Source organism: Oncorhynchus tshawytscha, linkage group LG22 (genome assembly GCF_018296145.1).
Source record: "Oncorhynchus tshawytscha isolate Ot180627B linkage group LG22, Otsh_v2.0, whole genome shotgun sequence".
Taxonomy (NCBI): Eukaryota; Metazoa; Chordata; class Actinopteri; order Salmoniformes; family Salmonidae; genus Oncorhynchus; species Oncorhynchus tshawytscha.
This window is the reverse complement of record NC_056450.1, coordinates 35,300,573-35,444,751: the sequence shown is the minus strand read 5'-3', so window position 1 is coordinate 35,444,751 and position 144,179 is coordinate 35,300,573. Positions and strand designations below refer to the sequence as shown.

Genomic DNA, 144,179 nt, shown 5'->3' with positions numbered 1-144,179 from the left:
AGAAGAAGCACATTAAGGTCCTGGAGTGGCCTAGCTAGTCTCCAGACCTTAATCCCATAGCAAATCTGTGGAAGGAGCTGAAGGTTCGAGTTGCCAAACGTCAGCCTCGAAACCTTAATGACTTGGAGAAGATCCGCAAAGAGGAGTGAGACAAAATCCCTCCTGAGATGTGTGCAAACCTGGTGGCCAACTCCAAGAAACGTCTGACCTCTGTGATTTTTGCCACCAAGTACTAAGTAATGTTTTGCAGAGGGGTCAAATACTTATTTCCCTCATTAAAATGTAAATCATTTTATAACACATTTTGACATGTGTTTTTTCAGGATTTTTTTGTTGTTATTCTGTCTCTCAATGTTCAAATAAACCTACCATTAAAATTGTAGACGGAACATTTCTTAGTCAGTGGGTAAACCTACAAAATCAGCAGGGGATCAATTTTTTTTTTTCCCTCATACAGTGGGGAGAACAAGTATTTGATACATTGCAGATTTTGCAGGTTTTCCTACTTACAAAGCATGTAGAGGTCTGTAATTTTTATCATAGGTACACTTCAACTGTGAGAGACGGAATCTAAAACAAAAATCCAGAAAATCACATTGTATGATTTTTAAGTAATTCATTTGCATTTTATTGCATGACATAAGTATTTGATCACCTACCAACCAGTAAGAATTCCGGCTCTCACAGACCTGTTAGATTTTCTTTAAGAAGCCATCCTGTTCTCCACTCATTACCTGTATAACTGCACCTGTTTGAACTTGTTACCTGTATAAAAGACACCTGTCCACACACTCAATCAAACAGACTCCAACCTCTCCACAATGGTCAAGACCAGAGAGCTGTGTAAGGACATCAGGGATAAATTGTAGACCTGCACAAGGCTGGGATGGGCTACAGGACAATAGGCAAGCAGCTTGGTGAGAAGGCAACAACTGTTGGCGCAATTATTAGAAAATGGAAGAAGTTCAAGATGGCGGTCAATCACCCTCGGTCTGGGGCTCCATGCAAGATCTCACTTCGTGGGACATCAATGATCATGAGGAAGGTGAGGGATCAGCCCAGAACTAGACGGCAGGACCTGGTCAATGACCTGAAGAGAGCTGGGACCACAGTCTCAAAGCAAACCATTAGTAACACACTACGCCGTCATGGATTAAAATCATGCAGCGCACGCAAGGTCCCCCTGCTCAAGCTAGCACATGTCCAGGCCCGTCTGAAGTTTGCCAATGACCATCTGGATGATCCAGAGGAGGAATGGGAGAAGGTTGTGTGGTCTGATGAGACAAAAATAGAGTTTTTTGGTTTAAACTCCACTCGCGTGTTTGGAGTAAGAAGAAGGATGAGTACAACCCCAAGAACAACATCCCAACCGTGAAGCATGGAGGTGGAAACATCATTCTTTGGGGATGCTTTTCTGCAAAGGGGACAGGACGACTGCACCGTATTGAGGGGAGAATGGATGGAAAACCTGCAAAATCAGCAGTGTATCAAATACTTGTTCTCCCCACTGTGTATATATATATATATATATATATATATATACATACATACATACACACACACACACACACACACACACACACACACAATTATTATTATAATTCCGGTGCCAATAAAATTAAGAATAGTTGTAGACAAATTAATAAGAATGGAATAAGATTGCACAAAAAAATAAGTACAATGCAATCTGCAACCCTGTGTGTGTATGTATGTATGTATGTATGTGTGTGTGTGTGTGTGTGTGTGTGTGTGTGTGTGTGTGTGTGTGTGTGTGTGTGTGTGTGTGTGATGGGCCAGGTCTAGTAGAGCTGTGTTGTGATGGGCCTGGTCTAGTAGAGCTGTGTTGTGATGGGACGGGTCTAGTCGTGCTGTCCTGAGGCGGGTCTGGGCTGGTAAATATGTGCTGTGTTGGTCCTGGTCTAGTAGAGCTGTGTTGTGATGGGCCTGGTCTAGTAGAGCTGTGTTGTAATGGGACGGGTCTAGTAGAGCTGTGTTGTAATGGGACGGGTCTAGTAGAGCTGTGTTGTGATGGGACGGGTCTAGTCGTGCTGTCCTGAGGCGTGTCTGGTCTGGTAAATATGTGCTGTGTTGGGCCTGGTCTAGTAGAGCTGTGCTGTAATAAGCCGTGTCTGGCTCTTTTCTCCTGGGGATGGTGGAGGTACTGTTGTTTCAGAATGTGGGGCGGGGGACCTTTGTTGCTGGGGTGATGGGTGTGTGGGTCCCTGCTAAGTGTTGCATCTTTTAGGTCCTTGGCAAAGGTTCTGATACTGTCCTGATCAAGGTGTACATTATGGTATAAGTGTTGACATGTCAGAGTGGGGTGCTGTGCCGTTCTGACGTTGAGCAGAGAGGCACAGGCCACAGTGATCTGTTGATTTATTTTGTCGATCAACTTTCCTGGGAAGTCTTTTCTTGGTAGGAGGGTGGACACAACTATATTGGTTGTTGGGAACATAGCCTGTGCCCGTTCTGCCACTCTTCTCACTGCCCCAGATACATTTTCCCCTTTGGCATGAAGGTTGTTTGTGCCAGTGTGGATGATGATGTTGTCAGGGGTGTCAATCCTGGTCTGACTGAGTAGCTGCATTGCACTGTCAGGTGTAGGAAACCAGAACTTATACATCTGGTGTCTAGGGAATCATCTTTCCTGGACTAAGAACTTCCCATTTGAATCAATAAGGATTGCAGTTGTGGGTGATTGTCTGGCTGGAGCAGACTGGGAGACTGGTATTCTGACCTGAACTGGAGCAGACTGGGAGACTGGTATTCTGACCTGGACTGGAGCAGACTGGGAGGCTGGTATTCTGACCTGGACTGGAGCAGACTGGGAGGCTGATATTCTGACCTGGACTGAAGCAGACTGGGAGGCTGGTGTTCTGACCTGGGCTGGAGCAGACTGAGAGGCTGGTAGGTTGACCTTGGCTGGAGCAGGCAGGGCGGCTGGTAGGTTGACCTGAGCTGGAGCAGACTGTGCTGGAGCAGACTGGGACGCTGGTTGGCTGACCTGGGCTGGAGCAGACTGGGACGCTGGTTGGCTGACATGGGCTAGAGCAGACTGGGACGCTGGTTGGCTGACCTGGGCTGGAGCAGACTGGTAGGCTGGTGCAGTGTCATCCGGCTGTGTGGTGGAGGCCATGCTGGTCTCAGGTTCTGCTTGTGTTATGCCAAGCTGGTGGACATGTTCTCTAGATGCAGAGGACATAATGTCTCGCTGCTGGTTGAGGTGGTCACTGTACCTCTCTTTTTGTTCTAGCTCCTTTCTTGTTGTGCTCAGATGGTTTCTGAGGTCATCATTTGTCTGACTCAGTTTGGCCATTCTGCTTTCTAATTTAGCAATAGATGCTCTGCTCTCCTCCCTGAACTGTTTCAACTCTTCTTTTAGTTTCTGTACAGTGTCCTCCTCTTCTTCTCATCTCTCTCTCTCTCTTTCTCTCTCTCTCTCTCTCTCTCTCTCTCTCTCTCTCTCTCTCTCTCTCTCTCTCCCTCTGTCTCTCTCTCTTTTCCGCTTTCATATTTTCTGTGGTTCCTTTGTCATCTACACACTGATTTGAAAGAGCAAGCAATTCATTCTGGTTCTCTTGAAACCCCTAATATTCACTCTGTTTGCCTGAATAGTGAAAATGTCTGTACGATGTGCACATCTGTAGATTTCTGCTTGATTGTGTGTTTCTAAGGCTGGATCCACTGGTTCTAAAAGGGGAGTGGGGGAGTAATATTTAAGTGTATGTGAACACCAATAGCTACTGATCTCTTGTAATGTTGACTTTGGGGAAGACAGAAAGGAGAGGACACAGTCAATAGAGAGAAACAGTAATGTCGTCTTTTTGTAGGCACTAACTGCCATGGTTTATTGGACAAAGCCTATGGGGAAAATGAATGACGTTTTTGTAGGGTTTTTAGATAAATGCCGGAAATAAGGTCTGTGATAAACACAAGTTTAGGAGAATTTATGTGTTTTGTTCTGTCAGATAATCTTCGTCAGCTAACGCCACTTTTTTGTGAATTTTTAAGAATTTATGTAATGATAAAAACACATAAAGGCTTCATGATTCATAAAGGTCACGTTAATTGACTGCTATTATCTCATAGAACAAAAGGTATAAGATCTCCTAAGCCTGTGTTAACCTCTGACCTTATTTTCGGCTTTTATTCCAAAACCCTATTCATTCCCAATTCATTTTTCCCATAGGGATTGCTGAACGAATCAGATGTAACTTATTTCCGGCCTTTAGGGCAACAAGTTGGAAAGTTCTATAATGTGGGGCTAAAACATAATTCAAAGTGCCAAGTTTAGATCTAAGATGTCTAACATGGTCATAGAAGTACATTTTAAATCCAAATGAAAACCACCAGATTGCACATCATATACTGTATTATGTCCTAATGCATAAGATGAAACTGACCTACGTAATGCAGTTATGATTTTAATGCCCAGTGCAGTCCAAAATGTGATTTTCCTGTGTTTTATATATATTTCCACACTCTGAGGTTGGGTAACTGTGATGGCGTCGGAGAAAATGGCTGATGGTTTACGTGCTAACTGATTGTGTTATTATGTTCATTTTTTTGCGTAGTTTGTAACTTATTCTTTAAATGATTTTGTACATAATGTTGCTGCTACTGTAACCGATATGAAATGGCTAGCTAGTTAGCGGTGGTGCGCGCTAATAGCGTTTCAATCGGTGACGTCACTCGCTTTGAGTAACGATGCTTCGTGGGTGTCAATTGTTGATGTGTGCAGAGGGTCCCTGGTTCGCGCCCGGGTAGGGGCGAGGGGACGGACTGAAGTTATACTGTTACATTGATGCTGTTGACCCGGATCACTGGTTGCTGCGGAAAAGGAGGAGGTCAAAAGGGGGGTGAGTGTAACGGATGTGAACTGGCTAGCTAGTTAGTGGTGGTGCGCGCTAATAGCGTTTCAATCGGTGATGTCACTCGCTTTGAGACCTTGAAGTAGTGGTTCCTCTTGCTCAGCAAGTGCTGCGGCTTTTGTGGAGTGATGGGTAACGATGCGTCGTGGGTGACTGTTGTTGATGTGTGCAGAGGGTCCCTGGTTCGAGCCCGGGGAGGGACTAAATGTTTAAACATTTAAACACTAAACTCTTATGACCGATAACTTCTGGACATCAGAACAGCGATTACTCACCACGAACTGGCAGAAACTTTTTTTTCCTTTAACAAGTCCGACAAGCCTGACGACGTACTGCTTTCCCGGGAACAGTCCCAAATCACCGTCATTTGTGTGAAGAGATGACGGAGAAAAGAAGAGATGGCGGAGAAAAAGAGGACGGAGGTTGGGCTATCTTCTGAGGATTCGTAGGTGATCGAATAAATCCCCCCTACCTTCCGTTCTTCTAGCTAACATGCAATCGTTGGAAAATAAAATGGTAAGGGTAGGTAACAACACACCCGCCACGCCAATCCTCAACACAGGGGTCCCACAGTGGTGCATGCTCATTCCCCTCCTGTAATCAATAGTGAAAACTATGAAATAACACATATGGAATCATGTCGATTCTTCAAAAAGCCACCCTTTGCCTTGATGACAGCTTTGCACTCTTGAAATCGCTGTTCGCTGTTCAACAAAGTACAGAGTAAAGTGTCTGAATACTTTTGTAAATGTGATATTTCAGTATTTCAATTTTTTTGCAAACGTTTAAAAAATATGGGCTATTGTGTGTACATGCATACAGTACATACATACATACATACATACATACATACATACATACATACATACATACATACATACATACAATACACACAGTATATACATACAGTACATACACACACACAGTACATATATACAGTACATACACACATACAGTACATACATACATACAAACATACATACATACAGTACATGCAGTACATACCTACACACAATGCATACATACATACAGTACATACATACATACAATACACACTTTACATACATACAATACACACACACACACACACACACACACACACACACACACACACACACACACACACACACACACACACATACATACATACATACATACATACATACATACATACATACATACATACATACATACATACATACATACATACATACATACATACATACATACATACATACATACATACATACATATACATACATACATACATACATATACATACATACATACATACATACATACATACATACATACATACATACATACATACATACATTACATACATACATCTCCCCATTCACCAAACACTATTTATCTCCACACCACACCAGTGTCATGCACAGACACAGTGGCTTGCTCTCTGAAATTACATTCCTAATCTCTCCCACTGCTGAGCCATGGCCCAAAACCTTGGCTAATTGGGATAAAATAGAATTCACCATCAGCCTCGCCTGTCTGAAATCTGAGTCTGAAATATTAGGTAATGATGGAGATTTCTGATGAATACCGGCTTAGCACAATCAACCTTCATTTCAATACACTTTATCAATAATGGTCATCGTTCCTGACAAAATAATGAACCACCTGTCTTCATCAGAGGTTTATTCTGTCTAATGTTTGGGAATTTAAGGGAACCTGACCAAAATGTTGTGTACCCTGGTTCATCATCAACTGTGCAACAACAATCATTTTTTCCTGATGAACATGAAATATAGATAATGTGACAGATTAAAGTCAATACTGGCAGTAAGGGATTGTTTTTGAATGACAAAGACTGTCTACAAAAATGCCTTTATCGTTATAGAACAGACCAGCGTCTCCAATTCAGTACTCCACACTCCCCAGACCCTTCCTTTATGGAACAGCCCAGTGTCTCTAATACAATAATCCACACTCCCTTTCCTTCTCTCTTGACTGAATGTCAACTGCCTTCCCTGGTCCCTGAAAGCTGATTTTTACACCACCGTAGGATTTCCATAATCGCTTTATCCATGCGATGTGATCAGCCTCTCACACAAAGAGGAAGACATTAGCCCCAATTTGAACTGCCACAGATTTGCCAAACAGAGGGTGCTGTTTGCCGCTGATAAGGGAGGAAAGGGTTGGAAGGACTCTGACTGAAGGGTTGGGAAGAGTGGTGAAATGCCAAGCAAGACAACCAACCCGGGTTTAATACTGAAAATCATCTATTCTTCTCAAAGATCAGCCTTTTTGGAGACATCTTTTCCTTGCAGGAAAATCTGTCTATGAAATGTAGTAATTTGATCAAACAATCCAATAGGATGTAATAGTTATTCACACACAGACAACCTAATGAGATGGATGTGTGAGTGACAAACAGACGTTCTGCATGTGAATTCAAACACATTTACAGTGTACTAAAACACTGAGCTACTGTAAATAACCTATTTGTCTTTCTATGGTTTTGTTCCAAGATATAAACACAGCATGTAAAGTGTTGGTCCCATGTTTCTTGAGCTGAAATAAAAGATCCCATAACTGTTCAATATGCACAAAAAAGCTTATTTCTCTTACATTTTGGGCACAAATTTGTTCACATCCCTTTTAGTGAGCATAATCCATCTACATGACAGGTGTGGCATATCAATAATCTGATTAAACAGCATGATCATTACACAGTTGCACCTTGTGCCGGGGACAATAAAAGGCCACTCTAAAATGTACAGTTTTATCACACAACACAATGCCACAAATGTCTCAAGTTTTGAGGGACCGTGGATTGGTATGCTGACTGCAAGAATGTTCACTAAAGCTGTTGTCATTTCTCTACCATAAGCCACCTGCCACATTGTTTTAGCAATACGTCCAACTGGCCTCACAACCGCAGACCACGGCTTCTTCATCTGAGACCAGTCACCAGGAGTATTTCTGTCTGTAAAAAGCCCTTTTGAGGGGAAAAACTCTGATGGGCTGTTCCTGACTCCCAAGTGAGTGGGCTTATGCCCTCCCATGCCCACCCATGGCTGCGCCTTTGCCCATTCATGTGAAATCCATAGATTAGGGCCTAATTAATTTCAAATGACTGATTTCCTTATACTCAGTAAAATCGTTGAAATTGTTGCATGTTGCGTTTCTATTTTTGTTCAGTATATTTTAAAAGCTGCCTCCAGCAGCAGGTTGTGATAAGGGTGGGTGTTTGTACAATATGTATCAGACACATACAGTATATTTAGAGAGTTAGGACATTGAGGTTTCTGCGTTATGATGCATTTACATTACATGGCAGTCGTGTTAGTTCCTCATGGGAAATATTGACCAATAGCAGTTCACAGAATTATCAGAATTTAAACAATGCTATGTACAAGATTTCAATTTTCGTCATGAATGGACAAATGGAATGCTTAAAAGGTGCTAACACGGTGTCCATTCTAAAAGTTGGCCCAACTGTCTAAATCTATTTCTCTAGTTTGTTAGTATCTGTCCATGTGGCAGGGAAAGGTACCTGTATTCCCAGTAGGCCGTTAAACAGACAGATCCTGTCGAATCTCTGTTACTTTACCAGAACTCCCCAGGAGACCATCTGGACAAGAGCTCTGTAGAAAAACATCATGGTACCACTCTGGCTCATGTTTGAGACAACTACATACAGACAGACAGAGTTCTGTTTTCGCATGGTAAAAAGCATTAATGGAAGCTTCTGCTGTTCCTGTCATGTCCCAAACATCTGGCCACAGAGGTGGGCAGTGAAGTGTTGGAGCGAAAGGGGAGCGCCTGCATGTTTGAGAAGGCTGCCTAGCTGTCGGCTGCAGCAGTGTGGAGAGGAGAAGAGGGGAGGCTGGGTGGGGGGGTGGTGGACCCAGCTGGGAAGACGGATGTCTGACAGGTGTTTGAGCTCTTACCTGAGGCAAGCTGCACTGGGCATTGTCATCATACGTCAAGAACAAACGTAAATTAGGAAATTTAAATGATAAGGCTTCTGAATTTTTGGCGGGTAATTACCCATCTTAATTAAAATGAGTTACACCAGATGGGAGACAGCTTGCACTATGGAAATGAGCCAATTTTGCTGTAAACACAGTTCTGGTTAAAGTGTGGAACTTACAATAGCTAACATGTATCCATGCATGTGTGCCAGAGAGGATGTCACCATCCTGAGGTATCTGTGACTCCATTAGGGTCATTTGCATTAAACAGTTGGCTTTTGTACACCATGTTTTCTATACACTAGGACCTGCCATCCATGATCTCCATCATTCCCATGTCAGTTGATTAAACACCTCCTCCATTAGTTATCTACAGTGGGGAGAACAAGTATTTGATGCACTGCCGATTTTGCAGGTTTTCCTACTTACAAAGCATGTAGAGGTCTGTAATTTTTATCATAGGTACACTTCAACTGTGAGAGACGGAATCTAAAACAAAAATCCAGAAAATCACATTGTATGATTTTTAAGTAATTAATTTGCATTTTATTGCATGACATAAGTATTTGATACATCAGAAAAGCAGAACTTAATATTTGGTACAGAAACCTTTGTTTGCAATTACAGAGATCATACGTTTCCTGTAGTTCTTGACCAGGTTTGTACACACTGCAGCAGGGATTTTGGCCCACTCCTCCATACAGACCTTCTCCAGATCCTTCAGGTTTCGGAGCTGTCGCTGGGCAATACGGACTTTCAGCTCCCTCCAAAGATTTTCTATTGGGTTCAGGTCTGGAGACTGGCTAAGCCACTCCAGGACCTTGAGATGCTTCTTACGGAGCCACTCCTTAGTTGTCCTGGCTGTGTGTTTCGGGTCGTTGTCATGCTGGAAGACCCAGCCACGACCCATCTTCAATCCTCTTACTGAGGGAAGGAGGTTGTTGGCCAAGATCTCGCGATACATGGCCCCATCCATCCTCCCCTCAATACAGTGCAGTCGTCCTGTCCCCCTTGCAGAAAAGCATCCCCAAAGAATGATGTTTCCACCTCCATGCTTCACGGTTGGGATGTTATTCTTGGGGTTTTACTCATCCTTCTTCTTCCTCCAAACACGGCGAGTGGAGATTAAACCAAAAAGCTCTATTTTTGTCTCATCAGACCACACGGCCTTCTCCCATTCCTCCTCTGGATCATCCAGATGGTCATGGGCAAACTTCAGAAGGGCCTGGACATGCGCTGGCTTGAGCAGGGGGACCTTGCGTGTGCTGCAGGATTTTAATCTATGACGGCGTAGTGTGTTACTAATGGTTTGCTTTGAGACTGTGGTCCCAGCCCTCTTCTGTTCATTGACCAGGTCCTGCCATGTAGTTCTGGGCTGATCCCTCACCTTCCTCATGATCATTGATGCCCCACGAAGTGAGATCTTGCATGGAGCCCCAGACCGAGGGTGATTGACCGCCATCTTGAACTTCTTCCATTTTCTAATAATTGTGCCAACAGTTGTTGCCTTCTCACCAAGCTGCTTGCCTATTGTCCTGTAGCCCATCCCAGCCTTGTGCAGGTCTACAATTTATCCCTGATGTCCTTACACAGCTCTCTGGTCTTGTCCATTGTGGAGAGGTTGGAGTCTGTTTGATTGAGTGTGTGGACAGGTGTCTTTTATACAGGTAACAAGTTCAAACAGGTGCAGTTAATACAGGTAATGAGTGGAGAACAGGAGGGCTTAAAGAAAAACTAACAGGTCTGTGAAAGCCGGAATTCTTACTGGTTGGTAGGTGATCAAATACTTATGTCATGCAATAAAATGCAAATGAATTACTTAAAAATCATACAATGTGATATTCTGGATTTTTGTTTTAGATTCCGTCTCTCACAGTTGAAGTGTATCTATGATAAAAATTACAGACCTCTACATGCTTTGTAAGTAGGAAAACCTGCAAAATCGACAGTGTATCAAATACTTGTTCTCCCCACTGTATTTCCTGCTGCATTAGCCATGGCTCTCATACAGAGCCGTGTGCACATTAAAATAATCTTTACAACGGTTACTCTGTTATTGGTCAGTGAGACATCAGCGGTACCCAATCAGAGTTCTACCTCAATTTCTGCACCTTGGAACATCTTGACAAAACACAGTAAAGTGCCCTTTGCAGCCCTTTTCAAATTGTTTAATATATAATTGCTCTGGCGCAGACTAAAAGGTTTCCACATGATTGCTCCTAACCAGGATTTCATAGGGTGATGGAAAGGCAGGAGCTGCTTTACTGCTTTATGCCCACTGATATGAGCAACACCAGACAGACCGGAGAGGAGTGAGCTTTATACGGGTTTGTATGTATGACGCTTTAAAACCATTGCTCTAATGAAAAAAATAACTACTCCATGTTCAAGGGCACTCTGCTATATTCTGATCCACAGTTATGATGTTATGGGTTCTTAGGTCACTTGGACATTTATAGCTGCCTCTCTAACGCACATCCAATGGAGAGCTTTCTAGGAGCTGTCTCATTAGTTTAGGTTAAACATGGGTTGTTTCTGCTGTCAAAGGCAATATGCATTCTGCCCCTACCCTACTTTATTGTTTTCATTTGGGGTTGTCATTTTCAATTCTGAAGATGTACTCAATGTCATTTGTTCTTATTCATCCCAGGTCCCAAGACATTCAAGAATACTAATGACTGTGTCAAACTCAACTAGAGAATTATCAATATCAAACTTCGAGGGGGAAAAAACGGTGTTTTCTAACACACTTTTTTTATTAGTGAAGAATACAAGTGTCTATAGATACTTAGCATCAAATCATTAGAAAACCTGTTTACATCGATGCATGGTCAATAGATACTAGGCCTAATAGTATATTGTTATTATTTATCAACAAAATTACTCTTGATGTGTCAAATGAGTCCTGTTGCTAAATTGTATGGAGCCAGACCAGATTCTGAGCAATGTTTGGATGAGACCATTAAATAATAATAATCATTTACCACAGAAATAAAAGCTTGATTAAGACCGCTCTCTGCTGGCCGAAGGAGAGTATCACTCTGCATCACTCTGGATTTGCAATTAATCACATACAGCAAAGGCACTTGAGAGCAGAAATGCCCTAAATGACACAGGATTCTTCCGAGGTGATTTCTCTGCCAGACATAGATTAATCTCTTGTTAGCTCAGTGTAGCTCAGTTGGTAGAGCATGGCTCTTGAAACACCAGGGTTGTAGGTTTGATTTCCACGGGGGTTCAGTATGAAGAAAGTATGAGAATGTATGCACTCACTCCTGTAGGTCGCTCTGGATAAGAGCGTCTGCTAAATGACGTAAATGTAAAGCAAGAGAAAAAAAACACAGGTTACTGTAGCGACTGCTGTCTGTTTGCTGTGGGATGTTGATGTTAAGATGTTTATGCCATTCGTCCCTCACCTTGCAGTATGGCCTTGGTCTGTATCTTAGCCTCCTCCTCTACTGCTACATTCTTCTTACTGAGCATTGAATGCCCTCTGAAAAACACAATGCAGACTTGTAGTTAAGTGGATTCCTGCACGTAGAAGAGCTGATGCACATAACCAAAATAATAGGAAACATATCCAGGTTCCAGGTTTATAGGAGAAAATGTGCCATGGTGTGATGTTCTGGACATTTTAAACAGTACCCAGGCAGGACTAAGCTTACCTTCCACTTGCTCTTAGCAAAGTTCTTCTGAATCTGCTCACTGATGGACCCATGTATGTTATTCTCCAGAGCGGCTCCTCCCGATATCCTGACTCAACAACGCGTCCTGCACCAATTAACAAGCCATCCATCCCACTATTATTATAGAACGTTGGAGTCGTATGCTGTATGTTTACTTTACTGTATGTGTTATACTGTTAGACCTACAGGATGCTTTTCATTGAAATCCTAAAATAAATAAGGTGATATTCAATCCAAATAAATTCCTGGATTTACAGGATAAATCAAGAAAATGTCATATTTTGAACTTCAAGAATTTGTTTGCATTAAAGTAATTCATGTTTCAAACTCAACTGCCATGGATATGTTTTAGTTATGATAGGCTATAAAACATATCCCCATTTATCAGAGGCGCCCATTAATTGTGTTTTATAGAACATTTCATTCTGTACTTCAGTAGACAAAACACATGATGTTATAGTATTGACCATTCTCACTAAAGGAGATATAGAAGCTAATACAGCACTGGAGGCTGCTGAGGGGAGGACGGCTCACAATGACGTCTGGAACGGAGCCAATGGAATGGCATCACATCAAACACATGGAAACCATGTTTGATGTATTTCAAATCAAATCAAAGTTTATTTGTCACGTGCGCCGAATACAACAGGTGTAGACCTTACAGTGAAATGCTTACTTACAGGCTCTAACCAATAGTGCAAAAAAAGTTATTAGGTGAACAATAGGTAGGTAAAGAAATAAAACAACAGTAAAAAAGACAGTCTATATACAGTAGCGAGGCTATAAAAGTACCGAGGCTACATACAGACACCGGTTGGCTGGGGCTTTGACAATTTTTAGGGCCTTCCTCTGACACCGCCTGGTGTAGAGGTCCTGGATGGCAGGCAGCTTAGCCCCAGTGACTGGGCTGTATGCACTACCCTTTGTAGTGCCTTGCGGTCGGAGGCCGAGCAATTGCCGTACCAGGCAGTGATGTAATCAGTCAGGATGCTCTCGATGTTGCAGCTGTAGAACCTTTTGAGGATCTGAGGACCCACGCCAAATCTTTTTAGTTTCCTGAGGGGGAATAGGCTTTGCCGTGCCCTCTTCACAACTGCCTTGGTGTGTTTGGACCATTTTAGTTTGTTGGTGATGTGGACACCAAGGAACTTGAAGCTCTCAACCTGCTCCACTACAGCCCTATCGATGAGAATGGGGATGTGCTCGGTCCTCCTTTTCCTGTAGTTCACAATCATCTCCTTAGTCTTGGTTACGTTGAGGGATAGGCCTACCACTGTTGTGTCATCTGAAAAGTTAATGATGGTGTTGGAGTCATGCCTGGCCATGCAGTATTTAATACCATTCCACTGATTCCGCTCCAGCCATTACCACAAGCCCTTCCTCCCCAACTAAGGTGACACCAACCTCCTGTGGAATACACACATTGCTACTAGTCTATTTTTAAACTCACCAAGGATGCTTCAAGGCCGGCTCACAATTGTACCTCATCTCTGGTTCTTTCTGCAACATGCGTGGAATGAAATCTATTGCTGAATGTAATATTTTGGAGAGGGAAGCAGCATTCAGGAGGTCATACATTTTTAAAGACTAAAGAAAAGCACACTGAAAGGAACATTAAAAAACTTTTTTTTTTTAAATTAAATTAAAAGCACACTGAAAGAAAAATAAGTCATTATTGCCAAGACAGGGGTGACATTGTGTGTCAAATACATGTGAGGTGTGATGTAAAGAACTAATAGTCTAGGTAAAAGGATCTCTCAGTATCTTCAACTACATACTGTACCTGAGTTAGTCTAACTCATATTCAGCCTTTATGATCAACACGTACATATGTGAGCCATTGTGGTCATAAAACAGATGGTAGCCACAGAGTCTGGAACATTCAAATAAAACCTTTTAACACAACATCACTTTTCACTTGTCTGTATTAAAGGGATACAGCGGATTTTGGCAATGAAGCCATTTATCTACTAACCCTGGAAGTCTGCATAGAAGTCCCATAGACTTCCAGTCATTGCTCTTTGCTAATTGGCAACGTCCTTCCTACTGGATGCAGAGACATACAAATTGTATCCATGAGTTCATCTGACTCTGGGGAAGTAGATAAAGGGCCTCGTTGCCAAAATCCTGAAGTATCCCTTTAACTAAAATGTGAAGAATTTACCATTACTAAACACTCAAAGTTGAAGTCGGAAGTTTACATACACCTTAGCCAAATACATTTAATCTCAGTTCTTCACAATTCCTGACAATTTAATCCTAGTAAAACTTCCCTGTTTTAGGTCAGTTAGGATCACCACTTCATTTTAATAATGTGAAATATCAGAATAATAGCAGAGAGAAGGATTTATTTCAGCTTTTATTTCTTTCATCACATTTCCAGTTGGTCAGAAGTTAACATACACTCAATTAGTATTTGATTGGCATTGCCTTTAAATGGTTTAACTTGGGTCAAACGTTTCGGGTAGCCTTCCAGAAGCTTCACACAATACGTTGGGTAAATTTTGGCCCATTCCTCCTGACAGAGCTGGTGTAACTGAGTCAGGTTTGTATGCCTCCTTGCTCGCACACACTTTTTCAGTTCTGCCCACAAATGTTCTATAGGATTGAGGTCAGGGCTTTGTGATGGCTACTCCAATACCTTGACTTTGTTGTCCTTAAGCCATTTTGCAACAACTTTGGAAGTATGCGTGGGGTCATTGTCCATTTGGAAGACCGATTTGCAACCAAGCTTTAAATTCCTGATTGATGTCTTGGGATGTTGCTTCAATATATCCACATAATTTTCCTACTTCACGATGCCATCTATTTTGTGAAGTGCACCAGTCCCTCCTGCAGCAAAGAACCCCTAAAACATGATGCTGCCACCCCTGTGCTTCATGGTTGGGATGGTGTTCTTCGGCTTGCAAGCATCCCCCTTTTCCCTCCAAACATAACGATGGTCATTATGGCCAAACAGTTCTATTTTTGCTTCATCAGACCAGAGGACATTTCTCCAAAAAGTCCGATCTTTGTCCCCATGTGCAGTTGCAAACCGTATTCTGGCTTTTTTATGGTGGTTTTGGAGAAGTGTCTTCTTCTTTGCTGAGTGGCCTTTCAGGTTATGTCGATATAGGACTCGATTTACAGTAGATACTTTTGTACCTGTTTCCTCCAGCATCTTCACAAGGTCCTTTGCTGTTGTTCTGGGATTGATTTGCACTTTTTGCACCAAAGTACGTTCATCTCTAGGAGACAGAACGCGTCTCCTTCCTGAGCGGTATGATGGCTGCGTGATCCCATGGTGTTTATACTTGTGTACAATTGTTTGTACAGATGAACGTGGTACTTTCAGGCATTTAGAAATTGCTCCCAAGGATAAACCAGACTTGTGGAGGTCTAGGCTGATTTCTTTAGATTTTTCCATGATGTCAAGCAAAGAGGCACTGAGTTTGAAGGTAGGACTTGAAATACATCCACAGGTACACCTCCAATTGACTCAAATTATGTCAATAAGCCTATGAGAAGCTTCTAAAGCCATGACATCATTTTCTGGAATTTTCCAAGCTGTTTAAAGGCATAGTCAACTTAGTGTATGTAAACTTCTGACCCACTGGAATTGTGATACAGTGAAATAATCTGTCTGTAAACAACTGTTGGAAAATTTACTTGATGTCATGCACAAAAAGTAGATGTCCTAACCGACTTGCCAAAACTATAGTTTGTTAACAAGAAATTTGGGGATTGGTTGAAAAATGAGTTTTAATGACTCCAACCTAAGTGTATGTAAACTTCAGATGAGATGTATGTATTTGCGGATCCTCACCCACGTAAGCAGGGGGTCCACATGCTGTGGTGAGCATACTGCTCTTCCAACTTGGACAGGCCAAAGTCACTTGGAATCGATAGACGAAGTCTGATATAGTAAGTTCTCAGGCTGGGAGGAATAATAATAATAACAATAATAACAACCACAATAATAACAATAACAATAATACTAATGATCACAATAATAATAATAATAATAATAATAACAATAATAATAACAATCATAATAATGATCACAATAACAACAATAATAATAGTAACAATAATAATAACAATCATAATAATAACAATAACAACACCTACAATAATAACAACAATAATAATAATGATCACAATAATAACAATAATAATACTAACAATAATAATAATAGAAAGTCCATAATGCTTTATTGACAATTAAGCTATCTATCTATCTATCTATCTATCTATCTATCTATCTATCTATCTATCTATCTATCTATCTATCTATCTATCTATCTATCTATCTATCTATCTATCTATCTATCTATCTATCTATCTATCTATCTATCTATCTATCTATCTATCTATCTATTTAACACTGCTGCCAAACTATAAAGCAGATCACCTTCGGGTCCATGCGTTAAATTATATTATTACAGCTGGAGGACAGTTGTACATTCAGGTCCCTGTGTAAAGTTGTTACGTTCCCCAGTTTCTGTGTTGTTGTGGGTTTGTATGTGTGTATTCTGGAAATGGCATCCTGGATTCCTCACGCAGCTGATTGGTAGGCCCCATCGCTGATTGGCACTCTGACCCCTCCCTCTCGTCAGGGGAAACAGCTGGCTCTTCAATTACCAACTCCTTCCACAGCTTGATAAAAGCCAGTGCTCCTTTGTCAGAGAGAGAGCTTATTTTTATGTCCTGTGTTGATTGTTTTTGCGCTCAGTAAAAGTTTTGTCGATATTATTTTGTAGCTGCTCCTTCAGAGGTATGTGTATGCCAATAGGATATAGTGTTTTTTGTTAATGAAATTTTTCACTTAAAGTATATTATTTTTCATTTGTTCCCGGGGGCGCACCTTGGGAGTGTTTAATCAAGAGGCCTACGGGCATACCGGACCACCCCCCCTGTATTTTGGTTAGTGCGCGCCAGGTGGTGCTGAAAGTTAGGCAGGTAACATGCTGTAGGAGAGGGGACTCTATAATGTGTACTTTCTTTGGTTCTGACCAGACCCCTTTCCCCACCTTCCCGTGTTAAGGAAGAATAAATTCCTTGTAAACGGTATTTTTCTCTGCCTCTTTCGTCCTTCCCCGCACCTAAGACCACATACGTTTTCACTCCACGGGGAGTTGAGATGTAGCAGGGTGCTGCATTCCCTCCAAGAGGCGTACGTAGTAACATGTGATATTATAACAGCTAGAGGACAAGTTGTACATTCTGGTCCCTGTGCACGATACCCAGCTGGTGGAGTTATTGGACTGCTTCCAGAACCTGCAGTAGGACACGGCTGGCATCTCTGTGTAGCTCCCCCTCTCCAGAATACGGTCCAGAAACTTGCCTCCTGTAACACTATTGTGACACGCTTTTCATTTAGGGGTAAACACCGTAGCTCATTTATTATTTGACTCAACTTTTTTCTTGGTGCGGGGACATGCCTTCTATTGCAATGTGAAATATAAGATATGGGATGACCAGTCTTTAGATTACATAATTACTGGGTATCTAAAATAAGATTCCACCACTGAGTCATAACAAGAGACAGTTTTGACGATGTCTGAAAGGTCTCCTCCATTGCCACCATGTTGGGATGGTTGATTCTGGTATTAAAGTGTTTTGTATTCGTTAAACATGACACTAACCTGCGGAGCGCTGCAATCTCATTCTCCAACATGCCCTCTTTTCCCTTTAGCACCCTCTTGCCGATACACTTGACAGCTACAAGTCTCAGGGTACGGCAGTGCTGAGCCACCCGCACCTCAGAAATGGATCCCCTGAAACACCCCAAAATATTATTAGTAACCATTCATACAGGCTCTGGTTCTCATTGAATAATTATTTTCCAAAATAAAGCAATCATCTGATCCCGTCTGACGTTTCGGGGGTTCCTCTGCTAAAGCATTTCATTACTTGATATCGGAAGAATGTGCCATGACAGCTGTTAACATCAAGGTAATGGCTCACAGAATTGTATGGCAACATACATTTGTAGTAAAGTGCAGTGTAAAGAAGCTTAGATCTGCTAAACTACAACAGACAGTTACTCTCTCAGATCAGATACTGTTGGGATGTCCTATCCTTTCTTCCTGAATTCCTTTACCAGAGGCATTTTCAATAGGCTTTGTACAATGGGAAAAGAGAGAAATATGCCGTTAATTCACCATTCAAATGAAAAGCAATACCAAGTTACACTGGTAAGTTGTTTGGCTAAACATAACCTGGCTATGTCACTGAACAATGCACACAACATTCCATCACAATAACCACAACCTCTAGAATAAACACAAATGTAAATCTTTACTATTATATTGACAGTAGCACATATTTTATATTCTAAAGTGTTTTGAGCTAATGTCTAACCTGCCGAATCCTAGCCAAATCCTTTTAAAAAGGTGTTTAACTGAAATGTTTGAGTATCAGTCATTCTAGTCTTCATGAGATAATTCTGGAAGTAATCACACTCTTTATACTGCTGTGCAGGTTTCTGACAGCTGTACAGTCAACTCAGTCACTTGTCTGTACCAAGGGATTCACTATTACATTTTCCAACCGTGGAGTAAAAAATGTTAAAATGCAGAATTCAACTTCCCTTCAGGTGCATTTTGATTATATATTTTGATAGTGTTCAAAGGCTATTATATTAGCCCCAAATAGCATGGCAGGATGCCTTGGTCAAATATACCCTAATCCTAGCCCTCACAAATAAGAAATTACGATTCAAAGAAAGTGTCATGTATCTGGAAAGTCTGTGTTTATCTGGAAAGTCTGTGTTTATCTGGAAAGTGTTTGGTTATAAATAATAATATGGTGCTGTTTACCTGTTGATTCTAGTGGTGGGTAATTATTCTGTCAACGGTCTTCACGTTTTTTCTCTCCATACAGATGTCACCGCTCTCCTTAGCCTCTATGAGCTTTCATTGAAAATCAAACTCTTCTTTTTCTGAAGCATCCTTGTCCACCCCACCCACACTATCCACACAAAAGCTGACTTTTAAAAAAAATGATAGAGCAGAAAGAAACTGATAAAGAGAGCAAGGATGGAAACTGCCTCTCACAGTTATTCATTACATCCACTTCACAAGAACAAGCCATGTGCTAGCAGCTTACTGCCAAGAGGAACTACTCAGTTGAACATACCCTATGCAGAACATTTCTTTGCATCTGGTACATTAAGTTTGGTAACACTGTTTGCACTTTGTCCAATTTGTTTTTTTATAATAAATGATCAGGGAGAAAGTAATGTGCACCAGTTTACTTGCAGGTTGTCTGAGCCTGTGAAGGGAGCACCGGAGACCATTAGTTATAGTTACATGATGAAATCTGGCTTTTGTCTTTGCATCCTGCACTATCCTTCTATGGGCACAGGGTTATCCAGAGAATCGATCTAATCCACCTGGCACAAAGAACTCAAACAAACCTCTCTAGGCTGAAGAGCAGTCTATACAACAGTCTGCATGCCTTTCACGACAGAGTAGCTGTTCAATAGAGGAAGATGCATTTACACAAAGGACATAGTCATGCCTTGGGAACAAAAATACAAACAAATAATGTAATTATTGTGCCTAGTCTATCTGAAATCAAATGATATACATATACTATTATGAATATTATTTTAAATGAAATTACACTCCCTATTTATAATTTAAAATATGCTGTTCGACAAAGTAATTTCAAACTTCTAACTGCTGTGTAGAATTCAAATTGTCCTGAGTGATAACTGATAACATCCCATACTTTCCATGTAAATGTGAAGAATATTACAACATTTTCCCTCTGTGATGTTTGGACATTTAGCCACTAGGGAGAGACATTGTATCAACATGCTTCATGTTTTATGTACAACCTTTTAGAATGCAGAGGCTATCTGTAAACTCTTCATTATAACACAATCAGTTAAACTAGTACTAAAATCTGGTAAATTGGTACTAAAAGGCATCCTGAGTTGCAGACAGGTTTCCTCAAGATTTCCCCAATAGATTTGGATTGGAAATAAGGCTAGGGGTTAGGGTTACGGCTAGGGTTGAGCCAGGGCGTGGACATGAAACCAGGGTTGTGACATCCCAAGGAGCCTGGATAGCAACTACTGCTTTTTATTTGGTCTCTGATGTTATTGTCTGTAATTTTGTGTCCCTGTTTTAACTAGAAAGACATCTTCTACCTGTAACACACTAACAGAGCTGCTTCAGGCCCCTTCTCTTTCTCCAGAGGACACTGGACATTCCTCATCAGGAAACGTACCTGTGCAGTGTGCAGATTTCAAATATCATAAAATATACTTAGACGGCAACTATACCTTTCCTGTCAACGGAGGAACTCTTAAAGTCCATCTGTCATCTCTGAAGACTGTCCGATTAGGAGGTTAACAACAAACCATTCTCTCTGGCTAAACGTGTGAGCCATCATGATGGGGGTGTATGTATTGGCAGTGGCACTCACAGCAACGAAAGAATACTATCTGTTTATATATTTTATACCACATATGCAATTAAGCCAATAATTATTTTCATAGCATATCATACCAACTTAATTTTTTCAAGTGAGCCTGTCAGAGAACTGAGAAGGAAAAAAAATGAAGGAAAAAAAAAAAGATTTGTGGATCTACTGTCTTTCGCTAACCATAGTATCTAATCAGTCACCATGATCACTGCCACATACAGTACATGATGGGGATGATGTGTCTGTTATGATTTGAACACTACACACATTTACAGTACTACCTCTGTCATTTCATGAACATGTTATATTTAAAAAAAGAGGAGAACATCGTGAGTCAGTGGCATGGCTATTTCCAAAGAGCCATAAAAGAAGAGGCTGTAACCTTTTCATGGCAGCTGCTCCTAAGTCACGGGTTCTATTCAGGACTAAACTTAGAGCAAAACATGTAAGAGTTACCATAGCAGTACCCCCACCTTGCCTTGGCATGGCTACCACGTTACCTCACACATCGTGGCTCTGACAAAGACATCCGGGCAACTCCCAACATATCTGTGTTTCAGCACGTTGGCAGTCCAATACACTTTCAACAACGGAGTGTGAGAATTACAAGCAGGAAATCACATACCGTAGTTGTAATCTCTCCTGTTACAATCTTAATCGAGGACAAGAGGTGGTGAAATGCATTATCAGGGTTGCTATGCGCAGTGAACATTTCAAAGAATCGTTCAAACGTTCATGTGATGGCAGAGGCTTGACTGCCAACAAACTGAAACGTCAGGTTCAAGAATTAAACCCACTGTACCATATACAATGATCCTGTGCTCATGGAGAAGACAGAATAAAAACGTGCTTCTGAAGCACTTCATTATGACCTGATGATCGAGTGAAGCCAGAGACAGTTAAGTGAGATGGAGACAGTTTCATGGCTTGCTCTCTGTTATTAAACGGTTATGTTTCAACACTGACAACCTGTTTGTGGCACGCTCAATTACAATAATATACAAATGAACTATATCCATGTATCTGTATGGCAGTAATACAGTGGGGTCTGAAATTATTGACACCCTTGATAAAGATGATCATAAATGACTGTATAAAATAAATCATTCAAATACTGAGCTATATTGTATGGTAAAAAAACTTGGGAAATTATATTATATTATAGATCAAAATCCAAAGTAACAGTCAGCATCTGGTGTGGCCACCAGCTGCATTAAGTACTGCAGTGCATCTCCTCCTCATGGACTGCACCAGATTTGCCAGTTCTTGCTGTGAGATGTAACACCACTCTTCCACCAAGGCACCTGCAAGTTCCCAGACATTTCTGGGGGGAATGGCCCTAGCCCTCACCCTCCGATCCAACAGGTCCCAGACGTGCTCAGTGGGATTGACGTGCCCAGACTCTTCGCTGGCCATGGCAGAACACTTCGCTGGCCATTGCAGGAAATCACGCACAGAACGAGCAGTATGGCTGGTGGCATTGTCATACTGGAGGGTCATGTCAGGATGAGCCTGCAGGAAGGGTACCACATGAGGGAGGAGGATGTCTTCCCTGTAACGCACAGCGCTGAGATTGTCGGCAATGACAACAAGCCTCGGTGTAACGCTCATTCCTTCGACAGTAAACGCGAATCCGACCATCACCCCTGGTGAGACAAAACCACAACTCGTCAGTGAAGAGCACTTTTTGCCAGTCCTGTCTGGTCCAGCGACAGTGGGTTTGTGCCTATAGGCCACATTGTTGCCAGTGATGTCTGGTGAGGACCTGCCTTACAACAGGCCTATAAGCCCTCATTCCAGCCTCTCTCAGCCTATTACGGACAGTCTGAGCACTGATGGAGGGATTGTGCGTTCCTGGTGTAACTCGGGCAGTTGATATTGCCATCCTGTACCTGTCCCGCAGGTGTGATGTTCGGATGTACCGATCCTGTGCAGGTGTTGTTACACGTGGTCTGCCACTGCGAGGACGATCAGCTGTCCGTCCTGTCTCCCTGTAGCGCTGTCTTCGGCGTCTCACAGTACGGACATTGCAATTTATTGCCCTGGCCACATCTGCAGTCCTCATGCCTCCTTGCAGCATGCCTGAGGCACATTCACGCAGATGAGCAGGGACCCTGGGCATCTTTCTTTTGGTGTTTTTTACCCCAAAAGAAAAACAGTCAGTAGAAAGGCCTCTTTAGTGTCCTAAGTTTTCATAACTGTGACCTTAATTGCCTACCGTCTGTAAGCTGTTAGTGTCTTAACAATCGTTCCACAGGTGCATGTTCATTAATTGTTTATGATTCATTGAACAAGCATGGGAAACAGTGCTTAAATCCTTTACAATGAAGATCAGTGAAGTTATTTGGATTTTTACTAATTATCTTTGAAAGACAGGGTCCTGAAAAAGGGATGTTTCTTTTTTTGCTGAATTTATTTGTTCACCACTTTTGAAATGTACAGCGATATAATTCAGAACAAGGGTCATTTTCCTATAGCGTTCTCCCTGTACACCAAGTCAGAACAGTAGGATAAATAAAGGGGGCCTATAAGCAGACAATGAAAGCTCTTACAATATTCGATGATGACATTTCTTTAAAACAAGCTATAGGCTACATGTGCACCACCAAGTCAGAGCAGTAGGCTAAGTTATGAGGGGAAAAGGGACCAAATTATTAGGGTGAGGCACATAGGCTACTAACATCTTACTACACAACATACACTTAGTATTACTTTTTTAGCTACAGTATACATATCTCTCTGGAATATTACATCATTATGCAGCAGCATACAATACATGTTTGGACTCACCTTGTTGTGCTGTGCTCACTTGACTTGGAAGGTGGTGCAAATTTTGTCATCAAACTGTGTAATCAAAGTCTGGCATTCTCTGGATTTATGGTGCTTTCCAGACAAATGGGAAATGGAAAAACACAAGGTAAAATCATGACATCAGTGATCTTCAGGTTGGAGCTCTAGAAAGATGCCCGAGTTCCCAACTTGCAATTCCGAGTTGGATGACCGTTCAAAGTGTATTTTCCCAGTCGGAGCATGTTTTTTTTTTCAGAGTTCCCAGTTGTCTGGAACTCACTGAAGTCTGAGATTTCCCAGTTCCGAGTTCCCAGTTGTTTTGAACGCTGCAGAAGTCATGCTGTCTTGACAGCATGGCCAATGTTGAATGTTTATCCTTTTAAGCTTGGAAAAGAGACTCTTAAATTAAACCCAGACTTGGACCACACACCCACTCCACTGAATAGCAGGCTAGTGATTGCTTTGCAATGCTTGCAGTTAGCCACTGATTCCTTCCAAATCAACTGGTTGTGTAATGTTTATGTCTAATGGCCGATGAGCATCGATACGTTTTATCTATCATTTCTCTTCATTATTTCTCTTCATATGACAAGGATTGAAAAGGATTTGCCAGTCGGTTGTCGCCTTGATTCATGATGATGACTGCTAGCTTGCAAGCTAAGATTTTGAAGATATGATGTTGGCATGATCAGTCCAATCAAAACTACCGTAGATACAACGTGATTTGACACCATTTTATCTGTGGCCAATAACCTTGAGCCTTTTTGGATGGGCACTTCTAATGTAACTATATGGCAGCACCCATTGGGCTTGAATTTTTTTAGCTTTCCCCGTAGATTTTGTGGTTACGTAGTGTCCCCATGAGTGACAGAACACTGAGACAATCACGGTGCACCTAGAAAACATTACCAACCCCTACGTGCCATATTTTCCGCTGGCTGCCCCACCACCACAGAAAGCACTGAGCTAGGCTGAAACAGATGCATTTTGGAGTTGCCTTACTCAAGAAAGTAAAAAAGAGACCATGTTTGTATGCAGCTTTATTAACTCAAGTATTATTATTATTATTTATTTTTACATTGTTTGCATACAGATATGTGACACGTATTAATGCCAAAATAATATGCAAAACAGGCAAAAGTTTTTTTTAGCTGAACAGGTGGGGCTCAAAATAGTTGGGACTCTGCCAAAGTTCTGTAGTAAAGCAGTAGCTCAGACCAACAGTTGAAATATTAAACTGATTCATTCTGTCAACATCCAAGTAATCCATGCACCAGGAGGACAGTAGGACTTATTTCCAGCATATATATTCCTTTACTTCCACTTACAATGAACTCTGGAGGAGTAATATACATACTGATGAACAATTTGACAAGATCAATCATATATAAATGGAATAATAGTATATGTTACTTGATATACAATTCCTTCACCAATAACACTTTCTATGTACAACATACAGTATGGATGTTTCTATTTGAAATGAAACTACCAGACATTCCAATGTTAACATTTACACATAATTACATTTTTGTCATTGCAGGTGTCTCCTTACTAATGGTATTGTGTTTAAAGACCAAATAGTACAGTTTGATTGTCTAAATATTTAAATTTACGATAAGATAAAGGCCCACTAATCATATGAGGAATGTTTTAGTGTCAGTCGGGTAATCTAACACTCATCTGACTCCCTTTAGCGAGTTGTAGCCTACAGCAGGGGTGCAACTTTGGTTATAGAAGTGGGGGGGACAAAATATATACATATATATATATATATTATTTTTTTATTTTTTTATCCAATCGGATAAACACTCCAAACAGCCTACCCGACCGCTCGGAGGAGTCCGCATGGTCCTAAAGCACTCCGTTGCCTCGTTTTGTATCACATTCCAATGATAAAACTAGGGGGGACAAAAATACCATTTCAGAATGTGGGGGGGACATGTCCCCCCGTCCCCAGTGAATGTTGCGCCCCTGGCCTACAGTATGAGTGAGGAGGATGGAGGGTCTGGGTGGATACACCCTCCATTTTATCTGACTCCCATGCACTGGGATTCTGGGTCAAATATCTTTCTTACAGTAATGTTGAATGATGAACAATCTATACCTTCAGGTCTGTCTTACATTCTGATGTTAGGCTATAAGCTAATATTAACTGAAGCTTTGACAGAACTAAAGTTAGAGCTTGTTCATCATTCATCATAGTGCGAAATATCCTAATTCTTGCCCGGTGCATGTGTAATGACACTCGGGTTGCCTAAAGGATTTCATGCCATTGAACAGCAGAGCCCCAGTTCTATATTCCGTGCTTTTGGCAGGCACACAATATCAGTGCACCTGCAATTTTGACATAAATTATCGCCCTCGTAGGCTGGACAATGTTGAATGCGCGTCTTAATAATTTCCTGATATTCGTTGCAACAGAGCTAATACAACTGATAAGGCAACTGTGTCCTTAAGGATGGGGGAGGGATGAAATCCAAGTGACGTGCGCCTCAGTACCATCGCCGCCGCACCAACCCTTTTAAAGCTGCGCGCAGCTGCAGGCTCAGTTAATTGTCATACAGTGCACCAAGAGAGAGTAGCTAAGGATAACCGCGATAGACCTATCATATTGTCAGTATTTTTCCGAAGCGAATGAAGCCAAGGAGCAGGATGATCTAGCCTCGGAATCTAAAGACAAAACCACGAATGTAATTCCGTTACATTCGTCATCGAGCGCGCGCAAAGCCCGCTGAGTTTTTCGCCTCGACACCCGTCTCCTCTTTGAGAGATAAGTTCCCATGCGATTCTTCAGACTCACATTCAAGTGTTTCGTAGATTGTTTTTGAAGGTGCTCTCAAATTCGGTGATTTTCTTTGGGGGCAAGTGTCCTTTATTTTTTATACACCTCAAATGTAATAAACATTTAATTCTGATCTCCGTCTCATCGTTGCGCGTTTGACATTGCTATACGATAATAGAGATACAAATTATACCTATTCAAGTGACTTATCATACCCTTAAATTAAAAAGGGGAAATAAATCAGATCCTATTCCCATAGGATTGCCAGAAGAAGAACAAAGGACCATCTTAGGGTCCAGGGAAATCGACCCCGAACGAATAAAAGCTTAAGAAAGCTGTATCTATTGTCCTGAATCGTCACCGATCTTTTCACTGGTTTCCTCCTCAGTGTTAGTGGGAAATTGAGGGTGCATTGTTTACAAGTGCGTAATTGGCATGGAGAAACCTGCATTCGAAACTGACTGCTGTGCTGTGAACGTGGTCCTCGGGGAGGAGAAAAAGGGTCACCTCATTCCGAACGGAAACGGGCACCAAGCTGGCGTGAACGGAAGCCTCATTGGTGGAACTGACGGGGCAGGATGCGGAGCCACACCTGGCACGATGTCGTCAGTGGAGAAACCAGTGCCAGGGTATCCCGAACGAGAGCAATGGACCAGACAGATGGATTTTATCATGTCCTGCGTCGGCTTCGCTGTAGGGCTGGGAAACGTCTGGCGCTTCCCTTACCTATGCTACAAAAATGGTGGAGGTAAGTTAACCAGTAGCCTAAATAAACCAGTAAAAATCTAAACACAAAATACTGAAATCCCTATAGGGCTGATGGCTCTCCTGTCCCATAATAAAAATTCCCTAAAACAATTGAAAATGTGGCTGAGCGAATAGCATGTTGCCTTGAGATGTCTATGTGAGGGATTGTATAGACGTCACAGCATCCAAAGCAATAATCATATGATCAGCTCCTGTGAGGGCATTGCAGGCATCTCATATAGCAGTAGCTCACATTCTTACCACACAATTATTTTAGTCCATATCAGAAACGGTATTATAGAGAAACAATATCGCTTACAGTGCCCACCTTTATATATTTTAACGCCAGTTCAGGCTGTCTATCTATTCTACTGGCTGTTCATCGTGAAGATTATCGCACAGTGTACACCGTTCTCTACCCTTGATCAGAGCGTCAGGTCATACCTCACATATGGGCCTGCGTATGACGCTGTGTGACGGGGGTGGATGTGGGTGAGTCCTGTCCATTTGTATACACATCGTGTTGCTGGAGAATGTCAGAACAGAACTCACATTGCCACTGTATTATCATTGTCATTTGTGTCAAATTGATTGCCATATGCAAAACAAATATATATAATAATAATAATTGAACAACAAGTAGAATTAAACTGATTTGTCCATTTACAGATGAGAATAGTCTAAATTTAAAGAGATTATACATTCAACATACATAGTGCTTGGATAGATTGGCTGTGAAACAACATGGAAATTAAATTTTTGTTCCCACATCAAAACAGAATTTAGTTTGTGTAATAAACACTACATTAAAACATGACTTACTGCTGTCAATAGAAACCTGTGTGTAGACTTGATGGTGAACACAGCTTACACACCTTTCCATTGAAATGGACAAAAAACAATACCATTACCAGCTTAACATCTCAGACCAGGTTCGGATCTATAAACTCAGTGGAACAAACAATTGGATCTTCTTGTAGTTTCATTAGATTGAAATTGCATTTATTGAGAACACTTTGTGATACACTCTACTGGCAAGTCCTTCATAAACTTTTCCTAGATAGGCCTGTTTCGACACCCTTAGCGGGTCTTCTTACAGGCTGGGAGACCCAGGTTTGAGACCAGGAAGGGCCTTTACACTGTCGCTGTTTGCAAATTTCGCTACATTGGTGTCTGTGGTGGGATTGTGCCTTAGGGGCCATTGGAGAGGTGTGCACAAGTGAGGGACTTCGTATAGTGAAGCGTGGGGACACACTCTCCTGAACGGTGGGGATAGTGTAACAAACTTTGCCTGGGTAGGCCTGTTACGATCCCACCCCCCAAAATAGATCATCCCTATTGGAGCAGTGGTTAGCAGGTCTGCTCATGGGCTGGGAGACCTGGGTTCGAGATGAGGGCGTTCGCTAAACATCGCTACAATAGTATAATGATGAGGTCTGTCTAAAATATGAGTGTGTGATCAAAGAGAGGTGTAGTGTATATCTGCCTCAGTGAAATAGCTGTCTCCATGTGCCCTCAATCATCTGGACAGCAGCTAAAATGTACTCAATGAATGAAGGATTTGTCTCACTGAATAAGTGATGCTGTCTCACTGAAAATGTGTATTTTTGGGGGTTTAAAATAGGTGGCTATTTGAACAAAACTACATAACCATGCACTATCTTTTTTTAATAGAGTATCTACACAGTGATCGATATGGAGGGATATTATGAAAAACAAAGTGGAATTCATCACTGTCTGTCAGTGAACATATGGCGTTTCAGCTTCCAGATAGCTCAGGATCTCCAGAGTAACAATATATATTTAGTGTAAAAAATGAAACCAGAGAGATGAACCTGAATAAATACTGACTATATGCTACACAAATATTTGGTTGGTGTATAGAGTTAAAGAAATTGAGTAAAGAATGAAGTTCCTCTGAATCCCCCAGGCTAAAAATGGTATTAGGGCTCCGCTTGGTGTTATTATTACACTTGGGATCCAGGAGCAACATCATCTGGGATAATGTTTCTATGTATCCATCCAACTATTTGGATAAAGGATATCTCTGAGGCGGTTCAGGTTGACCTTACCGGTGGTGGGCAAGCAAAGGGCACGGCGACCAGCTGGTGGGAACTGTAAGAGAAAACATCAATTCTGTAAAAAAAACAAAGAGCTTCAGTCGTGACCTGACAGTGAGAGAAAAGAGACATGTTAAAGAGACAGGAGCGAGCGTTGGGTGATCCCTTAAATTTTCCTCTTAAAAAATACTTGTTTTACCCCCAACTAGGAGCTCCAAGGTAACATGAAGATGTTCTCCTAGTTCAGGTTGCCAGACTCAGTGTGTGTCTCTGGATTTGTGTAAATTTCCTTGGAGACCCCAGCAGGGTTCTGCCAAATAAAATCAAGCTGCCCAAGTTGAAAAGGTCTTGTTCACACAGACAGAACCAAGCTGCTGCAGAGTAGATCTAATAAGATGGCATCTCTGCCATCCCTCAACTACAACAATGCACTGTGAGGGTGTTTAATGCCCAGGTACATTGGATGAATTTCATTTTCTAATTTGACGGTATCCCTCATTCAAGTGAGACTTGGGTTTAAGTCTCTTTAAATCTCTTTCCTATTCCCATCAGTTGTAACATGACAGGTGGATTAGTTGCCATGGCAAATCATCTGCTGTCATCGCAAGGACATTCTTGTCAAAATCTTTATATTTGCCTATTTTGACATGTTATAATACACACATAAATGTATTTGCCAAGTGCAAGTATCTTCTTTACCTGTCAGGAAGCATTGTCAAACATTCTATGATTGGTGTCTCTGTACATTGTAGTCTGTATTGATGGAAATTTGTATGAAGTTTTAGAATCTGACTTGTCTATACTATCAAAGCAATATAACGACATAGACCGTCTACTCAAAGTACAGTTGCCTATCACCATCATACGTTTTACAATATTCACCATTCTTTGTGCTCCTTTCAAATAGAGAGAAGGCATATCTATCAACGACCACATCGGTAACTATCCTATTGTCACATCCATAAACACATGTTCAGTATATGGGTTCATAGCACGCAGCACAGGTGATAACTCTTCTCTGAGAGTTTGTCTGGGAGCTGTGGGATTTTAGGGTTCTCCTGTGATGGGGTTGCCTTCTCTCTAGCCAGGGCAGTACTGTACTGCGTAGCCTGGCCTGCTCAGCAGCAGCAGCAGCAGGTAGCACCCAGTCAGACAGCAGCCTTACAGCCTGTAGATTTACGAGCTCTGCAGTGAGCTCTCTGATTGTCCTTGGCAGTGTGTCTGCAGCCGTGCAGCGGACTACGTGTTCTCGTCAGAGCAAAGGACCCGAATATTTAAGCCATGTTACTACCCACCAATAAGGCCCTTTGGCATTACACTGCAGTGAATATTGTCAGAAGCGTATGTTTCTTATTTCGGTCATCAGATAAGGTCATGCACGGTGTCAGGCAGGCTGAGTATGTCTTTGTGTTGTTTTTAGGCCTTCTTTTGAATCAAAACTGTAAAGGGATTGTCAGACAGAGTGGGCTTCCAGTTGGGTCCAAGTCAAACACTTAGTCATTTGCCCTCTTTTGTCAAAGAATACATAACGTTGAATTTATGTTTATGAATTTATCTTTTTACACAGCAATCTGTAAAGTTTATTTTCTGTCAGCTTTAGTTATCCAGCAATTTGTTTTTAGCAGAATAATGCTCTTTGGCACAGTGTCTAATCAGTGTACGTCACACTATCAACCATCATGGTGGCTTGCCTTTTGCAAGTGAGTCCAGCATCTGAGCGGGTGTGATGCGCAGACCGCAGGGTTACAGTACGCTGGCCCTTTGCCCCGAGTGACATCATCTCCTCACCCCACGTGGACGGGCGATTATGAAGAGTGTCTGTTAATCTTTTAATCTCCTTTCTCTGACTGGGAGCTGGTGTGGTGGGGTGTGGTTTGGTGTGGTTTGGTGTGGTTCGGTGTAGTTTGGTGTTGTTCGGTGTGGCATGGTGCGGTCCGGTGCAGTGCTGTTTGGGATATGGCTCAGCCTCAGGCAGGGAATGGTAGGCTATAACCCCCAGTTAGGTCAGCTCAATGCTCTGGGGATATATGTAACGCTATACTACATGATGTCACCTCAGGTTAGCAATGCGTTCGGGCAAATGTCTGTGTGCTCTCTGACCTGGCGTTTAGATAAGACCAATTACACCCTGCACAGCTTTTCTGAATGATGTTTATGCTGGTGTAGTGCAGCAGAGAGAATTCATGTTCAATATGGTTGCCTTCCAATAATCTCTCCTTTCTACGGTGTGCACTGTGTACTTGTTCCCTACAAATGTAAACGCATTGGATTGGTGTAGGTGTGACGGATGTGAAACGCTAGCTTAGTTAGCGGTGGTGCTAGTGTGACGGATGTGAAACGCTAGATTAGTTAGCGGTTGTGCGTGCTAAATAGTGTTTCAATCGGTGACGTCACTTGCTCTGAGACCTTGAAGTAGTGGTTCCCCTTGCTCTGCAAGGGCCGCGGCTTTTGTGGAGCGATGGGTAACGATGCTTCGTGGGTGACTGTTGTTGATGTGTGCAGAGGATCCCTGGTTCGCGCCCCGGTATGGGAGAGGGGACGGTCTAAAGTTATACTGTTACATAGGCATGGGCTAGAGAGGGAGTTTCTATATACCATTCATTACCTTTCAAATCCATGAGGGGAAGTAAACAAGTGCACACTTTGGGAGAAAAGGAGAGAATATTGGGATGCAATTTAGGTTTTGTGGTGATCTTTGCAGTGTGGCGTGTGTAGTCATTATAATGAAGTAACATACATGGTATCTCTGCTTGAACGAAGCACATGAATGAAGGGGATGGGTCAACATAAATGCACCGTCATGTTTGAAATGTAAGCTAATCTATTCTTTTCCCGAATTTAGGACACTGCAGTTATTTCTTTTTTTGGATGAACAAGCACGTCTGGCAACAACCTACTGTGCTTTAAAGAGGTGTGCCAATCTCTTGTGCCGTAATCTCATTGTAAACAACATATCCACTAACATGGAGATGACCAGAGGGTGATCTGTCCAAGTTTACTGGCTCTCTTGGGAGTTGAAAATCAGGCTTCATGAGCAACATGTAAAGTAGGGCACTCAGTTGCAGGGGAAAGCTAAGCTTCACAAAATAAGAGATGAATGACAATTATTGTGTGATTTTGACAGCATAGCACATTGTAATTTACAAATCAACACAATTTGCAATTGTTTTGTTGTTGCTTCAGGAGTAATTTCGCAGGACCATACAAGAGATTGCATCTGTGCATGGAAGATACCATTTCCATGTGAATGTTAGGGGGATGGTGTATGTAGGGTTGCAAAATTCTGGGAACTTTCAATACATTTCCTGGTTTCCTGAAATCTCAGTTGGAGGACTCCCGGACTCAGGAAGGAATAAGCAGGAAATCCAGCATCCTCCAACCAGTTCCTGGAATTTTGCAACCCTAGGTGTAGGGGAGTATTTATATATTGTCATGTACACCACAACAATAAGTCAAATCCAAGTCCACACGTGTCCCATTGGAGCTTGGTCAGTGTTTTGAAGCTTGTTATAGGCAGGGCCCAAAATGATGCACCTGCTGCTCTATTCTTGGTTAACCCAGAACAAAAATCGAGTGTAATTTACTTTTTAGATTTATGTAGTCTGTCCACAAGAGATTACACCTGGTCTAATCAACCTCAGTTGTACTGCTATATGCTGCATTAGCTGCTCCTGTTAGTTCACTCAACTAACCAGAAAAAGGGATTCAAAGGCCTGTCAATACTTAGCGTTCAGAGCTGCTCCCGACACTTACTTAATCAAGATTAGAAAGCTTAGCACATGCCATATGTACCTGAATTGGTTCTCTATTTGTGTGACTCAGTTTAAATGTGAGCCTTCCTCGGGGTACTACGAATAACCTCCCCAAAAGTTAAGTATACCAAATATTGTGTTTTCTCTGAAAACATGTAGAAGTTTTGTAATTCATTAGCATTTTTTGTTAATTTAAAGATGGCCATTTATTGAAAAGAGAATTACAGTATCAGTAATTATCATACATAATCACTATATGGTGAGGTGATTGCATCTACCAGCCAGGCAGGACCTTGTTCACCATAATCACATTAGCATGTTCACCAGTGGTAACAGCATTACCTCAGCGGGAGATGCCATTAACAGGGGAGTAGCATCTTGTGGACAAATAGCTCCTCTCTTTCTCTCCCTCTCTCACCGTCCTCCTCCCCTATCCTCTCCTCCCCCACTTCACTACACTCTCTCTCTATCTGCTATCTAACTGTTTAATTAAGAGGCTGAGCAGAATCTCAGTCAGGTTCCTGTCTCCTGACAGGCTGGAATGCCTCAGTGGCTCTGCTAGCTCTGACTGGAGTCACGACGCACTACGTAGCTCCTTCCCCTTCTGCGCCATAGGCAGCGTCTGTCTGACTCATCGGCATGCCGTCACTGAGTCGGTCCTGTGTCTGTCTCTGCGACTGTCTCTGCGACTGTTGTGTGTTTTGTGTGTGTGTGGGTGGGTGTGTGTGTGTACACTCTCACACATAATCACTGCCGCTGCTTCTATAGCAAATGCTTTGTTTGCAAATGAACAGCCATTTACATCAGCCCTCACAAAGCCCACATGACTACACATTTTATAGATGCTTGAGAGAGAGAGAGAGAGAGAGAGAGAGAGAGAGAGAGAGAGAGAGAGAGAGCTATTCTTCCCTCTGATGCTGGAATCTTTCTTTCAGGTCAGTGGTGTATAGTGCGTGCAGTTCCCCAATCTGACTGAGTTTGTCAGGCGTCTTCAATACAGTAGTAATGGCAACAGTCTCCTCTTAAAGAAACCGCTTTAGCCTTGAATCACACCCTGTAGAAATTGCTGTTCACACGTTTTTCCTTTAATAGAGGTGCTATTATGTGTTATTTTCAGTCACACCCTAGATATGTGTTGAACTGTATGAAGGGATTGTGATTGTGTTCTCAGGCTGGTTTACATGCTGAGAGTCCCCATTGCTAATTCAGATTGGGTTGTCAACCCCATCCTCTTCACAAAGGAGAGCCTTTGCTTCTGCGCATCCATGTCTCTTTTCTGTCAGGGAGGAATTGGCTGTTTCCACTAGCCTGCAGAGCCTACGTTACACAACGGGTGGTGCTTTTTATAACGCAGCCCATGGCCCTCCCCGGCGCTCGATGTCAGCCTATCAGGAGACCTCTGGGCTGAAGGTGACGTCATCTCAGCTTCATTCAGTGCAGCACATTGTTCAATGGATAATCTGCGTTATAGGCTGAAGCAGGAGCTGACTACCACTGCAAAGCCCCCTGTCCCTCCCACCACCCACCCCCCTCCCTCCCCCCCTCCCTCCCTCCCTCCCTCCCTCCCTCCCTCCCTCCCTCCCTCCCTCCCTCCCTCCCTCCCTCCCTCCCCACCCTCCCTCCCTCCCTCCCTCCCTCCCTCCCACCCCTCCCTCCCTCCCTCCCTCCCTCCCTCCCTCCCTCCCTCCCTCCCTCCCTCCCTCCCTCCCACCACCCACCCACCCCTCCCTCCCTCCCTCCCTCCCCACCACCCCTCCCTCCCTCTCCTCCCACCACTCCTCCCTCTCCTCCCACCACTCCTCCCTCCCCTCCCACCACCCCTCCCTCCCCCTCCTCCTCCCACCCCTTCCGCCTCCTTCCTTGCTCCACCCCCCCAGTCAGTCTTAAGCCTCTACCGCTGCTGATGTTCATTTGGAATCAGTCAGCCATGGCGTTATTACTGTTGATGGTTTGCCGTGCTCCTAGATCCTGTTTGATGCAAGCCAATGCAGCAAACAGCATCACAGTCACATTTGAACATACTGAAGTGTAGGCAGACGTAGGAGGGGTGAGGTGAGCATGCGTGTTTTCACCGATAAAATGGACTCCCCTTCTGTGCCAATTAGTGGATGAGACTGAAATATGCACTTCCTGCTCACACCCAGTTATATAAGGCCATTAAAATGTAACTAGATGGTAACTTTACATGAAGTAAAGTTGTGGGGCTTGCTTTACCTCTTTAAGAATAATTTTAAAGCTATTAAAATGTAATGAGAACACCAACTATAGCTGCATAGACTATAAGGTAGAAGGTTTTATGTTGCATCCTTGTTACCATTTGATGTCGCAGAGTGATGTTTTCTTTAGGGAACATAAGATGGTGGTTTAATAATGGGTATCCTAATGCGTTGTGCAGCTCATACATCCCCCATAGTGACCCAAGGGGTGCATTACTCTACTGTTCCATTGAACACCTGTCTGTTTGTCCCTCACAGGAGTGTTTCTGATTCCCTACCTCATCATTGGGGTTGTTGGGGGAATTCCTATATTCTTCCTGGAGATTGCATTGGGACAGTTTATGAAGGCTGGCAGCATCAACGTGTGGAACATCGCACCTCTATTTAAAGGTACTGAACATTTTGCTCTCTCAGCAGTTTGTGTGGCTGCTCTGAAACATTTGTACAGCCATTTGTCAAGTATTTTAACTGATCCTTTCGAATAGAAAGGCAGTTTGCAGACATTCACAGCTGTGGCCTATTTACTATGTATTCCTCTATCGCTTTTTTCTAAGAATTGATACACCTTTGTTACATAAAAATCAAGACTGCTCCAATGTTTCTTACAAAATTGACATTAACGTATAAGTAAGCTCTGTTTGTTTCTTCAGTGCTGAACACTAAACTGTTGAATTGCTCCGTATTCCTCCAGGACTGGGGTATGCCTCCATGGTCATAGTGTTCTTCTGTAACACCTACTACATCATGGTCCTAGCCTGGGCCTTCTACTATTTCATCAAGTCCTTCAACGCTACCCTGCCCTGGTCCACCTGTGACAACCCCTGGAACACGCCCAGCTGCATCGAGATCTTTCATCATGAAGACTGCCTGAATGGCACCATTGGCAACACTACCTATGGCAACATGACATGTGAGGAGCTGGCAGATGGGCGTTCTCCCATTATTGAATTCTGGGAGTAAGTTCTTTACTTCCTCTATCCCAATGGAAAAACACACTATTATATCAAAACTAGACGTTGAACTGACGTCTGTGCCGAAAGTTCTAAGAATAAAACATTGTTATTTGTCACAGTTAATTATTTGAAATATTTTGCAAGTCGTCACTTAGAAAAGGGATTTTAGTAATTGGTCCACAGCATGAAAAATTATCCACCAAAATTGTTGCAACCCCTATTACGAGCCTCTTCAACCTCTCTTTCGTATCGTCTGAGATCCCCAAAGATTGGAATGCTGCCGCGGTCATCCCCCTCTTCAAAGGGGGAGACACTCTAGACCCAAACTGCTACAGACCTATATCGATCCTACCTTGCCTTTCTAAGGTCTTCGAAAGCCAAGTTAACAAACAGATTACCAACCATTTTGAATCCCACCATACCTTCTCCGCTATGCAATCTGGTTTCCGAGCTGGTCATGGGTGCACCTCAGCCACACTCAAGGTCCTAAACGATATCATAACCGCCATCGATAAGAGAAAACACTATGCAGCTGTATTCATCGACCTGGCCAAAGCTTTCGACTATGTCAGTCACCACATTCTTCTCGGCAGACTCAATGGTCTTGGCTTCTCAAATGACTGCCTCGCCTGGTTCACCAACTACGTCTCAGACAGAGTTCAGTGTGTCAAATCGGAGGTCCTGTTGTCCGGACCTCTGGCAGTCTCTATGGGGGTGCTGTTGTCCGGACCTCTGGGGGTGCCACGGTTCAATTCTCGGGCCGACTCTTTTCTTTGTATATATCAATGATGTCGCTCTTGCTGCTGGTGATTCTCTGATCCACCTCTATGCAGACGACACCATTCTATATACTTCTGGCCCTTCTTTGGACACTGTGTTAACTAACCTCCAGATGAGCTTCAATGCCATACAACTCTCCTTCCGTGGCCTCCAACTGCTCTTAAATGCAAGTTAAACTAAATGCATGCTCTTCAACCGATCACTGCCCACACCTGCCCGCCCGTCCAGCATCACTACTCTGGACGGTTCTGACTCAGAATATGTGGACAATTACAAATACCTAGGTGTCTGGTTAGACTGTAAACTCTCCTTCCAGACTCATATTAAACATCTCCAATCCAAAATTAAATCTAGAATCGGCTTCCTATTTCGCAACAAAGCATCCTTCACTCATGCTGCAAAACATACCCTTGTAAAACTGACTATCCTACCGATCCTTGACTTCGGTGATGTCATTTACAAAATAGACTCCAACACTCTACTCAGCAAATTGGATGCAGTCTATCACAGTGCCATCCATTTTGTCACCAAAGCCCCATACACTACCCACCACTGCGACCTGTATGCTCTCGTTGGCTGGCCCTTGCTTCATATTCGTCGCCAAACCCACTGGCTCCAGGTCATCTATAAGTCTTTGCTAGGTAAAGCCCCGCCTTATCTCAGCTCACTGGTCACCATAGCAGCACCCACCCATAGCACGCACTCCAGCAGGTATATTTCACTGGTCACCCCCAAAGCCAATTCCTACTTTGGCCGCCTTTCCTTCCAGTTCTCTGCTGCCAATGACTGGAACGAACTGCAAAAATCACTGAAGCTGGAGACTCATATCTCCCTCACTAACTTTAAGCACCAGCTGTCAGAGCAGCTCACAGATCACTGCACCTGTACACAGCCCATCTGTAAATAGCCCATCCAACTACCTCATCCCCATACTGTTATTTATTTGATTTATTTTGCACCCAAGTATCTCTACTTGCACACTCATCTTCTGCACATCTATCACTCCAGTGTATAATTGCTAAATTGTAATTATTTCGCCACTATGGCCTATTTATTGCCTTACCTCAGTTATCCTACCTCATTTGCACACACTGTATATATACGTTTTCTATTGTATTATTGACTGTATGTTTGTTTTTTCCATGTGTAACTCTGTGTTGTTGTTTCTGTCGCACTGCTTTGCTTTATCTTGGCCAGGTCGCAGTTGTAAATGAGAAATTGTTCTCAACTAGCCTACCTGGTTAAATAAAGGTTAAATAAAAAAGTGGCCTTATAAAAAAAAATGAGTGGCCTTTGAATGCTCTGCTTTTAAAGAGCAGTGTGACAGAACTGGTTACTGTTCTGATTTGGAATCTCATTTGTCCTCGGCCCAGTTCTTCATCCCTTTCTGTTCCTCTAGTCCTCATCATAGTTCTCTTTGATGGTCATCGAGGTCATCACGTTTAATGTTCTCATGTGATCCCCGTTGTCCATGACTACCAGAGTGTTTGTTCCCACTCTCCCTTATGGCATGTGCAGGGACATAAGTGCCTTTGTCATGGCTGTAGGTAGAAAATGCAAATGGTGTTACTGACTGACATAGCTTTTATTGGGGACAAAGGGCAGACTTTTGTTACAGGAGTAGAGCATCATGCCGTTCATTTTCTATCCTGTAACTTAGACAAACGCATGTCGTTTTCATATAGTTTTACTCTATGACCCCCCCCCCCCTCCAGGAATAAGGTGCTGAACATCTCACAAGGGCTGGACTACCCAGGATCCATCAACTGGGAGCTGTTGCTGTGCCTGGCGGCCGTCTGGGTGATGGTGTATTTCTGTGTGTGGAAGGGGGTGAAGTCCACAGGCAAGGTAACTAATACACATTTCTCTGAAAAGCTCCTCGTTATCTTATTAGTTATATGAGCACCACGATGGTGACTGCAATGAACATGTGACTCACTCTGGTCCTTAGGTATCTCCTATAGCTAACTGTTACGTAACAGACTATCCTCCGGCCGTGGCAGACAGATTGCTTTACATCAGCTCAGGTCACTGCACTGGTCTCTGATTGGATACCTGCATTAGAACAACTCAGTGGCTAATGCAGCTGCAGTGGAAGGATATTGCTGTGTGATATCGAACATAGTCTGGAATTATATTAAAAGAGCAAGAAAGGTTACAGAGAAAAGTAACAAATAGAGGTGAAAGGGGGTTAAAATGTATAGATATACAGTTCTCCCAGAGAGAACGAGGAGATAGATTTGTAGCTATAGCCAGATAGGTTTCTAATTTAGTTCTGGCTATGGTAATGGACTCTCAGTCATGAGTGAATGAGAAGGCAGTGTGACTTTTTCCTAACCTTGTGTGATTCACATAGTGCCACCCTCTCCTGCTGTGTGACAGCAAGGCAATGATGAGGCAGTGTTTCTATAGCAACATCAAGAGGACAGGGGGTGTGGCTATGACATATCACAAAGTGTCCCTGTCACATGGTGCGTTCTGATTGGTGGGCAGTTGGTAGGTTGACTGCAGTGCGACGTGACTGGGGCCCTGTGCGAATATTCCAACAGCCATGTTTTCTGCTTGTTGAGGTGGGATCACATCCAAGCCTCTTTAAATGATATCAGTGTTTATCTCCAGCGCTGGTCCATTTTATATGGATCTCTATCAGGATTTCTAGATCACTTTATATGTAGCAGCACTTTCTGTACAGATAATGAGATCAACCTCTAGTGTTCATTAACATTTTATTGTTTTTATATTTTTATAGTAATGATATTAAAATTACTTACAGTTTATCTTTAAGAGATCATTAGGTTAGGTCAGAGCTGCTCACATTTTAGCAACAGGGAATTTTGATAGATTTTTATTTTTATTCTTTAAGGGATAGGCTTAGTGATGTAATTAATTAATGACAATTAGCCATACATCCACAACATTTATAGATGCAATGTATAGAAATGTTCTCTAGTTAATATTACAAGTTTTCAGGTAAGGGCCTATTGAGGTTGCTAATCAAAGATAAGTGCTTGAGTAATGATTATACAAAACGGGTTTGTTATATGAATAAGGGCTTGGTCGGGAATGGGTGTCCTACATTAGCTGTGTATTTAGGTCAAGTAGACTGGGCTACGGAGAGTAGGTAGTCATGCCTGAAGGTGTGCCTGGGCCGCCAAGTCACAAAAACAATTGGCTTTGAAATCTAACAGCCTTGTAGAAAAGCTCTTTATAATACAGTGGTTCATATGGCACTAGGTCAAAGTTCAGTGTTTGAAACGTTCACCTGATTAGATAAGGACTTCCACTTAGCTCTATCTTGTACGGGTGCTAGGTTGGCAGGAATGCAACAAATGATATTCCCATTGCTCATATGAAAAGTCCCCAGCATGTCACTGTGACTGCAATCCCCTTGTGTCAGACACCTTTGACATCTTTGACACCTTTGCAGTCTGAAATGTGAATGATCAGCCAAACTGTAGTTATGTACAGTACAGCTCCTCACACTGTGCATGTCAATGAAACTACAGTAGGCTGAAATGACATCCAATCATTTTAGGTCTCCGACTGCACCACTCTGCAAGTCTTCTCTTAATTAGATCACCCTGTTGTTGCAGGACATTTCCTGTACAGCAGGAAATGCAAATGTGTCATGTATTCTAGTTTTAAAAAGGCATCTAAATTTAGTAATTTCCTCTTCAAAATTTTGGACTTGTATCGAACCCTACAACCCCTACAAAAATGATTCACATTTCCACGCAATAATACAAAAATGTCCAGTTGCTGCAGGATTATTTCATTGCTGTGAGAAACTGGTCAAATTAGGATCCTACATCTGTAACCGAAATATCATATGGATTTAGAATAATGACACTGGTCTCCCTGTTTCGCTGCAGATTGTGTATTTTACTGCCACGTTCCCCTACGTCGTCCTGATCATCCTTCTGGTGAGAGGGGTGACTCTTCCTGGTGCCTACGATGGAATCATGTTCTACATCAAGCCTGACTGGTCCAAGCTTGGCGAGGCGCAGGTGTGACCCATCATCCACCCATCTGTCCACAGTCCTAACTGATTGATTATTTAGATTAGTTAACTCTGGTGCTGTGATGCAGATTAAACTGATCAGTTTTCATTATCGTTCCTGTCTGGTAGGTGTGGATTGATGCTGGCACACAAATCTTCTTCTCTTATGCTATTGGGCTTGGAGCTCTCACTGCCCTAGGCAGCTACAACAGATTCAACAATGACTGCTACAAGTAAGTGATATGACAGCTGAATGGTCTCACCTTGGCCTCTTGTTGCACTTACTGTCTCCTGTATGATTCTGACTTGTTTTTTGTGATTATTTCTTCCTTTGTTTTTATTTCTGTCCAGGGATGCCTTCATGCTAGCTCTAATCAACAGTGGCACCAGTTTCTTTGCTGGCTTTGTGGTGTTCGCCATTCTAGGCTTCATGGCAAACGAGCAGGGAGTGGACATCTCCCAAGTGGCTGAAACAGGTATGCAGAACACACTCACACTTACACTACAGAGGTTGTCTTATATTCTGGCATCTCAAAACCTACCATGGTACTAACAGGAGAGTATTACTGAAGGCTTCGGTCCTCGTTGTTAGGAATGCATGAAAGTGTTCATTGAAAGTGTTGATGTCATTGTTTTACCTTCACATTGGCAGCCCCTCTAGCACTGAGGAAGACAGCCGTACCTCTTCAATAATTTAGACCGATTCCGGTCCTCAAAGCTGAATCCTTATTTTATGCTTGTGCTGCACTTTTGGCAGTGCATTATTAATACGATGAACTTTCAATATAGAAATGACGCACAAATAAATGTGTAAAATGGAAACTTGCTGTACAGTGTGTAAGGATAGTGGGTGTAGCAAGTCACTTGTTTACTCTACAGAAATGTGAAGATGAAATACTGTTGTTTAATGTGTCAGTAATGATATAGAAATATACCAACTATCTAGCAATTATTGAAATGCATGTTTGAATTGAGTCTGTCAGTATTTGAGAAATTCAAAATGTAAAAATGTATTTCCATGAACTGTATGTAACTTGTACCTCAACCAAATGTTTTCTGCCTGGAGTCACCTGTATTGATTCACAAGGAAATCAGTATTATAGAATTAAGTTCCTCTGATGGAGAGTGTGTGTGTGTGTGTGTGTGTGTGTGTGTGTGTGTGTGTGTGTGTGTGTGTGTGTGTGTGTGTGTGTGTGTGTGTGTGTGTGTGTGTGTGTGTGTGTGTGTGTGTGTGTGTGTGTATGTTTGTGTACGAGTGTGTATGTTTGTGTACGAGTGTGTGTGTGTGTGTGTGTGTGTGTGTGTGTGTGTGTGTGTGTGTGTGTGTGTGTGTGTGTGTGTGTGTGTGTGTGTGTGTGTGTGTGTGTGTGTGTGTGTGTGTGTGTATGTTTGTGTACGAGTGTGTGTGTGTGTATGAATCTGGGAATGAACAGTATGTTTTCATGTGTTTGTGTATGTGAATTCTGTGTGATTCAAGAGAGAATATTCTGAGATCTCTTGGTATAGAGTATGAAAGACAGTGATGTGGAAGATTTGTCTGTGTTTGTACGTGCTGGAATAGATGATCTGTATGAGTGTTTGACAGTGAGGGGGATGCAATGAGGAGAGATTGAGACATTGGCAGTGGCCATGTATTTGTCCATAACATCTAAATTGTTGTAAGAATTACATTTTTTTTGTGTGTGAATTAACAAGAGATGTGTAATTACCAAACAACTGTCACACATAACTGATAATGATTTGTATTAATAGACTTTCAAAGCACATGACATTCACAACTAATTCTATCCATTCAGTTATTAATAGGTTTACTGGAGAAGATAGCATCTGTGTGTGGCACGCCTCTGACATATCGCATGCTTTCACATCAGTGCTCTTGCATGTAACTTCCAAAAATAATCACATTAGTTTGCCAAATCAGTTAATAGTTTGTCCATTTTCATTCAGTGTCTTAGCTCTCTCTCTCTCTCTCTCAATCATTATTTTAATTTAGTATTGACTTATTGAGAATAGTATTGAAGTAGACGTGTGTAGTCCATTACTATCTGAACATGTTATTGGCTTCATGACAGTAGTTATACACACAGTCGGAAACCTACTGGATGGAACCATCCTGGACTTATCATCTATGAAATCCATCTCTACATATCACAACATATTCTTTACTAATAGCATACTGAATTATACTAATATTTTACCCTGTAAGTTTAAATATTCACTATATTTATTCAGAAATACATTAGCACTATTATAATGTCGAACCCCGTGTAGAAGAGTAGTCAGCTATGACCATAGCCATGCTGTTAAGGAATGAACACAACAAATAAACCAGTCAATTTGAGTCACTCTTCATGTTCCCCAATTAGTGCAGTGCATACCTGTCTCCTCACCAACCAAACCATGCATGAGATTTTCAATTACTGGACCATCTCATCAAAGAGACGATCAAACTCAAGTACAGCAGGAAGTTTAGACCTATACATCTTAGGGCTGGATTGAATCCTTTGAGGAAGTATCATGAAAGATCTGCGTTGAAATGTAAAGGTCATTTCTGATTGAGTCGTTTACCGTAAATGGAATCTCCATGAACGCGGGGAACATTGCCTTTAAATTTCAATCAAGCTATACCGCGGATCTTAATGTGATTCTTCCGCGATACGAATTGAAACCAGGCCCTTAGTTTCATCTCATCATACTAAGCTAAAGTTGACCAATTCCAATACATTGTTTTGGCAGCAGTCATCTGTAAAGACACCACTGGACCGGGATTTAACTGGAAGTACAACAAGGGTGGTCATAGAAGTATTATGTCTGTCATTTACATGACATATATTTTATTTTATTAGATATCTTAAGCTGTATATGTAAAATATCTATTAAAACATTCAATGGGACAATGATGATGATAGCTACATTTTGAAATCTGCAATACTTTTAAAAATCTTTTTGTCCTAAGGACACCCTTGGTGAACTTAAATAGTAGTATTCCTTTACCATCCCCCAGCACGATTTTGTTAACATAGTAGACAGACAGGGGACTTTGGACAGACAGTGTTACTGTGTTGCAGTAGCACAGTTGAGCAGGATTTTGTAGGAGGCAATTTACTAAGCACCGCTATTTACAGTGAAACCAATATTGAGTTAAAGTCCATCTGTTACTGCCTGCCCACACGCAGAAGGAGAGAGGTGGCGATGAAACTGATAGGCCTTGTTTAGCCCTAGTTACCCCTCTCATTTCAACTGTACAAATAGCTTTCTGTCACTCAATATTTACTATACTGGTACTACACATGAGTGCAGTTACTGTGTGTACATGTGTGTGTGTGTGTGTGTGTGTGTGTGTGTGTGTGTGTGTGTGTGTGTGTGTGTGTGTGTGTCTACGAGTGCATGTGTGTGTACGAGTGCGTGTGTGTGTACGAGTGCGTGTGTGTGTACGAGTGTGTGCTTGTGCGTGCGTGCGTGCGTGCGTGTGTGTGTGTGTCTACGAGTGCATGTGTGTGTACGAGTGCGTGTGTGTGTACGAGTGCGTGTGTTTGTACGAGTGTGTGCTTGTGCGTGCGTGTGTGTGTGTGTGTGTGTGTGTGTGTGTGTGTGTGTGTGTGTGTGTGTGTGTGTGTGTGTGTGTGTGTGTGTGTGTGTGTGTGTGTGTGTGTGCAGGACTGCCTGTGAGAGTGTCAATAGGAGTGTGATTTTGTGAGAAGGTACATTAATGGATCTAGGCCCTGATTTTGATTCAGCGTTAGACTCCTGTTTTTTTTGCAAGTTGGTACGAACGAAAGAGAAAAACTCCCCTTCCTCATGAATCTTCTTATCCTTTTAACAGGGTTTCGGTTTATTTTCCTCAGTCCCATTCTATATGACTTGTGATTGACATCAGTTCATTGATCTATATCTCTATATATCTATATTTTCGATTTTTTAAGTATTAATTTAAGGATTATTTAACCAGGAACTTTGCCTCTTGAGATGTGCACATCTCGCTTTCAAGAGGGGTCCTGGAGCTGACTACTGTTGAAGGTAAACATCTGTTATCTAATGACAGCATTTACACCTTAATCCAGCCTAGTCAAAATCAGAACCAATGACTGCATTTACCGACCGCAGCAGAGGACAGGGCTAGAGAAATCAAAGCAGTGACATGACAACATTTTCCAAGCGTAGGCCCAAAATTCCCAAATCTAACTTTACTAAACCCAAACACAATAAAAACATTAACGGTAGAACTAACTTATTCAATAATTGTGTGTACACACAAGACACCTGACAAATTCTCTACCCCAGGCAGCAGCCCCATAGCCCCATAATCTGCAAACATATCCAGAGCAATTTGCAAAACATATGTGTTTTCAAGTTATTTTCTTATTTTTTTGTGTATGAACCTTGCAGTAGTTGCTATACCAGGACTAGTTCTGGTGGTGAAAGTACAGTGTCATACATCTTCACCTGTTCCATCCCTCTCATCTTCAATGAAAACATGGACCTATTTATAATGACACAACTAAAATTCTAATTTATCTCGTGAAATTTGTATAGTTGAAGCAGTTGTAACTGTAAAGCAAATATTGACCACCTCTCTCTTTGCTACTTCAGTGCAGTGTGTCTATAAACTACAATCTAAATTATGGTTACAACCAAGTACAAGCGGAGTACAGCGAAAAACTCTTTATAATGCAAATATGTACCGTGACCTTAAGTTTGTGAGGTCGCTATTATAGATGCGTTTTTATAGGTAGTGCAACTGTTTTACTTTTACTACCATAGTTAAGGCTACACAAGTTTAAATCTGCTATTTAAACTTGGTTGACTATACACTACCAAGTATTTACAGTAGTCAGCACATCCAGCCGTGTGACGCTCACCTGGCTTAAATTAATGTTACTATAGCTCCTACTTATTCATATGCATTAATAAATCGTTTGTTTGAGCATCATAAGGCATGAGCATCATTGATTCTTTTGAAAGTACCTCACTAACAATATACAAAAAAAAAGCTAGAAAGCATGACGTTATACAATGCACATTGTTGTTAGACACTGAAATTATCATTATATCTAGCTACTGCAATGACGTATTTAACAACTAAAGCCACACTACTGTTGCGTTGACGGAATGCACAACAACACAACAATAGAATCAGACAGGAGACAAAAAGGCAGCCAACATTGTCACATCCAGCTTTTGCACAATAGCACCTCACTCAGGTGCCTCTCTTTCTCTCTTTCTATCTCTCTATCTCCTTCTCCCTCTTTGCTGTACTGTACGTATGTGTGTAGAGTGTGTCTGTGTTAAGGGCTTAGTCTGAGCTGTAGGGTTGAGTCTCTCATCCCTACTTCTCTTCTACAGGTCCTGGCTTGGCCTTTATTGCGTATCCTAAAGCTGTGACTCTGATGCCAATGCCCCCGGTCTGGGCTGCTCTCTTCTTCTTTATGCTGCTCGTACTGGGTCTTGACAGTCAGGTAGGAGCAACTTTACACTACTGGACACAACACTTAAATGGTTGCCAATTGTTACAAACTTAAAGTATCTGGACCAGATTACTCTCAATCCACCAAAAACTGGTTGTATCAACAGTGTTTCAACCCCCCCCTCAACGTGATATCAAAGAGCATTTCCTAGTGTTTTTCACTTAACTTTGTACCTAAATCCAATGACGTGTTGAATTCACATCAGTTGACAACTCAACCCAATGTAAATCAAAATTAGATGTTGAACTGATGTCTGTGCCCAGTGGGAAGCTTACTGAGTACAATTATATTTGTGTTTTCTCCTCTTCTATCCACAGTTTGTTGGAGTGGAAGGTTTTGTAACTGGGATTCTAGATCTCTTTCCTGGAAAGTATTACATGCGCTATAAGCGTGAAATCTCTGTGGCAATCTGCTGTTTAATGTGCTTTATTATAGATCTCTCCATGGTTACACAGGTAAGCCACTACCGTTTGACGGGCGCTGATTCCATATTGTGTAACATCCATATCAGATGGTAATCACAAATGATTCCTAATGATTCATTATTTCTCATGTGTGCCAACAGGGAGGGATGTATGTCTTCCAGCTTTTTGATTATTACTCCGCCAGCGGTATGACCCTGTTATGGCAAGCATTCTGGGAATGCATAGTTGTCAGCTGGGTCTACGGTAAGAAACATTCACTTTTGTGACAATTGATGTATAAAGAGTAAACACAAGTTTTATTAGTCGTATGTACAGGATACACATGGTATATACCGTATTACCAGTATTTGTAGTTGTGCTTGTCGTCCATTCTTAGACAGCTTGAGTCTCTAACCGTGCCATTCTGTGTGTACAGGTGCTGACAGGTTCATGGATGACATTGCTCGTATGATTGGTTACCGGCCTTTTCCTTGGATGAAGTGGTGCTGGTCGTTTATTACTCCATGTGTTTGCATGGTAAGTGATGTACAATACTATACACACACAGTGGTGTAGTGGAGGGCGTACGCAAGTATACGCCGTATACCCACTTATACTTCAGTGGGCATCGTGTACACTCAAGTCTTAATCCCCACGATGCATAGCAAAATGGTGTAGTGGAGGTAAACACCGCCTCATTTAATAAGGCTGATGGAACAGATCAGAATATCTAGCTTAAAATGTTGGTCAAGTATTATTTCTTACATTTTAGGCACAGCAACATGCACACGGCAGTAGGCCCTGGGGCAAATGTTCCAAAAATGCAATCTGCGGGAATATACAGTTCTAAAATGCGCACAGCAAATGCGCGCGATTTCATGGACAGAGATGGACGTATCTGTTAGATAGAGGGGAGATCTAAAAGATGCAACAACGATCATAGGTTGCTCATTTGATTAGGATCATGCCTTTGGCTGCTAGACGATGAAATACAGTTGAAAGAAAACCAATAGAACTGGAGAAAGCATATGAGGAAGTCTTTATTAAATAGTACCTCCACATTTGGTGGGATGGTGGGATTTTAGCTATAGGCTACTTTGAAGCAAAGTAAGACATGAAGTAAAACATGCAAGTTCCAAATAATGAAGGAACATCTGCTAGATGGAAAGGCTTTCCCAAAAACCTTCTCTATTAAATGTTAACTACAAAGTGGTCTATGCCTACGTGTCAGAATGATATCGTGATTATTTTCATCAATCCAGTTGCCATTTGTTTTGCAAAATCCATCTCATATGTGTTACAAAAACACCTCTAACTAAACAACAGTGCTAGGTGCATGCATATTAGAATTAAAGGGTAACTACACAAAAAAAATATAAACGACTTCGATTTTTCCCAGACCTCCAAAGTGTTCTCCTGATGTGGTTAGAGCATTGTTATGGACTTAGATCATCCAATTGAGTTTTTCTACAACAACAAAAAATGTGATTGAGAGCGAAAACCTGACTTAGTTGACAGGCTCATTCATCAGTGTCAATAGTAAGCCTACTATTAGCCTACTTGCACAGTACAGCTTGGGTTGTCCTGACTGTGAAAGACCAATATGGGATTGATCATTTTAGATCATTCAGAGTGTTTATTGTTTCTCATAGAATTTTTCACACAGGGCAGCTTGTATACACCACTGTATACACACCTCTAGTCATGACTACATAGCCTGTCATTGTACATTTGTGCCTCATTGACCTGCCTGGTAAAATAATCATGTTTTTTTTGTCCTTCCAAAGGGTATCTTCCTATTTCACCTGTTCAACTACAAGCCTCTTACCTACAACAATACGTATGTGTACCCATGGTGGGGTGAGGTGATTGGTTGGTGCATGGCTCTGATGTCCATGCTCTGTATCCCTGTCAGCGTGTTGTACAAGCTCTGCAGGGCCACGGGAACCTTCAAGGAGGTCAGTATCAATATCATACTGTGCTCCTTACCAACATGGGTGGCAGCTAGCCTAGCAGTTAGAGGGTTGTGCCAGTAACCGAAAGTTCGCTGGTTTGAATAACCGAGCCGCCAAGGTGAAAAATTTATCGTGCCCTTGGGCAAGGCACTTACAGTGAGGGAAAAAAGTATTTGATCCCCTGCTGATTTGGTATGTTTGCCCACTGACAAAGAAATGATCCGTCTATCATTTTGACGGTAGGTTTATTTGAACAGTGAGAGACAGTATAATAACGAAAAAAATCCAGAAAAAACACATGTCAAAAATGTTATAAATTGATTTGCATTTTAATGAGCGAAATAAGTATTTGACCCCCTCTCAATCAGAAAGATTTCTGGCTCCCAGGTGTCTTTTATACAGGTAACGAGCTGAGATTAGGAGCACACTCTTAAAGGGAGTACTCCTAATCTCAGTTTGTTACCTGTATAAGAGAGTTGAATGGTCTTTTTGAAACATTGGTCAACATTAATATTTCTATTAGATGATGAAAATAATGGTGAAGACTTAGCATCGAGTAAGGGAGGGTGGAAAGGAATAAGCCGTGAGAAAAATAAAATGCATAACATACGAAAGTGTAAATAGTTAAGGGAAAATGGGAATGTGGAAACCTCAGTTGACAGCTGACATCATGTAGCCTACTCTTTGAATATAGCTTTTTTCAATTTTAATTTAATTCTCACCCATCAGAATGAGTAATACAGCAGTTTGATTAGAATGGGTCTCCATGTCCTAAAGGAACATGTTTTCTCCTCCTTCAGCGTTGGGAGAAGCTGACCAAACCACAATGGGGTCCCCATCACCTTGAATACATGGCGCCTGATACTGACATAAAGAGCCTGGCCTCCCTCTCTGCCAGCACAGAAGACAACAAGGTTATCATCTTTGAAAGTGGTATGTAGGCTGTAGCCTACAGGAAAGCCTTTGACAACACTCTAAAGACCAGATGATAATTTATGTAATAATTGATGTATTCATTTGGGTTGATGACACAATCAAAAAGGAATCACCTGGTAATTATGTGCAATTAATTAGAGGATGCAGATCATGTACACAGACGGTTCTCTACACCTATACAAAATCAATTCACAACGGTCTATTGGACAGTCGATAATTTTCACCTGGGATGTTGATAATCAATGTCCTGATTGGTCCATTCTATAAACAGGTGCCGTATAGTCTTTGGGGGGGTCTGATACCCAAACTGTCCCTCCCTGTCTGTGACTCCATCAGGCCAGAGCCATAGTCTACCAATGTGTAGTCCACCACCTCACCCAGTATGGCAGAATTTTTACAGGCTATCTTTAAGACTGATATGGAATTCCTTGAAATTACACATTACTGCAAGACCAATCATGTGGTACGGAGGGTTTGTGTATCAACCGGTGTAGTTCTCCTTCATAAGAAATCTTGCATAAAAATCTATTTGGCTAATTTGATACATGAAAATATATGTATTACACATTGAGAGTAAGCATTTCAGGGTAAGGTCTACTACACCTGTTGTATTCGGCGCATGTGACAAATAAAGTTTGATTTGATATATGAATATATAATTAAAAGCATTTGTTCAATTGATATTATATCATATACTGTATAATACACTACAGTTTGTCGGTTTGGCTGAGTTGATATATAAAATACAGAATGTTTTCCAATTGACTTCAATATTCTGGCTTCTTTAGGCCCCTGAAGTTATGTAGTTGCCAAACTGTCAAAATGACCATCTTTGATCATTGAGCTTGTGTAATGTGTCTTTCATGGCGACAATAGTCCTCAGAACTTTAGACATAAACTAAAGATTGATTCAGTGCCAAAATGGAGCATACTTGTCATTCTCTTGTTATTGATAGAGAATGGTTTTGGTTGCCATATACACTATCTATTTTTATTTGCCTAGATCAGTCTGATATATATTGTGTCTTCCGATTTAACTGTCTGATGTTTGGGAACATCTTGAAAGCAAACAATGCAGCTCTTACTCATGAAGCAGTTTAGATGCCTTGAAACATTTTCATTGATAAGTGTGTCTACAGATATATATTTTTTAATCAACAATAATCACTCAATTGAACTGTTCTGTAAGATCTAAGATCACTCTTCTCTAATTCAAAAAGGTGACTGGCTGATATATTGCTCGTAATGGCCATTAAAAACAAATGATCCGATACTTCCTCTGGCATTAACTTACAAAATGATCACTTGGCCAAGTGGTAAGGATTTACCTCATATTTCAACCAACCTATTGTTACAAAGACAAGTACATCTCTGCAGCATGTAGGAGGACAGTATTTGGATCTAACTACAACATTGCCACAACAAGTAGCTGCTGTGCCATTTGCCAGTAACTGGAACAGGGTGATGAGTAACTAACTGTAAGGTGTTATATCGTGAGTTTAACTCTGAGTATTACACACACAGTATTAATGTTGCAGCCGTACAGGAGCTGGACACGTAGATCATTGCCTTATGTTGTTTGTCTTAAATCTAGAGCCCATATGTCAACTCTGACTAGCCATATTCTTACCTGGTCCACTGAGGAACAGTCTTGAAGATAACCAAATGGAAATTCTGCCATTTACCATGATATGGATAACATATGATTTATTTCAATATTGAAAAGATCATTAGAATGTAAAATATATTAAATAATGCAATGCTAAAAACTACATTTGCACATTGTAAAATATCTCGCTAGCACTTTAAAAAAAAATCGTGTTAGAATAACAATTTTTGTTTTGTTTTACATATTGTAAAATAAATCAGAGATTTTATTTTGTGAAGGCTTTTATTTTGCTTATACATACAGTATAAAAAAATATATTGAATATCTTGTGTGTTATATTTTAAAGAGTTTGATGCAGTATGTAATTTTGATGAAGATTTCTAAGGGGAAGAGCATGCGCCATTGAGATGCTGCGATGCAGTACTACTCAAAAGGCTTGTGTGATTCATAACACACAGAAGGGATTTTTGGTTTCAAATATCAAGTGCTCCAGTGTTAAGTAGCCTAATAGATTATTTGTGTGTGTTTAATTACAGTATTTCCCTCAGACCACCCAGAGCTCAGTTAAACGTTAATATTTCTCAGAAAGACCTTCTAATTTGGTCCACACAACACAGGAGTATTAATTTGATTAAGAATTAAAAGATTTTGGAATATTTTTTTACTTGGGATTTCATCATTTTCAACATATTTCACGTCTGGCTTCAAGTGTAATTTATGTTCTCTACTTAGAAGCAGTGTGCTCTCATTTGTAAAATAAAATAAAATCATTAAGATTATAAGGTCCTCTTTTGTGGCAGATATTACAGAATTTGACAAGAAACGAAACTCTCTTTCTGTATATGCCTATTGACTATCTGCCACGGTCCTCCTACACTAAACCTGGCATATAGAACATACTCTAATGCTCTCCCACCTTTCAAAATTGAAAACCACATGGTAAAAGTGGTGGGTTTGGTTGTTGGTTATGAAACTTTGAGACAGAACAAACATTCCCTCCTAAATGTAGTGCTAGAACTAAATGCGCCTTTCATACTGTTGGTCTATGGACATATGTAAGGATGAGGACACAAGGCAAGTTTTATAGCAAGGCTATGGTAAAATAAATGTTAAAGTTAAGAATCTATTTTTTACAATGTTTTTTTTTACATTGGCTTTCCTTATAATACTCCTAGATTATAGCCTGGGTTGGTCAAAAGGTGAAACATTTAAATGTAGTCATTAAATGTAGAAAATCTAAATGAAATATACATAAGCAAAATCATATGTATGGTGTCATCTTTTGCGCTCTGCCAAATTGTTCTTGACAGTATCTTTAATCCAAAGTATGACTCACAAAGGGGAAATGTTGAATTGATAATGAAAGCTTTGTGGATCTATTCCATAGCATACAAAATGGTAAAAAAATGTAATGGATATGAAAAAATACTCATTCCCCATTGCTGAATATGATTTGTTTATTTTAAAATCTACATGAAGTCTTTTAAAATGTTCTGTTTATTTTCATAAACTATACAGACCAATTACCATAGTTACCATGGAATATGTTGTACTGTAATGATTGTATACAGTACATTAAACTGGAATATCCATCATTAGCTGATAAAGACTAACGCTAACCAACTATGTGAAGCTGTAAAGAAACACTTGTTGCGACAGTTGACAGTTGAATAGTTCTTATGGCATCTGCTGTATGATTGACAGTGAACAGATAGTAGTGCAAATGGGGCCACAACTCTCCCCTACACAGCTATCTCTCTTCCTCATCCCCTCTCCTTTTCCACAATGTCATTTTGAGTTTTGTTTTCACAAATCCCACACAAAGGCCTGGAAAGAAGGGTACAATCAAGCCTGAGAAAATGGCATTTCATCATCCACTGAGTCCTTTGGCAAAGGATACTGTCTTGAAAAAGATATAGTAACACTGTTGACTTCATCTAACTGTTATTGTACTCTGTATCGTGTAAGATTTAACATCAGTCTTCCATTCATAACATAGAATAGTGATAGAGAGATGACTGTAAACCTATGTTGACATCCCAAGTGTTCCATCAACCTTGTCCCTCACAATTTATGAAGGGATTCATGCTTAATACCACTGTGATTCTGTGCTAAAAATCCACTCGCCCTATTCAAAATAACAAAATGGCAATAAAACTTACTTCAATAAAAAATATTCTGTCTTTGTGCATACATTTGAAATTGTCGAACCAACTTTCAACAATTACCATTTGAAACATCTCTGGTTTAATTGTTCATTTGAATCCAAAAGGATTTACGTTTTATCCCATATTTCAACTGGCAGACACTTAAAATCCCACCTTGTTACCTGGTAACCCTGTAATGGGTTCATGGTTCTGTGCTTGCACTGTGAACAGGTGGGAAAAGTCATTTTATGATCAAGAGGTTAATTCAAGCTCACATCACTTTATTAATCCAGAAAATTATTTTCACAGAAATTGATAGGTATGAACCTCGGAGCCTGTAGGCATTAGCTAACAGCAGCAGTACGTTACCCCCTAATTCAACTCAAACCATGGTCACCACTGTAAGGGGAGGCGATGGGATAGTTAATGCAGTTCAAACCGGTTTTAATGACAAATGCCCAGTTTGTCAGTGAAGTGCAGCTGCCATATTAAGCCAGGGCTCCAGCATGCTAAAGTTGGTTGGCTATGTTTAGCCAGTGCCCTCTGAGCTCTGGGCTATTTCTGTCTGGAGTCTAGAGCAGGTCGGCCTTCAGTCCCAAACTGTATCTGAGAGGGACAGCTGCCCCCCTCCCAGCACCTCAGATACCCCAAGACATCCCCAGAGCAGGAAGCCATAGACACCCAATAGTGATGGGGTCTGATCACATTGGATTGACTGGCATTGAAGCCTGGAGATTAGCTGTTACAGATCACATTGGGTTGACTGGCATGGAGGTTAGCTGTTACAGATCACATTGGGTTGACTGGCATGGAGGCCTGGAGGTTAGCTGTTACAGATCACATTGGGTTGACTGGCATGAGGCCTGGAGGTTAGCTGTTACAGATCACATTGGGTTGACTGGCATGAGGCCTGGAGGTTAGCTGTTACAGATCACATTGGGTTGACTGGCATGGAGGCCAGCTGTTACAGATCACATTGGGTTGACTGGCATGGAGGCTAGCTGTTACAGATCACATTGGGTTGACTGGAATGAGGCCTGGAGGTTAGCTGTTACAGATCACATTGGGTTGACTGGCATGAGGCCTGGAGGTTAGCTGTTACAGATCACATTGGGTTGACTGGCATGAGGCCTGGAGGTTAGCTGTTACAGATCACATTGGGTTGACTGGCATGAGGCCTGGAGGTTAGCTGTTACAGATCACATTGGGTTGACTGGCATGAGGCCTGGAGGTTAGCTGTTACAGATCACATTGGGTTGACTGGCATGAGGCCTGGAGGTTAGCTGTTACAGATCACATTGGGTTGACTGGCATGAGGCCTGGAGGTTAGCTGTTACAGATCACATTGGGTTGACTGGCATGAGGCCTGGAGGTTAGCTGTTACAGATCACATTGGGTTGACTGGCATGAGGCCTGGAGGTTAGCTGTTACAGATCACATTGGGTTGACTGGCATGAGGCCTGGAGGTTAGCTGTTACAGATCACATTGGGTTGACTGGCATGAGGCCTGGAGGTTAGCTGTTACAGATCACATTGGGTTGACTGGCATGAGGCCTGGAGGTTAGCTGTTACAGATCACATCGTCAGCTGAGTGGGTGATTCTTTCCTCTAGTAGAGATTCTGAGGTTATGTTTCAACGGCAGGTGAAACGTCTCCCTGCTCACTTACAAGCTAGTCTGTTCTAACTCACATTTTTGTCAATAAACAGACACTCTTATCCAGAGTGACTTACAGATACTGCATTCATCTTAAGACAGCTAGGTTGGACAACCACATATCACAGGCATAGTAAGTACATTTTACGTCAAAGTAGCCGTCAGCTAGTAAGAAAATAATTAATTGCAAGTCAGGTCTTCCATAACGGACAGAACACTTGAATGCAAAAAAAGGACCAACCAATGTCAGATGATTTACCCAGAAAAACTGAAGCAGATAGTTTATCAGTAAGTGGTTTGGCACCAATCTCAGCTCAGGGTCAGATTACTGATTAGCAGGAAAATAGTTGATGTTTTACTTTTGGTCAAAGTTCAATTACTCTTTGGTTATTTTAATTGGTTGTCAAACAGTTGTAGAGAACACTTCACTCAGTTCCTAAAGTGTACTAGTAGTTATTGACTATCATTTATAGAATCAAACATATGCAACACAAGTATTTGAGCGTCTATATTCATCGCTTATTTGGATGCACTTGTCACATGGACATACCCATCCCAGCCAGAACACATTCTTGATGGACATAGACAGGTTGGTTGTTTATCAACAAAACTGACACGTGCACAACAATGGGGCAAAACAGACGTGGTTGGCAACATGTCAACTATATTTAGTCTCTATGTTTATTGAAAACAAATACATTTGCACAATGAGCACTTGTCTCAAATATATTGTTACAGTTGCTGGTTAGCTAGTGAGTTTTAGCCATATTAGCATAGGCATGACATCAGTCCAAACAAAACATGGTATCAATAACAAGATGAGCTGAAACTAACCACCTATGATTCCTCAAAAGGCAGGTTCTTGTCATTGTTGCTAGCTATCTGACCGTTCAGTTCACAATCATAAACGCACACCTTTCGGCCTCGTCAAATGCACCGTGCATCATTTGTGATGTTGTCAGCCAACCCGTCTATAGTGTTTGAAAGGGAAGGAAACCCTACTGCATGAGCACAACCATTGAGTGGCTAAAAGACTACTTATTACTCGTTAAAAAAAAATGTTTAAAAGCCAATGAAACATGCTTTTAGTGTCAATACAACTGGAAAGACGGTGCCTGGTCTTCAATCGCTCATGAAGGGAATTATTCAGAAAGCAGTTTCATCAAATCATGGTTGGATCATCATCAAGGATGATGCAATTGTGTCTCTGTGAGAGGCTGTTTTAGAACAAACATCTGTCTCTGTGAGAGGCTGTTTTAGAACAAACATCTGTCTCTGTTGAGAGGCTGTTCTAGAACAGAAATCTGTCTGTGAGGCTGCTCTAGAAAAAAAAAATCATGCCTCTGAGAGACCGTTCCACAAAAATCTGTCTCTGTGAGAGGCTGCTCTAGAACAAACATGTCTCCTAGAGGCTGCTCTAGAACAAACATCCGTCTCTGTGCGAGGCTTTTCCACAACAAAAATCTGTGTCTCGGTGAGAGGTTGCTCTAGAGCAAACAACTCTTTGAAAGGCTGTTCTAGAACAAACTGTCTCTGTGGGAGGCTGTTCTAGAACAAACTGTCTCTGTGGGAGGCTGTTCTAAAACAAACTGTCTCTGTGGGAGGCTGTTCTAAAACAAACTGTCTCTGTGGGAGGCTGTTCTAAAACAAACTGTCTCTGTGGGAGGCTGTTCTAAAACAAACTGTCTCTGTGGGAGGCTGTTCTAGAACAAACTGTCTCTGTGGGAGGCTGTTCTAGAACAAACTGTCTCTGTGGGAGGCTGTTCTAGAACAAACTGTCTCTGTGGGAGGCTGTTCTAAAACAAACTGTCTCTGTGGGAGGCTGTTCTAAAACAAACTGTCTCTGTGGGAGGCTGTTCTAAAACAAACTGTCTCTGTGGGAGGCTGTTCTAAAACAAACTGTCTCTGTGGGAGGCTGTTCTAGAACAAACCGTCTCTGTGGGAGGCTGTTCTAGAACAAACTGTCTCTGTGGGAGGCTGTTCTAGAACAAACTGTCTCTGTGGGAGGCTGTTCTAAAACAAACTGTCTCTGTGGGAGGCTGTTCTAAAACAAACTGTGGGAGGCTGTTCTAGAACAAACTCTCTGTGGGAGGCTGTTCTAGAACAAACTGTCTCTGTGGGAGGCTGTTCTAGAACAAACCGTCTCTGGGAGGCTGTTCTAGAACAAACTGTCTCTGTGGGAGGCTGTTCTAGAACAAACTGTCTCTGTGGGAGGCTGTTCTAGAACAAACTGTCTCTGTGGGAGGCTGTTCTAGAACAAACTGTCTCTGTGGGAGGCTGTTCTAAAACAAACCGTCTCTGTGGGAGGCTGTTCTAAAACAAACCGTCTCTGTGGGAGGCTGTTCTAGAACAAACCGTCTCTGTGGGAGGCTGTTCTAGAACAAACCGTCTCTGTGGGAGGCTGTTCTAGAACAAACCGTCTCTGTGGGAGGCTGTTCTAGAACACAAATCGATGTCATGAAGAAACCTGATTTGCAAAGCCTTGCCATCCATATTTAGCAATTCATAACTTAGTAAAAGAGCAGAGGAACTCAACCATTTGTATACAGCATGTGGGGCACATTGGACAAACATACTGCAAATGACCAAACCTAGTTGTCAGACATTGTTGAGAAATATATTTATTTTGCATTACACACCAACAGCATTGACCATGTTCATACATGTAGTTGACTGCAAACATAGATGCTGTAATCCAAAAAAATACATTTAGTTATAATGAAACAGCAAACTTCTTCCCTCCAAGATAAGGGGAAAACTTTGATGTGACAATTAGCTAACATTTCTTGAAAGGACAGTAGAAGATCATACGATGTGTAAATGCAGTTCTCTTGTGAGAAAGTCATCATGCAAAAATAGGTCAGTTAAATGACATCACTTTTAAGGCCACCAAATGAGATTATATAATAGAATTAATATCATCAAGAGTCAATGACTAAACAGCAAGGACAAAATCTGCAAAACCTTTGAGATTCATCTTCTCTGTTGAGAATATGAATTTCAATAGCCCTTGGACTGAATATCACCAGTGTCTGACAAAATGGAAAAACTGACAACGTAATGAGGGGGAAAAAAGTGGCGTTTAAAATCAGATGGCTTACAGACATCTACCACCTACTGAACTACCACCTACTGTAAATAGTTCATCAGAACAAACCCCTCGCCCACAAGAAAACAGATGAAAGCAAAATAAATCGTCAAATACATAGATAGAACCTTTACCTCGAGTACTAGGCCTGCTCGGCGACCTTGTAAAGGGCGCATTATAAATGAAGGTAACTAAACACTGATATTACATATAAACATGGATGAATAGTGTACTGTTCTTAGGCATGTTAATATCACCACAAACTAAGAATTTCTTGTACAACACCAGACGGACCCCGACAGGTTACCATCTCCCCTGAAGGTCAGAGTGGCCATGACAGTGACTTTCTACAAGTCCCTATTTTTACCTGGTGCAACAATTCATGATGTAATTCCTCAGATGACCCAAAGCACTAATTTCAGCAAGTTACCAGGCTATATATATATATATATATATTCTACTGTCACCTGGTGAAAGGCCAGTTGACTATTTAATTACTGTCAAGTTCCACAATTCTTTAGGTTGCTGCTTAATGGGAGATTTATTTACAGCCCTCGCTGTTCAAATTGGATCTACAGGCAGGGAAAGCTTATTATGCATTTCATAAAATTTCCCCTCCAATTAAATTCAAAATGGCAGGTGAAGCACTCCAAATAGACCATTCTATGATCAGCAAGTGGGAAAACAGGAAAGAAAAGACAGGGTGTGAGATCGCAAAGAAGTTTAATAAACAAATTTCCAACATTCTTTCAAATATCAGAATTTAAAGACTACATCGTGTCTAACATTTGAAAGACTGAACCAACCGTGTTTTTAAATGCCATCTCAACCAATGAGAGAGGCAAACTGACTTCAAATGGAAGGACGCCATGAAGCCCTACATTCCAATATAGCTCATCTCATATCATGTTATGCAGGCTTAGTGATTTGAGTGGTACAAGTTCGTCACACCATGTGCCTGAGGCACTTCTCCAATACAGAAGTGTGCAGTCAGACGAGGTAAAAGGAACTTATTAATTTTCAAACAAAGCAAGTGGATAAGGGCTTCAAAGAACAAGATGTGCCAAATCACAGATTTGTTCAGTCAAAAGCATGAAATGGGCCTAATTACTGGAATGAAAATGAACTGCTTTCCATCAAAGGAGCATATGCAGATTCCCACCCATACAATATGATGCCCTTAATGACAGTAGGGTCTGCTTCATACTGTAACAGGTAACACAGATTACATTCAAAACAAGAATGAAGAATTGACAAATAGGAATAAGATGTTAAACCACACCTTACAGTAAATCCAAAGGTGACTCGCAACTACATATTTTCTATCAGATATCGGAATATTTGTGACATGGACAACTGTTACCAGGTCCCCTCAGAATAGATACATTGGTTGAACAACTAAAGTAGTAAAATCAGACATCCAACAGGGGACATAGCCTTCTCAAATACAAAGAGGCAGAGGATCATCTGTTCAGATGTGCAATTCGTTCATTTATTTCAAATGGAATGAAAACAGCTAAGTACAGATATAAAGTACATGGTGGTTTCACAAATGGAGGCAAACCATACAAAAAAAACATGGCTATCCATTGTGCGCCACAGAGTAGCGAGGCTTTAAAGGCAGATAAACCAAATCCTCCTCCTGCAGGTCTGCACATTCAGCTCCTAATGACTTCCTGTGTAAAGCAGTGGTGGTGGGTGGCTGTTGTTGACGGTGGATGGTACGAGCACGTCAACACTTCTCTCCCGATCAGTTGGACTTTTTGTCCTGCGATTGAGCATCACTGCTTGCCTGTAGAAAAGGGATTCAGAAAATTGATTCATAAACTGAAAAAAAATAAAAGCAACAATTTCAAAGACTTCACTGAGTTACAGTTCATAAGGAAATAAATTAGGCCCTAATCTATGGATTTCACAACTGGGAATACAGATATGCATTTGTTGGTCACGGATGCCTTAAAAATAAAAAAAAGGTTAGGGACGTGGATCAGAAACCAGTAAGTATCTGGTGTGACCATTTGCCCCATGACATCTCCTTCACAGAGAGTTTATCAGGCTGTTGATTGTGGCCTGTGGAATGTTGCCCCACTCCTCTTCAATGGATTGAAGTTGCAGGAACTGGATCACTGTCGTACACGTCGATCCAGAGCATCCCAAACATGCTCAACGGGTGACATGTCTGGCGAGTATGCAGGCCATATAAGAAATTACATTCAGCTTCCAGGAATTGTGTACAGATTCTTGCGACATGGGAACGGCCATGCATTATGGTGAAACGTGAGGTGATGGCAGTGGATGAACGGCAAGACAAAAGGGACTCAGAATCTAGTCACAGTTTTTCTGTGCATTGAAATTGCCAGACAAAACAGTTGTGCGTTGTCCATAGCTTATGCCTGCCTGCCTGCCCATACCATAACCCCACCATGGGGCACTCTGTTCACAACGTTGACATCAGCAAACCACTTGCCAACACCATACACACGGTCTGCCATATGACCGGTACAGTTGAAACCAGGATTTATTAGTGAAGAGCACACTCCTCCAGCCTGCCAGTGGCCAAGGAAGGAGAACATAGGCCCACTGAAGTCGGTTACGACGCCGAACTGCAGTCAGGTCAAGACCCTGGTGAGGACGACATGCATGCAGATTAGCTTCCTTGAGCCAGTTTCATCCAGTTTGTGCAGAAATTCTTCAGCTGTGCAAACCCACAGTTGCATCAGCTGTCCAGGTACCTGGTCTTAGACGATCCCACAGGTGAAGGTGATCCTGGGTTGACAGGGTTACATGTGGTTTGCGGTTGTGAGGCCGGTTGCACGTACTAGAGGTGGCTTACGATTGAGAAATTAACATTAAATACTCTGGCAACAGCTGTGGTGGACATTACTGCAGTCAGCATGCCAGTTGCATGCTCCCTCAAAACTTGACATTGTGGCATTGTGTTGTGACACAAAACTGCACATTTTAGAGTAACCTTTTAATGTCCCCAGCACAAGGAACACCTGTGTAATGATCATGCTGTTTTATCAGGTTTGCGATATGCCACACCTGTCTGGTGGATGGATTATCTTGGCAAATGAGAAATTATGACTAACACGTAAACAAATTTGTGCCCAGAATTGAGAACTTTTTGCACATATTAAACATGTCTGGTACCAACACTTTACATGCTGGGTTTATATTTGTGTTCAATATAAAAACACAATGACTAACTATAGCTGTTCATTTATACATAACCTGAAAGCATTAAATAGAAGGTAAACACATTGTACAGTCTAGGGTTGCAAAGGGTCGTAAACTTTCCAGTAAATTTCCCTGAATCTTCCCAGGACATTTTCCATGGGAAGTTTAGCCTGGGGAATTTTGCTTAAATTTTTTTTTTTTTTTTTAATGTTAGTTTATAACAGTGAACTTTGTGGGATACACTTAATAAGGCAATTCTAGGTGTGCAGTGCACTCTTCCATCACGTGCAGCTTATTCTCAAGATCTTGCACACTAATGAGATGCTATTGAGCCCATACGAATAGACTGTCTGAGCTACAGACTACACTACATATGTGAAGAATGCAACAAAGATGCATAATCTGGCCAAGTGCATAAAGTTCCTTCAGCGCTCACATCAAGGAACCTCTGACGAGAGTCCCTCTACTTCTATTCGAGGTGAATGCATGGCCTGGATGAGGGCAAGGTTCTTGGCAGTCTGGCGAAGTACACTTCCAAGCAAGGGCTTTGGGATGGAGATGCAATATGGCAGTCATGCCAACATCTCATCAGCCACCTGGTGGAAGGGACTATGGATCTGAGGCTCTTTCCCCTGTTATCCTCCAAATCCCACCAATATCAGCCACCTCAGAGCGCAACTGGTCCTTTTTGGGAACACACCAAAGTACGCAACAGGCTGACCAATATAAGGGTTGAAAAATTGGTGGCCATCCAGGCAAATGTAAGTCATTTTGAGCCTGACAACGAGCCATCCTCAACAAGGTTGGAAAGTGACAGTTAAGATGAGGCCTCAGAGTCTGATGTTCAAGAGGTGAACATTGAGGTCCAGGGAGAAGACATGGAAGCCTGAGAGGAAGACAACCAAAGCTTTAGTTTCTAGACTATAATTCTACAGATGTGTGTTGAAAACGTATTTGCGAGACGCGATGATCATTCAATATTCCTTTTTGTTGTTCGGTGAAATCGTCCCATGTGAAGAATCAACTCAAAAGTTGAATTCGTAAGCAAATTGTTTTGTTGGTTTTCTATTGGAAGGATATAATCATTTGCAATTGTCTACTTATGATACGGTAAAAAGGTTGATGTTTCCAGATATGGTAAATATATCCAATGCAAAAAACATCTACATTTAAATGGTATTAATTTTCAGATATTTCCGTTAATTCCCATGGAAAGTTTCGACCACTAAATATTCCCCAAAATGTGCAACCCTAGTACAGCTCATTTTGTAATTTAAACAAGTCAACAAAGTAATAACCACTGCATTGGCACAGTTTATTATAGAATTGAAAATAGGCTTTTTCTGAAAATCAAATGGCCTTTCAGTAATACAAGGGCCTGAAGGTTAACCTACCTAAAAACATCCACACAGGGATTTACAGATTAAGGCAGTCAAATCTCAAGTTTAGGTAGGTTAACCTTTAGTTCCTTGTATTAATGAAAGGCCAATCTCAAATTACAGCATGTCTCTCCGCACTGCTCATCCTGAGAGCCGACGTGACCTCTGGTCTAAATAAGTAACACGATTTGACCTTTGTGTATAGGTTACACGAACATCGGGCCACTGGCCAGGGAATGAAAACGGTCTAAACATAGCCGGGTTTTCTCCTGTTTACATTTGAATGAAGTGGGCAGGCTTAAAGCAGCAGGGTAAAAGACTTGTGCCAGGAGCCTTGTGCCAGGGAAAGGAGCAGGAGCCTTGTGCCAGGGAAAGGAGCAGGAGCCTTGTGCCAGGGAAAGGAAAGTGCAGGAGCCTTGTGCCAGGGAAAGGAGCAGGAGCCTTGTGCCAGGGAAAGGAGCAGGAGCCTTGTGCCAGGGAAAGGAGCAGGAGCCTTGTGCCAGGGAAAGGAGCAGGAGCCTTGTGCCAGGGAAAGGAGCAGGAGCCTTGTGCCAGGGAAAGGAGCAGGAGCCTTGTGCCAGGGAAAGGAGCAGGAGCCTTGTGCCAGGGAAAGGAGCAGGAGCCTTGTGCCAGGGAAAGGAGCAGGAGCCTTGTGCCAGGGAAATCAAGTCCCTGAAACCAGAGTAGGCCCATGTGATCAGGTGCAACGAGCTCAGAGGGATTCCAAAACCCACGGATCCAAACATTAAGTAGCCATGTTCGCCACACGTGTACCAGACCACCTGCCTGCTGACATGTCTGGAGCCTCGAGTGACAGCAAAAACAACACTTAAACACGAGACAACAACGCAGCGCATGTGGGAGGTCATTCAAGAAGCTGTGGCATATGCCCCCGAGTGCTATAAATGTAACATGTCTTTTAAGTGTTACACGCCTGGTAGAATTTTAGGCTTCTTCAACTTGTCAAACGTCTTCACGAGACATGTTCATTGCAGAAGAGTAAGTGTCTTCCTTTTCATTTTTTTGCAAGACATCCGGCTGACTCCCCCGCCAGTAAAAGTGGGAAGTGTTCATTTTATCATAAGACTATTGCTCAAGCATCAGCCATGAGAAAGCCCCACACTGTTTTGAGGTGGGACTGGGATATGTTCAGCATTACTAAGCTATTAGTCACTGCTCAGGTCAATATACCCGTGGGACTTGAATGGCCACAACATGATGTAGGGTTAGTGCAGTGTCTTGGTGCATCACTCTAGGTTCAAGAGTTCACAATGCAAACATCTGCCTCCGTGACCATTGACAGGTTTTAGTTGTCATGAATTACCTTCCTGTACGGTTGTGATATCATTACTCCTCTAATCAGCAGCTCCTATTACATACATACTGTATGTGTGCAGTAGAGCGCACTAAAAGAGACAATTAATCATTACAACATGTACAATGACTGATACTGCGATAGGGTGTGTCCTAAACTAGCTCAGATCCATGCTTCCCAACACGTACACACGATGACATCCATTGTTACTCAATGAGATCGTTACCTGATTGTAGTAGTTTTTCTCAGATCAGTGTGTGTGTCAGAGTTTCCATTAGGAAAATGTAGCGCTGGACATTTAACCGGCAACATTTTAAATTTACCAGCCGTTTTAGAAATGTACCGGACCCCTATGCATTGGATGCGTGACCTGATTAGGACATCCACCCACCGTGCTCAGAATAACAGAAATCACGTTTATATTATGGTAACTCTCATTAACAGAACGTGTAAGTAAAGGATGGAACAATGTGCGGTCCTCCTTACCTCATTCTGATGCGCACTTTGAAGACGTTAGAATAACTGTCCACAATTACTTTTCCTCGGCCAACAAGACGAGTAACAAACAGCGAAATCACTAGCCTGTCGATCTACAATAACGCATAGTAAAGTTAACCTATTCTAATGGTCAGCTTGTCGAGAAAGAAATAGCCCATTCCAAACAGACCCTGGGACAGTCTTGAAGGCACCACAAAAGGCTGCAGCAGCTCTCGCGCTGCCTGACAGACTCTCCACTCCAAGGCCCTGTATCCATCTTAAACCAAGTGATAAAGACGCATAACGAATATACCTGTACACACGCTGCAATTAATTCCACTAAATTATGCAAATGGGCCTATAGACCAATAAGCATGACCAGTCAATGTATTTCATCAATAAATAGGGTGAAAAGCATAGATTTTTTTTCTTCTCCAGGACAATTGGCGGTGACAGTTTTATTTATCGGCTTTTCAAAAAAATGTATAATTACTATTATTATTACTGGCTAACGGAAACCCTGGTGTGGTTGTTTGTGCCTCTGTGGGAGTGTGTGTGTGTACACGCGCGTTCCCAGTACAGACCTGCAGCTTGGAATGTTCATTGAGCAGGCGGTCATACTCCACAGTCAGGTTCTCCGCCTGCTTCTTCATTGCCTTCACGTCACCGTCAGACTTCAGGAGGACTGGGGGGGGGCACACACACACACAATACAGTCAGGACAAGAGGGCAGGCCACTGTACATTTCACTGATAATCAAATTACATTTTGGGGTTCTCTCCCCATTTTCATCCATCACCATTTGGTAGAGAGAACCTCTACTAGAGGTTAAAAAATGTTTTTTTTAAAAGTTAATCACCTTTCTTTGTGGCTTCCAGCTCATCCTTCAGAGAGCGCACCTCTGCCTTCAACGTCTTGTTTTCCTCCTGCACTCCAACTCCAGATGGCTTCTTGCCCACTTCTGGGACAGCGATGCCGGCATCCTTTAGTTTCTGAAAAGAAAAATTAAGAATTTCCTTTAACCCCTGATTACGGGTTGTGGATAACTGACTATACTGAACAAAACTATAAAAATGCAACAATTTAAAAAGATTTTGCTGAGTTACAGTTCATAAGGAAATTAGTGAATTGAAATGTATTCATTAGGCCGTAAAACAGGGCCATTTTTAGCTTCCAGGAATTGTGTACAGATCCTTGCGACATGGGGCCGGCCGTGCATATGCTGAAACATGAGGTGATAAGGCAGATGAAGGGCACGACAATGGGCGTTAGGATCTCGTCACAGTATCTGCATTCATATTGCCATTGATAAAACGCAATCGTTTTCCTTGTCCGTAACTTATGCCTGCCCATACCATAACCCCACCATGGGGCACTCTTCACATTGGTTGACAACCGCTCAACGCCATACACAAGGTCTGCGGTTGTGAGGCCGGTTGGATGTACTGCCAAATTCTGTAAAATGACATTGGAGGTGGCTTATGGTAGAGAAATTAACATTAAATTCTCTGGCAAAAGCTCTGATTGACATTAATGCAGTCAGCATGCCAATTGCACACTCCCTCAAAAAATCTGTGTCATTGTATTGTGACAAAACTGCACATTTTAGATGAGTCTGTCATTACCCCCAGCACAAAACATGCTGTTTAATCAGCTTTTTGATATGCCACACCTGTCAGGTGGATGGATTATATTGGCAAAGGAGACATGCTAATGAATAGGGATGTAAACAAATGTATAAAGAATGAGAGAAGTAAGGTTTTTGTGCATATGGAACATTTCTGGGATCTTTTATTTCAGCTCATGGAACCAATACTTTACATGTTGTGTTGATATATTTGTATTTTATATTTATAGGAAAGTATGACATTTAGACACATTGTGGGTTTCATGAAGTCTTATTGATGATTTACAGGAAGCTCTGAGAAACCAATACCAGTATCGCGATACTCAGTATCCTGGCAAGGAAACATGAAGTGGACTTCACTTCTTTAAGAAAAAGATGTAATGTTAGAAAAAAAACATGGTTGTCATCCAGTCATATGGATTTATTTTCCAAGCTACAGCACACAACATTTGACATACATCAGGTTATTAAAGGACTAAAGGGTTTGGTCTGCTTTGTTTTTTCATTTTTGCCAAGGAAGAAAATATTGCGATACCGTTACCGTCACAGCCCTAATGACCATTAGCCTACATAAAGCTAGTGTGACTGGTTCCATCCAGCCAACAGCCTCAGAACAGGTGCTCATACCAAGCCCACCACCCAGCTGCTGGTCTTGGCCCTGATCCTCTTGGATAGCAACAATGACTCAAACCCTCCTTCCACAGAATCATCCACCACACCACTCATATTTGAGGTGTATCACAGTCTTAAGCAACACAACATACATTTGATTAGGTCAATTTCCTGATCTGTTGACCAAAGACCAGGGAACGGATTGTGATGTTATTTGCTGAAGACATTGGCTCTTCACTAGCTAAAACCGGAGATGGATAACGACAGAAACCAGGTTCCCACCCAGCCCTTTAATGCAAGTACAAGTCAGATAAGTCATGTCAGGCCTGATGGAAACAAATACCCTAGACAAGGTGGGATCTTTGTGTCAGTAAAATTATTTATGGGAGAAATGACGGTGAAACACTTAATGGGCAACGTCAACTTGAAGTCACGCGATGACATGTGGTCCTCCCACTAAGATTCGAGAAAGCATGCAGTTTTAGGCTACAGATGAAATAAATGATGATTAACTTCAGAGTGGTGAACGTGCAAGTTGAACTTGATGCGCCCGATAAATATCGAGGGTCTTATTCTGGTGACATGCTTGGCTGCAATTTGACAAATCGAGCTCATTTGGCCATAATAATCTCAAAATGTAGGCTAGCCGACCCGCACTGTAGGCTAGCCGACCCGCACTGTAGGCTAGCCGACCCGCACTGTAGGCTAGCCGACCCGCACTGTAGGCTAGCCGACCCGCACTGTAGGCTAGCCGACCCGCACTGTAGGCTAGCCGACCCGCACTGTAGGCTAGCCGACCCGCACTGTAGGCTAGCCGACCCACACTGTAGGCTAGCCGACCCACACTGTAGGCTAGCCGACCCGCACTGTAGGCTAGCCGACCCGCACTGTAGGCTAGCCGACCCGCACTGTAGGCTAGCCGACCCGCACTGTAGGCTAGCCGACCCGCACTGTAGGCTAGCCGACCCGCACTGTAGGCTAGCCGACCCGCACTGTAGGCTAGCCGACCCGCACTGTAGGCTAGAGAGCCGGTGCTAGTATCAGAGTGGGTATTATATTGTAGAAAAAAAATTAAATTGTGGGAATTTGTAGAAACTTTTAGCATTATCATTTAAAAAATAAAAATAAATAAAAATTAAAACGAATTGCCGGTGCAGCTAACAGGTGTCAAACCTGCGATGGCCTGATATCTAAATATTTTAATGAAACATGTTGTGCTTTTATCACAAACTGTTATGATTAGCTGCCCCTCTACATGTAGCTAGTTGGAACAGCAAAGATAACTAGTTTCTTATTTGATACCTTGCTTCGAATAGCTTCCTCTAAACCATCTGCATTTTCAAGTAAATTGTGTGTGTAAAGTAGTGTGTATCAAAAACATCCAGCGAAAACATTGGTACAAATCATTTAAAATATATTTCTCAAGGCCACCTGAGACCAAAACACACTGATAAACGCTACACACACACACACACACCAGGAACACAGAATCCATGTCCTAGAGGGACATTAGGAGCAGTCACTGATGTTACTAGGACCCGATTAAGGACTGCCATTTGAAGTGTCCCAACTCTAGGTCTAACAGGAGAATAGATTTATGTCTAAATAATATCAGACAGATCTGGGTTAGGATTTTCCCTAAGAGGGAACAGACCTTGTAACTAGGGCAGAGGATTTGTGATGTTCCTTACAGACAGATTCTAGGGCCAGACAGAATGTACTAATCTAGGCTAAGAAATGCTGCGTGCTGTAAAATAAATCAAGCCGTTACAATGTATTTGTTTGATGACGCAAATGAAAACACAAAACACGTAGCTAGCCTAGTTGTAGCTCAGATTGTACATTTATAGCAAGGAGCCTCATACACAAGCTTGGTTAGATCAAAGAGAAGAAACATTTCCATATCACCTAGTTGGAGTCCACTTTAAGCTCAGTCAGCTACAGAAGATATTCATTCTAGTTTAGAAACTGGGTGGTACGAGCACTGAATGCTGATTGGCTGAAAGCTGTGGTATATCAGACCGTATACCACAGGTATGGCAAAAAAATTATAAAAAAGAATCATGTTCTAATTACATTGGTAGGCAGTTTATTTACGTAACAAGACACCTCAGGTGTTTCTGGTACGTCGCCAATATACCATAGCTAAGGGCTGTATCCAGGCACTCTGCGTTGTGCAAAGAACAGTCCTTAGCCGTGGTATATTGTCCATATACCACACCCCTTCGGGCCATATTGCTTAAATAGATCAATAGTTGGGTTAGTCAGAGTCTGGCTCAGATAGGTAGTGCAGGGAATCAATAGCAATATGGACAGCCATTACTCAGTGATTGGGTAGAGGGAGCCCAGAGTTTTAAAGATTTAAAGGACATACTTAACAGTGGCTGGGCCTTCTGAGGACGAGCTAGTCACAATACATTTAAAGCCTCTGGCTTCGGTGAGGGATAAAATAGATGAATAAATCACTTACTTTTTCTTATGTAAGCTGCACTGCAATGTAGTTCTTTACTGTAAACCAGGGATGAGCTTTCATTCAGCCACGGGCCAATTATTTATTGAGTGGGTGGTCAGGGGGCCAGAACATAATTATTAATAATTTGTAGACTGCAAATAGACCGTAAGAAACCTGTAACTCTGAATGATCGGTTATGAAAAGCCAACTGACATTTACTTCCGAGGTGCTGACCTGCTGCACCCTCTACAACCACTGATTATTATTTGACCCTGCTGGTTATCTATGAACATTTGAACATCTTGGCCATGTACTGTTATAATCTCCACCCGGCACAGCCAGAAGAGGACTGGCGAGGACTGGCCCAGGGAGTTTTTCCTAGACACCATGCTTCTACATTGCATGCTGTTTTAGGCTGGATTTCTGTATAGCACTTTGACATCGGCTGATGTAGAAAGGGCTTTATAAATACATTTGATTGATAATATTTAACTAAAACAATAATTTCAAACAATCATTTGTATACAATCACTTCTCTATTATGCGTAGGAATATTTGGGAAGAGATTTCCAAAATTAGTATCACTTGGGAGCCGATTTGCTGGCAGGCCAAATGTGTAAATAAAATCTCTCCATCTATCTAAACATAAGTATTTCCATCCCCACATTGCTGCAGGGTTGTATTTTATCTGGCTTATGATTCCACCTCTTCAGAGCATTACACCCATTTGCTGGTCATAAATAATGAAGGCATATTCAGGGCCTTGGCTTGTGGAGCATCCACATGCATGGTGACCTTCTGCAGACCCGAGATCCATTTTTTGAATGATTACATTGTTACCTTCCGTAGTTGAGGTGCATTACAAGCTTAAGCCAAAGTGCTTATTTACCAAATGAAACCAGTTTGTTGATTAAATCTAAACTCAAACAAACACTCAGCCCATAGAAGGACGAGAATATATGTTTGCTCACTCTAATTCAATACTAGGAAAATATTCCAAGTGTTTATAAATGCATTGGAGTAAATTAAGCCTATTCCAAACATGAATAGTTTGTTAATATTATATGGTCTGGACCTAATCCCTATAATACTCTGAATAAAGTGAGCTGCAAAGAGAAATGTAGCAGAACATCCAACCACAAAGATATCAGCAGAGGGAGTACACACTAGGCCTATATTGTGACTTTCAAGTAACCCAATTCCACTAGCATACTGTGTTTCATCTCAAACACTTAATATGGCAATAACAAGGGACTTTGAGCCATCATAGCAATTGGGATAATAGTTGGTAAAAAACTAAATAATTATGATGTAAAATACAAACCTGTCAAGCTACAGTTGTTTTTTTGCTAATCTCTTGGATGACTGATTCAAATAAACACTGATTGTATCAGGTGACGATGAAGCTGTTTAAATTGTTAAATAGTTAACTGCTTGAAGTACAGTGTTGCCCCCTGTGGCTGTCAAAGGAACAGCAGCAGAACGCTGGTTAAATTAAACTTGTATTGTTCTGCCCGTGAACCTAACTCTGAGGAATGTTGGACACTCAAACAGTAAACCACAAGACTTCAGTAAGCGTAGGATAACATCCTGTTCCACATAAATCACGTGCAAGCATTTACCTCATATCTAAGGATGTCTTATGTGTTGACCTTACGGAGAAAGCCAAAACTCCTGTAAAGGTCACGATTGACATCAGAAGCACAACAGTGTCTTGTATAGAACCCAACCCCAGCTCACCGCCTGCAGATCCTCATTCTCCTGCATGTACTTCTTGGCAGCATCACTGGCTCCCTCGGCTTGCTTCTTGAAGGCCTCGTTGGAAGCCATCAAAGTGGCCTGCTGAGAGAGCAGGGTTGCCAGTCGCCTCAGCAACCTGGACATGAGAAGGGGTTAAAGGGTCACTGACTAATTTCCAACTTTTAAGAGTCTACCAAAACAACAGTATACTTGGTCCATTTACGTGGAAATAGATTTTGACATCAGCATAAAAATAGACAACACATTACATGCAGTACGGAAATCTGGGGAGTTAGCAAACATGTCACTTAAAATGTGAGCATATTCAAAAATGCATTAGAAATTGCAATCACCTTTACAAGACAACCATGGCTTAGGCCCAAGATACGCACATTTCCTGTAGTTTAAGCAGTATCCAAGGAATCATGATGAGGTAAATGGCAGCATTTAAGGATATCAGATGATAAGACATTTATGTGAGTGATGGGCCCCAGTCTTATTGAAAAGGTCAAACTGGACCCAAGATAAAATTACAGCACATTACTTTGTGAAAGCACATCACACTTCTAGGAACAGTTGACCAGAAACCAATCCGAAATATAAACCCCGTCAATCTGAACTAATCATGAATTTCAAATAAATCAAATTGTGACATATTTAAGATCTTACGTAATATGACATCATTGTGCATATCATGTTATTCCTATAACCAGCCTGATCTCAACGACTAGACGTAACATAATAAACGTTAATCCTGGACACTCAAATAAGTATGATATTTTACATTTGGTATGGTTACATAAGACAGATGGTTACTTAAGGCAAAAGGAGGGTGGTTGGTCGGAGTGGATGGGTGGTCGTGTAACGAGCAAAGGTGGCGAATTTGAATCTCATCACGGACAATTAACTTTTTAGCTACTTTAACCGAACTCCTAAACTTAACCTTAACCGTTAGCCAGCGACCGACCGTCAAGCCAGGCAGCCAAGCCAGCCACCGACGGCCCGCCAGCCACCGACGGAGTTTTCCAGAATTCGTAACATATACATTTAGCAAATTCTTAACATTTAAAATGTTTCTAATGTTAAATTTGTAACATATCATAGAAAAGGGTGATGGACATCACAAATTAATACAGTGTCTTGCGAAAGTATTCGGCCCCCTTGAACTTTGCGACCTTTTGCCACATTTCAGGCTTCAAACAAAGATATAAAACTGTATTTTTTTTGTGAATAATCAACAACAATTGGGACACAATCATGAAGTGGAACGACATTTATTGGATATTTAAAACTTTTTTAACAAATCAAAAACTGAAAAATTGGGCGTGCAAAATTATTCAGCCCCTTTACTTTCAGTGCAGCAAACTCTCCCCAGAAGTTCAGTGAGGCTCTGTGAATGATCCAATGTTGACCTAAATGACTAATGATGATAAATACAATCCACCTGTGTGTAATCAAGTCTCCGTATAAATGCACCTGCACTGTGATAGTCTCAGAGGTCCGTTAAAAGCGCAGAGAGCATCATGAAGAACAAGGAACACACCAGGCAGGTCCGAGATACTGCTGTGAAGAAGTTTAAAGCCGGATTTGGATACAAAAAGATTTCCCAAGCTTTAAACATCCCAAGGAGCACTGTGCAAGCGATAATATTGAAATGGAAGGAGTATCAGACCACTGCAAATCTACCAAGACCTGGCCGTCCCTCTAAACTTTCAGCTCATACAAGGAGAAGACTGATCAGAGATGCAGCCAAGAGGCCCATGATCACTCTGGATGAACTGCAGAGATCTACAGCTGAGGTGGGAGACTCTGTCCATAGGACAACAATCAGTCGTATATTGCACAAATCTGGCCTTTATGGAAGAGTGGCAAGAAGAAAGCCATTTCTTAAAAGATATCCATAAAAAGTGTCATTTAAAGTTTGCCACAAGCCACCTGGGAGACACACCAAACATGTGGAAGAAGGTGCTCTGGTCAGATGAAACCAAAATTGAACTTTTTGGCAACAATGCAAAACGTTATGTTTGGCGTAAAAGCAACACAGCTCATCACCGTGAACACACCGTCACCACTGTCAAACATGGTGGTGGCAGCATCATGGTTTGGGCCTGCTTTTCTTCAGCAGGGACAGGGAAGATGGTTAAAATTGATGGGAAGATGGATGGAGCCAAATACAGGACCATTCTGGAAGAAAACCTGATGGAGTCTGCAAAAGACCTGAGACTGGGACGGAGATTTGTCTTCCAACAAGACAATGATCCAAAACATAAAGCAAAATCTACAATGGAATGGTACAAAAATAAACATATCCAGGTGTTAGAATGGCCAAGTCAAAGTCCAGACCTGAATCCAATCGAGAATCTGTGGAAAGAACTGAAAACTGCTGTTCACAAATGCTCTCCATCCAACCTCACTGAGCTCGAGCTGTTTTGCAAGGAGCAATGGGAAACAATTTCAGTCTCTCGATGTGCAAAACTGATAGAGACATACCCCAAGTGACTTACAGCTGTAATCGCAGCAAAAGGTGGCGCTACAAAGTATTAACTTAAGGGGGCTGAATAATTTTGCACGCCCAATTTCAGTTTTTGATTTGTTAAAAAAAGTTTGAAATATCCAATAAATGTCGTTCCACTTCATGATTGTGTCCCACTTCTTGTTGATTCTTCACAAAAAAAATAGTTTTATATCTTTATGTTTGAAGCCTGAAATGTGGCAAAAGGTCGCAAAGTTCAAGGGGGCCGAATACTTTCGCAAGGCACTGTACATACCATACGAATCATAACATCTAAATTGAATTGTGGATTTACATACAGAATACAAAATGCTCTGAGACCAGGTTGCTTTAACATAGATAAGGTGTATTAAAGTCAGCTTTCTAGCTGTTATGTTGACATTAATCTCATCTGCGTGATGTAAACCCAGCAAAAGAAACATCCTCTCACTGTCAACTGCGTTGATTTTCAGCAAACTTAACATGTGTAAATATTTTTATGAACATAACATTCAACAGAAAAACTGAATAAGTTCCAGACATGGACACATTCCATTTCTGTTTGCCACCTGAACAAAGGGGTTGACGTGACCAGACTCTTCGCTGGCCATGGCAGAACACTGACATTCCTGTCTTGCAGGAAATCACGCACAGAACGAGAAGTATGGCTGGTGGCATTGTCATGCAGGATGAGCCTGCAGGAAGGGTACCACATGAGGGAGGAGGATGTCTTCCCTGTAACGCACAGTGTTGAGATTGCCTGCAATGACAACAATCTTAGTCCAATGATGCTGTGACACACCGCCCCAGACCATGACGGACCCTTCACCTCCAAATGAATCCCGCTCCAGAGTACAGGCCTCGGTGTAATGCTCATTCCTTCGACGATAAATGCGAATCCGGTGAGACACAACCACGACTCGTGAAGAACACCTTTGCCAGTCCTGTCTGGTCCAGCGACGGTGGGTTTGTGCCCATAGGCGAGGTTGTTGCTGGTGAAGACCTACCTTACAACAGGCCTATAAGCCCTCAGTCCAGCCTACTGCAGACAGTCTGAGCACTGATGGAGATAGTGCATTCTTGGTGTAAATCGGGCAGTTGTTGCCATCCTGTACCTGTCCCGCAGGTGTGATGTTCGAATGTACCAATCCTGTGCAGTTGTTGTTACACGTGCTCTTCCACGGCGAAGACGATCAGCTGTCCGTCCTGTCTCCCTGTCTTAGGTGTCTCAGTACAGACATTGCAATTTATTGTCCTGACCACATGTGCAGTCCTCATGCCTCCTTGCAGCATGCCTAAGGCACGTTCACACAGATGAGCAGGGACCCTGGGCATCTTTGTTTTTCAGAGTCAGTAGTAAGGCCCCTTCAGTGTCCTAAATTTTCATAACTGTGATCTTAATTGCCTACCGTCTGTAAGCTGTTAGTGTCTTAACGACTGTTCCACAGGTGCATGTTCAATAATTGTTTAAACCCTTTACAAATGAAGATCTGTGAAGTTATTTGGATGTTTACGAATTATCTTTGAGAGACCGGGTTCTGAAAAAGGGACTTATTTTTTTCTGAGTTTATATGCTACTTCAAAATGTAATGGAGATTTAAGTGTAGACTTGTATGCTAAGGAACTGCAATATATCCAAACCGGTATATTTGACTAAAACAATCTTTACAAACCTTGCTTACATTTGTATAAAACCACATCTCCATCAGTCTATTTGGGAAAAGCCACAGGATGGTTCTTCAAACAAGTTTAAAAAAAATTAAATGTGAATATTTGTAGCTACTATTTAAGTTAATACCCGCAGTCAACTTGTGCAATACGTTAAGAGATTAAGCAGATTGTGTTAATTTCACTGGTCATATTGGAGCGGAAGGGTAGCCTGGTGGTAGCCTCGAGCTGACAAGGTACAAATCTGTCGTTCTGCCCCTGAACAGGTAGTTAACCCACTGTTCCTAGGCTGTCATTGAAAATAAGAATTTGTTCTTAACTGACTTGCCTGGTTAAATAAAAAGGTAAATCTTATTTTACATTATGAAGCTTAGAACAGTTGAGCCAGTCACGTGTTTATAAACAGGAGAAAGCAGGAGATGGTGAGTCCATAGTGTACTACATCTATCGGCGAGTTTGTTATGCAACACACGAGGTGTAGTTAAACTTGTATGCAATTCACTACTAAATGTTTGCCATCTGATTTCTTACGATGGCTTCCTACCAGAAAGAACCAGGTGTTTTTTTGACTGGCAGCATTTAAAATGTACCGGACCCATATGCATTGGATGCGTAACCTGATTAGGACATCCACCCACCGTGCTCAGAATAACAGAAATCACATTTATATTATGGTAACTCTCATTAACAGAACGTGTAAGTAAAGGATGGAACAATGTGCGCTCCTCCTTACCTCATTCTGATGCGCACTTTGAAGACGTTAGAATAACTGTCCACATTTACTTTTCCTCGGCCAACAAGACGAGTAACAAACAGCGAAATCACTAGCCTGTCGATCTACAATAACACATAGTAGCAAAGTTAACCTATTCTATTGGTCAGCTTGTCGAGAAAGAAATAGCCTATTCCAAACAAACACGGACAGTTGTGGGATGATAGATCCCAAATTCATACAACCAGTAGGACTAGGATAAAATGTTTTGTTGAAAAGCAAAATGAGTATGATGCAACAGATAAGAACATTTAGCTTCAAAATGTTGATCAACTATTTCTTGACACGTGCACAATGCAGCAGGCTACACACGATTTTCATTCAATAACGCAATTAGCGGAAAAATAGTTTTCAAAAGCGCGCCGCACATTCGAGAGGTTTCATGTGACATAAGAAAATATCTGTTAGGAATTTAGAAAGAGGGGAGATCAAATATGCAACAACTAGCATGGTTGACTAATATGACTAGGATTATCATTTTTTTTATTTTATTTTTTATTTCACCTTTATTTAACCAGATAGGCCAGTTGAGAACAAGTTCTCATTTGCAACTGCGACCTGGCCAAGATCAAGCATAGCAGTGTGAGCAGACAACACAGAGTTACACATGGAATAAACAATTAACAAGTCAATAACACAGTAGAAAACAAAGGGGGGAGTCTATATACAATGTGTGCAAAAGGCATGAGGAGGTAGGCGAATAATTACAATTTTGCAGATTAACACTGGAGTGATAAATGATCAGATGGTCATGTACAGGTAGAGATATTGGTGTAAAAGAGCAAGTAAATAAATAAAAACAGTATGGGGATGAGGTAGGTGAAAATGGGTGGGCTATTTACCAATAGACTATGTACAGCAGCAGCGATCGGTTAGATGCTCAGATAGCTGATGTTTGAAGTTGGTGAGGGAGATAAAAGTCTCCAACTTCAGCGATTTTTGCAATTCGTTCCAGTCACAGGCAGCAGAGTACTGGAACGAAAGGCGGCCAAATGAGGTGTTGGCTTTAGGGATGATCAGTGAGATACACCTGCTGGAGCGCGTGCTACGGATGGGTGTTGCCATCGTGACCAGTGAACTGAGATAAGGCGGAGCTTTACCTAGCATGGACTTGTAGATGACCTGGAGCGTTGGAAGCCATTTTGTAGATGACATCGCCGAAGTCGAGGATCGGAAGGATAGTCAGTTTTACTAGGGTAAGCTTGGCGGCGTGAGTGAAGGAGGCTTTGTTGCGGAATAGAAAGCCGACTCTTGATTTGATTTTCGATTGGAGATGTTTGATATGAGTCTGGAAGGAGAGTTTACAGTCTAGCCAGACACCTAGGTACTTATAGATGTCCACATATTCAAGGTCGGAACCATCCAGGGTGGTGATGCTAGTCGGGCATGCGGGTGCAGGCAGCGATCGGTTGAAAAGCATGCATTTGGTTTTACTAGCGTTTAAGAGCAGTTGGAGGCCACGGAAGGAGTGTTGTATGGCATTGAAGCTTGTTTGGAGGTTAGATAGCACAGTGTCCAATGACGGGCCGAAAGTATATAGAATGGTGTCGTCTGCGTAGAGGTGGATCAGGGAATCGCCCGCAGCAAGAGCAACGTCATTGATATATACAGAGAAAAGAGTCGGCCCGAGAATTGAACCCTGTGGCACCCCCATAGAGACTGCCAGAGGACCGGACAGCATGCCCTCCGATTTGACACACTGAACTCTGTCTGCAAAGTAATTGGTGAACCAGGCAAGGCAGTCATCCGAAAAACCGAGGCTACTGAGTCTGCCGATAAGAATATGGTGATTGACAGAGTCGAAAGCCTTGGCAAGGTCAATGAAGACGGCTGCACAGTACTGTATTTTATCGATGGCGGTTATGATATCGTTTAGTACCTTGAACGTGGCTGAGGTGCACCCGTGACCGGCTCGGAAACCAGATTGCACAGCGGAGAAGGTACGGTGGGATTCGAGATGGTCAGTGACCTGTTGGTTGACTTGGCTTTCGAAGACCTTAGATAGGCAGGGCAGGATGGATATAGGTCTGTAACAGTTTGGGTCCAGGGTGTCTCCCCCTTTGAAGAGGGGGATGACTGCGGCAGATTTCCAATCCTTGGGGATCTCAGACGATATGAAAGAGAGGTTGAACAGGCTGGTAATAGGGGTTGCGACAATGGCGGCGGAAAGTTTCAGAAATAGGGGGTCCAGATTGTCAAGCCCAGCTGATTTGTACGGGTCCAGGTTTTGCAGCTCTTTCAGAACATCTGCTATCTGGATTTGGGTAAAGGAGAACCTGGAGAGGCTTGGGCGAGGAGCTGCCGGGGGCAGAGCTGTTGGCTGAGGTTGGAGTAGCCAGGCGGAAGGCATGGCCAGCCGTTGAGAAATGCTTATTGAAGTTTTCGATAATCATGGATTTATCGGTGGTGACCGTGTTACCTAGCCTCAGTGCAGTGGGCAGCTGGGAGGAGGTGCTCTTGTTCTCCATGGACTTCAGTGTCCCAGAACTTTTTGGAGTTGGAGCTACAGGATGCAAACTTCTGCCTGAAGAAGCTGGCCTTAGCTTTCCTGACTGACTGCGTGTATTGGTTCCGGACTTCCCTGAACAGTTGCATATCCCGGGGACTATTCGATGCTATTGCAGTCCGCCACAGGATGTTTTTGTGCTGGTCGAGGGCAGTCAGGTCTGGGGTGAACCAAGGACTGTATCTGTTCTTAGTTCTGCATTTTTTGAACGGAGCATGCTTATCTAAAATGGTAAGGAAGTTACTTTTAAAGAATGACCAGGCATCCTCAACTGACGGGATGAGGTCAATGTCCTTCCAGGATACCCGGGCCAGGTCGATTAGAAAGGCCTGCTCACAGAAGTGTTTTAGGGAGCGTTTGACAGTGATGAGGGGTGGTCGTTTGACTGCGGCTCCGTAGCGGATACAGGCAATGAGGCAGTGATCGCTGAGATCCTGGTTGAAGACAGCGGAGGTGTATTTGGAGGGCCAGTTGGTCAGGATGACGTCTATGAGGGTGCCCTTGTTTACAGAGTTAGGGTTGTACCTGGTGGGTTCCTTGATGATTTGTGTGAGATTGAGGGCATCTAGCTTAGATTGTAGGACTGGCGGGGTGTTAAGCATATCCCAGTTTAGGTCACCTAACAGAACAAACTCTGAAGCTAGATGGGGGGCGATCAATTCAGAAATGGTGTCCAGGGCACAGCTGGGAGCTGAGGGGGGTCGGTAGCAGGCGGCAACAGTGAGAGACTTATTTCTGGAGAGAGTAATTTTCTAAATTAGTAGTTCGAACTGGTTGGGTATGGACCTGGAAAGTATGACATTACTTTGCAGGCTAACTCCTCCCCCTTTAGCAGTTCTATCTTGACGGAAGATGTTATAGTTGGGTATGGAAATCTCTGAATTTTTTGGTGGCCTTCCTGAGCCAGGATTCAGACACAGCAAGGACATCAGGGTTAGCAGAGTGTGCTAGAGCAGTGAGTAAAACAAACTTAGGGAGGAGGCTTCTGATGTTGACATGCATGAAACCAAGGCTTTTTCGATCACAGAAGTCAACAAATGAGGGTGCCTGGGGACATGCAGGGCCTGGGTTTACCTCCACATCACCCGCGGAACAGAGAAGGAGTAGTATGAGGGTGCGGCTAAAGGCTATCAAAACTGGTCGCCTAGAGCGTTGGGGACAGAGAATAAGAGGAGCAGGTTTCTGGGCATGGTAGAATATATTCAGGGCATAATGCGCAGACAGGGGTATGGTGGGGTGCGGATACAGCGGGGGTAAGCCCAGGCACTGGGTGATGATGAGAGAGGTTGTGTCTCTGGACATGCTGGTTGTAATGGGGGAGGTCACCGCATGTGTGGGAGGTGGGACAAAGGAGTTATCAGGGGTATGAAGAGTAGAACTAGGGGCTCCATTGTGAACTAGAACAATGATAACTAACCTGAGCAACAGTATACAAGGCATATTGACATTTGAGAGAGACATACAGCGAGGCATACAGTAATCACAGGTGTTGAATTGGGAAAGCTAGCTTAAACAGTAGGTGAGACAACAGCTAATCAGCTAGCACAACAACAGCAGGTAAAATGGCGTTGACTAGGCAACGGGGCCGACAGATAAAACATAAACAAGCAGAATGGAGTACCGTGATTAATGGACAGTCCAGAGTGCATCAGCTATGTAGCCAAGAGATTAGTGTCCATGGGGCAGCGGTGGATGGGGCAGGGAAGCTGGACTGGCGAGTGTTATCCAGGTTGAAAAAAAAAGTTAACAATGACTAAATAGCTTGTAGCTAGTTAGCTTCTGGAGGTTCTTGAGTGTGTTCTAAAAATTAAAAATAATAGCGATTCCGTATCACATTGGGTGAGGCAGGTTTCCGGAAAGGTATAAACAGATTAAAAATCAAGAAGAGATAGAAAGTAAATATGGGTCCGGTGAGTGTTTGGGACGCGGCGATTCAGACGGTTAGCAGGCCTGTGCTAACAAGGTAACAGTTCGTAGGCCCGGGCTAGACAAGCTAGCAGTTAGCAGGCCTGTGCTAACAAGCTAACAGTTCGTAGGCCCGGGCTAAACAAGCTAGCAGTTAGCAGGCCGAGTTTAGCAAGCAGGGAGATAGCGAGGGCTAGAGAGTTGGCCTTTCGGGGACGTCGCGATGGGGTGAGTCTGTTTATTCCTCTTCATGTGGTGACATCGATAGACCGGTCGTGGGCCCGGGTATTGTAGCCCAGGAGTATGCTACGGTGGTAGTACAGGTGCGCTGGCCGGGCTAGCGTCACGCTAAGTGGGTGGAAGCGCTAGCCAGGAGTAATCATCCGGGGTTGCGGTTTAGCTAGATAGCTAGTTGTGAAGATCCAGCTGAAATGTTCGCGGTGGGAATCCAGGGATGAGTTCGGGGATGAAAAAATAAATAGGTCCGTTATGCTCTGGTTAGAGTCGCGTTGTTCGAGCTGGCGAGAGCTTTCCGAGCTAAAGGTTAGCTTAGCTGATGACCGGTTTGCTGAAGACCGCTAGCATAGCTGGTGGTTAGCCGGCTAGCTTCAGCTGAGGGGTTCCGGTTCCGAAGTAAATATAAATACTTTAGGAAAAATAGCTACATTGGGTGAGGCGGGTTGCAGGAGAGTATTTGGAAGCTTAGGTTTAGCAAAATGTTTTTGAAGAAAAATATGTAAAAAACGAAAAATAGACGATATATACAGGGACACGACGAGACAGGACGACTTACTGCTACGCCATGCAACTAGCATGGGTTGCTAATATGACTAGGATTATCATCAACTAGCATGGGTTGCTAATATGACTAGGATTATCATCAACTAGCATGGGTTGCTAATATGACTAGGATTATCATCAACTAGCATGGGTTGCTAATATGACTAGGATTATCATCAACTAGCATGGGTTGCTAATATGACTAGGATTACCATCAACTAGCATGGGTTGCTAATATGACTAGGATTATCATCAACTAGCATGGGTTGCTAATATGACTAGGATTACCAACAACTAGCATGGGTTGCTAATATGACTAGGATTGTGCCTTTGACTACTGGACAATGAAAGAAAGTTGATATAAAATAATTGCCTCTACAGATGGGGTCTGATTTTGGCTAGGCTACTTTGAAGCAAGGTAAAACATGCCTCATAATGTGCCAATTTTTCCCTGGCTAAAAGCCAGGGAAACCCTGGCCATGAATCAACGCATCCAGAGATCTTTCCTGTACAGTTGCCATTTTCACCCCCCCCCCCATGCTGCACAATTTCTGGTTCACTTTCACTTGTAAAACTGTATGATGAGCTAGATTTGCCAGTCTTTGCAAATAGTCATGTTAGTTCTCGTTCGTTAGCATTTAGCTAACAGTGTTTTTGATTTTGCTATTAGTTTGTCCAAATTTAGTTAGCATTTAGTAAGAGGCCAATTTGGCTTTTCTTCCATTTTTAGCACCCCATTGTGTGCGGATACAAAAGGAGTAGACGACATTTCAGCCATGTTTTTTAAAAAAAAGTGTATATTTGATGTCCCTATGCACTGTTCTGTAATGCTATAAATTAGTTACTTTGATGCCATTTAAGTGGCCAGACCCTGTGTGAGAGGTAACACTAGGCAGCTAGTAATGTGAATCCTGAGCTATAGGTCTACAGCCAAGCATGTCATTGAGGCTAAATTTAAATCTCATCACCAGTTGCTTGATCACATGTCATTTCGTTTCTCAGACGCAGCTGCCCAAAAGATTACACGTCCAAACACCCAAACCTAGAAGCAGTGGTAGAGCAAAGAACTGCACAAATAGCTGTAGTAGCCACTCAAAGGTCTATTAATAGCATACCATTCAGAGGAATATGACAGGGTCCCTGTATGGAGAAGATATGCAGACTGGACACAACCAGGCATTAAAAAAAAAAAAAGTTGAATATACACTACGTCAGACAATGCTCATCCTATCATGTTAACCAGACTTTACACTTCGGATGAGACTTGTGAATGGAAAATGTCTAGCTAGCTAGCTCCCCCCCCCCACCGGACATTCCTTCAATAGCTACTGTAAAATCTCAGTAGATTAGTAAAGTATACACACCACCTACTCATCACTAGCATAAGGGCAAACAAACATATCGTTTGGGCTGATGACAGAACATAAGCTTTCATCTTCATGTCTTTTGTCCTACTATCAAGCGATTCCAGCTATTATATGAAGAACATGAATGGCAGTTTATTTTAAACTGTAAAGTTCAGGTAGCCTAGTGGTTAGAGCATTGGACGTGTAACTAAAAGGTGGCAAGATTGAATCCCCGAGCTGACAAGGTAAAAACCTGTCGTTCTGCCCCTGAACAAGGTAGTTAACCCAGTGTTCCTAGGCCGTCATTGAAAATAAGAATTTGTTCTTAGTTTACTTGCCTAGTTAAATAAAAAGGTTCAATAAATGTCATAATTCAATCAGAAATATGGTGACAAATGGTTGGTTCCTGAAAGGTACAGATGCCTACAGTGATTGTGTACTAAGAAACCAGGAGCGCTAGTGAAAAGTCAGAGTAGCTACACATCAACCTCCCTTCCTCAGAAACCATTCTAGAACAAGAACAGACTGGAGCCAGTTGGTGTGCTCCGGGCGGGGGAGGCATGGATACTCACACACACAGGAGCAGGGCGAAGCCAGCAATGTACTCATTCCTCTGGGCTCTGAACAACTTCATGTGAATGTGATCTACAGCCACTGGGTTGTTGGTCAGGTCCACCTTCTCAGTCACACTGTACTTTCGCACCTCCCTGAACGCATCTACATAGAAACAGAGACAAGAGCATGGGGAAACTGTGGAAGACTAAAGTGGTGTGGGTTTTTCTCGGCCACTACACAATTTGTGATCGTGAGTACAATTAACAATAAATGATCAAAACCTGTGAACATAAGTTGATGTGATATGTTGGGTGTAGACCACACACACTTACCAATTAGTAAGAAAACTAGAATGGCAATGGCTACAATGAAGGAGGTGTTTCCATAATATGCGATAGTTTGAACCAGACGAGATTTGAAGATCTTACTCCATCTGCAAAGATACATTCATTAAACATTTGAAAGTGAACACAAGACTTGAAACAACTCATCTTATACCGAGACCGGGCAACCGCCGTTTATCTTAAAGATATTATTTAACAGGTTATTGATTGGCAAGAAATAATCACTCCATTCAAAATTATTGTTGTGCAACCCAGTCTCAAGGGAGGTAATTCACATTTTGACTAAAGGCTATTGGGTAATATGTTTCATGTTTGCATTTCCCACTTCGCAATAAGACTTGCCAAGATCGCAAATAATTAAGTGGTTATGTGATCAAATCTTTTTAAGCAATCGAGGAAATACATGTTTTTTTTATTATGGCAAATTAGATACTGCACTAGTGGAATTAGACTGTGTGCATGGAGACGGTTTTGTTTTGACCAGTTGACTGCCGTTCAACTGGGTGGCTCACCTCTTGGGGGAGATGAAGGGCACACACAGAAGCAACACAAAGAAGACCTCCGCATAAAGGAATGTGGCCACGGCCGTCCACTGTAGACTCATGTTGATCAGATAAGATTCTGTGAGAGAAAAAAATGTGTTTGTTAAGCAAATAAAACATAAGAAAGTAACGCTCGTTGAAAACAACAACACTACCGTTATCCAACATAATTCAAGGTTATTAGAGTGCTTGCTGTAAACTTTCAAGAATTTTAACATCTTCTATTACCATAAACATACTTTTGGACAGTTGAACACGACAGTCTAAATCAGGTCATTCTATCCTTGAATTAATGCTGGCACAAAATGTTCACATAATTTCAAGGAGAATGGAACAGAGACAGCAGGACAGATAGGCCTACTGCTAGGAAAGCTGAGTGGCCTGCTGTCCATCCCTGCCAAAACAGACTTATATTCAGTCTGAAAGAAGTTGCCCTAAAGACACAAGGGTCTCAAAAAGACAATGGTGAATAAAATTAGATTTTCACTTTACCAGTTGTACATGCTGTTGGTCCTTTTGGCAGCAGGAAGTGGAGATTACTTTCCTGTGGATATTTTTTGTTCACCCGAGGGTGGATTCTGTCGCTTGTATATTTAATATCCTGATACTCTGCACGTGATGAACAACATGTAAACAACCGAATGTAACTAAACTTCGTCGACTGAAGCACATTCCCAAACAAATTAGCTGGAAGCGATAGTGTAATTTGCCAGCTGTTCGCGTGGGACAACTTTCGATCTGTGGTTTGGTTAAGCTAGGCCAGCCATGGTTTACCTATTGTGCAAGGTGTTTGTCACATGCAAATTGCATCAGTATTGTAAATACAAACCGATATACAGACCAGCGTGCTGGAAGTCGGGTTAATAACAGTTCCCTGTGGATATTTTGTCTCAGATTACCTCCGACACACGGACAAAATCAGCGGACAACAGGTAAAGTAAGTTAAAATGATTCCACTCGCAGATTCTAAAAAGAGGCTGTGTCCTGCTGCCCATGGACTACTTAATTTGTATTTAACTTTATTTAATGAATCAGTTCAGAACACATTCTTATTTAGAATGACGGCCTACCCCGGCCAAACCCTAACACGGGTGACGCTGGGCCAATTGTGCGACGCCCCATGGTACTCCCAATCACAGCCGATTGTGATACAGCCTGGAATCGAACCAGGGTCTGTAGTGACACCTCTAGCACTAAACATAACTAAGAAACGGGATCAGTGACTTTGCACTTTCAAAACTAGAATATGTTATGAACAGAATGGACTAAGTTTTGTTGACTTAACTCATTGCCAAAGTGTGCTTTATTTTAATTTTATTGTGTTTATGGAGTGTTGTGGCGATTTAATTTAGTTCATGCACATGCGCACTTCAGAGTAGACGTTCCCTAACGGAAATATGTAAAACTTGCGACAGCGCGCCAATACGATCTCGCTAGCTCCGCCCCCTCTTTGCCTGTTCCCATTGTGACTAATTTGTTCCCATTGGAAACGACAGGCTGTGGTCCATCTTTGGTTAGTTATAAACATCGTTGACTACACTGGTAATACTTGCAATATGTAGAAATCGCGCCGCTATTTTCTGGTTGCTAACATTTGTCGTTCGCCTAATTGCAGTGTGACAAAACAAGCAACCGTGTAGAGAATCGTCGCCCAAAAAGTTAAAAATTGGAACTTTAAGAAACCTGTCAAGCTGTCGGTCATTCAGCCCCTCAGCAAGGCAGTTAACCCACTGTTCCCAGGGCAACGAAGACGTGGGTGTCGATTAAGTCAACACCCGCACCTCTTAATTCAGGATGGGTTTGGCTAAATGCGGAAGACACATTTCAGTTGAAGACATTGAGTTGTACAACCGACTAGCTACCTCCCTTTCATCAATGATGGCTAGTTAATTATACAAGTTGGTAATAGCTGCTAACTAACAAATAAGGTAGCTAAAGGGCTCTACAGTGCAACCACTTTACTCAGATATGGGCCTAAATATTTTTGTGCGACCTGGAATGTTTTATTTAGGAGCTCCAGCGCGCATAGGAAAAAAAATGAAGGCTTTTATTAACTCAAACCTCATTGTGCTTCCAAATGTGACGCACACGTGCTTCTTGCAACAACAAAAAAAGGTCGCTAACCAGCCAACTGTTTGTAATATCTGGCTGGACATTACGTATAAATTACTAGTAGCTGGAAGTTTGGACAAAGACCAGACATTGCAAACACGAAATGACGTCGATTGCTAAATATGCTAGTTAACTAGCATGCTAGCTGGATTTCGAGCAATGGTTGTGACTAAGTTACCTGCTAATGTTCAGCACAGGCCTAATAAAACTCACTTTATGCAACGGTTAGCAGTACTCACCTACAACACTTCAATTATTGGATGCACGGAGAGTGGTCTTCCTATAGGGATCTCGACCGCTAAGGTATATCAAAACAGAAACGACGCGTAGTTCGCTTGAGCGCTAATTAGCCAAATGCATTCTTGAAGACTTCCTAGCTAGTTACTTCCTACTTCCGGTGCCAGCTCATCTCATCATGAGACGGGGGTAAAGGTTAAATTGCCCCATACTACAGTATAGTTGAGTCAGAGATGCATTCCAGATATGATATAGATCATCTTTGTCTAAGGTCAGTTAAAGCACAAGACTTCACATCTGCTTGGTGAAAGAGGGCACAGATCAAAAGTCCATAAAAAACGAGGTTGGGCAATCTAATCTATTTTAGAAGGTTTCCACTTTTACCACAGCCACAAATGCTTTTTCGTAAAAATTCATGAAAACAAAAATGTACTTTTTGGTCATAATTTAAGGTTAGCGTTAGGCATAAGGTTGGTTTAAAATCACATTTTAAGAAGATACATTGTAGAAATGGGCGGGAATTATGACTTTGTGGCTGTGGTAACTAGTGACGACCATTTTAGAGGTTTGAATCCTTCCATAACATGTTAGTGGGCCCTCTTGTCAACTAAAATGGTCTGGTAAGTGAAGAAATATGTTTTTGTTTTTTTACTAATACATTACATATCATTAATAAATAAAAGGCAAAGAAAATATTTTCACATCTAAGCATGTTTATCTGAGAAAGCTTGAACCAACATTGACAATTTTGTAAAATATTTCAATTTGCATGACAAACTAGGACAGTTATTTAATTTCATACATAGTTATTAGGCAGTAATTACACACACGTCTCCCAATTCACGATTTTGTCGTGCGCATGAACATTAAAAACGCCCGACCCCACCGGTGTGATTGTTACCTCTCAGGGTTTAGAGCTTGAGGTAGTCACCTCATACAAGTGCTTGGTCTTCAAAGCACCTGTGTCGCTCCTCTTTTCTGTTCGCTGCAGCTAGTGACTGGAACGAGCAGCAATAAACACTCAAACTGGACAGTTTTATTTCCATCTCTTCATTCAAAGACTCAATCATGGACACTTACTGACAGTTGTGGCTGCTTCGTGTAAAGTATTGTTGTCTCTACCTTGCCCTTTAGCTGTTGTCTGTGCCCAATAATGTTTGTACCGTGTTTTGCTACCATGTTGTAATATGGTGTTGCTGCCATGCTATGTTGTTGTCTTAGGTCTCTCTTTATGTAGTGTTGTTGTGTCTCTCTTGTCGTGATGTGTGTTTTTGTCCTATATTTTTAATCCCCGTCCCCGCAGGAGGCCTTTTGCCTTTGGTAGGCCGTCATTGTAAATACGAATTTGTTCTTCACCGACTTACCTATTTAAATAAAGGTTCAATAAAAAACATTCAAAGCTGACATAAAAAATATTGTTCAGTAGAGGGCGCCAAATTATCATGGACTGTCTTCAACCCAAATACAAGTCAACACATATACATTTATTTAGCAGATGCTCTTATCCAGAGCAACTAACAGGAGTAATTAGAGCTAAGTGCCTTGCTCAAGGGCACATCGACAGATTTACCCCCCTAATCTGCTACAGATTCGAACCAGCGACCTTCCGGTTACTGGCCTCTAAACGACTGGCCTCTAAACGACTAGGCTACCTGCTGCCCTTACTTTCAACACATTTTCAGTTTTGCTTAGCTGGGTGTTGAACAAACACATAAAATAAAAAAAAATAAAAAAGTTAAATATAGGCCGTGATTGATTTACATTAAAGGCTGATATTAGTGTTTCAATGCATCACACACATAATACAACTAATAGTTAAACACTATTAAACTCTATTCTAATCTTATGGGGATTAAATAATACTTGTTATAAATGGGTAGATACGGAGCAGAAAACTATTTTTTTTAACAAGAACTCATGTTAATGTTATATAGATAAATAGTAAGACAACAGTGTAAGGAAATATTTTCTACAAAGGAAGTTTCTACTCCTGATCTGTTACATGTAAACTAAGCATGATTAAAAGATAATGTAATTCTCTTCATACAATACCCATTCGCAACCGAGGCAAACATCTCCAACAGATCTGCTAGTATAGGAATTTCAATTAAATTAATAGAAGGCATTTGTAATAATTTTCCTTTCAACATCACTTTGACATGAGATGCAGGCATGGTATGCCTTCAGATGCCTTCAGATGTGAAGCACTTTCTTAGCATCCTTTTTCCTTTTCAGAGGACCTAGGAACAGGGAGAAAATGGAACACAAAAGCACCAGTCAGATATTGTTTTCAAGAAGAGATCTTTGTTCTGTCCTAAGCAAATACTATAACAACCGTATCAAAACAAATAACATGTTATTGTCTCGCATGAACTAATGTGAAAATAAACATTCTCCCTGGGGAGAACTTTAGAACGGTATATCTTACAGCTCTGAAAATAGGGTAGCGAAAAGCTCAAACACTGAATATACATATATATATATATATATATATATATATATATGTGTGTATATATATATATATATATATATATATATATATATATATATATATATATATATATATATATATATATATATGTGTGTGTGTGTGTATATATATATATATATATATATATATATATATATATATATATATATATATATATATATATATATGTATATGTATATGTATATATATATATACAGTACCAGTCAAAAGTTTGGACACACCTACTCATTCCAGGGGTTTTCTTTATTCATATGGAATCATGTAGTAACCAAAAAAGTGTTAAACAAATCAAAATATATTTTATATTTGAGATTCTTCAAATTAGCCACCGTTTTTCATTAGAATTAACAGATGTGCCTTGTTAAGTCAATTTGTGGAATTTCTTTCCTTAATGCGTTTGAGACATTCAGTTGTGTTGTGACAAGATAATAATGGACTTGGTATTTTACCAAATAAGACTATGGCAATAACAGTTCAAATAAGCAAAGAGAAATTACAGTCAATCATTACTTTAAGACATGGAGGTCAGGAAATCAGGAACATTTCAAGAACTTTGAAAGTTTCTTCAAGTGCAGTCGCAAAAACCATCAAGCGCTATGATGAAACTGGCTCTCATGAGGACCGCCATAGGAAAGGTAGACATTACCTCTGCTGCAGAGGATAAGTTCATTAGTTACCAGCCTCAGAAATTGCAGTCCAAATAAATGCTTCACAGAGTTCAAGTAACAGACACCTCAACATCAACTGTTCAGAGGAGACTGCATGAATCAGGCCTTCATGGTTGAATTGCTGCATAGAAACCACTACTAAAGGACTCCAATAAGAAGAGACTTGCTTGGGCCAAGAAACACAAGCAATGGACATTAGACCGGTGGAAATCTGTCCTTTGGTCTGATGAGTCCAAATTGGAGATTTTTGGTTCCAACCGCCATGTCTTTGTGAGATGCAGTCAGTGAACGGATGATCTCTGCATGTGTGGTTCCTAACGTGGAACATGGAGGTGGTGTGATAGTGATTTGCTGGTGACTGTCTGTGATTTATTTAGAATTCAAGGCACACTTAACCAGCATGGCTACCACAGCATTTGGCAGCGATATGCCATCCCATCTGGTTTGCACTTAGGGTTACTATCATTTGTTTTTCAACAGGCCAATGACCCAAAACACACCTCCAGTCTGTGTAAGGGCTATTTTACCAAGAAGGAGAGTGATGGAGTGCTGTGTCAGATGATCTGGCCTCCACAATCACCCGACCTCAACTAATTTGAGATGGTTTGGGATGAGTTGGACCACAGATTGAAGGAAAAGCAGCCATCAAGTGCTCAGCATATGTGGGAACTCCTTCAAGACTGTTGGAAAAGCATTCCACATGAAGCTGGCAGAGTGTGTGGAAAACTGTCTAGGCAAAGGGTGGCTACTTTGAAGAATCTAAAATATTTTAATTTGTTTAACACTTTTGGTTACTACATGATTCCATGTGTTAATTCATAGTTTGTCTTCACCATTATTCTACAATGTAGAAAATAGTAAAAATAAAGAAAAACCCTTGAATGAGTAGGTGTGTCCAAACTTTTGGCTGGTACTGTAAGTCAAAAACTCTTAAAGGCAGTGTACTGTATCACTTCCGACAAAAATGGTTGACTGATGTTTATCCTGATTTTCTCCTCCCCTGATATTCACTTGTCTCTCACTCCCAGTTTAGCATGAAAAAATTGTAGGCAAGCCAATGTTACTGGTTTGACTGGGATAGGTGTCTTTTAACGTTGATGGACAATAGCATCTCTCGACATCTTTGTCACTACAGGCGATAATTCTTTGTTGGAAAAAGATGCAGGGATAAGAACGGCCTTATGACTTAAACGGATGCAATAGTGCACTGGATCACAGTGATAACACTCCTGGTGGTGCTCTGCACCAAGTGTAATATTACAATGTTATCATTTTGTTAGCTCTACTTATAAAAGGGACACAGAATTTTGTACTTACATTACAATTATACTAAGCACAATTATAAACGCAACATGCAAAGTGTTGGTCCCATGTTTCATGAGCTGAAATAAAAGATCCCAGAAATTTTCCATATAGACGACAAGCTTTTTTCTCTCAAATTTTGTGCACAAATTTGTTTATCCCTCTTCGTGAGTATTTCTCCTTTGCCAAGATAACCCATCCATCTGACATGTGGGGCATATCAAGAAGCTGATTACACAGCATGATCATTCCACAGGTGCAGCTTGTGCTGGGGACAATAAAAGGCCACTCTAAAATGTGCAGTTTTGTCACACATCGTACAACAGATATCTCAAGTTGAGGGAGCGTGCATTTAGAATGCAGACTGCAGGAATGTCCACCAGAGCTATTGCCAGAGAATTGAGTTAATTTCTCTACCATAAGCCGCCTCCAACATAATTTTATTGAATTTGGCAGTTCGTCCAACCGGCCTCACAACCACAGATCACGTGTAACCACACCAGCCCAGGACCTCCACGTCCAGCTTCTTCACCTGCGGGATCATCTGAGACCAACCACCCGGACAGCTGATGGAACTGAGGAGCATTTCTTTCTGTAATACAGCCTTTTTTTGTGGGGAAAAACTCATTCTGATTGGCTGAGCCTGGCTCCCCAGTGGGTGGGCCTATGCCCTCACAGGCCCACCCATGGCTGCGCCCCTGCCCATTCATGTGAAATCCATAGATTAGAGCCTAATGAATTTATTTCAATTGACTTGTTTCCTTATATGAACTGTAACTCAGTAAAAGCATTGAAATTGTTGCATGTTGCGTTTATATTTTTGTTCAGTATACATGAATTAAGACAAAATCCAGAGGGATGGAAACCAGCTCCAGTTTTATAAAAGTTTTACTAAAAGAAGTATTATTTGTACAGAGGCATTCGTAAAAAGTGCAAACTAACCATGATAACTATCTTTTTCTTCATAAGTTCATTTCATATCACACAGATATAAATGCATCCAACGCTGAACAGTGATGTGGGACAATAAGACACCAAGTAGAGGCCAGTGGCTCTGTGTCAACATTGAAGGCAATGAACGCAGACAAATTCATCCCATATTGAACAGCTGCTAATAGTCTTTCTGAGGAGGAACACAACGATAACCTCATATTGAAACCAGATACTATTTCTTAGGTAACTTAAATAGGTAACATGTAAGTGTTCATTAATTATTCTAGCATATGGTGGTCAGGTCATTTCTCAGAGGCCAAAAGGCATGGGGATACTGTAGTAAAATGTTGATGACTAAATAAAATATGCTTTTGTCTGAGAGTGTATAGAAATAGCTAAGTCATGTACATAGTAAAAAAAATCAGATAAATACTTTTCTTGATCAAAACTGTATCAATTAGTTTTTTCCCCTGATATTTCACACTGAAAAACAAATTGTGAGAAATATCACCTCCCTTTATGAATACCATTTGTAAAGCATTTAACTGCCTTTAGTCTATCAATTCATTTGTTTAATGTCAATGATACTAACCCAGACTTAAGATAGAATTCTATATAAAGGTCTACTTGTTTATGCATTTTAAATTATATGAATTGGCTGTAGGTCAAGACTATGAGCAGCTGTATCTGAATTTCTAACCCAATCCAACACCAACAGCCTGAAAGTAAACAAAAACAAAATAAACCAATTCATGACAAAAAAGGATTTTAGCTGCCTAAAAATATATTATATTGTCCTTGTCAGCTTGATGATTTTAAAGAAACCATTCTTACGGAAACGAAGCAAGTATGCTCAATATTCTCTGGTAACACTGGGATTTAACTTCCATTTAAAGAGAAAAAGCGCCTTCTTTTAATATGATAATAAAGCAGACTTGAGTGTAAAAAAAAAAACACCCACAACTAATGCTTTATCATTTGATACTTGTCCAGTTTACTCTGTTTTTTACTCTGGGACAAACACTTTCCACTTTGACAAAAAACATTCCATCAACTCCAGTTGATATCTAAAAAAAAAAAAAGACATCTCAGAGAACAGTTTGTGTATAAATATGAGCATATTTCCACAAACCTGTCACAATTAGTCGAAGCAAAAAAATGAAATTATAAATGTGATATTATTTATGCATTTTTCAACTTTTGTCAACAAATGATATCATTACTGTACAAATGAAAGAGAAAAGGCACAGCATGACCATTAGCTCAGGTGGTGCCCAAACTAGCCCGGCCCACCTTAAACTAGCCTCCATTTTAGGCGCCGTTAGGATGGGATTCGATTAGTTGGGTCTACACCTGAGGAGCTCAAGCGAGAGCAGACAGAAATACATTAATTCCGGAACACCTCAAACTCCTTTTCAGTTTCTAGGTTTATAGACATTTATAAAGTCGCCATGCCAATTGGAAGTCTTTCAACTATATTCCATTATAGTTCAGATGGACAACCATCTCTGTACTCCACTAATCAGGCCTTTATGGTAGAATGGCCAGACTCTCTGTCTAAAGAGTTGTATCCAAGTAACTAGGTTTCTTGAAGACCATAACTTCCATTTTTTAAAACAACTAAAGTTGCAGCTGTATTTGAAGTCCTCTGGCAAGTCATCTGGATATGTGGTAAGGCTTTCTTTTGATTAAAAATACATTGTTTAAGGCAAAGAGGGGTCTGTAGAGAACTTAGTATTGAAAGCAAAGATATTCCCAGAGGCATGATTAACATGAACAGAATATCACAAGTTTTCATACTTCACCCTCTTGTGCTTTCAAAAAGTATTGAAACTTCGCAGACTACTGCACGAAAACGAAGTTAAAATCTCTGGCTACCCATTCCATTATAGGCAGAATACACTGATGGGTAGTCTGAGGAATAACAACCTTGGGCTATCTACAGAACTAAAATACAGCGATGCCGTACCCCTTCAGTTTGTATCAAAAAAATCTATTGATATGAAGTTCCCAAATTAAATATAAGTAGCAGAAAGATAAAGATGGAAGGCAAAGTTTGTTTTAGTCCAGATGGAAAAATAATGAGATTTGAAAGGAAGAAGAGACGGACAGACAGGATTGCAGAGCGCTCATTTCACCAAGACTGACTTTGGGAGGAAAGCTTCCGTCTCCGAGTCTCCAACGCCGTCGGCCAGACTGTGGCTGGAAGAGGAGAGGGTAGCAGTAGACGGGGAGGGAGCAGCTGCTTTGGGCAGACTATACATATAGACGGCTCCAATGACCAGACCAGCACCCAGAGTGAAGAGGAGGTCCACGTGGAACCCAAAGAGGTAGACCGAGACGACAGTGGAGACGATGATGGAAAAGGAAGTGGCGAACCCCTTCAGGATGTTGTCTGCGTACTTCACTACCACCGCCACCAGTAAACCCCCAAAAGCCTGGTTAAAGATGACACCCCACACCATGGGTGTGTACCCAAACAGGAAGCCCTTCTCTGCAATGGCAAGGCCATCGTTCCACCACATGCCCAACAGGCCTAGTAGAGTGCCAAATATGCCCAGCTGGATGTTCCTCATCCACACAGAGGCTGAGCTGCCCTTAAGGATTTTCTCAAAGTACACTCCAGCAAAGCCAGAGGAGAGGCAGGACACTATCACTGCCACCAGTCCTTTGGCATAGTTCTGGCTCGGTCCAGTGACGGTAGTCTCCTTCTGTTTTCCTTCCTGCTCCAGCTGTACGATAGCAACCCCAGCGAACAGCAGGAGCAGGGATAGCCACTGAATCCGTGATAGGCTCTTCCGCAGCATCAACACAGAGAAAAGAGCTGTAGTCAGAATTTTCAGCTGGTAGGTCACCTGGAGAGAGAACCACAACATTCATTAAACCAAACAGCATTTAACAACAGACACTTGGCATATTGCAGACTAAAATCATTAAGACTTTAAAACAAAAAAAATGTATGGCTTACAGGAGGGTATGGGGAACAAAACAAAAAATGGCATTATAGGCTATTTTGGGGTACTCAAGGGGTTTATGCTTGTGGTAAAGTGATTTGCTATGAGATAACATAATCAAGGATGCGACGCAAGAAGAAACATATCTCATTACCGGGCAGCCAGAGCAACTAACCTGGAAAGTAGCTGCTGGTAAATTGGAGATAGCCACATACTGGAGGTTGTTCTGCAAGGTATAGATGAGGGCTGGGACAGCCAGTTTAAGCGTGTCCTTGTATTGGATGACAATGGAGTTGTACTGCAATACAATAAACTCCTTTAGGTTTCCTGGGAGAGGGAGAGAGCGAGTTGATTGTATGAGACAGGTGAAAATGCAGACCACCACATTTACATTTTGCAGGTAGGTCATGTGTATTGACAACACAAATTAGCCATGTATTGAACTTTAAAAAACAATGCCAAAATGTTTCTGCAGTAAACACAATGTAAATGGAAATATTTAAGATGAATAAAGTTCATATTCAGTTAAGAGTAATTAACAATGCTTCCAGTGCTATATTAATTTGTGTACTGGTTGATGGTCAGTAGCAGAATTGTTACCGAATGTTATGGGTTGTTATGCCGTTTGATAGTGATTACCTTCAGTAGCCCTGACGTCACAAGGACCCAGGACACACTGATTATTATTGTGTTGATGACATTATGAACACCGATTCTACAGCAGCTGGCAAAGTCACTGTCTTTTGTTTTGACTTTGTACAAGATTCTCAGGCTGATGTTTGGAGAACATTGGGTACTGATTAGAATAATAAGGGCCTGTCTCCAATTCATGTTCTTTGCTTCTGCTCTGGAGGTGTTCTCCCTGAATTTTTGTAAAACATTTCTGTTTGATATTAACAATGACTTCACTCCCTGGTTCAACCGAAAATCCCCATTACACACATTAACCCATTCTACTAAGCTATATGGAATGTTTAATACTGGTCAAACCAAGCATCATTTTGCTATTTGATTTAGAATTTTAAGACCCCTTGAAGTTAAATTAAATTAAATGTTAAAAATTACTCAGTACTTTGTTGAAGCACCTTTGGCAGCGATTACATCCTTGATTGAGTCTTCTTGGGTATGACGCTACAAGCTTGGCACACCTGTATTTGGGGAGTTTTTTTCCCATTCTCTGCAGATCCTCTCAAGCCATGTCAGATTGGATGGGTCGCTGCACAACTATTTTCCAGTCTCTCCAAAGATGTTCGATCGGGTTCAAGTCCTGGCTCTAGCTGAGCCAGTCAAGGCCATTCAGAGACTTGTCCCGAAGGCACTCCTGCATTGTCTTAGCTGTGTGGTTTGGTCGTTGTCCTGTTGTAAGGTGAACCTTTGCCCCAGTCTGGGGTTCTGAGTGCTCTGGAGCAGGTTTTCAACAAGGATCTCTCCTTTTCTCCGTTCATATTTCTCTCGATCCTGACTAGTCTCCCAGTCCCTGCCGCAAAACTAAATAAACAGCATGATGCTGCCACCACCATGCTTCACCGTAGGGATCGTGTCAGGTTTCCTCCAGATGTGACACTTGGTATTCAGACCAAAGAGTTCAATCTTCGTTTCATCAGACCAGAGAATCTCGTTTCTCATGGTCTGAGAGTCTTTAGCTGCCTTTTGGCAAACTCTAAGGGGGCTGTCATGTGCCTTTTAATGAGGAGTGGCTTTCAGCTCACCACTCCACCATAAACACCTGATTGGGGGAGTGCTGCAGAGATGGTTGCACATCTGGAATGTTCTCCCATCTCCACAAAGAAGTATTTAGCTCTGTCAGACTGACCATCTGGTTCTTGGTCAACTCCCTGACCAATGCCCTTCTCCCCCGATTGCTCAGTTTGGCCGGGCGGCCAGCTCTAGGAAGAATCTTGGTGGTTTCAAACTTCTTCCATTTAAGAATGAGGGAGGCCACCATGTTCTTGGGGACCTTCAATGCTGCAGAAATGTTTTGGTACCCTTCCCCAAATCTGTGACTCGACACAATCCTGTCTGAGATCTACGGACCATTCCTTCAACCTCATGGCTTAGTGCACGTCAGAGCAAAAACTATCAACTGTGGGACCTTTCCAAATCATGTCCAATCAATTAAATTTACCACAGGTGGACTCTAATCAAGTTGTAGAAATATGATCAATGGAGAACGATCAATGGAAACAAGATTCACCGTAGCTCAATTTCAAGTCTCATAGCAAAGGGACTTATGTGGTAATAAGGTATCTTTTAATTTTTAATACATTTGCAAAAATGTTTAAAAAAAACACTTTTTGCTTTGTCATTATAGGGTATTGTGTGTAGATTAATAATTTTTTAATCCATGTTAGAATAAGGCTGTAAAATAACAACATGTGGAAAAGGGGTCCGAATGCTTTCTGAATGCACATGTGAGTCTCACCTTTACCCAGAGGCGTCATATTAGTTTTGTAGCCCAAACTGATCAGATGCTTCAGACAGAAGTTGGCAGATCGGCTGTGCCGACTTCAGATAAGTCTCAAGACGCTTGTGGGGGTCGTAGTGCAAAACAGAGAACACCCTTTTGTGTTCGTGAGAGTCTAATCTGTTCACCATAGTTTGTAGGCCAAACTGTTCAGACGCTACAGACAATTATGAGAACACAGATTTTTGTGATGACTCATGGTCTGACAAACACTGCTCCAGCTCTGCCGGCAGATGTGGAAGTGCGACAGACGGATGTAGGGGATTGAGATGCATCCAATGCAAAAAAAAAAAAAACATATCTAGAGCTTAAACGGGCAGATTTTTATTGGGGATTTTGTATTATGCTAATTAAATTTTCATACAGGCGCAGACATCGACCTTAGGGGGTTTCAATATTCAATAATTGAGGCTTACCTTTTCTCTGGAATAAAATGATGAGAAGGCAGGTAAGTACTTTGAGCACCTCTGCCATAACCACTGCAGAGGTGGTGAAGAAACGGTCACCGGGCAGCGTACGGACATAGCGAATGCTGAGGATGAGAGAGGCATTCTGGACAACAAGGATGGCCAAACTGATGTATTTCAGCTTTCTGTTCACTGTAGTAAGAAGACAACATCAGATGACATCATTAGACTACTTTGCATGCATAGCTGAAAATCCAAGTCAGTTGAACCAGATGAAAATCTATTCTCACAAGACATAGGCAGAGCATAGCTTTGGTTTCCTCAGACACATTGGTGCAGCTGGCTTCCGGGTTGGATGCGCGCTGCGTTAAGAAAAAGTGCGGTTGTGTTTCGGAGGACGCATGGCTTTCGACCTTCACCTCTCCCGAGCCAGTACAGGAGATGTAGCGATGATACAAGATAGTAATTACAAACAATTGAATACCACGGACTTGGGGAGAAAAGGGTGTACAATTTTCAATTAAAAAAATTTAAATAATAAAACATCTGAATCCAACTTTTGTCCAAAATGTACCATATTCCTGCTGTGTAAACACTGGTAGATTATGTGTTAAGAAGTCTTGCGTGGTCTAATGGCAGCCCGCTGTCTAACTCTGCAGGAATATGGTGTGGTTAGGACAAAACTTGGATTGTTACATTTATTTGATAGCAAGGGATAAGAACGTTGCCAGCCAATATGGCCGACTGGGTCACGTCCATAGATGCAGAACAAAAAGAGTGGGTCCCGTCTCTGGCAACTGAACTGATAGAACAAACGACCAGCCGGCTTGGGTTGCAACCCTAGATGTATAGGGATGTATAAGGAAGATATTAATCCAAATAACGTTTATGAAAATATGTCAATCGTTATTTGAATATGTTGTATAAAAGTGATAATGCCCTCGAATCCGGTATTTGGAGGATATATTGGTACGGTTTGCCATCTCAGGCATAACAACACCGTGACAATATATCCTCCAAACACCGGCTTCTCAGGCATTATCACTTAAATACCATGGCTATAATTTAACACATTTGCCGCTAGAAATGTGTTCAACATGCACTGAAGTAGATAGCTGGCCTGTTTACCAGATAGCTACAGTTGTTGCCTTTGTATCCAAACAAAATGACTTGCTAGTTTAGCTAACCAAAACATCAGTCATTGCTTGCTATTATGAAAATTGAATTCAACAATGCCAATGTTTTCAATTTGACTTTTACTTTCAAAAGCAAACAGAACATATTATTATTATAATAAACTACTGTGCTGATTTAAACCTTCATTGTTTAATAAGTAATAAGGACCGAGGGGGTGTGATTTACAGCCAATATACTACAGCTCAGGGCTGTTCTTACATAAGACCCTTAGCCGTGGTATATTGGCCATATACCACAAACCCCAAGATGGCTTATTGCTATTATAAACTGGTTACCAATGTAATTAGAGCAATAAAAATAAATGCTTTGTCATACCCGTTGGTATAAGATCTGATATACTACGGCTGTCAGCCAATTAGCATTCAGGGCTCGAACTACCCAGTTTACAATTATTAATATCTGCCTACTGTACGATAAAGGACTACTCTTTTCACATTTTCCTACTAGTTGTCTGACTTGTTTGGTTGGTTGGTTGATTCATATGAGTTACATTAAGGCGCAGTTAATTCAAACAGGTGTGAGGAGTTTCTGACCCCACCCTCACCTGGCTGTAAAAAAAAAAAGAGAAAGACAAGTTCCACATCACCAAAGTTACAACACACACAGGCTCAATGCATGAAAGAGGCTATAGCTAACGTTTTGAATGCAACTTTCAGAGTCACACACACGTATATATATATGCTGAATAATAGGCCATATCCTCTGCCTGGATACTTTATTAATGAACTGGGTAGCTATTTTAAAATAGCTAGATACGAGCCACCGGATACATTGACTGACACTGCTGTAGCTGTATAGTTAGTTAGCTAACGTTAGCTAAATGAGCTAACATGGATAGCAAATCAACACAGTACAGTCTGCTAAACATCATGCTAACTAGCAGCTGAACAAAATATAGTTGTACCTTCACTCTGTCTAGGAGAGGCTGTCTTCTCCTCTCCAACTCCTGTCCCTTGGCCGTTGTTGTTGCCCCCTGCCATGTTGGCATTGACGTTATGTGAACTGGAATGTGTTGTCACCTAGCCAGTGAGCTAATTCCTTGCCTTTGACTTTCACCTAATGTTAGCTAATTTAGCACTGGTAGCTAGCTTGCATCCAATTGCTGTTGCAGCCCCTTTCACACGTCAACTGACAACGAGTGCTAGGATTCCCAACTCCACTAGCTGAGCCATTCCACGTTACGATTAAAACACTGATGTGTTGTTTTTACTTCACAATCATTTCCTTGTTCGCTGGCACATTCACAAAACCCCCAGAGCTTCCAGTACAGATGATCCTATTGGTTGTTGAGTTGAGGGACAGCCTCTCCGTCGTTCGGTGGTACTGATAGGACCAATGGAATGGTCTAAAATGTGCAAATCCCGTCGATGCAAACAAAACGAACTCGCCAATTAACCGCCATTAGTGTCCTCATCTTCTGGAGACCATAAAGACGACTACTGTATTTCAACATTAGCCTAAAATGATTACGCCAGACTCAAATTATAGGCTACGGCAGCATTGCACTCGAGCTGTGAAAGAAAGTATCAACTAATGGTCCGCCTGTCTTTGATGAGAGAAATCACGTTTGATATGCTGTATAGGGTTGGTTGATCATTGTACAGCCAGGACAGACTGGGATCTTAAAATTGATCCTCTAATGGACCCATACCAATTTATACGATCCTCAAGTTTCTTAAATATCCCAAAAGTGTCAACCAACAGTCACATAACTTCCTTTCACACACAGTACTGGTGCTTGCCCACAGGGCGAGGTACTAAACCATTCTGCCCTGTGGTTGCCTTGCCGTTTACAAAAAAATATTGCAGTCAGTGCAGTTTAACTGCAGTATGATCCCATAGTTTTTTTACTGCTGTAATTTTGCATTGTAACCACAGTTACAGAGCAGTATAACTGCAGTATGATCCCGCAGTTGTATATAATGCAGTAGTTTTGCAGTGTAACTGCAGTTACAGTGCATTATAAAAATCAAATCAAATTTTATTTGTCACATACACATGGTTAGCAGATGTTAATGCGAGTGTAGCGAAATGCTTGTGCTTCTAGTTCCGACAATGCAGTAATAACCAACAAGTAATCTAACTAACAATTCCAAAACTACTGTCTTATACACAGTGTAAGGGGATAAAGAATATGTACATAAGGATATATGAATGAGTGATGGTACAGAGCAGCATAGGCAAGATACAGTAGATGGTATCGAGTACAGTATATACATATGAGATGAGTATGTAAACAAAGTGGCATAGTTAAAGTGGCTAGTGATACATGTATTACATAAGGATGCAGTCGATGATATAGAGTACAGTATATACGTATGCATATGAGATGAATAATGTAGGGTAAGTAACATTATATAGGGTAGCATTGTTTAAAGTGGCTAGTGATATATTTACATCATTTCCCATCAATTCCCATTATTAAAGTGGCTGGAGTTGAGTCAGTGTCAGTGTGTTGGCAGCAGCCACTCAATGTTAGTGGTGGCTGTTTAACAGTCTGATGGCCTTGAGATAGAAGCTGTTTTTCAGTCTCTCGGTCCCAGCTTTGATGCACCTGTACTGACCTCGCCTTCTGGATGATAGCGGGGTGAACAGGCAGTGGCTCGGGTGGTTGATGTCCTTGATGATCTTTATGGCCTTCCTGTAACATCGGGTGGTGTAGGTGTCCTGGAGGGCAGGTAGTTTGCCCCCGGTGATGCGTTGTGCAGACCTCACTACCCTCTGGAGAGCCTTACGGTTGAGGGCGGAGCAGTTGCCTTACCAGGCGGTGATACAGCCCGCCAGGATGCTCTCGATTGTGCATCTGTAGAAGTTTGTGAGTGCTTTTGGTGACAAGCCGAATTTCTTCAGCCTCTTGAGGTTGAAGAGGCGCTGCTGCGCCTTCTTCACGATGCTGTCTGTGTGAGTGGACCAATTCAGTTTGTCTGTGATGTGTATGCCGAGGAACTTAAAACTTGCTACCCTCTCCACTACTGTTCCATCGATGTGGATAGGGGGTGTTCCCTCTGCTGTTTCCTGAAGTCCACAATCATCTCCTTAGTTTTGTTGACGTTGAGTGTGAGGTTATTTTCCTGACACCACACTCCGAGGGCCCTCACCTCCTCCCTGTAGGCCGTCTCGTCGTTGTTGGTAATCAAGCCTACCACTGTTGTGTCGTCCGCAAACTTGATGATTGAGTTGGAGGCGTGCGTGGCCACGCAGTCGTGGGTGAACAGGGAGTACAGGAGAGGGCTCAGAACGCACCCTTGTGGGGCCCCAGTGTTGAGGATCAGCGGGGAGGAGATGTTGTTGCCTACCCTCACCACCTGGGGGCGGCCCGTCAGGAAGTCCAGTACCCAGTTGCACAGGGCGGGGTCGAGACCCAGGGTCTCGAGCTTGATGACGAGCTTGGAGGGTACTATGGTGTTGAATGCCGAGCTGTAGTCGATGAACAGCATTCTCACATAGGTATTCCTCTTGTCCAGATGGGTTAGGGCAGTGTGCAGCAGTGTGGTTGAGATTGCATCGTCTGTGGACCTATTTGGGCGGTAAGCAAATTGGAGTGGGTCTAGGGTGTCAGGTAGGGTGGAGGTGATATGGTCCTTGACTAGTCTCTCAAAGCACTTCATGATGACGGATGTGAGTGCTACGGGGCGGCAGTTATTCTGCAATTACTGTGTCCAAAATACCATAGTCGACTGCCATTACTGCAGTTTCAAAACGGTAATCTTTTTTTGTCAGGGACACCCCATTGCCTGTTTATGAGTGATGTTGTCATTCGTTTTGATATAACAACTAAGTGATGGTTCAAATTTCCAACTGCTATCAAGCCCTTTAAATGGAGGCCTATCCTTCCTATACGTGTTTGACTTGTCACAAAGGCACTCTAAATGAGTGAAGTCTAATCTTGTGAAATCATGATTAATGAAAACCAAACAGTACAGATAAACATTGACAGCCTTTATGTACACTTAAGAATCAAGAATTTTACAGAATGTGTCTCCTGAAATTCTCATTTAATGTAAAGAGATTTGTGACAACTGACAGTGTATAAAACAATACATAAGTATTTACAACAAATATGACTATGCTACCTCAGCTCATTGACTATGATTATGTCAATGATAGTTCTAAACAATGAAGTGGAATTATTTTTTTTTAAATCCAATTTTCATGACAAGATTTCAATGTATTAACTCTTCCATTGGGTAAATTGAGTCATGAATGAGAAAATGTTTGTCATTACAGTCCCATCATTAAGGTAGGATTTAGATTAAGGCATATGATGAAGTCTCACCAACATTTAAACAACAACATATATACATACAATTGGTCATGTGGGTTCCACTTGCAACAATAGAACAAAAGTAAATAAATAACACAAAAGTCAAAATCACCCAGTTTTGAACATTGTCTATTGTCTTGAACAACAGTCACTGGTTAAAACACTGAGGCATTTACTTCAGGTAAACCTTCAAACTCCACAGAAAACAAGAACATACGTCCTAGGAAGGAAAATGGAAGCACAGATTTTTAACTTCCCTCCAAGATAAAGATCATCCAGTTTAGTTTCTGGTTTGGACACATTCTTGGATGATTCATTGCTGTGGTGTTGACAAACCCTTGGAGGCCTGCCCATCACAAAAAATTACACAGACATTCTAAAGGTCAATCCTGAAGGATAGTATTACATCCTGGATACTATTTGACATTCTAAATGTGTTAAAGTTCCAAAATAATATGCAAATATTATTTTGCAGAGAAAACAGTGTCAATGTCCCATTCCCAAGACTACTCAGCTCCAGCGAATAAGTCCATTGTATGAGGCGTATGAGCCTGACTTGCGTGTCCATAGAGATGTTGCCTTGCCTGTGTCACTACCAAACCATCAGGACAAAATCCATGGAAAATTTAAGATATCCATAGTGCTCCGGATTACTGTTGTTTTGTAGTCCTCTATTCCTCTTGAAACGAGATAACTTAAATAACCTGTAAAACCAGGTCTTCACATGGAAAAGTATGTGATCTCAACCAAATCACATTAAATAATAGAATCAAATGGTATCAGAAACTTCGACATACCTCCAGTATAACTGATGTAAACAGAAAGTCCAACCCTAAAGATAAATAAATAGTAATTGAAATAAATACCCATAAATGATTATTATTATTTTTTTTAAATAAAGCATACATATCTCTTCCCAATATGGTCTATATTACTATGGAATGTGCCGTTTTGTAACACTTATGAAGATCATTTAGATATAGTTTGCCTTGGCTCAAGATAAGTGTGTGATACATTTCTTTGTACTAAGGTAGTACATTAGTGCAGAATTTTTTGTATAATACTTGTCAAATTAAAATAAAATTGTATTGCAACACCACAAAATGATAAATAAATAGCTTTCCATAGGGGGACTTGATAAGTTAAGCACAGTGAATATAAGATAAGTGTGATCTTAAAAGGCATCTGAAGTTTCTTTAGCCACCCAATAGTATCCAGGAATCATAGGCTTGACTGGCTTGGCAAAGAGTTGTGATCCCCATGCAAGTCTCCACTGACGTTAGATGACTCCATCCAGGGATGGAGTAAAATCTCTTCTAAGCTTGGCCGATCTTCTGGTCTGTAGGCAAGGCACCAACGAACCAAAGACTGGCACTCTGTGGGGGGATTTTCAGTCATGATGAATTGTATTTAGAAATGAAATCCATAATTTGTTCTGCCATTGCCCTAGAAATCTTGTCAGATAGTAAGAATAGGCCTATGTAGTAATGTACCTTTTGAAATGCGTTTGGTGAAACTTGGCGTGGCCTGCACAATGTCTCTGTCCCTCTCGAAGGGAATGTCCCCGCAAACCATGTCGAAGAGAAGCACTCCAAGTGACCAGACAGTCAGAGACCGGGCATGATAGTGTTGATGTTGGATCCACTCAGGAGGACTGTACACTCTGGTGCCTAGTAAGAGAAAGGGATGGTTACATTACTGACAAAAAAAATAAGAGTCATCAATACTTCTAAAATACGTTTAGAAGGGTACATATGGATATCATAAGTAGTGTTTTTCACTCACCCTCAAATTCTGTGTAAGCAGTGTCTTTGAGCAGAGCACCGGAGCCAAAGTCAATGATCTTAACATCTCCTGTCCGAGTGTCGACTAAAATGTTCTCATCCTTCACATCCCTATGCACAATCCCCTGTGCTTGACAGAACCGCAGCGCTTCCACTATCTGGAGCATGAACCTGGAAAAAGAAGCCTTAGTTAGAATATAATATAAAATCACATTAATGAGCACCGAAAATCCAGCAGCCTCCCAAACATGGAAACTTAGTGGAGATGATCAACCTGTGAGTGAAATAAGTGTACTGACTTGAAACAGTCATATACCTTTGTGCAAGTGGCTCGTGCAGGGCTCCCCGCTCTGTGATGAAGTCAAAGAGGTCCTGACTGGGTTGTGGTCTTTCAAACACGATGAGGAATCCCTGTCCTGGCACCTCAAACCAGTCCAGCATCCTGATCACCCCATGGTGCCAGGGTCCTGCCCCTGCACCACCCCCCAGCTGTAAGAGCAGGGCTATCTCCATGGGTACCAGGTTGGGTCCATCTGGCTGTTGGCAGAGAGAGACAGAGGGAGGGTTAGTCTTATTATGAGTAGGTCAGCATCAATATACTTGTTCCTAAAACACATGAGAATAAAAATAGTTTTTTTTTTTTTTTTTTTACATATATTGACATTTGTTTTTTGGTCCAGACAGGGTAAGTACTGATATTAAGTTCCTCAAAAAAAAAATATATATATATATATTTGAGGAAAAACCCTACCACGTAATTTCCACAATATTACAACTACGTCACGGTTATGAAGAAATAACATGTGGTTTCTCTTCGATTTCCAGCAGAGGGCACGAAATACCCGCTTTTTGTTTCCACACATGACAAGACTGTCAGGTGTACAAGAATGGTAACCACAAAAAAAATACAATTGGCAGAAGCCCCAACAAGACATAAACGCACATCTTAAATCATATAAAGTTTTTTTAAACTTACCAATCGCGCCCATTGCTGCACTCTGTCACTTGAAACTTGCTTAATTGCCACCTAAGGATAAAAAAAACAAGTGTTCATATATCCATTTTTTTTTTTTAAATTAGTCTAAAAAAAAACGTTTGGAATTTTTGTTATTGTCATTAATTGACTATTTTCTCGTCACTTGAAAGAAAAAAATTAAATACAATATTTTGCTGTAAGTACCTGCAGACCATCTGAGATGCGTTGACCAGCAAAGACGGACCCAAATCCACCACTTCCAAGAAGCGCACCGAATTGGTAATGCTTCTCAAAGGACTCTTTACCTGTGGTGTCAAATAACATACATCAAAACATAGTCAAAGTTGTAATGAATGTAGGTAATGTAGGTAGGCTATGTAAGAAACTGTCTCTATGTCCACTATATTCTGTCATTTTCTAGGTATGTGTCTTGCTTGTTGTGAAAGCAAATATATGTACTGGCTATACCTCCTTTCTTGATCAACCTTGATATTCCAGTCAAACGTGAACCATACATTAATGAGACATAATGAGCCATTAAATGAAAAACATATGGCACTGGCACCTCCAAATTCTTACCGCTTTTTCCTTTGACATCCTCCTGATCCAATTGCAGCTCAACACTACGTTTGTCCAACATTTTTATAAATTGAATGTATCCGAAGTAAAAACAGTTGTGTAGATTTAGTTCAAGGTTATGTCCATTTCGAATTTAATCCGTGAAGAATCTTCAGTTTTCAAAATATCCAACACAGAGCAAGTTGCTGTAGACAGATGCGCTTCCTAGAAAGACCAAATTGCACACCAAACTGACACGTCTGGCCAAAGAAAGTTTGTTGCTGTTTTTTAAGATTAAAGCGGTGAACACGCCCACACGAAGCACCTGTCCAATCATCGCTGCATTAGCGGTAGTATTTTGAATTGTGGTCCAATCACAATGTAGCATGATTTAACTATATTAATATTCATATACCACTACTACTTTCCTCCGAATTAGCTACATTCCAGTAAATGAGCGGTCTTTTGATGAGAAGCACCTTCCTTGTGGTACTTTTTAATTTTAGCGCGCACATCTCTCTTCTTCTTACAGTGCATGATGTGCTTGATTCTGTATCTGCATTCACTGTGCAATAGGTGTGTGCTCATGGCATGGACATAATATTTAAAATTTTACTGAAGTAAATTGCACACAGCTCTGTCATCGTCGACAGTATAGTAATAGATTAATAATAACAAAGTATTGTCTGCCTGTCACTATTGCAGCCAAATTTCCTTCAGCACATATGTCTGTTATTGTTTGGATATAATCCTTTCAGATTAATTTGTGAAAGAAATGCTGCCGGGAGGTTAACGTTAATTTTAGGTGGGAGTAAAAACCTGTGCCCACAAGTAAACAGTGAAGGGGGCGCGCTGGTGGGCGGCAATAACGGAGAGGAAAAAACTCACATAAATGGTAATTCCATTGCACTCGTTATGTACAAATCCAATCAATTATTCAGGTAAAATGCAATTCAATATTTAGAAGTGTATATCATTTCGAGTGGCTATGAAATTAATAAGTACAGTTATAGCAAAAAGAAATACACAAAAATGCTGTTTTTCAGAAAGATTTCCTCTTTTATTCCAAGAAAAAAAAAGTATTTTCATCCCAAACAAGAAAAGAAAATAAAACAAACTTATATTAACCAATCATTAAGAGGATAAGTATGACCATTTTTATATATTTTTTCTTCTTGTTTTCTATGATGATATTGGTTGTGTTCAATTAAACATGCAACTAAATAAGTCCAATGATGGTGTCTATGGTATTAGAAAGGAAGGGGGTGGAGTCGGATTATGCTGGATCTTTATTGGTAAGTGTGGAGAGGCAGAGATGGATGATAGGGAGAAGGAGGAGAGAAGACTGGATGGTTACATGATGACGTTTGGATTTTTCCCCGTTCAGCCACCTTCCTTCCAGGGGACGTTGTGTGTGTGCTTGATCCCCTTTATCAACTGCTGTCTGGAGAGGGTTCTCTATGCATTGAGTTCTTCTTCATGCTGTCGAGGTACTCTTGTTGTGAAACGGCCAAGACTGAGGCCAGAATCTCATCATCCTCCCAGTCTGTTAAGCCTACACCATAGAGAAAGGGAAAAATACACATTCTAGCATTCTAATGTAAGAGGATTTTGAGGGGGGAAAAAATCTGGTAGTTATTTGAAATCAAGAGGGGTATTGGAATTACTAGTTTATAAAATATTGTTAGTTGCTGTTTATATTCTGCACATTAGTGACAGTGGTTAACATAGATTTTGTTTGGGTTGAAAAAGCTTGTACACAAATACAAATGTGGCAGTATATGCACCCAATCACGACCCAGCCAATATGAGAGGGAGGAAATTTCAGGTTAAGTGCATCCGCTTTCAGCTTTGCTCCGGCACCACAACCTTGTTTCATGTTTCTACTATTCTACGTTTTTACAATTCTTCTTCTGATTTCCTGTTTGTTGTCCTTTCAGATACAGAGTTGCTAAGCGATAGAATATACCATCATGAGAAATTATCATTAAAAAAAAGACATGTCCTATGGTGACCCAAATACTTTAAAGCTACATGTATGTATAACTGATAGGTGCGCACACAGTTTTTTTAAATGTACATTTGAAATGATTTTGTCTGTAATGTATTTTTCGTTATGTGTCGGAACCCAGTAAGATTTGCTTTCGCCATTGGCGTTGGCTAATGGGGATCCTAATAAATCGAATAAAAAATAAACATTATGATGATACACTGTAACCTATCCTATCATTAACATTTGAAAGTTATGTAAAATAAAACAAAAATTTCCACTAATCTCTAGCATACATATGTTGTTATTCAAGTGTCTTCAGTCCAGCAGCAGCTACAGCACCGTGCTTTCACAACAGAGGATGTGTAATAACACTGTCTAGAACACTGTGATTGATATGCCTTATGTTAAGGATTGCAGCTAGTGTTGAAAACTATCCCAAGCGAAATATTACATCTCAAACTGAACATACTACCCATTCTATGAATAACATATAAATAACATAACATACAACAGCTGTAATTGCCCTAAGGGGAGTAATACAGTTGTTTCAACTGAATTGAATGCATTCAATTGAGTAAGTCTTTAAGTAAAGAAAGAGCAAGTGATTATCTTACCAAAGGCGGTGGGTGACATTTCTTTCATGATAGCACGGTACTCCAGGGCTGGGTACAGAGACTTCAGAGAGGAGGTGGGTCTATCAGGCCCAACACAAGCCTGGTTGCTGGGACCTAGAGTAGGGGGCAGAGAGACATTCCCATCATGAGACAAAGATGAAACCCTATGATTCCAATGTTCATTTGATTCACAACCCTCTCAGTTGATTCATGACACTTCTGATGGTTTGTCACAGTGACGAACCTGGGGCACAAGGTGAAGGGGGCTTGGACATGTGGGCTGCCCCAGCAGGGGAGGGAGGCTTGTTGCTTGTGTCTGAGTGAGAGGGGTCAGTGTTCTCCGGTGAGGGAGCTGAGCTGCGCTGCCGGGGTGAGCGGGCACTCCACTCCTCCAGACCACTAGAAGATGCTGCGGTGGCCGAGCTGCAGGTGGCACTAGCCTTTCGGGGCTGGGAGGAGAGGGAGACATGGACCTCATTAAAACACATGCCAGCTGCTGCAACACTTCAATACTGGACACTAGATTCATATGAACCAAATGTGGTACTATTGTCTTTCTAAGAAGGATGTCACTGAATTGCTCTTTAATCTGCCATGTACTTCCAAGTTCTCTCTCACCTGGCGTGCCTGCTTCTCTTGGTCCTGGAGCCACTGCAGGTAGGACTCCCTGGCCACCTGCTCCTCAATGGCCTCGTTGGTGGCCTCCCAGTCCGTGGCTCTCTTCTTGTCCTCCAGCATCTGCTGCTCGATCCATGACTCCTCAGAGGTCTTTATAGCATTCTTCATAAGTGACTGGTCTACATACTGCTGGGAGGGAGGGAGAGGACAAAGGTCACTAACTGGACATAAAACTGAAAAAAATCGATAGTTACATATCGGGATATTATTTTTGATGATATCATATCGACAATATCATTTTTGCACTAGTTGGCTGGGCCTGCATGAAAACTCAATTTTTAAATTAGGGATCCAAACTCATTTTCTCATGGCTCACTCTCTTGTGAGAGTGCCTCACTCTCTTTTCTCACTCTCTCTCTTGTCCCTCTGCAGCAGACATATGGTGAGCAATATGCACATATAGAATCATGAGAATAGCATTACATATCGCATTGGCACCTAAGTATCGTGATAATATCATATCATGAGATCCCCGGCAATTCCCAGGCCTAGGGGACAATGTGTAACGACCAAGTAACAATGTGTAACCACAAAGAAAAACTCTTTAGATCCTTCACACCTTATCAAGGAGATTTGACAAGTTTAGTCTGCTGGCTATCAAGAGAATGTTTCGTTATCCGTCTAGAAATGACTCCAGCTCTTTGATATCTTTGTCCATGCGCGCATTAGTAAGAGACAATCAGGACACTCAGAATTTAGCAAATGGAAAAACTGCCTCTGGCCTTTCTGGGAAAGCATGCCCGTTTCCTAATCTAAGGCTTAATGGAGATGGCTAGGTGTGTGGCCCTCTATGTAGGAGCTCCGCCCATGGAAGACAACATGTCCTTAGTGCCTGAACAATCCAACTGCACAGTCTGTTCCCCATAACGTCATGGTCCTCTGCCCTGCTCAATATGATGAATGAGACCAATGCACAAAGTCCCAACTAACAACAACTCCTTAGGCCTACCGATAACATCTGATGTGCTTCTAAAGCACTTTGAGTACCCAAGATACCTCAACAGTACCACCGTTATCTAGCTAGCACTCCATGACAACCGCAATGTGAAGCTGTTTACTGACAAACAATGACACTAAGACAATATGTTTTTCCTTTCCAAATTAGAAAGTAAAAAAAAAAAAAAAGTAGATAAGACTCTCCATCCTCATTAATGTGTTGTAATCAAAACACTGTCGCTTCTAACTGGCTCAAACATCTGCCAACATTCAACCAATAACAATACAAAACAGGAATCTTCAATAAATACAATATACATCAACCAACAGCTATTCTGTTGAGTGCTACAGTGGTTTTCCTGGCCAAGGAGCCCAGGCTAGTGTTTTCTAATTACTGTGGGGTCATTCACCATGATGCGCTGCTTGTTGATCATGGTAGTGTTATCATTAGGCATCTCAACACAAACAGCACAGTGTACTGCTAATAGGCTCCTCCAGAGAGACGGGGACATGTGGAATGTTGCCCCTCTCTGAGCTCAGCCTCCCTTCCTTTGATGTGTATGTGTTCTGAAAGTGGGACACTCCAAGCCACACGCTCCCATCTCGCAGGGATCTTAAGCTATGATGACCCAAAGACTGTCACCTCTCTCCCACTTTTCCACTCTGACTGAGTGTGCCTGGCTGCCTGACTGTGTCTGGATGGACCCATGGACGTCATCCATTTCGTCAGGGGAAAGTCACAAGATCTCCGAATGATTCAGTTATGAAAGATTTCAATTGCACTATTACACAACCAACGCAGCATCCAAAAAGCCTTTATAACTTTATTTGGCTAATCAACTTAGTCAAATTTGATAACAACCACCTGTTTAAGACAGGAAAAGATAACAACACTCACAGCAATGCTAGCCAGCTGCTAATTGGTTAATGTCAATAAATCACCAATAATCATGACCTCAACTTAAACTACTCGTCACTGAAATGACACTGCAATGTGAGATGAGTCTGTGACTCAGAGGCAATGCAGGCTGCCAGCTGGAACATGGCAATGCACTGAAAAGCAACGATTAGGCAACAGTGCTTTCAAACAATCATTTAGCGTGACAGAGGGGTCAACTGAGTCACACTCAGGAAGAAGACAGTCACACTGTCGTAAACCGGGCCAACATCTCTAGCATCGTAAATCAAGGTGAATCAATTAATCAAGCGAACCTAATGAAATTCTCCAGAACACACATTTAACCTTTATTCTGACAGGGAGCCATGCTGAGACCAAGGTATCTTATAGCTGAGCCTACATAACACTCTACCAGTTGTCCTGAAATGGCATGTTTTATACATCTAAATACTGTTTTTATTTTCTAGTAATGTAACAACCACAAGGATATATTGCCCACTTCAGTGTTAAATCCCATAGACAAGATGTAGGTACCCACCCCTGGTTTTAAAGCAGGAAGCCCAAGGCCTACTCCAATTGTTGCTTTGTTGGGGTTCACCACAGAGTTGTAGTGAATGTTACGATGGTAGCTGACTCTGATTGGTTCGTCATTGTTTTGATGAATGCCATGGAACGTGTTGATTGGTTCTGGAAGAGAGGGGGGAAAAAAGAGTTAACAGAACTACGTGATCAATGTAGTGCACTACTATGTCCACACTTATTCAGAAGAAATTCAATTTAAAACACAAATGCCCAAATGGTCTAGATTTTAATCAATAATAAAATGTCAGTCCTGTTTGAAAAACAGTCCAATAACTCACAGGAGTACCTATTAGTAATCTCTTTCAAGTAGGCCTACACATCAAAGGCCATAAAACTCAAAAATTACAAACTGTATACAGTAATAATAATATATGCTATTTAGCAGTCACTTTTATCCAAAGCAACTTAGTCATGGTTACATAAATCTTTACGTATGTGTGATCCTGGGATTCGAACCCACTACCCTGGCGTCTCAAGCGCCATTGCTCTACTGACTGAGTTACAGAGGACCTACCAGAGAGCCATTAGCTCTGATAACAATGCACCTGGCATGGCCCACTTCTGAAAAACACACCTGTGCCCTCCTGGTAAACTTCCACTGGTCGATTGTACATCTCTGCCATAGCCTGCATCTCGATATGGTTCCCGTGGCAGTTGTTTTTCCTCTTCCTGTTGATGTACGTGGTGAAGTCTTCTGTCACGTAGTTCGAAAAGTAGTCTGCATTTTTCGTCTGAAATTAGAGTACACATTTTCATTATGAAAAATCCCAACAGGTGAAATCTGCCTGGTAACCAAAGAAAGAAGAAAACTTACCAAGTAGTCCATGCAGTGTTTACGGACAACTTCATGCATATCTTGGTCTCCATATACTTGATCAGCTACAAACAAGAGGGAATTAGATGTTACAACAAAATGCAACATACATCTTTCTGACGAAGCCTAGATCAAATGAATACGTATGAAGTAGCATATGACTGACAAAGTACGATTAATGCAGTTGTATGTCATTTACAGTACCAGTCAAACATTTGGACACACCTACTCATTCAAGGGTTTTCCTTTATTTTTTACTATTTTCTACATTGTAGAATAATAGTGGAGACATCAAAACTATGAAATAACACATTTGGAATCATGTAGTAACCAAAAGTGTTAAATCTAAATATATTTGAGATTCTTCAATGTAGCCAGGTCATCTGATGCAGCACTCCATCACTCTCCTTCTTGGGCTTGGGTCATTGTCCTATTGAAAAACAAATGATAGTCCCACTAAGCACAAACCAGATGGGATGTCGTATTGCTGTGGTAGCCATGCTGGTTAAGTGTGCCTAGAATTCTAAATCCCCACACCTCCTCCTCCATGCTTCATGGTAGGAACTACACATGCAGAGATCATCCGTTCACCTACTCTGCATCTCACAAAGACACAGCGGTTGGAATCAAAAATCTCAAATTTGAACTCATCAGACCAAACGACAGATTTCCACCTGTTTAATGTCCATAACTCGTGTTTCTTGGCCCAAGCAAGTCTCTTCTTATTATTGGTGTCCTTCAGTAGTGGTTCCTTTGCAGCAATTCGACCATGAAGGCCTGATTCAGAGTCTCCTCTGAACAGTTGATGTTGAGATGCGTCTGTTACTTGAGCTCTGTGAAGCATTTATTTGGGCTGCAATTTCTGAGGCTGGTAACTCTAATGAACCTATCCTCTGCAGCAGAGGTAACTCTGGGTCTTCCTTTCCTGTGGCGGTCCTCATGAGAACCAGTTACATCATAGCGCTTGATGGTTTTTGCATCTGCACCTGAAGAAACTTTCAAAGTTCATTACATTTTCCTAATTAACTGACCCTCCCGGCTTAAGGTAATGATGGACTGTCGTTTCTCTTTGCTTATTTGAGCTGTTCTTGCCATAATATGGACTTGGTCTTTTACCAAATAGGGCTGTCTTCTGTATACCACCCCTACCTTGTCACAACACAACTGATTGGCTCAAATGCATTAAGGTAAGAAATTCTACAAATTAACTTTTAACAAGGCACACCTGTTCATTGAAATGCATTCCAGGTGACTACCTCATGAAGCTGGATGAGAGAATGCCAAGAGTGTGCAAAGCTGTCATCAAGGCAAATGGTGGTTACTTTGAAGAATCTCAAATATAAAATATATTTTGAGTTTTTCAACACTTTTTTTGGTTACTACATTTCATAGTTTTGATCACTATTATTATGCAATGAAGAAAATAGTAAAAAAATAAAGAAAAACCCTTTAATAAGTAGGTGTGTCCAAACTTTTGACTGGTACTGTAATCAATATGAATCTTTCGGACTATTTTATTAAAGCAGGTGCAAATGCTTTATCATCAGTATTGCACATTTGAATGCATAAGATGGTAGATTGACTATAAAGGGGTATTTTGGCGGGCTTTCTCTGTGGTTGCATCCCCAGCTATACGTGATCTATATAGAGAGATGAGTTGAGTCACTTGTATGATCCACATATGTAAACAAAACTAAAAAGGTTTCTTCTCCACAGACCCCCCTTTCCTCAACCAGCGCAAAATATGCAAATGAGCACCCGTTTCAGTCTTCATTCCGGCAAGTCACATGGTAATGGAAGCCACAAAGATTCTGAGAAACTCTTAGTCAATTTCCTCTTTCTCAGCATCAACCTGCTTAACCAGGGCAGGAACAGAAATACATTTAGCAAAAATGGTTATGGAAATAGAATAACAGTAAAAGCTATCTTACTTCCCACCACCAAACATATATTTTAACTAAATAAAGATATCTATAATGCAAACTAAAAAGAGTAAACAGCCTCCATGTTTTAACCTGAAGGGTGGTTATTAAAGTCTTTGAAAAATGTCAGTTCCAAAATGTCAATATTGACAACGTAGTCTTGAATTTCACTACAAAAAAACCCCATAAGTGTTTTGAAGCTTGTGTATGACTAGCACAAAATATTCTAGTTCCCTTGTGACTGAATGTTCTCATGGCAAGATGTGGCACTGGCAACACTCCAAGTGGCTAGTGTTGGATGGAGGGCACATTTTCTGGCAGGTCCAGTTTGTCATTATGCCTCAGCAACACGCCTGAATGAGCTGCTCGTGGTGTTCCTGACCTTCAACATGTTCCTCACTGTCAATCTGGACAGAGTCAGATTTAAACAAATAGGCCTACAATTCAGATGTATGGATGTTTAAATATCATTCAGCAGCCTGTGACCTACTGGTTTAAAGAAGTGGTGGAGAATTAGGCTAGAGGAGACGAGTCACATGTTTGACTGCTTTCAGTACCCAATTCCCCTGATGAGGTTGAGATGTAATGGTCTATGAACCAAGTGAACTCCAGTGAAGTATGACTTGGACAGGTGTAGGAGGGCTGTTTGAGATGGGGATTACCCCCAAACCCATTGGTGTAAATCTGACTCATCTGCCAAAAATCCCATTCTCATGAGATCTTTCCACTGCACGTTTCACTTCTGAACAAAACAGATGCTAGGACCTCATTTAGTTATGTGGTTGATTTGTCATGTAGCCTTCAGCCATTTTCTAAAATAACAAAAATCATCAATGAAGAGTACGAAGGGGCTGGTATCTCAGATTATTCTGCCAATTCTCACATAGAAACTTCATTAGAAGGAAGGATGTTTGAAATGCTTTTTACATTTGTATCACAAACCATTTTTTAGAAAATCCATGATGAAAGTGGCCATTTTAAGCCCTTTTTAGACTGATCTGTGAACTGTACACGATACAGACATCTTAGTGTCATTATATTCCTTATAGCAGTGGACACCAACCTTTTCTGAGTCACGATCACTTTCTCAGTCAAAAAGCAAGCAGAGATCTACCGCTCAGATTCTTTTTTAAACATAACTTACATTTTTTTATTTTATTACTATTAACCTAATAAAACAGTTCTATGTGAATAAGGTTTGTGCATTAGGTCTAATACATTATCACAGCATATTGGCTATATGCCTGGCCACACAATATTGTTCTTCTCAAACCATATTTCAAAACTCAAGCTTTGATTACAAAATAGATCAGTTGGTGTAGCACTTGCAAGGCACAGCTGAGCACAAATTTAAATAATTATCTTTTTCTTTTAATGGAGTGATGGTACCTGCATCTAATGGTCATGGTGCTTTCAAGACAACTGAAAAAAAAACAAGGTCAAATCATGACGTCAGTGATCTTCAAGTCGGAGGTCTAGAAAGATGCCAGAGTTTCCGACATTGAATTCCCGAGTTGGATGACCGTTCAAAACCATTTTCCCCCAGTCGGATCTCGCCCCCCCTCTGAGTTCCCAGTTGTCTTGAACACGACATTAGTCTCAGCGGAAGGGCGGGCGAGAGCGGCAGAGGGTCCGCCTCTCACGGTCCCTGCCTCTCCTTCCTATGGTGAGACTGACCAGAGAGAGGGGAAAGCGTCTTCCACCTGATGGTGAACTCTAGTCGCACCGCATGTGCCTCATGCACAAATTCATGTTGTTCCTATGACCAAATAAAGTGAAATATTCCTCGATATTAAAATAGACAGGACGAGCTGCTAATAATAATAATAATAATAACAACAACGCAGGACTATCGATACTCTTGGCTACTGATTCATTGCTGCGTGAGTGGAAGTAGTGAGAAGCATGTTTTATGTTTTGTAATAGTGTTGAAAAAGAACAGTGTTGACAGCGCTGAACACATTTTTTAACATGAACTCACTCATAAAATACAGCAGCTCTTTGCTGTATTCTTTGAGAGTCTCTCTGTGGTCATGGTTTTGAAAGTTATTAAATCTTAGTTAGTTAGTTAGTATCAAACTTTGCTGTGGCCGGGGTTGTGGAAGCTCTGTTGGGACGGTGATATGAGCTATCCAATTGGACAGTGGAGTAGGAGCACTTCATTTAGCCACAGATCTCCCAGTCCACTGGGTAACTGGAGTCTTTTCAGACAAATTAAATGGTTCAAAATAGGAACACTTTGCTTACCCGGTGCGCAGGGCTTCTGAATCAAGTGCACCTACCGCCAACGCAACACAAATAACATTTCAAAAAGAGCGCAAGCCTTTTATCAACTCCTTTATCGTTGGCTTTTCTACAGAAATGTTTGCTGATCAACTAGGAATGCCTTGAAGATTGACCGGTGACCCCTGCCTTATAGTGGGCTCCAACATACATTCTGAAATACACATTAATTTATTCAACATTACAACTATTAGTATGAATATCATAAAACAACCCTTTTTGATTTAACGTGTTTGTTTTGTTTTTGTTGAAGAATATAGTCTTCAAACTTCAGAGTGAGTTCTCTGGTACTTATAATGATATGCCCCAATTTGACCATAGAATGCACACCGAGTATAGCAAACATTAAGAAGACATTCCTAATATTGAGTTGCAAAGGTACATTACCCTGACAGATGAAAATGCACATCATTTACTTACTTAGTCCAATTCAATTATCAACTAAATTGGCTAATAAATAGCTTAATGCATGGCTGGCTACTACTGCCTGCATTTAATCCAGACACAGATTTAGATGAAGGTCGGTGAATTCACTTGACCCATGTATTGTTTCACTTGACAGAGGAGCAAATCAGAAAGAGTTTTCCCCCACAAAAGGGCTTTATTAGAGAATGAAGCACTCCTCAGTTGTAGATTGAACAACAATGACTAGCTACGGATTCATAAATTATGTTTGGAGATGAGTAAGTGAGTTAAAGAGATCGTCACGTGTCTGTCTTGGGAATGAGAGCAGAGGAAGAGCGGCATATGTTATAATCCAATCGTTGCAACAGGCTCAACCGATACCCCGCCCGTTTCTTTACAGACAGAAGAAATAGCCAACAGTCATTTAGCACACACAGTGCTTCACACTGTTTGAATGGAAGAGAGGTGTGTTGGCAGCTGAAATAGTTTTTTTGTTCTTCTTCCGATCATGGACAATCAAAAAATAGACTTGTGTCATAATCATATTCGGAAAATTCATATCAGTTACGATACTTGTTTTGTCCGAGTACTCGGCACATGCCTACCATTTACCATTCACGGTGCTCAGAAAATGGATTAGAACTTCGGAATTTGCAGAGCCCACTCCGGAAATGCGATGTACTTGTAGTAGAGCATATTGTTCTAAACAAAACCTCTAAAAATGAACAATCTAAAAATGGGTAGTCTGATATATATCATTCATGTTGAATAAATTCATGTGTAAATGTGTATTTCAGAATCTAGACATACTCCATATAAGAACTATAGTGACACCAGGATGTATCATGTACAGATCACAGGGTCATCATGATGACTTTCATCATGATAAAAACAGAAAAAAATAGTAATACAAATGTCAAATTTAAAAAACATTCTTCCTCCCAATGAAGTTTCTATGTGAGAATTGCCAGAACAATCTGAGATATTGTACCAAGAATATCCCACCAAAGCAACCCATCAGTGTTCTATGGGTAGGGTTGGTGAATATGATGAACTGGGGTTTGATGCCTGTCAGAAAACATGACCAGGCAACTGGTCAATGAGGAGGAGACTGACGAGAAAAATGGAAGAGGAAGAAATTCTATGTGCAAGATTACTGAGAAAAGAGCTGAATAGATAGGCTACATTTCACAAGAAGAGACCAACACCACACAGAGAACCAGAAACCACATGCATACTAGCTATAACCAAGCGATAATGCAATGCTGGTAAGTAACCAATGAGTGCATTTCTAAGAAAGGGGCAGGGCTCTATGCAGAACTAGAGACAGGCAGATTAGTTCGGTTCCTACCCTGCTGGTCTGTCAACGGTTGATAAAGTTTATCTAAATGATGCATAATTTACTCTTAAGTCACCCGTCAATGGAGAACAAGCACGTGAATAAAGAAATCTGCTCTTCACTGGAATCATATCGGCAAGGCCTGACATTGCTCCCATTGTGTCTTCATGCAGGGAGTTGTGGAAAGATAGAAAAAACCCACAGTCTGCAGTGTTTTGCCAACTCAAAACAGTTTTGGAGTAGGCTGTAATAAGACATGCTACTAAAAGATCCTTAGAGACTGCTTCACTCACGCTACTCTGGCCAGGAAACAAAGTAATAAGGGCTGAGGGCAGAATCAACTCAAGAAGATGAGTTGAGAGCAGATATTGAATGCTATGAACGGCCCTGTATTCATACCATTTCAGACACCACAGTTGAGTGGACATACAAAAGAACTAGAACATTTTAGGGTAAGGTAGCCCAGCCAGTCAGATGCAGGTGAATCATGGCTACCATTGTTGATATTTTGCTACTGAATACTGACCCACTGAATGATCCTGGAAGAGATGATCACCACTGTCACAGTCAAAGGCAGAGCAGTGTAACCTATTTGACAATGATACTGCCAGGTTCCAGTGACCTGTTGTATTTGACCGGACATCTCCAACTTGAACTTTGCTCTTTAAACATAAACAGATCAATAGCCCCCTACCTATGTCAACTGCATTCAACATCTAATCACAGATAAGGCCTACCTACTACCGTCTGATCTTTTGAGCTAAAATTACACTGCGGCCTCAATGCTTGCTTCAGTGTAATTCTTACCCGAATTAGACTTCCTCAATCAGGCTGCTAGGCCTAAAACTGGATGAAAGATTTCTTAAATCCTCAATTGTAAGGGCTTATTCTGTCATTACAGCCCTTTATCTCTAACTGTCTTCACCTTCATCTAACAGTTCAGAAGCATTTCAATATGGAAAAGTTCAAACTTACAAGCTCTGAATTACTAAACCCAGCGTGTGTGCGTGTGTGGGGGGGGGGGTCCCACGTGTTGTGTGTGTGTGTGTGTGTGGGTGTGTGTTGTCTGTACTATTGCAACTCATAAGAGCAATGTGCAATTGGGCAAAAGGGCAAAGTGAGCGATGTGTGAACTTCAAAAAGTCCAAATGAACAATTATTACTTAAGATTAGCATCACTTCTGAATCATAGTATGGCTTAAGATCATGAAGTGTATTCTGATCGGACTGACTCTGGGTAACATTTCAAAATGATAGTGGGGGGTGATCTCCAATCTTTCTCAATTTTTCAGACAGTCGTCTATGCTGGTTGGGATTATTGCAAAACACTGCTTTTTCAGACCAGACAGACGAAAATGTGTAGACTCACTGTAACAGTAATTAAGCCAAAGGGCACCATATCTAAGTTCACCAGTACAGTGTGCCTTCACATACAAAATTAAGATCAGTGTTTATTTTTCTCTCGCTTAAAAAAAAAGAAGAAAAAAAGATCTTGCCAGTTGAAGTTTCATTTACACAGGTACAACTAGCTTCGCTCATGACCTCACTGTGAAAGGTCAAAGGCCACCAAATGTGCTGTCCTGACCGGTTACATGGGTAGTGTTTAGTGATCCTTATGAAATGTGTAGTCCTGAGGCCTGGAAGAAGCACAGGGTCAACACAATGATCCACGTCTTTGGAATGCACCACAGAAAATCTTAACTCCAGTTTAGCTTCAAACTTTGCTCTACGTTTTTTGAATAGACAAATAAAATGAGATCCTTAGTGGAGCAGCTTCAATGTTATCAAAGCTCAGCCAGTAGCCTTCATGCCAGTAATTGTATTACTATGAAAATGTGAGAGCATAATATCCAGATGCTCTTGTCAGCCTTCAGGCTGTGTGTTCAGTGGCTTGGGGAGTCGCAGGTACAAATCCTGAGCCTCCTGGGACACTCACTCACTTAGCAAAGAAAATATATTAACTGGCTTCTACCTCAGATTGTAGGCCAAGTTGTTAATACATTTTGTAAAACAGAGAGACCAGTCATAAACTTAATTTAGGCTATGTGGATTTGGAACTTTCTTTAAGAAGTTTAGACTATTTTAAAGCCCCTCTGGGCTTATTAAACACCATGACAATGCACACAACTCTTTTCCTTAGTGGAGACCCCGTTACCGTGTCAACATTGTCGGTAAGGAATTTCAACCGCACCTTAACGCACAATGAAATCAAAGGACTGGGGAACCCATCAATGTTGTCATGGGAAAAAGTAGGAAATGAGAAGAGGCTATGGGTCTATCAATCAAGCCTGGTTCTCTGGATGACATCATTGTTGTTGTGCAGCAAGTATCCATGTTTGGATTCATGGACAGACAATGCTAAACAAAAATACATTCACAGTGTAAAACACAAACAAAGGACATGTTAACTCACACCTGTCTTTTCTCTGGATGCCAGACAGAAATAATCTCAATCATTTTGTTTACTACCACAGACAGAGAAACATTGAACACAACCCGTTGGACACACACAACCCAGAGTCACATGCAGCTGGAATGTGTTTTGCATAATTGAAGGCTTTCTCCGACAGGTTCATACACACACCTGAGAATTGAAATGACCTACAGTCTCCACACACACAGGTTTAACTTGTTTCAGCCCCGGCATGTTAATGTGTAATTCACATTCCTACTTACAGACCGTATAGGATTGTGACTAGTGATAGTATCACTCATACCTGAGAATGCCACAAGGTTGGCGAGAATACTGCTGGAATGTTAATTGATATGAAACCATGGCAATAGAATTAGTAGGACATTCTGATCAAAGCAATGCTCCATGGTATGTGAACTGTCAGACATATTTGATTGATATTTGATTATCTTGTGCGATTGGCAACGAACAAAAACATACAAACAAAAGTTAGTATCTTAGGCACACACACAAAAAAAAGTGTTTTAATAATAGTTAGTGGAATTGGGCTGTGTAGAGAAGAGATGGTCCTGGGAATGATAAGTGCTAGGCAGGGACTGTTAGTTCTGGCTCATTGGCAGTGTGCGTTCCAGTCTGTTAATCAAGAAAGGGTAGGGATCAAAAGCACAAAGGGTCTAGACTAGAGCTCCTTTTGCACAAGTGTCCCACTACCAACCAATTATCACAAATCAGGCTCGATATTGATGAGAGAAAGACAGTGACAATTCATTTCTCCAATAAGTCCTCTCAATATTAGGGTCATTGCACCAATTCAGTGCATTTTGAGAAGTGTTTACATGTTTGTTTGTTTTTTTTAACATTCTGTCATAAAGAGCTGTTGAACTTAATAAAAAAACACGTTCTAATTTCAGCAGGTTAAAAGGGAAAAGGAATTACTACAGTAATTGCCTATTAAAGTGCCAAATAAAACTAACAGGGTTGACGATCTCATCTTAAATCAGTCATGAATCCCCTTGTGACAGGAGGAATGGAAGCTTGTTGCGTGCAACAAGGAGTTGCAATTGAATGCAAGCTTCACCCCCAAAAATGTATTAACATTTGGAACGTGTCCGTCTATGGTAACAGGGTTGACGTGTTCTGCTCCACCACTCAGTTTTCCACCAGAAAACACTAAACAAATACATGACCGGCTAAACTGCTTTTACACTATGATTTGACTATCACATGTTCAATGTTGCTTTTGACTTTTACATTTTTTTTTTAAAGGCATAGTTTCACCATATTAAAACAAGAGTTCAGTTCACAGAACAGGGTTGACTTTATAATGAGGGACAGACGTAAATGAATCACTAATCACATTAAATAAATAATGATCTTCAGAAATGCAACAAAATAACTAGGACTTTACAATGATGGTGAAAACTGTGTGGATTAAGAGGGTTAAAGTCTTCCTAGAAGTCACAGAGGGTGCACTTTAAAAAGTCTTTATTAATATTACAAATCTGATTGATTGAATTCTCCATGTTATCTAAAGTAAAAGAGAACTTTGTTTTAATATAAAAGGCTTTTAAAATTCAACATTGGTGCACTATTTCTACTTAAAATATGACTATTTTCGTGGAATGCCCCATTAACCATTTTAATCTCACGGATATCAATTAAATGTATCAACCAAAACAATACCAATGAAGTTCTATTATTCTGGCGCCTGTGTCAGGAAAATATTAACAGATAACCTAGATGGTTGACCAGGTGATTAGCTGCCTGGGTTAGAGTGGCCCACTCCCACATTTCCACACAAAGTTTACACACAGCTCTAATGTCAAGTCGATTTCCGCTATGCATTATTCTCTGCCAACAGAGCAAGGAAAGGGAACAAAGTGACTGAAAATCTAAAATGAATGAAAGGAGGAGTGAGGGTATTTAGGATAGTCTTAAAAAAAAGATGTAAATATATTGCCTAATATATACTGAACAAAAATATAAACGCAACATGTAAAGTGTTGGTCCCATGTTCCATGAGCTGAAATAAAAGATCCACAATGTCTTCCATATGCACAAAAAGCTTATTTCTCTCAAATTTTGTGCACAAATTTGTTTACATCCCTGTTAGTGAGCATTTCTCCGTTGCCAAGATAATCCATCCACCTGACAGGTGTGACATATCAAGAAGCTGATTAAACAGCATGATCATTACAAAGGTGCACCTTGTGCTGGGGACAATAAAATGTCACTAATTTCATTTGTTAAAATGTGCAGTATTGCCATTGCATTTAATCAATGGCAATTTGATACCGTGGTGAGATCTTGAGGTCCATTGTCGTGCCATTTATCTCCCGCCATCACGTCATGTTTCAGCATGATAATGCACAGCCCCATGGCGCAAGGATCTGTACACAATTCCTAGAAGCTGAAAATGTCCCAGTTCTTCCATGGCCTGTATACCCACTCAGCATGTTTGGGATGCTCTGGATTGAGGTGTACGACAGCGTGTTCCAGTTCCCGCCAATATCCAGCAACTTCGCACCGCCATTGAAGAGGAGTGGGACAACATTCTACAGACCACAATCAACAAACAGACCAACTCTATGGAAAGGACATGTGTCGTGCTGCATGAGGCAAATGGTGGTCACACCAGATACTGAATGGTTTTCTGATCCACGCCCCAACATTTTTTTTTAAAGGTATCTGTGACCTACAGATGCTTATCTGTATTCCCAGTCATGTGAAATCCATAGATTAGGCCCTAATGAATTTATTTAAAATTGACTGATTTCCTTATGTTAACTATAACTCAGTAAAATCTTTGAAATTGTTGCATTTATATATATTTTTCACTGTAGCTTAGCTTAGTTAAGCCATAATACATCACAGTTCAGAAGTCAGTAATGAATGATACTAGGTCTTTAAACATCTAGGTAAATTATACTCAGTGGACAGGGGGAGATATACCGGTTTACAAAAAGTGTGTTGTGGGTTAGATAGGCCAATGCTTTCTCTCAGGAACACTAAATGTGATCTGGCCACATCTGAAACCAAAGCAGAAAGTACAGCATTGAGAAATCCCCACCACAACACATCAGGTGTGGACAGGGGTGAATTACCGTCAAATACAACTCACATTCACACCACTGATGTAGAAAAACCCACCAGCATGTCGTCTGTGTATTATTGTTACACGTTGATGGCGAAATTCATTTCTATGAAATGAAACTAGTTTAAGGCAAAACGTTACACTGAAGCGAATGGAGACCTTCATGACTTCACCTGAGAACCCTAGTTTTAAGTGAGGTGACTAAAAGAGCTGTATTATGTTTAAGAAGAGAGTGCTTTAGGTATTGTGGTTGCGTATTGCTGGGAGAGGAAGAATGCAACATTACAATAACCCTCATTCAGTTGAGTGATATGTAAACAGTTGTAAAGCACACACAGTTGATGCATAAGAATACAGGTTGTTTTACTGTTTAAATCTTCTCTTAGCTAGGCCTGTATCCAGATCAAATAAAAATATTAACCAGAAAAACAAAGGCAAACACCTGAAGGCTTTAAACTAAAATAACAAACCTCCATCAGATTCCCAAGTAATTTAGTGTAATGTTTTCCCATGGAGTGAGAAGAAACTAGGCCAGTCTTTTTGAGCACCTGGCTGAAGGGAAAGCGCTAGCCTCATTTCAGGACTGCTCTTATATAACCCCATTCTTGTTCAACTATCCCAATTGTTTGGGAATGGATTGATTTCATACAAGAAGTACTGGGAGTGTGAAGAGAAATGTAACTGGTGTGAATTCATAGATGTAGGTCAATATGAATGTGGTTTCCATCCATGCCTAAGGGTAATAACAAAGCTATGAGACCCAGATAAGAGGAGCCATTCTCAGTCCGTTCTGACACCTGCAGGTGGCCAGGTCATGGGTATGCTCAATCGACAGAACACATTCAGGGAAACAATGCATTTTTTCACAACAATTCATGAAGAAATGCGACAAAATAATGACAAAAATGAAAACCTTACAAGTAGGCCTAAACAACGTTTTTTGGGTCAAGAAATAGTATACATAAGTAATTCATTTTTAAAAAACACATGAACTAGAAGCATTAAAATTGCCCCTGTGCTTTTTGACAGGGTTCATACAGTCACAGCGTCATTGATAAAGTAGCGCCATCTAGTGTCATAAACGGAAATTGGTTGGCATTGCTCTTTACCAAATTATACCTTGATTTAGTTCAATGTCTGGTAGACAGACAAAATGCAGGCTAACCATTCCAATGTCAAAAACGTGTACATAACATTCAAGCTCCTCCATGGAGTCCATTACTGACATTCTTTCAAAATTCTTTCCACATTTCATTGGAGCATTTCACATCACTGCATTCTTTGCCAGAAAGTAGGTTGGTAATCTTTGACATCGTGTAGGTCGATTCATTAATTTCTTTATTCATAAAGCCCTTTTACAAAAACTACCACTGTACCTTACATCATTAATAATCTTAAAACATATGAATTACCACATCCAGTCTCAGGGATGGCTAACTCTGTAAATTCCTTCGGTCTCCACTGAGTTAGGTAAATCAGCTTTTAGGTTTTTTTTGCACTGTATTTGAGGAACAATGTTAAAATTTCTCTTAAATTTGCTTCTACATCTGCATTGCTTGCTGTTTGGAGTTTTAGGCTGGGTTTCTGTACAGGTAACGTAAAAGGGCTTTATAAATACATTTGATTTGCCGTTTCGGTGCCTCTAGAGCAATTTAGGCTGGTGATTGAGGACCTTATTACTGATTAATGTTTTTGTTTATTTATGACCGTGTTTAGTTTCCGCTTGCATTTCGTATTTGATGCAGTTTAGTAATTTTTGTAATTCAGGGCTCTTCTGTAAAAGAGACCTTGGTCTCAGTATGACTCCCTGGTCAACTAAAGGTTTAACAAATGATCAGCACATCTTTGCTGCAGGTTTTTATGTTGGATTGATCGAGTTCAAAGACAAGGCCTGGGTCCACTGGAGGGCAAATGAGAAGGCTGTCCACTTACCGACAGCTCTGAAGAGACATGCTCCGTCCTCTTTCATTTTTTTAATGACGAAGCCTTTCTTTTCCCCAAGCGCTTTCTCAAACCAGTGCTCCTGCTGAGAGAAATAGAACATCTGTAATTCAATGCAGTGGGTTATACAGGCAGGTCTATCCGACTACCATAGGAGGCAACCTTGCGTTAACGTCTCAAGTGAGCTTGTTGAAGTATTTTCGGAATAACATTTCAAGAGTGCAGATTAGGCTAAAATAGAGTTTTAGCTACACATTTGTTTACAAAGTCTCCAATGACATTAAAGCAGACCTGTGTGCCAGCAAGGTGTGAGGTTGACACCCTCTAGATGGGTAACAGCCCAAAATTTCTCAAATCATTGAATCATTTCGTCCAACTAGGGTTGAGCGATATCCAGTGGTGTAAAGTACTAAAGTAAAAATACTTTAAAGTACTACTTAAGTCGTTTTTGGGGGGTATCTGTACTTTATTATTTATATTTTTGGCAACTTTTATTTGACCAAATTCCTAAACAAAATAATGTACTTTTTACTCCATACATTTTCCCTGACACCCAAAAGTTCTATTTACAATTTGACAGGAAAATGATCCAATTCACACACTTATCCAGAGAACATCCCTGCTCATCCCTACTGCCTCTGATCTGGCGGACTCACTAAACACAAATGCTTGTTTGTTTGTAAATTATGTCTGAGTGTTGGAGTGCGCCCCTGGCTATCCGTCAATAAAAAAGTACCTAGAAAATTTAACCTTCTGGTTTGCTTAATATAAGGAATTTGAAAGTATTTATACTTTTAATACTTCAGTACATTTTTAGCAATTCTATTTACTTTTGATACTTAAGTATATTTAAAACCAAATACTTTTTGACTTTTACTCAAGTAGTGGTTTACTGGGTGACTTTCACTTTAATCATTTTCTATTAAGGTATCTTTACTTTTACTAAAGTATGACAATTGAGTAATTTTTCCACCACTGGCAATATCCAGATTTTCACACGTCATACCGGGGTATACGATATTACCAAAAGTGCACACAACGAGAGCTATTTTTACAAAACCTACACAAAACAATTTAGGTAATAGGGATCTTGATCCAGGAGGGGATTGAATGTCTCTGCTGTAACCATGAAGCTTGATCACAACATCTAGACACTTCGCTAGCAAGTTAGCAAACCAAATGTGTCGCTGGAACCCTGAGCTAGATATAATTTATTTGACATCTTAGATTTCTTATAGTTATACTTAACTTATAGCTATAAACAGTGGCGTAGCATGCATCCCCACTGCCCACGTGAGGCGGGGATGCCCCCGACCTCCCCAAAAAACGGTATTGAAAATCCTATGGTCGGTAATTTAAAATCCCCCGGTATATGGTCGAAATGGTATATCTGCCAAGCCTACGTCCAACTGAATTAAAGAAAATCCTTGTTTACCACACCATTACATTAACATGTTTGTTTCCAACTTATGTAGGCTAATTCATTAATGACAAGTTGTAGTATTAAGTTTGTCCTTTTCTTATCGAGAGGTAAAATACAAATATCCTCAAATGTCTTCAAAGCCAACCGTATGAGTAGGCCTATTAAACAAGGCCTTGGCTTAGTCTATTCACCTTATTCAAATCGATGTGTAACCTATTGCAATTATTTAATCTTTTTAAAAGCAGAGGCCTAGGCTACATGGTTTTTAAAAGACATTGTTTATAAACAATTGTGTGAAACAAACTTTGCCTATATTTTGGGTTATGATGGAGTAAGACAGCTGTACTAAGTTCATGAGTATGTTCATGGCATTTTGATTCTTGAAGAATCAAATAGGACTAGATATATCAATAATGGACATGACCACTGAAAAGGAGAAGTAGGCTTACTATTGCTGATTGAACAATTAAATAGGCCTACTTTCTGTGATGCTAGAACAACTGAAAATTCCTGGTTTATTAAATAGCATCCCTCATTTGTCACTGATCTGTCATCCTGCCCCTGAACACGCAGTTAACCCACTGTTCCTAGGCCGTCATTGAAAATAAGAATTTGTTCTTAACTGGTAAGTCTGGTTAAATAAAGGTAAAATTAAAATAATAAACAGCCTAGATATGTTCATAATGATGAAAATTCAGTCAGAATAAGAAGCTATGATGAATTTCAGGAATACACTTATTTGAGATCTTTGAGCAACTGTACAATCTGTAAATTTCATTTTAGCTTAGCCCTCTTTTTTAATGGATGAATATTACTTGTTTGCCTACACTAGCTTTTAATGCTACCACATCATATCATATTTAGCCAGAGATATTGCTATCCTGTAGCCTAATGCCATTTATTGACTAGCAGTAGAGCAAACAAACTGCTATTTGCATGTGAAAAAAGAATGGGATGCATTTGCTCCATTGTTTGTGACGCTGATAGTGTTCACATCCTGCAGAGACTGTCTTTAATGATAAGGCTTAATGAAAAGGTGCTGCATTATGACACCTGCTATGTAATAAAAACAAATGACTGGCATACAACAAAAAACTAGCTAGCACATTATTTCTCCAAACTTTGAATACTTTCACATTCCATTTTAGATGACGCCTGAATTGATGTGGTTGACAGAACAGACCTGGATGGAAAAAGCAAATAACTAGTGACATTCAAAACATATACATTTTACCCGCTACTCCCAAACTGGTCATTTCTAGAACGCCCATTTAAAACCAATGTGCTACTGGTATTGCTTCATTTTGCAAAAAAAAAAAAGTCTGTGTGAAATAAACAGTAAGACATTTTAATATAAATGTTCATTTAAATAGCTAGTTGCGGGACGAAGGTAGTGGTCACCCTGGAGGCCATGAGCTGAACTAATGAAGTACATTTTACACAGCATTACCTGCTCCACTGTCGCTGGGTCCTCAGACTGCAGTCTCGATGCGTTCTCGTATTCATCTTCACTGTTGTAACCCGCACCTTCCTCCGAATCAGCACTAGGACCTCCACCGCCACCTCCAGCTACGCCGGGTGTTCCACCACCAGCCACCCCAGAGCAGGTTGCTTGTCGTCGCCTTTTACTCAGACCAGGCCCCGAGCAACAACTTCCAATTCCCCCACCACAACCAACGCTGCCTGACAGTTCTCCGCGTGTCCCAGCAACGCATGGTATTCCTCCAGTCCCATTACCATCCCCAGGTCCAACAGGAGACCCTGAAACCACGGGAGGGGGAGAGGCCTGCTGCGGCCGAGAGCTAGCTTCGTTCCGTCTATCCTCCCTTGTCGAAGGTGGAGCGGCTTGATAGGACCATGGTGGCGGCGAGGCCCTCGGTCTTGCACCTGTACGACCTCCGTGTGGATGTTGATGTGGGTCAGAGCCACTCCTTCTGTCAGTCTCGTCCGGGTGGTCCGAAACACCGACACTCGAGTTCGGCTTCTTCTTCGGAAGAATCGTCATGGTTGTCTGTTAGGGAGGGGGTCAACGGGGTGACGATTCCTTCTTTCCAGAATGTAGCTAGTAGGCCTACTTTGCCGTTAAGGCCGTCAGTTTTTGTGCAATATACGACCTTAAACACTTAAGTTACAAAATATATCGATATCATCTGTTATTGGCTTTGTTTTCTGGGGATAGCTAGCTAGTTGAACAATAACAAACCGTCTCCCTCTTCCCGTCCTCCAAGCTCTCCATTCCCCACAAAACATCAACACAGATCTGACGACACAGGAACGTCACTTCCCTTGCAAGAGCTTTTTTTCAGGGTCTGTGCTACTCGGGATCCTTGGAACGTCCACACCCCCATTGAAGTTGACGTTTAAAAATGGTTAAGGTACGGTTAGGAAAGGTTTATAGTTGAGGGTAGGGTAGATTAGGGGTTAGGAGGTTAGGGTTGGACGTTTTCCTTCGTCAATGGTCTTTCTGGGTCGTCACCAGTTACCACAGCCCCAAAGTCCAAAACCCTGCCCATTTCTACCATTTATTTTCTTAAAATTGGATTTTAAACCTAACCTTGACCTTCACTTTAACCAAACAGCTAACCTTATACTTAACCCCAACCTTAAGTTAAGACTGAAAAGCCCTTTTGGGTCTTTATGAATGTTTACCATATAGCCACTTTGGGTGTGGTAACTCATGGAAACACTCTTTGTGGCATTTTAATGATAATGTAGAACAAATGCAAATAATGTATACATTTTAATGGAAAATATAAATATGACCAGATTTTTTTTTCTTTATTAATCCACATGTCATTGATTAAGTGTTTGTTTTTTTCCTGAAAGAGACCACAGTAAATGTTTGCTGAACATATAATTACATTTTATTAATTAAGCAGACACTCTTATCCAGAGCAACTAGGGTTATGGACCTTGCTCAAGGGCACATTGACAGGTTGTTCGCCTAGTTGTCTTGGGGATTCAAACCGGCAACCTTTTGGTTCCTGACCCAACACTCTTAACCGCTAGGCTACCTGCCATTCTATACTAATCATGTGTTACTATTTTTGGACTCATATTATGAATAAAATAATTAGATAAAATGTGTGTTTGATTTTAGTATCTGTATGCACATATTCCTAATGCAAATTCCAGCAATTTAGCCTAATTAAATGTACCCTCAAAAGAAGATCCATTTTGGAAAATCCATATGATAACAATTGGCATGTGTCATGATTCGTTGTTATTTTTTTCCCGTTCATATAGCCTTCTTTACTTGATTTGTGTGATTGGGCATAGGGGCCCCATGTGATGGCAATTGCTTCAGCATTCACCTCTGAAATAGTAGGTCTTAATAAAACAAATGAAATACTCACTTTTCACCAAGATGTTTCGATATGCTCCAAGCCCCACTGCACAAACCTTACTGTATGTAGTATTGTTGATGTTGTGAATGTGCATAGTCTATATTTACTCTGTTGGGCCTACAATACATGGTTGAGGTGGGTCATCACATCTCTGATCAACTGAAGTTGTTCCTGGAAAAAGAAAGTATACTAAACAACAATATAAATGCAACATGCAACAATTTCAAAGATTTTACTGAGTTACAGTTCATATAAGGAAATCAGTCAAATTAAATAAATAAATTAGGTCCTTATCTATGGATTTCACATGACTGGGTATGGGTGCAGCAATGTTTGGGCCTTGCAGTGGAGGTTCCTCAGAGGAGGAAGGGGAGGACCATCCTCCTCAGTGAATAAAAAATAAATAAAAAATGAAACATTAAAAAAGTTACACGTTTTTGATAACTATACTAAATATGTCACCAAATAATTTATTAAAACACACTGTTTTGTAGGGTAGAACCATGGTATCGCTGGTTGGACAGCTAGCTTCCGTCCTCTTCTGGGTACATTGACTTCAATACAAAATTTAGGAGGCTCATGGTTCTCACCCCCTTCCATAGACTTACCACAGTAATTATGACATCTTCCGGAGGACGTCCTCTATCAGAACTCTTGCAACATGAACTGACATGTTGTCCACCAATCAAAGGATCAGAGAATGAATATAGTACTGAAAGCATAAGCTACAGCTAGCTAGCACTGCAGTGTGTAAAATGTGGTGAGTAGTTGACTCAAAGAGAGCGAAAGACAATAGTTTAACAATTTTGAACAAATTCATTTTTCCAAAATGAAGGAGAAGCAAGAGAGAAATAGAGATATATATTTTTCACTTTCATTTTCACTTACATAGCTATCAAATGCAGTGAGTTAGTTCAGCCTACTGAAACACCCTGCTCAAACAGAAGGATGATATGTTAGCTAGCTGCCTATGGCTTTCCAACACAACACTGGAACTTTTCCAAGTCAAGGTAAGCTTTTGGTGTTGCTAATTTATTGCCACCGGGAGCTAGTGTAACTGCGTACTGTAGGGTTATTGTATGATTGTAGCAGGTTTACTAACACGTTAGTCCTATTAGCTATGCTGACTATGATGTTAATTTAGCTAACATGGTGACAACGATGTAGGCTGTGTGTAGCGGTTTGGCTTGGAAAGGTTTTTTCGCCTGGTCACATACAGCTGATGTGTTGTGCATTGAAGTCCAAAAGTGAAAGGAAGAGGTGAGAGGAGGAGAGCACCTGGATGCAAGAAGGAATACAACGTGGCTGCTATGAAAGTGAACTGTATTTACGTGTGATCAGGGGTGTATTAATTTTGACGATTCTGTTGAAAAACTTTTCTTAAACGGAAGCAAACAGAACAAAACAGGGAAAAACACCTGAATTTGTCCAACAGAAACTCTCTTTTGCAACTGTTGGACTAATGATTACACCATTTTCAGATAGATGCAGGCAAGAGTGTGCAAGGCTGTATTGAATGTCATTGTCTGTCCATGTATCACATTTGTCTCTCGACCTGTGTGCACCTACGTTGTCAATTTTAATTCATAGGCTAGGTTGTAACAATCTCATGATGGGTATAGGGCAAATTTCAGTATCATTTAGCAGCCTCAACGCATTGCTGTTACATTGAACTGGGTGAATGTAAAATTAATGAGAGTCATCCAATGTACTGTAATAGAAATAAGGCCAACGCCACTGCTTGGAGGACATACACCCACCCACTGGGGAGCCAGGCCCAGCCAATCAGAATGAGTTTTTCCCCACAAAAGGGCTTTATTACAGACAGCCCCCCCGCCAAATGTTCTAAACATCTTTGGAGGCAACTTATGGTAGAGAAATTAACATTCAATTATCTGGCAACAGCACTGGTGGACATTCCTGCAGTCGGCATGCCAATTGCACGCTCCCTCCAAACTTGAGAAATGTATGACATTGTATTGTGTGACAAAACTGCACTTTTTGAAGTGGCCTTTTATTGTCCCCAGCACAAGGTTCAATAACATTCAATAATGTGACATTCAATAATGTGTAATGATCATGCTGTTTAATCAACTACTTGATATGCCACACCTGTCATGTGGATGGATTATCTTGGCATAGGAGAAATGGTCAATAAACAAATCTGTGCACAAAATTGGAGATACATCCTTTTTTGGTATGTATGGAAAATGCCTGGGACCAACAGTTTACATGTTGCATCTATATTTTTGTTCTGTAATTCTATTATATTCTATTTGCCTACCTCACCTAATTTAAAGCTGTCACGTTCTTACCCTTATTTCCTTTGTTTTGTATTTATTTAGTATGGTCAGGGCGTGAGTTGGGGTGGGCAGTCTATGTTTGTTTTTCTATGATTTGGGGATTTGTATGTTTCGGCCTAGTATGGTTCTCAATCAGAGGCAGGTGTCATTAGTTGTCTCTGATTGAGAATCATACTTAGGTAGCCTGGGTGCACTGTTTGTTTGTGGGTGATTGTCTATGTTAGTTGCTTGTGTCAGCACAGGTCTCATTTATAGCTTCACGTCGTTATTTGTTGTTTTTGTATTCAGTGTTCAGTGCATCCTTTCATTAAATATTCATCATGAAAACATACCACGCCGCATTTTGGTCCTCCGATCCTTCTCGCCTCTTCTCTTCAGATGAAGAGGAGGACGACCGTGACAGAATCACCCACCAACCAAGGACCAAGCGGCGTGGTAAAAGACAGCGACGACAGCAGCAGCAGCAGCAACAACAGCGGCCAGCATCACAGGACTCCTGGACATGGGAGGAGATACTGAACGGAGAGGGACCCTGGGCACAGGCTGGGGAATATCGCCGCCCCAAAGCAGAGCTGGAGGCAGCGAAAACTGAGCGGCGGCGATATGAGGAGGCAGCACGACAGGTACGAGAGGCAGCCCCAAAATACATTTTGGGAGGAGGCACACGAGGTGTGGGGCTAAGCCAGGTAGCAGACCTGAGCTCACTCCTCGTGCTTATTATAAGCAGCACGTTACTGGTCAGGCACCGTGTTATGCGGTTAAGTGCACGGTGTCGCCAGTACGTGCCCATAGCCCGGTGCGCTATAGGGCAGCCCCCCGAAAGTGCCATGCGAGTGTGGGCATCGAGCCAGGGCGTATGGTGCCTGCTTAGCGTGTCTGGTCGCCGGTACGCAGTTTTGGTCCAGGTTATCCTGCGCCGGCTCTGCGTATTGTGTCTCCGGGGCGCTGGGAGGGTGCAGTGCGTCCTATGCCTGCGCTCCGCTCGTGCAGGGCAAATGTGGGAGTGGAGCCTAAGGGAGAGGTGCGTGTAGTAGGCACTAGATCTCCGGTGCTTACCCACAGCCCGGTTCAACCTGTGCCTGCACTCTGGAGGGTCTGGGCTAGAGCAGTGATCCAGCCTGGGGGAGTGGTGCCAAGGCTGCGCACCAGAGCTCCAGTGCTCCCCCACAGCCCGGTCCTTCAGGTGCCTCCTCCTAACACCAAGCCTCCTGGAGGTCTCCCCAGCCTGGTGGGTCCGGTGGCAGCCCCACACACCAGGCTGTCTCTGTCTCCTCCCTACAGGTGTTCCCGCCTGTCCGGCGCTGCCAGAGCTTCCGCCCCTCAGTCCAGAGGCGCCAGAGCTCCTCCATCCAGCGCTGCCAGAGCTTTCCTCTCCAGCGCTGCCGGAGTCTCCAGTCTGCCCAGCGCTGCCTGAGCTACCTGTCTGCCCAGCTCCATCAGAGCCGCCAGTCTGCAAGGAACCGCCAGTGCCGCCAGTCTGCAAGGAGCCGCCAGTGCGGCCAGTCTGCAGCCGCCAGTCTGCAAGGTGCCGCCAGTCTGCAAGGAGCCACCAGTGCCGCCAGTCTGCAAGGAGCCACCAGTGCTGCCAGTCTGCAAGGAGCCGCCAGTCTGCAAGGAGCCGCCAGTCTGCAAGGAGCCGCAAGTCTGCAAGGAGCTGCCAGTGCCGCCAGTCTGCAAGGAGCCGCCAGTGCCGCCAGTGCCGCCATTCAGCCAGGATCCGCCAGTGCTGCCATTCAGCCAGGAGCCACCATTCAGCCAGGAGCCGCCATTCAGCCAGGAGCCGCCAGCCAGTACGGGGCTGCCCCTCTGTCCCGAGCTGCCCCTCTGTCCTGAGCTGGCTCTGTCCCGTGCTGCCCCTCTGTCCCGTGGGGTCATTTAGAAGGGTCGCCGTGGTTAGGAAGCCACGGAGGCGGACAAAGACTATGGTGAAGTGGGGTCCACATCCCGCGCCAGAGCCGACACCGCGGACAGATGCCCACCCAGACCCTCCCCTATAGGTTAAGGTTTTGCGGCCGGAGTCCGCACCTTTGGGGGGGGTACCGTTTGTTTATTGTTTTTGTGTAGTTCGTATTCAGTGTTCAGTGCATCCTTTCATTAAATATTCATCATGAACACATACCACGCCGCATTTTGGTCCTCCGATCCTTCTCGCCTCTTCTCTTCAGATGAAGAGGAGGACGACCGTGACAGAATCACCCACCAACCAAGGACCAAGCGGCGTGGTAAAAGACAGCGACGACAGCAGCAGCAGCAGCAACAACAGCGGCCAGCATCACAGGACTCCTGGACATGGGAGGAGATACTGAACGGAGAGGGACCCTGGGCACAGGCTTGGGAATATCGCCGCCCCAAAGCAGAGCTGGAGGCAGCGAAAACTGAGCGGCGGCGATATGAGGAGGCAGCACGACAGGTACGAGAGGCAGCCCCAAAATACATTTTGGGAGGAGGCACACGAGGTGTGGGGCTAAGCCAGGTAGCAGACCTGAGCTCACTCCTCGTGCTTATTATAAGCAGCACGTTACTGGTCAGGCACCGTGTTATGCGGTTAAGAGCACGGTGTCGCCAGTAAGTTTCTTTTATTAAATATTCATCATGAACACATACTACGCTGCATTTTGGTCCTCTGATCCTTCTCGCCTCTCCTCTTCAGATGAAGAGGAGGACGACCGTGACAAAAGCATGAAGTCATGTGATTCATCTTCCAATTCACAGGCTATTCATTGTGGGAAGAGCATTTAGAATGTTGATAAACTAGCTGTAATTCTTGGAATGATCAAATGGCGATGCTGCTGCCATAGAATTAGGAACTAGAACTAGGGCTGCTATCCTTCCTTACCTTCACAATGTCCTAATCCTTTCATTCCTCAAAGAGGAAATATAGTCATAATGTGTTTATTTAGGTAGAGTTACTTAAGCAATAACGCACGACTAGGTGTGGTATATGGCCAATATACCATGGCTCAGGGCTGTTCTTACATACGACGCAACTCGGAGTGGCTGGATAGAGCCCTTAGTCGTGGTATATTGACCATATACCACAAACCTCTGAGGTGCCTAATTGCTAGTATACACTGGTTATCAATGTAATTAGAGCAGTAAAAATAAATGTTTTGTCATACCTGTGGTATACGGTCTGATATACCACGGCTGTCAGCCAATCAGCATTCAGGGCTCGAACCAGCCAGTTTATTATAGCAATTATAAACTGAATAGCAATTATAAAGTGTGTGGTTCGAGCACTGAATGCTGATTGGCTGACAGCCATTGTATATCAGACCGTATACCACAGGTATGACAAAACATTTATTTTTACTGCTGTAATTCCATTGGTAACCATTTTATAAATAGTAATAAGGCACCTCTGGGGTTTGTGGTATATGGCCAATATACCACGACTAAGGGCTGTGTCTAGTCACTATGCGATGCGTCGTGCAAAAGAACAGCTCTTAGCTGTGGTATATTGGCCATATACCATATATTTATTTTTACTGTTCTAATTACGTTGGTAACCCGTATATAATAGCAATAAGGCACCTCAGGGGTTTGTGGTATATGGCCAATAAACCACGGCTAAGGGGTGTATCCAGGCACTCCACGTTGCGTTGTGCATAAGAACAGCCCTTAGTCGTGGTATGTTGGCTATATACCACACCTCATGCTTTATTGCTTAATTATTATGTATTTTTTATTTAACCTTTAACTAGGCAAGTCAGTTTAAGAACAAATTCTTATTTTACAGTGACGGCCTACTCCGGCCAAACCCGGACGATACTGGGCCAATTGTGCGCCTCGCTATGGGATTCCCAATCACAGCCGGATGTGATACACCCTAAACTGGGTGGTTCGAACCCTGAATGCTGATTGGCTGACAGCCGTGGTATATCAAACCATATACCAGGGTATGACAAAACATTTATTTTTACTGCTCTAATTCCACTGGTAACCATTTTACAATAGTAATAAGGCACCTCTGGGGTTTGTGGTATATGGCCAATATACCACGACTAAGGGCTGTGTGTAGTCACTATGCGATGCAAAAGAACAGCTCTTAGCTGTGGTATATTGGCCATATACCACACACCCTCGGGCCTTATTGATTAATTATATCATATCCAAAATAATTCAATGGATTTCTGGTCGTCATTCTTCCCCTCTCATCTCCACAGGTAGCCATATACACATCATTCTTGTGTTGCAGCCTTATATATATTGTCACTTTAATAATGTTTACATACTTCTTTACTCATCTCATATCTATATACCGTATTCTATTCTAATGTATTTTAGTCAATGCCACTCTGACATTGCTCGTCCTAATATTTATATATTTCTTAATTCCATATGTTTACTTTTAGATGTTTTATTTTATTTATTTCACCTTTATTTAACCAGATAGGCTAGTTGAGAACAAGTTCTCATTTGCAACTGCGACTTGGCCAAGATAAAGCAAAGCAGTTTGACACATACAACAACACAGAGTTACACATGGAATACACAAACATACAGCCATTAATACAGTAGAGAAAAAAAAGGTCTATATACAGTATGTGCAAATGAGGTAGGATAAGGGAGGTAAGGCAAGAAATAGGCCATGGTGGCGAAGTAATTACAATATACCAATTAAACACTGGAATGGTAGATGTGCAGAAGATGAATGTGCAAAGAAGCAAGATAAATAAATAAATACAGTATGGGGATGGGGTAGTTGGATGGGCTATTTACAGATGGGCTATGTACAGGTGCAGTGATTTGTGAGCTGATCTGACAGCTGGTGCTTAAAGCTAATGCGGGAGATATGAGTCTCCAGTGATTTGAGTCTTCAGTGATTTGTGTGTATTGTGATTTGTTGTGAATTGTTAAGATACTACTGCACTGTGGGAGCTAGGAACACAAGCATTTCGCTACACCCACAATAACATCTGCTAAATATGTGTATGTGGCCAATAACATCTGCTAAATATGTGTATGAAAAATAACATTTGATTTGATTTATAATTTTTTTTTACTAAAACTTGAGAAACAGGAAAGTCTGCACATTTCCATTCAGATTCTTGTTGCTGAGCTGATGAAGGTCAGCTGACCGAAAGCTAAACCACAATTAAAGAAAATTGCATCTGACTAGAAGTGTGCAGAGACTTTTTCCTGTTTCTTCACTTTTGCCTACAACACCTTCACTAATCAGCTGTGGGTGTGCAGTAGATTCTGCCTATCATTTTCTAAAATTTGAAATGTTTTCTCTTTCATTCTACAAGAGAAGAATGTTCCCGTAACAAAAAAATGGATACAGGAAATTCAAATAAATGGGATAATGATTTTATTCATGTCAAGAAATACATTTCTTCACAGTCATCTCCCATTAACTACAGAAGCACAGACCGATACGTCTAAAGTGTTGAGGAATATTAATGGTTTAATTAAAATATAACAAGATTGCTTTATATTACAAAATACCCTGCAATTCACTGTCAAGTTTAATCAAATTCTAGACTACAGCATTTGAAACGTTACACTGTACTTTGATTAATGACCTAATGCCACTAGAGGGCATGCTTTAGTCAATAACATTTCATTTTGAGAGTCAGCCTTTTGCTACATACAGCATTTTGATAGATCAAAAGATATTTTCAGCCTCTTTGTTATGGAACTATACACACAATAAATGTATTGTGTCTGAAATGTTATTCCTTGGCTTAATGTTTTTGAATAGCTCAATATATATATAAAAAAACTGATTTTTGATTAATATGTGTCATATTCATAATCAATCAATCAATATATAAACAAATAAGCACATAAATAAAATGTTTGGATGTTTCATCAGGTTATAAAATTAAATGAAAAAATAAGCAGTTTCCTACATCTAATGCAAAACCATGTAATGTGTCTAAATATCGTGTTACATCTATGAGTTAACCAGCAGTATATCCTGGAGACATTTTCCAGATATTCTCAAGCTGTCGAATCTTGGTTGAAATATTTTGGTACAGGGGAGACATTTGGATGAGCATATTCCAACAACTAAGTGCATTGTATTGTGAGTAAATATTCCATCTTAAATAGGTTCACTTGTACTGTATGGCATGGTTTAAAAAACAGTCAAAAACAGTCCACAAAATATAGTGCAAACTCATGCAGTAACTGGCCATTGTGTGCAACCTTAAATTGCTATATTCTAGAAATCTATTTTTAATAGAACATAAATAAATCACGTGTATGTGGTAGTTAACCACCATGATAGACAGTAGATAGCACTAAATGTTGCATTGTGTGTGAAGGAAAATGCATGTTGTTAATACCCCTTAACCTTAACTGTCCATGCAGAGAATCTTAATAAAGGTTCAACTCTGCATGACTTCATCATGATCTCGGTCTGGTAATGAACAAGTCAAAGAACATGAGGGTAGTGTTCATTTATCCTGCATAGGTTAACTATAATGCACATTTTTCGATTATAAAATGTGAGAAAATAAATATATATGAAACAAGTTAGCAAACAAATAAATAAACATACATTCAAATGCTGTTTTTTTTCTTCATGTGCAGGCTAACAGTAACAAATGGACAATAAATGCAATGCCAGACAAGAATGGCATTTATTTCCTTACTGTATGTTCATGAACTGTTAAAGGTAGACTCAGTGAAATTACGTTGCCACAAGCTGCACCGCAGATATGAGCAAGACTTCGCTCTCACACAGTCACACACAGTATATGCGCATGTGCACGGGGTTCACAGCGTGGTAGCCATGGCACCAAAATAAGCGGAGAAGTTGAGCCTCGCGCTTCAACGCTCTTAGTTGTTGCGGAAATTGACCCACTATGCTGTTTACTTTCTCCATCTACGTCATATCGTTGAGTCTACCTTTAAAGCTATGAAACAGGGTCCGTTGTGTTAGGAGTAATCATCTAAAGAAGAAAGAACAACAGGATACGACCCCCAAGTAGAAGAAACATTTTTGTTGTCAGCTTTACACCTGTATATTTCAAAGGGAAAGGAGAGAAGGGGTACTTGACTAAATACTCAAGAGCACAGGAAAAACATGCAGGTAGACATGCAAGAAATCCTAAACAGTGATTTGGAATTAGTACGCAGCAGTGAACAGGTCTTGACCTAAGTGCTCTGGCAGAAATGTAGTATGGATTCGTTTCATATTTAGTTAAATATAATCTAGAAAGTGAATTAAATAAACAATAAAATATCTTACATGCTTGATGTTACAGTGTACTTCTGTGGAGGTGTGTTTGGCCATGGATACTTCAAACCTGGCCCACTCAGCATATTTCCTTATGTAACATAACTGCATTACAATAGGATCCTTATTCAACGGGACAACTAAGTGTGCTTGAGCTAGAGATCTGCAGTCTAAAAATACCTTATCTTTCACAATGACATCTTACTCTTAAATCTCAAGATTGAGCAGTAACTAAGATTACATACAGTACAGTACATAAACGTCTTTAAATGTCTCTTTTACATCTACGCACTTTGACCTTTATTACCACATGTATGTCTTTGAGGTGTCAATCTGAGAGTTCTGGGGATCCACTGGACCCTCTTTCTCCTTCTCAGTCTCGTTCTCCCACAGGTTGATCAGGGGAGGGTAGAGCTCATTCAGGGGGATGGAGGTGGCATGCTGCACGTATTTCTTCAAGGAGTGATGGCAGGATTTCTGCTTCATACGCCGGCCCATGTAGAACACAAGCAGGGCCATGATGCAGATGGCAAACATGGAGCCCATGACAGCTGCAAGGGCCACATTGGTGGGCTGGGCCACCATCTCCACAGCAAAACTGGCCTCCTTGGTGGTGACGTTGATGCAGGAGTGTTGCGTCTGCTGTTCTGTAGCTGACATGGTCAGACACACTCTGTACTCTGTCGAGGGCAACAGGTGAGTCAGGTTGTATTCTTGCACATCAACCGGAACCTTGGCTGTATAGCTGATCTGAGGGTTGTCAATCTTCATGGTGGCGCTGGACCACTTGGGCTGAGATGCCTCATGGCTGTGGAAGTGAGGAGGGTAGAGTTTCCACTCCAGGACCACTGACTGGGAGTGGATGATCTTAGCCAGGACCACCAGGGCCATTATGGTGTTTACCGTGTGCCCCCCGACATTCAACCTGCCACCGTGCCAGTCTCCTTTCTCCACGTACACTGACACACTACGCGTGTCCGCCCCCTCTGTGTTCCACGCCACGCACGTGTACAGACCAGAATCAGCTGGCTCAACCTGGAGGATCTCCAGAGCCCCCTGTTCCTGCAGTCTGTGTTTCTTTGTGCTCCTGCCGTCCACCATGACTGCAGAGACAGCCTCTGAGGTCACCTTGTCTCCTGTTGGCGTCACCCAGTAGAACTGAGGTGCAGGGTCAGCAACAGCCCAACAGTCCAGAGTCAGGGGTTGTCCAGCAGTGACATTGAGCAGTGGGGGGAATGTGTGCAGGGAGATGTGAGGGAGGCAGGTGTTGCTGACAACATTCCAGCTGGTGGTGACCACTTCCTGGAGGGCGTGGCCAACCAAATGGGGAGGGGAGGCACAGAGGGTGATTTGGGACTCCAGCAACTTGAGGGTGGACTGGTTCCCCAGGACTGGGCCCCAGTTAGAGAGGCAGTCACACCTGAGAGGGTTACTGTGGAGACTCACTTCATCCAGGCTAGGGAAAGAGGACAAAACCTCGTGTGACAAGAGGCTGATGTCATTGTTGTGGACTAACAGAGTGCGCAGGCCGCCCATGTCAATGAAAGCGGCACGATCAATATAAGCTAAATGGGGGTTGTTATAAATTTCCAGTTTTGCCATCTCTGGGAGGTTGGAGAACGCCCCCCTCTCAATGGCAACCAGGCCCTCCATGTTATTCAGACTCAGCTCCTCCAGATGGGGGAAATCATGGAAGTCTCCCTCCTGAACACGGCCAATGGGATTCTTGTTAAGGTCTAAGAACTTGAGATTTGGTAGGACCCGGAGGGCATCTTTGGGGACTGCTGTCAGCTTGTTGTCAAAGAAGGACAGACTCTCCAGGTATTCCAACCCCTGGAAAGCTCCCGACGGGACCTCCCTGAGGCCCATGCCAGCCAGCACCAGACTGTGCAGCTTTGACAAGGGGTGGAAGTTCATATCCTGTAACCCCAGGATGGGGTTCTCCCCTATCATGAGAATCTCCAGGTTAGGGAGAGACTCAAACCAGTGGCTGTCTATGGCCACCAGCTTGTTGGAGTTGAGATGGAGCCTCAGGAGGTTTCTGAGCCCAGAGAAGGCTTTAGGCCCAATGGAGGAGATTTGGTTATGGTTGATGTAAAGCTCTTCCAAACTGTCAAGATCCTTCAGACAGAAATCTTGCAGTTCTTTTACTTGGTTTTCCTCAAGGTAGAGAGTGACAAGCTGTGTCAGGTTGTGAAGTCCAATGTCTTGGATCTGTGTGAAGTGGTTTTGGGAGAGGTCTAGCTCTGTGAGGTTGACTAGACTCTGGAGCTCCACAGACACAGAGGAGATGTTGTTACTCTGGAGGAGAAGCACCTGAGTGTCACCTGAAATATTCCACGGGACCCCACTAAGATGGAGCTCATTGCAGTCCACCGTCTTGGCCTGATGGTATACCGATTGAGGTGTGTACCATGGACGTGTTTCACATACACACTGCGCTGGGCAGGGAGAACTAGCTTCTGAACTTTGACATGAGATCACCATTAGAAAGACAATCATCAGCCGAGCACAGATCCCAGATCCTCCCATGTTGCAGTAGAATGAGGTAACCCTGTTAACCATGGGCCAGGTTAAACTGTGACTTCTTCTGCTATGACGATGGAGCTTTGGTCTAATCCTGTAAGAAGAAATTATAAAACATATTGTAAAAAATATTGCATGACAATAATGCATTTCACATGTAAATATGGTCAACAATCATTCATTTGTAAGTTATTATTTATTTAAGGTAAAGATACATCTATCAGGTATTTGTTTATGTTTTACAACACACCTGCAAATAAATCAATTAAAAAAAATACAATTTAATGAGGCAGCCCACTTAAACGGGTGATGAATAGTTCTCTTTTAACATCAAATCAAATCAAATCAAATTTATTTATATAGCCCTTCGTACATCAGCTGATATCTCAAAGTGCTGTACAGAAACCCAGCCTAAAACCCCAAACAGCAAGCAATGCAGGTGTAGAAGCACGGTGGTAATTCATGGTAATTGTAGAACACATCGTGGAAAACAAGGTTTCCTTAAAGCTGTGATGTTGTGTTACTTCAGGGGGCCACAGCTACAAGAAATAAAAGTCCATGTGAAGACTGGGGCAGTATGAATGATTCAGAGCTCCTGTTACTCTGTAAATCACCCTGACCCAGCAGGAAAACATATTGTCAAGCCAAAGGCATTAAGGTGTCCATCAGCTTATGGAACCCACAGTAAATTCAACCGAACCTCCACATGGCACAGCAGACATTGGGCTGTTTTCTTTTCTGTGACACAAAATCTATCTTCTAACCCTGAGGAAACTAAATGTAGAAATCAATACTGTAGCTGTGTATATCCAATTTGAATGTGGCTTTTTAATAATGTAATGTGTTTGTGACGATCATTTACATGTTACAATAACTCTAGGATCAGTTTATGTATGGGGTTGAGACGTGTGCCTCCATGTCTCTCTCCACTAGTTTCTGTGGGTTCTGTGGCAGGCAGTGAGAGGCTGGTGACAGGTAATAGGCATTGTTACACAATGAATCAGTGGGTTGAACAGCATTTACTGCTCAGGAAGCTAAATAATGTTATTCCCTTCTGCCTCCGCACTGGTCAGAAACAACACCAACATGAAAAGAAAACCTGAAACCAGACAAGGGTGAAATGTTGAAAACTGGCACCTAATTCTATATTACAGACTTTGATTCCACTGCTTGT

General features: G+C 41.6%; 6 protein-coding genes and 1 pseudogene across 9 annotated transcripts in view; 1 reads left to right on the top strand and 6 right to left on the bottom strand.

The window, feature by feature from the left end:
* Positions 1-11,554: 11,554 nt before the first annotated feature.
* LOC112221473 lies at positions 11,555-18,595 on the bottom strand (annotated as a pseudogene).
* Positions 18,596-26,255: 7,660 nt separating this feature from the next.
* Positions 26,256-53,569, top strand: slc6a8 (solute carrier family 6 member 8). The gene is made up of 13 exons (XM_024385139.2): positions 26,256-27,245; positions 35,531-35,662; positions 35,964-36,228; positions 38,721-38,853; positions 40,878-41,012; positions 41,135-41,238; positions 41,357-41,481; positions 46,349-46,461; positions 46,788-46,925; positions 47,036-47,138; positions 47,311-47,411; positions 48,662-48,832; positions 49,630-53,569. The coding sequence occupies exons 1-13, from the start codon at positions 26,933-26,935 to the stop codon at positions 49,768-49,770; spliced, it is 1,974 nt and encodes a 657-aa protein (XP_024240907.1). The 5' UTR covers positions 26,256-26,932; the 3' UTR covers positions 49,771-53,569.
* A 4,212-nt stretch (positions 53,570-57,781) lies between these two features.
* On the bottom strand, positions 57,782-86,465 carry bcap31 (B cell receptor associated protein 31). Its single transcript, XM_024385138.2, has 8 exons — positions 86,307-86,465; positions 83,926-84,034; positions 83,402-83,502; positions 83,087-83,231; positions 71,047-71,182; positions 65,475-65,607; positions 65,200-65,300; positions 57,782-60,056 (listed from the first exon to the last, which is right to left on the bottom strand). The coding sequence occupies exons 2-8, from the start codon at positions 84,015-84,017 to the stop codon at positions 60,015-60,017; spliced, it is 750 nt and encodes a 249-aa protein (XP_024240906.1). The 5' UTR covers positions 84,018-84,034; positions 86,307-86,465; the 3' UTR covers positions 57,782-60,014.
* Positions 86,466-87,767: 1,302 nt separating this feature from the next.
* slc35a2 (solute carrier family 35 member 2) lies at positions 87,768-100,061 on the bottom strand. Of its 2 annotated transcripts, none has more exons than XM_024385137.2 (5): positions 99,625-100,061; positions 97,533-97,715; positions 94,828-94,979; positions 93,847-94,553; positions 87,768-88,544 (listed from the first exon to the last, which is right to left on the bottom strand). In XM_024385137.2, exons 1-5 carry the CDS (start codon positions 99,698-99,700, stop codon positions 88,517-88,519), a joined length of 1,146 nt encoding a protein of 381 aa, XP_024240905.1. In that variant the 5' UTR covers positions 99,701-100,061; the 3' UTR covers positions 87,768-88,516. The 2 variants fall into 2 exon arrangements, with proteins under 2 accessions (XP_024240905.1, XP_042160059.1); XM_042304125.1 differs by lacking the exon at positions 99,625-100,061 and adding an exon at positions 97,814-98,521.
* Positions 100,062-102,644: 2,583 nt separating this feature from the next.
* pim2 (Pim-2 proto-oncogene, serine/threonine kinase) lies at positions 102,645-106,579 on the bottom strand. Its single transcript, XM_024385135.2, has 7 exons — positions 106,324-106,579; positions 105,949-106,049; positions 105,745-105,795; positions 105,085-105,305; positions 104,770-104,939; positions 104,478-104,654; positions 102,645-104,360 (listed from the first exon to the last, which is right to left on the bottom strand). The coding sequence occupies exons 1-7, from the start codon at positions 106,382-106,384 to the stop codon at positions 104,206-104,208; spliced, it is 936 nt and encodes a 311-aa protein (XP_024240903.2). The 5' UTR covers positions 106,385-106,579; the 3' UTR covers positions 102,645-104,205.
* Positions 106,580-107,335: 756 nt separating this feature from the next.
* On the bottom strand, positions 107,336-129,909 carry otud5a (OTU deubiquitinase 5a). Of its 3 annotated transcripts, none has more exons than XM_024385131.2 (9): positions 129,088-129,909; positions 126,206-126,299; positions 112,818-112,882; positions 112,578-112,734; positions 111,960-112,108; positions 109,528-109,716; positions 109,154-109,358; positions 108,910-109,023; positions 107,336-107,857 (listed from the first exon to the last, which is right to left on the bottom strand). In XM_024385131.2, the coding sequence occupies exons 1-9, from the start codon at positions 129,640-129,642 to the stop codon at positions 107,736-107,738; spliced, it is 1,650 nt and encodes a 549-aa protein (XP_024240899.1). In that variant the 5' UTR covers positions 129,643-129,909; the 3' UTR covers positions 107,336-107,735. The 3 variants fall into 3 exon arrangements, with proteins under 3 accessions (XP_024240899.1, XP_024240902.1, XP_024240900.1); XM_024385134.2 differs by having other exon boundaries at positions 126,206-126,296; XM_024385132.2 differs by having other exon boundaries at positions 109,528-109,713; positions 129,088-129,908.
* Positions 129,910-138,578: 8,669 nt separating this feature from the next.
* si:ch211-180f4.1 (uncharacterized protein LOC100144405 homolog) overlaps positions 138,579-144,179 on the bottom strand; it is a 12,646-nt gene continuing 7,045 nt past the window's right edge. The window contains exon 2 of the mRNA XM_024385130.1: positions 138,579-143,099. Coding sequence (XP_024240898.1) covers positions 140,783-143,044 — 2,262 coding nt within the window. The 5' untranslated portion in view covers positions 143,045-143,099 and the 3' untranslated portion in view covers positions 138,579-140,782. The remainder of the gene's footprint in view (positions 143,100-144,179) is intronic.

What these genes read in the sequence shown, in the direction of transcription:
- slc6a8 (XM_024385139.2), top strand. Translation starts at nt 26,933, where the DNA reads ATGGAGAAACCTGCATTCGAAACTGACTGCTGTGCTGTGAACGTGGTC. An exon ending in TTCAACAATGACTGCTACAA is followed by an intron (nt 41,239 to 41,356) that starts GTAAGTGATATG and finishes ATTTCTGTCCAG; the next exon opens with GGATGCCTTCATGCTAGCTC. An exon ending in CCACGGGAACCTTCAAGGAG is followed by an intron (nt 48,833 to 49,629) that starts GTCAGTATCAAT and finishes CTCCTCCTTCAG; the next exon opens with CGTTGGGAGAAGCTGACCAA.
- bcap31 (XM_024385138.2), bottom strand. Translation starts at nt 84,017, where the DNA reads ATGAGTCTACAGTGGACGGCCGTGGCCACATTCCTTTATGCGGAGGTC. An exon ending in GCTGGAAGCCACAAAGAAAG is followed by an intron (nt 65,301 to 65,474) that starts GTGATTAACTTT and finishes GCCCCCCCCCAG; the next exon opens with TCCTCCTGAAGTCTGACGGT. An exon ending in ATGAACATTCCAAGCTGCAG is followed by an intron (nt 60,057 to 65,199) that starts GTCTGTACTGGG and finishes CCTTTTCTACAG; the next exon opens with GCAAGCAGTGATGCTCAATC.
- slc35a2 (XM_024385137.2), bottom strand. Translation starts at nt 99,700, where the DNA reads ATGGCAGGGGGCAACAACAACGGCCAAGGGACAGGAGTTGGAGAGGAG. An exon ending in CATTTTATTCCAGAGAAAAG is followed by an intron (nt 94,980 to 97,532) that starts GTAAGCCTCAAT and finishes TCCCTCTCCCAG; the next exon opens with GAAACCTAAAGGAGTTTATT. An exon ending in ACGGAAGCTTTCCTCCCAAA is followed by an intron (nt 88,545 to 93,846) that starts GTCAGTCTTGGT and finishes CCCTGTTCCTAG; the next exon opens with GTCCTCTGAAAAGGAAAAAG.
- pim2 (XM_024385135.2), bottom strand. Translation starts at nt 106,384, where the DNA reads ATGTTGGACAAACGTAGTGTTGAGCTGCAATTGGATCAGGAGGATGTC. An exon ending in TGCAGCAATGGGCGCGATTG is followed by an intron (nt 105,306 to 105,744) that starts GTAAGTTTAAAA and finishes CTCTGCCAACAG; the next exon opens with CCAGATGGACCCAACCTGGT. An exon ending in CACCAAACGCATTTCAAAAG is followed by an intron (nt 104,361 to 104,477) that starts GTACATTACTAC and finishes ATCCCCCCACAG; the next exon opens with AGTGCCAGTCTTTGGTTCGT.
- otud5a (XM_024385131.2), bottom strand. Translation starts at nt 129,642, where the DNA reads ATGACGATTCTTCCGAAGAAGAAGCCGAACTCGAGTGTCGGTGTTTCG. An exon ending in ACCCAGCGACAGTGGAGCAG is followed by an intron (nt 126,300 to 129,087) that starts GTAATGCTGTGT and finishes TATTTCTCTCAG; the next exon opens with CAGGAGCACTGGTTTGAGAA. An exon ending in AACACTGCATGGACTACTTG is followed by an intron (nt 112,735 to 112,817) that starts GTAAGTTTTCTT and finishes CTCTAATTTCAG; the next exon opens with ACGAAAAATGCAGACTACTT.